Genomic DNA, 117,670 nt, shown 5'->3' on the forward strand with positions numbered 1-117,670 from the left:
TCACAATTCCAGGTTAACTTGGAGAAGAAGGATTGCTTCCTTGGCTTGAGTTTAGAACAGGCACATTGCCAGAGACATGATCCTAGCAGTAAACATAGACAAGTAGTACTAGATATTAGAAGGTTTGAAATGTTACAATCCTGATAGTAAATCAAAAAAATTTTTACCCAAAGAGTAGCTCCTGACAAGCCTGTGTTTGCAGTCCCTCTTCCTGGTTTGCCTCTTCTATAGCTCAACTGTTAGGGAATAAGCTAACATTAGTACATTTTATTTGTTTTCAGTATTATTTTCAGTAGCAAGTTAAGCATATATAAGACATATTGGCTAGGAGTTGTGTTGCCATTCTTCTTTTGGACAAGTGCTCTTTGGCATGACCTCTTGTTATGCCCAAAAGAGCCATAGTTTCCACACTTGAATCTGCTCGATCTTTTTAGTTGTGATGCAGATTGTCCTTTATCATGTTCCCTTCTCCTGTTCATCTTTGGTTTACATGGAGCTCTCCTCAAAGAAGAAGGCAAGACTGTTGAAGGGGTAACATGTGGCATAGGTGGCCACATCTTTTCATCAGAAATTGGATGAATCATACTTGCATATGTCTTTAAGTACATATCTCTTGAGAACTAATGGTCACAGTATGATTCCAGCTTCTATCTCTTGTAAATAATCCCCAATGCAGCATGTTTACAAAGAAGTTCTGAAATTTGAAAAGCTCTACAATCACAACTTTTAGCTGGTAAATTGACTATATAAGACTTGTTCATATCCCCCACTTCAAATATGTCATCACTTGCCATTGTGAGTTGACATTGTCTTGATGCTTGTCCCATTTTTTGCAGTTTATCCACCATCTTTAGGGTGACAGCTGTGGTTAGTGTGCACCCTTTCTGATATTTCTTGTGCATTTTCTTCATGAACTTCTGCCTGAGCCTCTCAACCAGTGTCAAGATAGGTTTCCCTCTTAGCTTACCTATCCATGCATTAAAGAACTCAGTGCAGTTATTTGTGACATGATCACACTTAATTCCAGTATTAAAGGTATTTCTACATCAAGTTGTTTTGGGAATTTTCTCCAAATATTTCCAAGCTTCTATGTTTAGCTCCTTTATGCTGGCCATGGCTTCATTATGCCCTGCAACGTCAAAGTTTTTTGCTGCTCTCCAGAATAGGTTACTGAGCAAAATACTAGGAAATTGAGCTTTAAAATTGCTGCAAATATGCCTATAGCAATACCTTCCACTAGCAACAGACACTATCTCTTCATAAGCAAGATTCAAGCCCTGAAATGAAAACCAAAAAAATTATATTATTACACTGATGACTAACAGAATCAGAACTGAACAAAACTATTGCAGAATTAATGTACCTTTTGCCTGTCACTCATAAAGGTTAAAGGACCATTCTCTCCAAATGGCCTAAAGAACTTCTCAAAGTAATGAAAAAATCAACTTCATGTTTCTTTATCTTCACACTCAGTCACAGCAAATGCAATAGGAAAATTGCTATTATTAGCATCTAAAGTAACTGCTGTGAGAAGTACACCACCAAAGGGGCCTTTCAAAAAACATCCATCAAAACCAACAAAAGGTCTACAGCCTTCAACAATTCCACTTCTTTGACCTTCGAAACTAATAAATATTCTCAGAAATCTAGGCTCAACAAGGAGAGTAGGCCTATCATAATGTATTTTGTAAATGCTGTGTGAATTGTATTTCCTGAGGAATTCTGCATATTTTGGCAATTTGGTGTAGGATTCACTGTGATTGCCTTCAATCTCATTTCTTGCTTTTAAAAGTGCTTTATATATCTGCCATTTGCTTGGATGCACATCATGTTTAATCATCTCTGCTTCTACTCCTTTGGTGGACATGTTAGGTTGAATTCTCATGACTGGTACTAGTTTCTTTGCAATCCAGTCAGCTGTAACTTCTATGTTCATCCTATCCATCACACATGTGTGTTCACCTTGGTAAGACTTAATAATAAAGGTAATGGAATCTGCTGCTGGTGATGCATGAATTCTCCATTTGCATCCTTGAACACCACAAATAGCAGTTACTCTACTCTTTTTATTCTTCACTCTCACAATAGGAAATCCTTTCTAAATTACATAATCCTTTAAAGCTGCTCTAAATGCATCAACATTAGTGAACAGCTGACCTTTCTTAAACTCTATGTCTCCTTTTGGGTTGTACGTCCACATTTTTTATTTCAAAGCTTGCTAAGTGGGATCACATTCTTCCTCATTTTTAGAATCAGGAACAATATCACCCTCCTCATTGTCATCAAAATTAGAAAAGGACACGTCAGTATTCTCACTACCTGTCAGAGACATACTATCAACATCTATGTCCTCCTCATTGTCACTATCCATGTTGTGCAACCAGCTTGAATCAAAGCTGGAATCATTATATTCACCTTCAGAATCATCAATCTCAACAACAGATACATTGTCCTTTCCTTTTTTTCCTAAGTTTAAATGGGTATTATGACCATTGTCAAGCTCAATATTAGTTTGATTATTGGGAATAACATCCATATCCAGCACATGCACATTAATCACCATTACAGACTTGTGCATTTTGAACATTTTACTAACATTATCATCAACTGTAATATCAAATATGCGACCTGTCTTAGGAATTGGGCACCTCATGTGTATTAACTTATTCAGATGCCCAGGGACTTGACTGAATACCTTCTCGGCAACATCAAATAGCAAGTTAATGTAACAGTAACCAATTGGATCGACATTTGGAATTCTCACTTGTTTCCCCTCATAGTGGATAGATATGTCATAAGAAGGAAGAAGAGCCATCCTAAGTTTCAAAAGTGACAGTTATTGAGCAAAGAGAAAATCACAACACCTTACAATTGTACTAAAATATTCTATATTTGTATCATAGACCAGTCATGAACTGAAATAATGACCAATACAAAAGGTTTATACAAGAACTGTGAAGATCAAAAACAGATCATGATACATCATCCATTGATAAACATGTCTTAAACAATTGGAATAACAGAGCAACAAGTCTTAAACAACTGGAATGGTAGAGCAACAAGCCTTAAACAACTAGAGTAACATCACATTCATATGCAATTGATCATTACTAACATATTCAAATCATGATGCAAGAGCTAACATACATTCACTGCAGTCAGGTTTTGCCTTATTATCATACAAGAGCTAACATGCAAATTCTGTGCCTTCAAGTGACAACATCAGAAATAATTTACCTGTACAGTTATGATTCTAGCAAATTAACTGGAGTAGATGCTCATATTTTGGCTCCTTTCTACTGCCTATTGTGCTTCTTATCTCACGGATATGACCTCTCATGAAGTAAGCAAAAACTCCAGCTTCTTCCCTTATGTTTCCTTCCCTCAATGATCACAATTTTATCAGTCACAACACTCTCTTATGGAGCAAGTAGACAGCTTGTCACCTCGAGCTGTCAAAGCACAAATTGGCGCCAATTCATGGCGCCATCTTCCTCTTCCATTGGTGCCTTGTGAATGCCTCTACAAATAATGATTAAACATGCTTCAAGTCTAATAAGACAAAGACGGACTCTCAAGTACTTTAATTAGTTAGTTAATTAGTTTAATTAGTTTAGCAAAGGATTTGTTGGTTTTGATGAAAATAATTAAACCTTTCATCTGGTAACATGAAAATAATTGGGATAGCCAAGTAAATTCACATACTTTTGCCTTAACAATGGGTCCCAACTTTTTTTAGGGGAGGTCAGTGCTATTTCAAAAATTATAGGGGAGGTAAGTGTTAGTGTTAGAAACCTCAGGGGAGGTTTTTGCAATTATCCCTTATGATTATGGAGGGATTTTTGGTAATTTTACAAATAAGAGGAATTAGGCAGAGTATATGGACAAATATCATAGAGACAGTTAACTAATCATCCCTTTTATGTGGTGATGAACAATTTAATGTACAAATCAATACAATAAAATCTTTGCTGGAAACCGTTGTCAGTAACTAACATGCAACAAGATATGAAAGCCAGTTCTTTAAATTTGTATTACAAGCAACCAACTTTAGTTCTTCTTGGGCCACATAAACTCATTCTGCAGCAATGACTGCAGCAAAAGCTTTACTATCCTCATTTCCATCCATTTTTCCCCATCAATCCCTTATCTCCAGGTAAATCTTGCCATATAAACTTGATTTTTCTTGTGGGTTTTTCCCCCTTCCTTTAAGAATTTCTTTCACATTTTTCTTCTTTAGCAATTCAACTTTGCTATGCTCCTATCTTTCTGCAGCAATAATCTTTTCTGGGTTGATTTGATTATTCTTTTTTGTCTACTCTATCTGTTTATATTTGTGTTTGGGCCTTGTATGATAATACATATAGGCCAAAATGCTGTGTTTAGAGTTTAAAAACCATTGCTTTGTCAATGCTGGTTAAGGGATATAAATCCCTTGAATTTTTCATGAGATGGTATAGAGAATTTCCGCAGCTTTGCTCAAGTGCTATTGTGTTGGTTAGATGTCTAATTCAACTTAAATTTGTTTTCTTTACTTGTAATAGCAATAAATTTGTAGTCTTTAATCCAGAACAGAAAAAGGGTTCTCAGATTTTTGTTTAATTTTTGAATCTACAGAAGACAAAACTATTCGATTTGTCATTCCTAGTGGTATAGCTGTTTTAAAGAATGGATTTTGTTTAGTAGGAGAACTGGAGTTGTCAGAGCAAGTAGAGCAAAGTTGTCAGAATCAAATGCCAGGAAAGCAAATCTATCTGCCAGAAAGAAAGAAAGGATTCTAGTGCCAAGTTATAGCAAGATAGGTGCGGGCCATATAAGTGAATTTCTGAATCATCCTTCTGGTGTTGAAGCAATACTGAATACAAGGTCCTTGCAAAGTTTTCAATCCCTTGATTCAAATTTGTACAGGTTGGCTTAATTCCTCTTCTTGTTCCTGAGTGATACATAATTTTTGGTATTTACTTGAACATCTGCATGTTTGCTTCGGTATCTGCATTTACAAAGTAGAACGTGTCGTAATATGGCTCAATTTTATATTCTTACCAAGTCTAAGGCTTATATTGTATGGCAGGCGTTGGCATTGTGTAAAATGTAATCCTTGGCTTTGCTCTTCTCATCCACCTTTTTTTTTCCTCTTCATTTCTTCTCTTTTTTTTGGTGGTCATGATGTCCTATGGATGGAAGTGTGGCTTGACCTGGGGATTTCTGGATTTATCTCTAGATCCTTCTTGATCTAATGGACTCCTTTGACGTCAAAGACGTTCCTTTTGGTGAATGTGCAGTTGAAACATGTGATTGTTAAACTTCATAGCAAATGCCAAGGAGATCTCCGTCCTACCCAGCAAATATTTTGGATAAACAAGAACTCATAAAACACTTTATTTTGGGCTGGTTGCACTTTTCTTTAGGCATCAGCACTTGGGCAGCGCAAATACCAAATTGCAAAATTTATATACACGTTGTGAGTTCCCAACAAACAAGTAGATGGTTCACAGTCTCCACGTTATTTTGAGGTAGTCACCACTTCAGATGCTTTTGCTAAAAGCATGCCAAAGCAAAGAATAACTGCACCTTTTTGGTGTGTGAGTTCTTGGCATCCTGTTGAAGAGAAATTACATTTTGACTAGAGAGATGCTTTCAAAGGATGGCCAAAGAAGGATTTAACAGAAAAAATGACAATGACGCTTTAAACTTAATTAATAATATCACTTCCATCACAGTTCTTTATAAATTCCTAAAAAATGTTGAGTTCATTTGCATGTCAGACCACTGTTGTTTCTCCTCGTGCTTCCAGCCATAACTCCGGTAGCCTGGCAATTCTAAACAATTAGGTGATTCCCTTTTAGAGGTTCTAGCACCATTTGATACCTCCTAATATCTAGTATTTATTCCAATTGCCTCCAGCACAAAAAGTTTATCTATGTTGCCATTCCTCTCTGCAGCCTCAGTAGAACTGCATAACTCCTCAATGCTATGCTTGCTGCTCATTGTTTCTTTCCAAAATGAATGTCTACTTAACCATTTCTTCTATGAATGCCTGATGAAGTCCTTTAAACTTCTCACAGTGATGCATCTGTCATGTACTAGCATACCGTATTACTTTTAGTGAAAATGGCACTTTCTTTTTATTGTCTCTTGTTCTGTTCCCATTGCAACTATTTTCCTTTGTTTTCTTGTCAGCATGGATGTAGGGCTTGGTCCTCCTTTACATGTTACGTTGAATTTCCTTAAAATAAACATCCATTACTTTTTCTCTTTTTCTTTTTGGTTGCTGAAATAACACTTCCAAGATACCTTCCAAAAAATTTTTTTCCTAATAGTTTTGTTAGAATTTGACTTGCTGCATAACATGTCCTGAGAAAATGAGCTGTACTTAGAAGTGTAGTTTGGCACCATATTAAGCATCTATAGGACTGTCTCTGTATTTCATTGAATGTTGTTGTTTAAAGACTCTGTTTAACTTAACTGGGGGTCAGCTGCTATGGGGCAATACCCACTTCTGCCTTTCCTGCAAGACGTTTTATATGGTGCTTTATTGCGTAAACAGTGGCAAAGCAATCGTCTAAGACAAAATTTCTCACTCCTTGAAGGTGCATCCTGCCACAAATTCAACTTCTGAACTTTGAGGTTGCCCCTGTGCTGGACTTACTAGTGAGGTCAACTGAAGAAGATTGCATCGTTGAACTGTTGTCCTGCAAGGTAATATTAATTTGAAGATAAGGATCTCACAAGAGTGAAAAGATTAGGCTTACTTGGAATACACAAAATCCAATTGGATGAATATGTTTGTGGAACTGAGAAAACATGTTTATGATATTGGCAATAAGACTTCCTTTTCAGAATGTAAACAGTACATGGATGTCTAGCTAACATTTCTTAAATTAGCATATTTGTGTGAATCCTGCTCCATTGATGTAGCTGAATTTTTTGCTTTCTTTTTTTAATTAGAATGTAACATCTTTTTTTTCACAATTAATTCCAAAAATATTCTTCGGGGAATTGCTACTGAAAACTAGTTAAGCTGTAGAACATCTTTTGTATAAGTTGTTGCACTAAAGCCAAGAGGTTAGTGACAAGGTGGTCTTCGGTGCTCCTCTTTTGAGAAAAATGTTGGTAAAGCCTGTTCAAGGTGTATTCCTTTCTGTACATCAAGGTGACATCTTTTTGTGGTTTTTGAAACAGGATTTAAGTTTGAGTCACGACAAATTTTGATCTCTACTCTTTCTGAATGAGAAAGATGCATGTTTCATCTATAGTTTACTTACTCTTAAATTTTGTTTTATTCACTGTTCTGTTGAATTCACAAAATATTGGAACAGAAGAGTCAAATTGAAGACTATTTTGCTGCAGCCTAAGATAAGTTGTAGTTGTGACCAAGATAGGTATTGAAGATAGACTCAAAACATCTCCAAGTAGACTGTTCCATTGGTTGAGTTCTTTTATGCTTTTTCAAGGAACATGCTTTGGAATGTGTAATCTTACTCTTAGGGAGCTAAATGAGTGCTAAAGTTACATGCCTCTGAACTCTCTGTCTGCTTTATCTCGTGCTTGTCATTAAGCACTCTCACACTGAAGTCATTCATTTTTTATCAAGTCATTGCTGGACGGTCTGAAAATTTAAACTCCAAATGGAGTTTAAGTAGCATAAACTATACCTAATAGCTAGAGCCAAAGCAAACAAACAGTTACTTTCAGCAGATTGTTTAAAGAATCTAAAACAATATCTTAAAATTTATTAAGTGCAAAGTTAGAGATCTTTCCTTTTTCTTGTGCACACGTTAAAATCTTTTTTCCTGTAAATGAAGAAATCTAACCTAAGATTTTCGTATCTCTCCATGTTCTCTTCTGTCTTATCAGAACATCTCATAATTTACTACATCTTTTTACTATTCTAAATGTCCCATGTGTATATTTATCACTTCCCAGAACAGCATATGTTGGTAAACATTCTAATATCATGCTTGCAGACATTGAACTTTGAGTATCTTTGGTCTTACATGCATAGTTTATTCAATTTTAGTCATTGACATACACTTAATACTAATTGCAGTTTGAAGGCTCAGAACTTTTGGAGAGGCAGAATGATCGCTTTTCAGGTATCTTTGACTATCAGTTGAAGTCCAATTGTCTCATGCTTATTTGGCTCAAAATTAGGTAAACCAACAAATTATGTAGCCCTAGTAAGAGAAGCATGATATTCATGTTAGCTACACTCACTGAGATGTTACAACATGTGATTTGAAATGCTTTTCTGAATCAATAATGTTCAAGCATTTTAGGCACAACTTGTTGTTTGGCTTGTTTGATATTCTTCCAGTAATATGAACGCAATTAATCTACTAATTTACTGCACCAAAGTGATCTTTGATGCTTATATCATATATGCCTGCAATGGATAAATTCCGTTTTTTTTAAAGGAAATTTTTATATTTAAATAAGAAAGGTGCCTAAACAATTTTTACTTTTGTTTGTTGTAACTTGCAGCATCTATGAGAAATCACATAACCTGGGAAACAGTGGATTCCAAATCCTTTCTGGATGTTGATGTGAAGTTGAATATCTCTCTTGAGGTCACTTCTCCTCCTCAACATCTTTTAAAGTCTTGGATAAATGCTATAATGTGTTCATGTTTTTTGAGTTACCTATTGTTGCCTTAACTGTATTGCCAATTGAAAAGGACGCACAATTTTAGTGTGTCATGCCAGAAAGTTTTAATCGCTACTTTAAATGACAGATTTTAGTCAGAGGATCATATCTAGGAATGAAAGAATAGGTAGCACTGACCTAAAAGTATCCTTCAAGACTTTCCTGGAAGGCACCAACCCTGGCTTGTGGTGGTTGTGACGTAAAAAGGTCAATCTAATACATTGGGTACTTTGAAGCATTGAAATTGTAATTAATTGGAATTTTAAATGACTTGTAAGTGGAATGCTTTCTTTTTTTGGCTTATCATTTTCAAAATCCTCTTAATTGATAAGATGTGGCCTATGACTATTGACTAAAGATAGTCTTCCATTAGTATAATTATGGACAAGGCAATGTCTGTAGTCACAGATTTGGTCTATTTGACCCATTAATTTTCTTATGTTGAAGAAATATTAGTGTCCTGGGAGTTTCATTTCAAAGACTTAGGTCATACAAATTCTTATTGCCTCTTTTAGAACTGAAAAGAAAAAAAAAAAGAATTGTAGTACCTTAAATATATGATGAAGTGTTTTTATACAAGAAAAATTTCTCTGTGAGCTTTGTCTTGCTCCAGCTTATGTCCTTTTCAGTGGCCAAAACACTGTCTGGGCTAAGCTGAATCAAAGGCTGAAATTTAACTGTAGCTGGTGCTACTCATATTTAGCAATTCTGATATCTGTCATACTAGTTAACTTGTTGTGTTGTTCATATCTTTATAGTTGCTTTACTTCTTTATACTTTGTCTCTGGTTTAGGGCACATTTGGTTTTGATCTCTGGTCAATAAAGAACTAACTACGTGGAATTCACTTTCCATATTGACTTTATTTACTTTTCCACCCTCTTCCCCAAGAAAGGAGAGGGAGAACATGTGGAATTTTTGGTTTATTAGCCCATATTTATATCAGTAAATAAGTGGAAGCTCCTGAGTCACTGTGTACGTGTCATGTAACTTTTTGTGCATTTAGTCAAGATGTGCTACTGTATTAAGCCTGTACATGGATAGTGATTCTACGGCTGGATCACACATGTTATGAAGTTTCTCTCTAATTCTACTGGATGAAATGACAAACTTTGGTTCGAGCCTTTTTAAGTTTAGTAGAAATGACTGGCCACTTTACTATTGTCATGTTTTAAGCAACTTCTTTTTTGGCTCTTTTGTTGATGACATTCGATGGAGTTGAAGAATAATCGGCATTTGTATCCCAAGAGTGCAACTGACAAACTGCCATTTTAATGCAGATCTATACTTACCCATTCATATTGCTTCCAGAATCAACTGTTGAGGGTCCAGGAAATTTGTAAGCACCAATCTAATATACTTTATTGACATCATGGATATGAAATTCTAAATTTGAGCGAGGGGAGGAAATTTGTTAGTTTTGCATTGGGAAGGGGTTGTTGGTGGGAACTGGAGTAGTTCATCCTACAACTGTTCTTTTTGCGAAGTTCTCCACTTTCATCTGAAGTGTCACTCACTGTCAATGAGCTTCACATTCTTGTGATGAACTATTCGATTGTGCATGCTATGTGCTTGGTTTTCCTTCATCCAAGAATCCACAATTCTTTGCAAATGTTACTAATGTTATCCTTGAAAATTGTTTGCTTGATAGAATGACTAAGAACTTGCATTGGACTACGTTACAACAAGATCAAATGTTTTAGTGAAATATTTTGTATCTACCTTATGTTATAGCATCTACTTGACATCTCTGGTAAATTGTTGTAACGTACTAAAATTTTGTATTGTTCATTCATTTATAAACTATTATGACATTGTTATTAAACTTCTCTTGGACATCAACCTTTCAAAAAGGCCAGAGCCAAAGGGCCACTACTTGAAAGCCTGATCAAATGGTGCACTTAATTTTGTAGAAGTAATATTAACTTATAAACAAGTAATACTGTGTAAATGTTTTTTTTACTTCTTTACAAGCAATATTGCAATATTTTGTTAATTTTAAAGCATGATTATTTGTGCTGTCTCTGCCTTATGATTTCATCTGTCAACGGAATTTCTTTAGGTTTGCCAACCTCACAAAGTATCTCTGCTTGACTATGTCAGTAGAGACAAAGAATTTTGCTTTAAATTGTAGTCCCTCGTATTGCGTTTCTCTAGTTTTGGGCACATGGAAACTTTGTTCTCAACTACCAAAGACAGCTTTATTTGCACATAAGCCTAAAATTAAATTGTATGGCATGCAGAATGATGCAAGCCCTAGTGGACAGACTAGTACCGTTGCATGTACAACAACTGCTGCAAGATTATGATAAATGGGTTCGTAGGCAACAGAAGGTCTTGCAATGAAAAGTGGTCTCCAGAGTTCATTCTCAGACCTAATTGGAGGTTCGCTCAAATCTGCACTTTTGGGTATAATAATTTTATTAAATTTTCTTTTGGGCCAAGCATGAGAATAGTACAAAAAGCATTAGCATATGAGCATGTCATTTCTAGAAGTGACTTTTGAGTAATATTTTCACTCAAGAAATTTGATAATAGTACAGAAGAACTTTGAAAATGCATAGAAATAGAGAATCAACTGAGTTCCATATTGAATTCGTACTACTTTAAAGGTTGGTCTCTTAGCACTTTTCTGAATAACTAATGTTTTCTCTGTCATGCAACTTGAACATTTTTGTATCCATTGCAAAGCAATGAGATTAGATATGGACACCAATTTGAGACCTGTAAAGTTAATCTTTGTCAGGCTTATCCATTTATATGCTTTGATAGTGTACCATGTTATTGAATGACAATAACTAAAGGCACCATATTAGGGTTCTGAGCTAAATATGCTTGTCGAGTGTATTAATATGTGCAGATTTACATTTCTTTTTTACCAAAGAATACTGTCTGGTTTCGTCCAAGAGTAGCATTTGACTCCTTTAGTCACCTACTGCTTCCTGTTGTTCTTTTTGTAGTAGCACCTTGCGGAATATTATCCCACAGCAGCTGCATAACTATTCATTGGGCACCTTTAACAAGGCTAGATATTCTATTTTCGTCTTTGCAGCGTATAGCAACATTTCAGTTTCCCTTACTGTGGCTTCCTTTTCTACTCCCAGAAGATTAGGCAGATTTACAATAAGTTAAACCAGCACAAAGCTCAGCATCATCTGAACACATATCCCATTCAGGACTCCTATATGGCAGGGCCCTTGGATATGTGCAGATATCTACACAACAGCCTTCGGGAAGTGTTTCATCAAGTCAGTGACGTCTGTGTCACTTGTAGATGTGAAAAATGTACTTTGCTGCATTATGATGTATTAATAACTTTTGAAGAGCAACCCCTTTGGAAGTTGGAAGTATAGACCAGCAGGGTCCCTGGCATTTGAGACTCTTATCTTGAACTCGTGACTATTTGTGATCTCATCATTGGTATAATTCTTCATTCCTTTTCCTTGTTAATGCAATAATTTATGAGTGTTTGGATCAGTATTGTTAAAGGATTTTGGTAAATGTTAATTGCCTTTAAGGGAATACTTGAGGATTATAGCATTGTTAAAAGCTACTGCTTAGATGTCCAAAAGGAATTGGAAGGAAAGATAGGTAGCTTAGAATATCTTATGAGGTCGAATTCATAACGTGGCACTTGAACTCTCTGTCTTTGTAGAAAGAAAAATAAAATGAGAAGAAGAACTCTGCAATAATGAATTGGAGGGAATCAACTTATGTTTGTCATATTATTTAGCATGTCTCTTCTCCGACTACAGTTCTTAGCAATAGTAGGCTTCTAACAAAAAAAGGGGGTAAAATGATACATCGAATTCAACTAATATAGGGGAAATGTGGAACATGAATACACAGGGAAATCTTTGGTGTGAGCTTAGTACAACAGAAGATTCCCAAACATCATCATAGAGAATAAAACAAAGTATGAAGAAGGAAGAACCTATACAAATACAGTTACAGCGCAACAGTTAGAAGATATAGTTTGGATTGCGAGTTTTCTAGAAAAAAGTTTTTTAGAATATTCTCTCGACACAATTTTTCCATTACATTTTTAGCTCGTATACATCACGTCATTATAATATATTTTTGTATAATAAACTCCTAAAAACTCCAATCCAAACAGGATTGATCATCGTTGCTTCAAACATTTTCTAAACACTTTTAGCAAGAATTGCTGTTCTTTTTTTTCGAAACAATCTTATATGTGTAGTAGTGAGCACTTGCCTAAATGTAATTTAAAAATTTCAGGATCAAGTTACTTATCCAGTATTGCTAAGAAGAAAAGAACAGCAAGTCCTTCATCCAGTCACCAAAAAGCACATAAAAACCCAAACTTTTAATTCTATAGAATCTTTTAAAGAAATGCAGTTTCTCATATATGTGCCACTTTTCAAATGGTCACATTAAAGTCACCGAATAAATGGCTAAATGGTATTCTGGAAGTTCTCTATGTATTCCACTTTTTTCCAAGTCTAATCTATGCTACTAATGAAATCACTGATCTGTCTAAAGAAATGAAATTTACTAAATGAGTAGGATGCGGGTCATGTTAGTCTTGGAGCTTTTGGTGATTTAAAAACATAGCAGGGAAGAAGAAGAACAAGAAACTTGCTTCAGATGAGTATTCCAGCAGCACAAGGAAACAATAGCTTTATGAATTTTGTGCATGTTAATCTGATTGTAATATCACTCGAGTCAACTAAAGTACTTATAAAAAGGTTACATGAACCTGTAACAAGAATCAACAACGAAAGGGAACTCAGAGCTAAATACTAGTAGTTTTTAATCTAGTTGGAAGAAGTTTTCTGTTTCTGCAATCAACAAGCATAAAAAAAAATGAAGAAACTTATTTGAGATAAATATTTAAGCACAAGGAAAATTTTGTGTGCCCGTTAATCCGATTGTAATGTCACTCAAGTCAAATAGAATTCTTTTAATAAGGTTACATGAACCTGTAGCAAGAATCAGCAGCAAAGGGAACGCAGAACAGGATGCTAGAAATAGACAAGTTATACACCTAGTTGGAAGAAGTTTCCATTTCTACGATCAGTTAACAATGCTCATTATTAGATGACATCTTCTCCTGCTGCAAATAAAATCAAGTATATTTACAACTTCTTCAGATGCATTTCTTAAACGAGAACTATGCCACAGTTGACTAAATATCCATTAAAAAAAATGCAAAAGGATGCGGCCCTCCACCTGCTGGTTTAATCAACCAGCATCCACAAAGTAGGAAAGCAGGTAGAATCACAAAAAATGGCAGGTAGACCAATCTTAGTTCTGTACACCAATATAGAAACATCAGCTGCAAATGCGATATAAGTAATTGGGAACAAATGATACCACTTTTGTACAGGATGGGTGTCTGGTCATAAGCTGAGCTTTCGAACAAGCTATCCTTGATTAAGATGTGATCGAGATACTTGAGTATCCTCTGTGATAGCTCGATATGCTAAATCAAACTACTCTTTCTTTCAGTAATTTCAAATGTGATTACGCACCAGAAAATGCAAAATCATCTTATTCGTGACAATCTTTTCCTTTTCCTATTCCTTTTACGTGCTGCAGCATCATTCTTAGAACTTGAAGGCAGAGCAAGAGTAGTCAATGGCTTGCCACATGACGTTCTGCCTTTCTTGGTAGTCCATCTCAACGGCATGTTGTTTACAACGGTACTAATATCATCAGAACTGTTAAGCTCAACAAGCTTCTGAATTTGATCAAGCATCTGGTGTGCCCAGGCTGTTGACAAATCTAGCGCAATTGAATCATCCAATGGTTTCTCTTGTAGGCTCATTAAGATGTCTTGAAATGACTGAAATGATAAGGTTGGTTGGTAGGAGCGAAGGTTCTCACAGATCATGTTGACCTTAATAACATGCTTGCATAGGTTTCCCTGCATTGACCACTCACAATCACAAAGAGAGAATTCAGATCCAGGATTCCACACTATTCGTGTTCTTGTGCTTTCTCTTTGGCTCAAAACCTTTGCAAAAGGATGGTCTTTATCATCCAAGGTAACAGCAGTATCAGGAATTTGCAATGCCCGATGCCATGATGTAGAAGCAAGATACTCCTCTTTGACATTTTGAAACGAATCACTCTCATCTGCAAATCGATCAAGCCAATAGGAAGAATGCAGCTCCGTTGTCAACTTGTGCACCAACCAATCAACTCTCTGAAATGCACCAAGATGTGAATCATCGTAAAGTTTAACTTTCAGCTTCACATGATATGCTTCAATTGCACCAGAGGACTCCTGGCTTGCTAGCGGAAGAGTTCTCATACTGGTAAGCCACATTTCTATTCCAAACATACAAATAGATTAACAAAAATCACCGAAACATATAAGAGAAAACAAACAAGGGAAAGTTATCCAACCCATCTTTGGGAGCCAAGTAGCTCTGAAGTAATTTAAGAAGGCAGTTTGATCAACAAAATCTTGAGTAAATTTTTCCAAAGGAACCATGTAATCAACTTCACCCCAAATGCTGTAGACAATTTCCCCCAGCCGTTTAAATATCTCCCGCTGGACTTCAATGTTATTGCATTTCTTCAAAATATTCCGCAGCCATGATCTGCGAATACGCCACAGCGAAAATAGGACAGGGCAAGAAAAAATCTCCCTGAAATCCAACAATAAACATAAGCACCCTGTTCAGACCAGCAATATATACACTAAAACAGAAAGGCAAGCAAAGCAAAGAATTCTGCCTTATTGGATCAATCTCTGCTGCTGCGTCATCAACCAAAAACGCATTGACCTTCCATCCTAAATCAACTGTATGAACTCGATCAACTAGAGCTTTCATCCATTTAGCCACATCTGATTTAACTACACTACGTGTAATTACCCATGCAACTGGAAGTGCATGTTGCCGGGAATCAAACACAAGCAGCGTGCACAAGGGATACTGCATTTCATATAACAATCATAAATCAAATGAGCTTTCATTTCGGACCATTCACACAAATAGAATATATTACCTTCAGTTTCTTTATCCCAAATGTTGAATCTGCTGCAACAATGCTGCGGTGCCCAAACCTAATCATTTGTTGTAATTGCCACTCAGTTTGGATCCCCAAAATGAAAGGATCTGTTTCTGATGTGTCCTGATAAAAGAAAACAGATTTTTTGTTGCGTTCAACCCACAATTTAACACTAGCTTGGTCATCTAGATCCAATTCATGAGTGGAACGCTTGATTATCAGGCCAAGTTTGTGAACATATTGAGAAGCAAGGCTGTTAACTTTTGCATTAGAACCACAGTAGCGCTGAATGCCCTCTATGTGCTTCTCTAGTACATTTTCCTCGGGAATACCAAGATAGATCATAGACATAGTCTGCTGTTGAATCTCATTGCATATATATGGGATTTTCTTGGCACCAGGACCAATAGCATCTCGGTCAAGTGGGCCATGACAGATAGAGCCAGACTTGTTTACATGTCGCCTATTGTTATATATGAGAAGTGCAAGAGATGGACGGGCATAGAGGCGCTTTACTACAAAATGGCACGTACAACCCCTCATGGATTGGGGTCTAGCAGCACGGTTTCGAGTGTTGAGCCGATATCTGCGACTAGGTAATATACCCCCACCTTCCCCATAGTTTTCTGGTCCAAAAGAACACCAATACCTACAGAAAACATGTATCATGATGATTGATAGTCCCCATCCTTCTTTTCTTCCCCTTTCAAGTGTAACCTTTCCATGTATTTGCTTTTACCTTTTTATTAGACCTTAAAATTCTTAAGGGAGCTGGAGGGTTAAGGAAAGAAAGGCAAAAGCATAAATCCAGAGTGAACCAAAAATGGCAGCTTTAAAAGTATAACATTCATTAAATCTTGTAAAGCTTATGCAGCCAGGATGCAAGCGAGCCACAATCAAGTGTTTCCCATTTTCCAAATAAAGAAAATTGCTTAGTTAAGCATAATTTAAAACATTGTTGACAATAAAATATAAAGAATTCCCAGATAGACAATACAACAAGATTGCTATGGATGACAATAATTCACCTTACTAGCTTAGCAATGACCAAAGGCAAAAAAGCGGTTAAACACATTGTTTAACCTTTAAACTATGTTTCTGAACAAAGCTTTGCACTAAGATCTATAGATCATCTAATCTGCTTGTACCCATGACCATAATCACAAAAGAGGTTAAGACATGTTTTTCAACCTTTATACTCTTTTCCTGAACAAAACACTGCACTAAGATCTATAGATCATCTAATCCAGGCTAAGATGATGTTGTTTCGTGTTCTGGAAAAAATTATCAGGTACAGGAATACAATAGTGCAACTTCATCATTCAGCTAGAAAGAATCAAGATCGTGAGAGAACTAAAAACCTTACAGCCTATACTCCAGATATTCGTCATCTTTGTACTCCTGTAAACTGCCTCGTGCTCGTTTGCGACCCCTCTCAATGTGAAACCGAGTTGGGCATTCTGCATTCAGGCATTCTCCAATAATAAATGCATCGACTCGGGCATAAGGGATAAGCGCTACATCATCATGACGTTCTATAGTTCCAAACTTGGTCCAATCTAAATCAGCCGCCGAAAATTCTTCCGCAGGAGGACTTTGCACAGGAATGTCGAAAATGGATTCAACTATTTCCATTTGTTATCTGGATATGTCTCTAACTCAGCATTTGCCACCAATTACTTGCTGCAATTTTCAAATATAAAAATCCTAAACTATTAATCCCTCCACAAAATTGCATTGGAAAAAAAAACACATTTTCATACTACAATCCCATAATCAAAACTTCCATGAAAAAGGGACAATGGTTTGTTTACAACATAGCAAGGATTGTTCATTGATATGTAACTACTACCAACATTTTGATGTTATTTCAGAATTTTGCTCATTTACAAAGCCTTTCAATGGCAGAAACCTAAATAACATTTCCAGTATTCCCAAAACATTAATGTTGTCTGCAAAACTCAGGAATTAGTGCTATTTATCGATTATTTGAAAAATATTCAGCACTGAGATGCTGGATTAAATGATTTCAGAACTTAATTCCTCTACATGTTTAATGAATAGCAATATTTTGCATTCCTTTCTCACAGAAAAAAAAATCCAGGCCTGATTACTGGACAGACAAAAAATTGTTCACCTAATAAAATATGAATCTATTTCCTAGTTGCTAAAAAGAAAATTAAAAAAAAAAGAGTAATACTGGGAAAAAATTAATTCAATGCGAACAAACAACAAAAGGTTTTGGATCGGGCTATAAAAATATATATACACCAGAGATGGAGTATCGCAGTCACAGACAGTCATATGCTGAGATGAGGGACAAATAAGGGTGCGCCTTAGCAGCTATAAATAACAAAAACAACAAGAAAGCATCAGGAAAGTAAGCAAGTGAAAGTATAAAGAAAACAACACAAATTTGCGTGAATGCCAATCTGCATGTTTCAATTCAAAATGCTTTAAAGAAATTCAATGAACTAAAAAAGAATGACTTTCAGCAAATTTCCTACAATGAAAGCCTGAAACATGTATCCACAGTGACTAATCCCTATTACCGAGATGAAATCAACTTTGAATCCTCCGTTTTGTGAATTTTGTGGCATAAAATCTGACATACCTATAGATAAAAAACAATCACGTTTCAATTTACACCAACTAAAATTAAACCCAAAATCAGACAAAACAAATTAACCACGTTTCTGATTACCACAAACAATGTTTCAAAGTTGAATTTATGTAACACATTGACTTAAAGCTAAAAATGAGCAAACGAAAAGCAAAAGTTTCTGAACTTAAAAGAGAAAAGCTTCTAAATTTGCCAATTTCAAAGAAGTGATAAGTACATATTCAAATTTATCAACTTCAGCATAGACAAAACAATTACACAGATACAGCTAAATGACTGCAAACGCAAACTTTAGAAAGAACCGCAATTCATCTTTATCTAAAGAAGCTATATTTGATTCAGCCCAACTAAGTAGGCAAAGAAAAGCTTCTAACTTTGCTGAAACCAATTGAATAAGCCTCTGTTTATTAAAAAAAATTCAGAAAAAATTTAAAAAAATCAGACCAATTTCGTAGAAAGGACAAATTTTAAATTCACTAAACAAATATCTTCACAGAATTCAAGCAATAACCGCAAGAAAAAAAAAATTCTGAACCTTGAGTTTCTAACAACAGAAATTTCATTTCTCCGAAAAGCACTACAAATAAAATAAATAAATAAGAAGCAAGTAGCAGCGGCGGGAGAAGAATTGCAGAAGAAAAGACGGATACAGGGGCTTACGCCGGTGAAGTCTGCGGATTTTCAAGTGGACGGCGATGATTAGTAGATTCGCCGGCGTTTTGGGGGAAGACTAAAGAAATGGTGAAATTAGGGATGGGAGAATTTTGAGGTCTGGGTTTAAGAAAGGTTTTTTCGTTTTTGTTTTTTTCTTTATTAAATAACCCGGGCAACCGGTTTTATTTACCCGGATTTTTCATCTTTTGACGGGTCGTGCTTTGAGCCCATGGGTTTTGCCGAACTTTGCCCTATGTTATTTGAAGGGTTGATTACACTTTGCCCCCTGAATGTATGGGATAATCATATTTTATCGCTCTTAACTTTGGATATAAAAACTTTGCCTCCCCACTAAAATGTAATGATGAAAAAAATCCTAATATCATAAACTTCATAAGAGGTTTTAACCGGAAAAACTCTAAAATTTGGTAACAATGCTCATAATTCAACAAAGGAATAAACTTTTTCTACTATATATAATTGTTACTTCAATAAAAGGTTAGAAAATAACAACTCGTGTTTAGATTGAATTGCTAATTGTGTGATAGCATGTGTTTGTTATAGTTGGTGAGTAATTTGCGTTACCAAAGTACATTATTTCTTATTCCAAAGTAAATACTTTAAGTATTAGGAACATATAAATGTTTTTTCAGTTCAATTTAAACCACATAATCATTAATTTAATGTTTATATTTCAATTAAAATCATCGCTTGGCATGTAAATTTTGACAAAGTGCTTTAAAAATATGTATTGATAAAATTTTGCCAAGCAAATTTTATTGATATGAAATTTTGTTGATTGTTTACATAATTCCTTTCTTTTTTCGTTATTTGAGGTCAAACATTTTGTAGTATTATAAATTTCAGAAGATACTAAGAAAAATGTAGTGTGTTGTGAACAAAAAAAGAATTAACAATAGAAATTGCTAATCCTCAACCACTTTGTGAATATCTTTTTTTTCAATATTTAGGATAGGCTAATGCATTTTATCACAATTTTCAAACTAATTATTTAATATTGGACTCAACTATCTAATCCCCTTTCATAGTCCACCATTTTCAGCATCTCATCCACCATGATTGAAGGGTCAAACTATTCCAAAGTTTTGAATAGAGGATAATAGTTCCAAAGTCTTGAATTTTGAGAACAAAAATGGCTAAAAAGAAAATTTCTATAATAATTCCTCTATGAACTAAACCCATACCAAACTTGTACATGGGTATTCTTGAGTCTTGAGTACTAATAAAGTCACAAAACTAACATATGTGTTAATGTGTTAAAGGGGAGAGTATTGGAGGATGAAAACACATTTTAAAATTCTTCCTTACTACTGTACAATGGAATCAAAGTGTAAAAAGAAAATAAAAAAGTAAGCAGCTCAAGGAGTTTATCATACAATATTTAGTTGATAGTTCATTGTGGATATCTCTTCTCTTGTAGATACGTTATGTTTTATTGCCACTTATACTTTTTAAATTAATCTTTTCTACGTTGATAGTGCTGTCAATTTTGAATGAATAACAACTATGCAAATTTTGAATTTAAACTCCAATTTTTGCAAATGTATTATGGATCGATGATAGGGTACTGCCAATATATATAAGATTTACTCATACTTTTTCACTTGTACATTATGCTTTATTTGTTTGCTTAGCATTTTTTTTTTTATATAAAACATCATAATTTCATTAAAGTTTATACTAATGGCAAAAGTTATATCATCAAACATGCACAGATATCAAAGAACATGTAGAATGGATTCTACAGATCAAAAAACAAATCTGAAAAATAGATACTACAAATTTGAAGAACATATAAAAATTATTATATTGTAAAGCTCTAAAAATATTTTAAAATGAGATAAAATAATTGTAATTCCAAGAAAAGAAAATCTATGTATATTTTCAATCACCATTGCTGCTTGATAGCTTCAAGTCTAGATATTATGATGAGATCTATCAAATAGACCTAATTCTTGATCTGATGATTAAAATTTGAAAAAACTTAAATCTAATAAAAGAAAATTTTTAAAAATATGTAAAACTCTCACTAGGAATTCCTAGGGGAGAAGAAAATTCTCACTGAAAAAGTTTAGGAGAGAAGAAAACTCTCACTAGATAACCCTAGGAGAAAAGAAATTATTATTAAGACTAGAAGATATTTTATTCACACAAACAAACAAAAAGAAATTATACAGAAGGCTCCTTACGGAAAAAGATTACAAAAAAAAAAAAATCTTATCTATTTCCCATAGGAGAGTTGGAGGAAGTTTTGACTAGAAAATGTTTGGAGATCAAGTGTGGAAGCATTCGACCTTTGCAAATCAAGTGTGAAAGTCACCACGCACCTATAATGCCATGCAGTTATGCATGATGAACTTCACAAGTCCATAAACACAGATCACCACTAGTATCTCGCAATTGAAACCATCCTACCCAACCAGGTTGGCAACTAAATACCACTACCATGCCTTACTCTTTTTTACCAAAGTTGAGGAAACTCAAACTTTTGTGTTTATAAACCCTGAATCCCCGAACAATCTTCAAAAGCCGGTAACTTTTGAAGACGTTCAGGGGACTTATATACACTAAACCCAACCCCCCCTTTCCGATGTGGGATAGAAAACCCCACAGGATGCCTCGCTGCTAAGAAGTAAAGACCCCCCAAACCCCCTGAGAATGAGTTTTCTGTCTTTTTTACCAAAGCTGAGGAAACTCAGACTACCATGCCTTACTCTCTAGTAAACATTTGGTTTTATGAAAAAAAAAAAAAAATTTCACAGAACTCTTTATTGATACTATAATCCTTCATAGATTATTGATACTCTTTATTGATCATGTCTATGTATATTTTCCTTACCTACCATCAACGTACTGTGAATCAACAACAGGTGATGAATTAGGTGAATGGGTAGGTTTTTCACAAATTTAGACGTTCATCAAAACACTCCAGTCAAATGATTATAACAGTATTCAGACACCAAAATTGAAAGTAACTTATGAAACCAAAAGATTTGCTTACTACAATTGCAAACCAACTATAATTTGATTATTGTCAACATACACTTTTAAGTCCAATAATAAGCACATTAATTATTTAATGATAAGGTTGAAAACTCGAATAGAAATAATTAAATCTCAAGTTAATTTGTCAAATATAATTAAGTTGAAATGTTAACGTGAATAGTAATAAATATAAATTCTAATTGAATTATATCTATTCAAAATGTAGATATTGAAAAGTCTACTCAAAATAATTCAACATTATAAAGAAATGCTAAATGCAATCTAATTTGGGTCATTGAACACATCTAAAGTAATGCCAACTCCACGAGACAATACCAAATCCATATAGAAAGCAAAAGAGAAAACTCAAAATTCACCCATAATACCACATATCAGTAAGGGGAATTGCTACAGTAAATTTGGACCTCTACTTTATGTTATAGTAAGATAAGATATTTGATAATACGTTGTAGTATATTTTTAGTCCTTCAGATAAACATTCAATTAAACACCTTGAAAGGGGACATTTTATAGTTTTATTCCCAGAATCAACATAGCGCTTAGAACAAGTAGTACCAATGCCCATTGATTTTAGTTCGGCCTATCAAAGCCCATCTCATGTCGGGCCTAAAGAACAAGACATTAAACTCCGATATAGTTGGGCCACCCCAGTTTAGTACCACTACTACCCTTTTTCTGTCGTCATTCCCCTCTCCTTCCCTGAAGCATTCTCAGTAGCCCTTCGCGTTCTTCTTCTTCCTTATGCAAGCTACACTCGGGCTTCTCATTCACCCTCTTTTTCTACCTGCTGCTCTTTTAAGGGTCTTGAAGGAGACAAGTTTCAGCTAGAGATTTTGTATGCAGGTTAGTTTCTTATTGTTTTTGCTGTACTTTTCTTACTCTGATGATTTTGTTCAATAGACTTCATTTATTAATGTTCTTGGGATGTTCTTGGCGGATTGTCATAGTCTTTCCATTAATCTTTTAGTAAAGTAGAAATGTTTTTTGATTTGATCCTGAGTTGAAATTGGTCGACTTAGACAATTAGGCTGCATGTTTTACCCATTTGATTCTTCCTGAATTGTCCTCAGTCACCGATTTGGGAGTCTCCGACTTGTAGGGTATCGTTATCAGAATGGCCTGCCAAGTTTCGATGATGAATTTTTGAAGCAAGGTTAAAAGAGAAATTCAGTGCATTGATTATTTTGCAGAGATTTTATTTAAAGCTCAAAAGTGCAAGAATGATGGCACTTTTTGCGAGCCGAGGTATGCTGGTTGAATTCATTTAATTCCTGAATGTTTTCCCGTTCTTTCTATTTCTTTAATCATGAGTTTGTTGATTTATTGGAACTCTAAGTTTGTTTCTGGTAGCTCACTGATCATACTGATCATAATTGGTACCGCAGGATTAATGTTTCAGTCTGCCTCAAGATGCTTTCGTGTGATTGCCTCTTACAGGAGCTTGCCATTTTCAAGTAATGGACCTTGCAATCAGGATGGTGGATCAGCTTCTTTTGGAAATGGGGTTAACCAAGAATATTTGGGAAAATCAGAGGGTATATGGCAAGAAGCGGACAGGGTGTGCCAGATCCTGGAGAGTGGATCTTGGGGGCCTTCAGTTGAAAATGCTTTATCTATGTATGATGAAAAACGTCATTCAGAACTAGTTATTGGAGTCTTAAGGAGGCTGAAAGATGTTCAACAAGCGCTAAACTATTTTCGGTGGGTTGAGAAGAAAACTGACGAAGCGCATTGTCCGGAGGCATACAATATGCTTCTCATGGTAATCGTGAAGAGTAAGAGGTTTGATCATGTGGAACAAATTTTGGAAGAGATGGGTCTTGCTGGGTATGGCCCATCCAACAGTACCTGTATTCAGCTAATAGATAGCTATGTCAAGACTCGAAAATTAAGGGGAGCATTTGATTGTATTCAGACAATGAGGAAGTTAAAGTTTCGCCCTGCATTTTCAGCTTACACTACCCTAATTGGTGCCCTATGTACTGTTAATGAACCTGATCTTACGCGGGCACTCTTTCTTCAGATGCAAGAATTAGGTTATGAAGTGAGCATTCATTTATTTACGACTCTTATACGAGTATTTGCCAGGGAAGGTCGAGTTGATGCTGCTCTCTCGCTTTTGGAGGAGATGAAAAGCAACTCATTGGATGCAGACATTGTTCTCTATAATGTGTGTATAAACTGCTTTGGCAAGGTGGGTAAGATGGATATGGCTTGGAAGTTTTTTCATGAGATGCAAGCTAATGGATTCGTACCTGATGAAGTTACATATACGAGTATGATTGGTGTTCTCTGCAAGGGTAACAGACTGGATGAAGCTGTGCTCCTGTTTGAACAGATGGAGCAGAATAGGGCAGTCCCATGCGCATATGCTTATAGCACTATGATCATGGGATATGGATCTGCTGGAAAGTTTGATGAAGCATATAGGTTACTTGAAAGGCAAAGGTTAAAGGGATCCATACCAAGTGTAATTTCATACAATTCTCTTCTAACCTGCCTTGGGAAGAAGGGAAAAGTTGATGACGCATTAAGGATCTTTGAGGAGATGAAAAAAGATGCAGCACCTAATCTCACAACTTATAATATCATCATTGACATGCTTTGCAGGGAAGGACAGTACAGGGCTGCTTTAGACGTTCGAGATGCCATGAAATTTTCAGGCCTGTTTCCCAATGTATTGACTGTAAATATAATGATTGACCGTTTGTGTAAGGCTCAGAAACTTGATGAAGCTTGTTTTATTTTTGAAGAAATGGACCACAAACTTTGTATGCCAGATACAAGGACATTTTGCTCTCTTATAGATGGCTTGGGTAGGCATGGCAGGGTAGATGATGCATACAGGTTATATGAGCAGATGTTAGATTCTGATCGGGCTCCTGATGCTGTTGTTTATACATCCTTGATTAAGAACTTTTTCAGGTCTGGAAGGAAGGAAGATGGGCACAAGATTTACAAAGAAATGGTTTCTAGAGGTGTTGCCCCTGATCTTTTGCTCCTTAACACCTATATGGATTGTGTATTCAAAGCTGGTGAGACAGAGAAAGGCAGAGCTTTGTTTCAGGAAATTAAGAATCTGGGTTTTACTCCAGATGTGCGGAGTTATTCTATTCTGATTCATGGTCTTATAAAAGCAGGCTTTGCACGTGAAACATACGAGTTATTTTATACAATGAAGGAAAGAGGGTGTATTCTTGACACCCTTGCTTATAACACGGTAATTGATGGATTCTGTAAATCAGGAAAGGTCAATAAAGCTTATCAACTGCTGGAGGAAATGAAGGTGAAGGGTCATGAACCTACTGTTGTCACTTATGGTAGTGTTATTGATGGGCTTGCAAAGATTGACAGGCTGGATGAAGCTTACATGCTTTTTGAAGAAGCAAAATCCACAGGTGTGGAGTTAAATGTGGTGGTTTACAGTAGCCTTGTAGATGGGTTCGGGAAGGTGGGTAGAATTGATGAAGCATATCTGATAATGGAAGAATTGATGCAAAAAGGATTGACGCCGAACACTTATACTTGGAACTGCTTGATTGATGCTCTCGTGAAGGCTGAAGAAGTAGATGAAGCTCTTGTCTGCTTTAATTCGATGAAAAACTTGAATTGCAGTCCAGACTCAATAACTTACAGCATTCTCATAAATGGGCTTTGTAGGGTGCAAAAATTCAATAAAGCCTTTGTTTTTTGGCAGGAAATGCAGAAGCAAGGTCTAAAACCCAAACTGATTACTTATACCACTATGATATCTGGGCTTGCAAAGGCCGGAAATATACTAGAAGCTGATAAACTCTTTGAAAGGTTCAAGGCAAATGGAGGTGTACCTGATTCAGCCTGTTATAATACTATGATAGAAGGGTTAAGCATTTCAAATAGGGCATTGGAAGCTTACCAACTATTTGAAGAGACTAGGTTAAGAGGTTGCAACATGTACACAAAAACATGTATTGTTCTTATGGACTCTCTGCATAAGGCTGAATGTCTTGAGCAGGCAGCAATCGTGGGTGCTATTCTGCGGGAAACAGCAAAGGCACAGCATGCATCTAGATCATTGTAACAATGGATTGGTTGCTGTTATTAGCGACTGATCACAATCTGATGTGTAGTTTTTATGTGTTTATTTCTTTGAATAGGTGGGCTATCTGGACGCATTATTTGTATAGTTTAGGGCATAGCAATATAGGTCTAAATTGGGGATAGAATCACACAGTTAACTACATAAACTGGTTGATAAGAGGATAAGTGGCACTTCACCCAATAAACAGTTTATCTATTTTCTTACCAGCTTGACTATACTATTGCATCATAATACATTTGAAAAAAAAAAAAGTATAACAATATTATATTTCAATATGTGGTCACAATTAAAGCATAAGCATAACATTGTCAAACAATTAAATATTCAATTCTAATACTAGTTCAAGATTAATTTTTTTTACTTGCCAAAATATGGTTATCCATTATTGACTATTTCTCTATTCCACCCCTCGAGCGGGACAAATGTTCATATTAGGATTTTAGCTGTTCCTTGCCGACAGTATAAGTTAGGGACTAATATTGCCGACAATAAGCAATCAAGAGCTAATTATATCTAAACTAATAGAATTTGAACCATATTTCATTTCATATAAAAAAAAAAAGAAAGAATAAAGATATATGCTAAAATACACTCAAAAAATAAAGTTTTAAAAGTTAATGTAGTTAAAAATTTCATCTCAAAGCATAGGAAGTAGATAAATTGCTTAATTCAATAAGCAAGAGCTAATTAGGAGTTCAATTGAGGTAATACCATTGGTTCTTTTTTCTCCCCACCTATAAAACAATTAACTTAATTGATGTCTAGCTCCTAAGTATAGCAAAGCAACCATAAAATGCTACGACGAAGTTCTAAATTTAAAGAGTCCAAAAGAAAGAAAAAGTAGAAAGCAAAAGAGCTGCAACACCATTAAGACGTACACTAGTCATTACAAAGCCATCTAGCAATGCTTGCCCCAAAATAATTTGGCACCAATTAAACCATTGCCAATCAGACTAAACTAGACCCAACCTGATCTTTGGCTCGAAACAAAGATGAACTAGTGGTGGTTTGGTTTAACCTTTCTGTCCAAGACTATAATCAAATAGGTTTTGCAAATGGCTTGAGTTCACTAAATAAATTGGTATCAGTTGCCCTTCAACAATCTATCTACAAAGACATGCTTTAACAATGATCTAACTTAACCTATGGTATCAAATTCATCTCAAAACTTTCAAATCCAACAATTATTTGCCAAAAGTGAATTTTTAATATTTTAGAAGCATAAACATTCAGCCATTAAGTTGAAAAATAAGAAAAATCCAAAGTTTGGTAATGTTGAGAAACCAAAACTTTTTGTAAGCTACCATAAAACAACTCGAAACAATTTGATGGGCATCTATTTAGGTAAACAAGATTGTGGATATCATAAATTTTGTGTCCAAAGATAATACATTCTAGTCCATAAAAGTATTTTTTATTGTTTGTATTATAATTTGGTAGAAAAGAAAATTTTATTATTATGTTTGATTTGGAACAAATAAATCTTTATTATCTACTATACTAACAAACTTGAGCGAATGATTACTAAATTAATAATGCATACATTTTTCATATAGTGGCAATTCTTTTATTATTATTATTATTATTATTTATTTACACATTTACTTTATTCATCAGTCTCATGCTTAATAGTGTCATAAATTGCCACATTTTCATAAGCGGCGAGCTTTTGAAAGATAAAGGTATAACAGCACTACTTGATAATTGTGCTAAAAGAAAAAGAAAAATACTATACAAAATCAAAGTGAACCTTTCTTATCTCTATATATATATATATCATTCCATGGAATGGTCCTTTCAAAATTTATCACTAGAAGCATATATGTACTTTAGTTGGTATCATAATAATTATTAAACCTGAGCCTAGATATTCAATCGGGCATTTAGAAAGGAAGTGATAGATACATTAATTTCGGTCTATGGGATACTACATAACTTTGGGTCAACCATTTTGAAACCGAGTTTTTCAATTCAAAAAGTTATTGAACCAATCCATGGATCCTGGACATTACAAATGATATTAGAGCAAATCTTGCATGATCTTTGTATGAGATGAGTCTGGACTAGTGGTGTTATGATTCCGATTACATGAGGGAGTGTAAGGAGTGATCACTTGTCATAAGTGTCAAAAATTAATTATTGAATTCCCAAAACTTATAGTAGTGGGTGTCCGGATTGAACCCACGGGGAGCAATGAGAACTTTGATTTTTCTCTTTTGAATCGATGAAAATAGTTAGTGATGATTAAGAACAGTTTAAAATAACAATTACAAAAGTTAGCAATAGACGAAAGCCAAGCCAAGGACATGAAAATTTTACTTTGATTAATCATCAATTCCTAAAGTCCAATCGCTAGTCAACTATTTGCCATTTGGTCTAAATTATCCCAAACACCAGTAGTAACTCATAAGATTCTCTAACTTCAATAATTAGAATAACACATTCAAATTGTATTCTTATTATCAGACAATCTAAGTAGTAACGTAATTGCAAGTTAGTTTAATAACAGCATTAAAGACTATGAATCAGTCAAAGATGATAATAACCTGTAACGCATGCAATTATTCAATCAACACCACGATTCGTCTTAAGGTTTTATAAAAAGGTAAGCAACTATTAGCCGAAATACTAATGCAAGACAATTACATATCAAAATTAGTGTTTTGGCATGAATGATACATATAAAAAAGAATAATTGACCATTGACTCTACTAGATATGCATAAACACATAATAGAAATCAAAGAATAGCAGATACTTAGTCAATTAATGATTGAAAAAATCAAACCAATTTCACAATTCATGGAGTAGCCGCTTCAATCCTTGGCTTTAGTAGAGAGATTAGCTAGACGCCGTCATTGCAAGAGTAATAAAGATGTTCATAAATGAGTAAAGACTAATCCTAGATCCTATGAGAAATTTATCTTACTCTACCTCTGAAAAAGCGAGTAATCTCCAGAGAGAATTTTTCTTCTGACGTACTTCCCTTCATTACCTCCTTCGTATGTATTTATAATATAAAGTCCCTGTGATAGGTTTTTTTAAAATTGGAGTCGAGTGGACTACTTGAAATTAGAAAAGCACATGTCTAGACATTGTTGAGCCTTGATCGGGCTGTATGATGGGTGCCCATTATCATCAGATTCTCAACTTATACCAAAATCATTTTCGAGGTTGAACAGGCCTTATGTTTGGACCCCATCTTGGCACCCATTATCTTCCGCTCTTTTGAACTTAGAATTTTACTTCCAAATTGAGCTTCTTTGACATCATTTTTATCCTAAATGCTTTTTAACCTGTCCAATTATAAAATACACCTAAGTAGCACCTTTGAAAATACTAGGAGGCATGAACGCGCTTCGAGCGGTGGAAATGTAAAATGCCCTACCCAATTTTGTATAAAAAAACAAATTAAATTAAATGAGCATTTGCTATGGCATTGTTTATTACAATTTATATCATATATCTTATATCAAAAATTATGAAACATAATATTTAAATATATTTAGTGACCCACTGGTTCAACCACTCACCCCCTGGTTGAACCAGTGACTCATTGACCTACCTCTTTCATCGAATTTTTTTGGGTTGCCCTACCCAATTTTGTATAAATTAAAAAGCAAATATATGAAGGAATAGAATAGTGATCTATACCCAAAAGGTGTGTCTGATTATTAGTAAAGTCCGAAAATGATAGATCCTCAATTATGTAGCCTGTGCCATAGTTATTAAAATCGGCCCCAAAAAAATTCGATGAAAGAGGTAGGTCAACGGGTCACTGGTTCAACTAGGGGGTGAGTGGTTGAACCGGTGGGTCACTAAATATATTTAAATATTATGTTTCATAATTTTTTATATAAGATATATGATATAAATTGTAATAAACAATGCCATAGCAAATGCTCATTTAATTTAATTTGCTATAGAATAATTAATTCATATAAGAATCAATAAAACATAAATTTATTTAGTAATCTACCAAACTTCAAGTATAAAATTTTATCTATGTTTAGTGTAATTATCTAGCTTATTTACGAATTTTAAATGCAAAAAATTATTAAAAATAATATTTGTCTTTAAAATGAATTATGTAATATGTTATTTTTGAAATCCATTTTATAACTTATAGAGTTTGGGGGTCATAAGTTTTTATTAAAAGATTCCAAATAAATTTGTTTTAGAAAAATTAAAAAAAAAATAGAATTGACAAAACATTTATATATTATAAGAAAGCTACTCTACCAACATATGGCAAAGTGGTCTTGTGGTAAGTATACTATTGCACATATCAAAGGTTTGGAGTTCGAATTCTAGTAAAGCTAACTAAATCTTTTTCACAAAACCTGGTTCGTGGACAAAATCGGCTGGGTTCCTGGTTTAATCCGGTTGAACCGTTGGGTCATTGACTAGTCAATGGCTTCTATGTTCAAATAATGTAATTAGAAACCTAGCCCGGTCCAATGGCTGGTTCACCAGATTGACCGATTCGACCATCGGGCAGGGTCGGGGTTTAATAACTATGGTATGTGCAGATAAGCTTGTTGTATAATTTGTTTTGCATGCATGCAGAAACCATTTGCAAAAGAAATCTCAAAGACTAAATATTAGTTAAAAAAAAGGACACCAAAGTAACAAAAAAAAATACTTCAAACATTCATTATCAAAGTTTCGTTAGTGCAGCCAGTAGATAAACATCAATTTGTCTCTAAACATTCATTTTCAAGATTTGATTCACTAAACAATTACAATGAGTTGCTAAACACTAAACTTCTAGTGCTACAAATACATTTTTCAAACTAGAGCTCCTTGTTGTATAATATCAAGAGCAAAAGTGCAGCATAACAGGTCGATTTTGTTGGAATAAATTCAGCAAATTGCATGCTTGATCCAATGGAAAATACAAAGTGCCATGGATACAACTTTTCTATCGCTTTTCGGTTGAACACCAGCACAGCAAAGGAAGTCTTGGACTGTGGAATAAAGAGTAGTATTTGACCATTTCGTAAATCATGATCAATAACAAAATGGTTCCAATTTTGATCAAAACATCTGCCAGTCATACCAATGTAGTAGTATTTATAACCATTTGTACCAGTTATAGTTGGTGTATTATTTTCATTTAGTTTTAGATCTACAAATTTTGATAGATCCTATAAATGTACGAAAAAATGGTCATAAGTAAGTGGACACAAAAAAAGAGAGAATTTTAATAAAGTGAGAAAACACAAAACAATACCATCTTGTACTTGTACCTAAATAGGTAATGGTAAGGGGAAAAAAAGAAGCATATACTTGTGTTTGTAAAAGATTTCGGGACTGATATCAGACTGAGCTAACCTTAATAGAAAGAGCAATACAGTTTCTACAATAGACATAAAATACTAATCAGTGAAAACTAATAGTATAGCCAATTTATTCCTAACAAAGTAGAACAGATTGGCACAAAGATGTGCATATAAGTAAAAAGGGATTCACTAAAAATAGTTAGAATAAGATCAAAGAAAATACAAAGAGAAGAAAAAGATAAAAGAAATCCCAACATGGGATTTTATCTCAAAAAAAAAACCCTAACCCATATAAAAACCAGGAAAAGACATGAGCATGAATATTATGCCACTTCTAGTGAAATTCTTGTAACAAGGGCCAAAAAACAATAGCAATTCAATAAGCAAATATAATGATTCAACCTTCCCTAATGAACTCCCTCTTCTCTCTTCTGTCTGCATGTTTACAATTTGTCTTTTAAATTAATTCCCCTGTTAGAATTTTTTCTTGATTTAGGCCAAGCCTACCCCAACTGCAGCAACAGGCTGTTGCAAGTTTCGACCTTAAGCCTAACTTACCAAATAGTATACAAGATGATAAGCTGCTAGAATCAAGCACTGGGATTTTGGAGGAATAGTCATTGCTTTAGGATTAATACCAAATAGTCATAAAAAAACATTCACTAGTATTTTATCAAGACAAATTCATTCTGCAATGTAGTCCTTTTATCAGCCTAGTGTTGACCATGAGCTGATGTCCCCCTAACTGAATGGACATAAAGACAAATGTCTTGCACCCTTTCTTGTGAGAATTGACAAGGTAGTAAATCCATTGAAGAGAAAAAAGAATCTTACCCATCATGTGATGCAGAGCTAATTCCTAAACCTGGCTTAAAGGCCAAGCCTTGAACATGCAAAATGAAGAATATTAACACAACTATAAATCATAAATACTACACTGACAAATTTGAAAAGTAAACGGTCAATAAAATTGTTCATGGCTATCATAGCCATCGATGCTAATAGGCCTTCACACATGCAAGACCACAAAGAAAGATGTAATCTTAGCAAGCATTGCTTCATTATTCCAGTTGACCCCGCTCAAGCCTAAGCATTAGCACACCTCAACCACAAAATTCTCCTCGCCCAACCAAAATTTTCTATTGCTGAAACAGTGTCTTTTCCTCCACCATAATAAGTACTATCTAAGAAGGTCCAGTAAAAGATTGATATTTTATTTTTCACATATCAGTAATGACAGTCTATTTCCAACTTATGAATTATTATATAACTATCATGCTCCATGCACTTGAATAGATCTCAATTTCTGTTGAGGTAAATTATCCCTCAGCCTCATTGCTTGTTTTTTCAAAATTTGGTCTCTTTATTTACCTAGTATCACCTATATTTCTAGGTACGATTATCAAGCCAAAAAACCAAAAGTTTGACAAAAAATTAAGCAGTAACCAAAAAATAAGAAGCGGTTTAAATGATCTAGTAGAGAGATTCATATTGAGATAAAGCGAGGAAAGGAGAGCACAAGCGCATGATGCATGTCCATTGAGCAGAAAACAAGATGAAAAAGAAAACAAGTACTAAGCTAAAGAACACGAATGTTCATATATTCAATAGGAGCTGGGAGGATGAACAAAAAGAAGGTCAAGATTAACCTGTATGCCCCACATAAGTATGTACACAGCTCCTCCTTTTCCACAGCTTTAAGGTTATGTCACTTGAACCTGAGTATCATAGCAAACATTATTTATCAACCGCTCGCATTGTATTTAGGGGAAGAAATTCTATTATCAGACATTTAGTATTTTGACATTGCAGAGAGTGAAAATAAATTGGCCCAAAGATGCAAGAGCTAAAAATTGGTACTTCTAGAAAATTCTAATAACATAAATATGATATCTGCGCCTGTAACAAGCTCCGCTTGGATTATTTCATTATGTGCTTCCCAAACCTCAACCTGTTGGACTTTCCTCCATCTTCTTAATGTGCTGAGATGATGAAAGTAGTATATCAAATATCATACTCAATGCCAAATAGGTCCTAGCCTTCCAAAGAAAATATTCTCATCTTCCAGTCAGTTTAAACAAGAGTCTTTTTTACTGAAGAGAAGGAGAAAAAAATTATAATCGTCGAGTAAGGGGAAAAAGAAACAAAATGAAGAATTAAAGGACTACACAGATGACTATCAACAAACCAAACAGCAAAAAACTCACAAAATTAGAAAAAAGAAATAAATCTTGAACCCTAGCATAAAAACATAACAAACACACAAAAACACACATGTTAAATATAAAATCACATCAAATTAACATAAATTTAAACAAACATTGAATTGTCTCCCAACAAGTGTTTCTTTATAGTCATTAGCTTGACTATTTAACCTTATTTTTCAAAGAGGTTTTGTTAATGAATAATCCACCATTTTAAATCGTGGTACATCAATAAATGATGGCTCGATAGCAAAAGTCACATTTTCTAATGATACGAGAGAGGGAAGAGACTTACCTATCTCAAGTATTTCATAGATATTACTTTGAATATGTATCATTGGAGAACTCTGCAAAGGAAATGCTACGGGAATTTCTTAATAATATTTTAAAACCTATACTCTCAATACGTTCTTCAAAAGGGGTGAAAAATGAGTCGTTAATACTCATCTCATGAGATTCAAAGTTAGTGTTAAAGGTATTATAATGTGAAATAGACATTTTTTCATTAAAACACATATTAGATGTACCGTTTTCATCAAAATGCAATCTATTTTAACATACAACATTTTCACCATTCATGCTAGGTTCAATTTGCATATGATTAGAAGAAATAATTTCATACAAAACATGTAATTGATCTTGTATTCTACCAAAATGAGAAATTAATTCATCTAACCCTTCTTCAACCCTATCAAAATGGTTAGAAGTCGCATTATGTGCTTCCCAAACCTCAACCTATTGGCCTTTCCTCCATCTTCTTAGTTTCAACCGCTCTCATAACCTTGAAAGATTCCTGCAAATTTTGAGATATGATTATTTTCAAAAGAAGTAGCTGAAAATTGTTTGCTTTATGGGTTTTACACTATTAAAAGGAGAAGACTAAAGAAAAGGAGAAAAAGATGAGACAAATAGAAAGGCTTTCAAAATCTTCTAATAGAGCAACAAGAGAAGGAACAGGAGCAGTAGAGGGATAGGAATAGGGAAAGGAAAGGAAAGGGAGAGAAAGTGTGAGGAAGAGCAATGGGAGATGAGAGGAGATGACTTAGAGTTCGAAGGACTCTATTAAGTTAAACCCATGCCATGCACTAAACAAAGGAGAAGGAAGGTCACGTGATGAATGGAAATCACATGTTCGATGCCGAAAAAGCATAACATCCTTCGCTCTTTTACTACTTATGTAGAAAATATATATAAAGTCCTGGTGATGGAATAATTAGGACACTTCAAGGAGCTAATTATTGTGTAGGGTTAAATATTACATTCAATGACGACGACCTCTGGAAGTTGCAGGACTAAGTGCCACATTGTCTAGCACACAACTAAGTGAACAGTTTATTTGATCTAACTTTATGAGGATGTAAAATTCTTAAGTGGGAGTAGGTGCGAGACTGTCGATTATCTATCCCACATACAGCATTTGGAAAGTATGGCCCTGTTTTGATTGAAGAGATTTTGAAATACTTGTTTATCATATACAAATCTATAGTAACACACTCCAAAAATAACTCTAAAAATATTCAATCTTAAATACAACTTACAAAAATATTTTTTAAAATCATACCATATTTTTTTCTTCTACACACCACCACCACCCATCTCTCCTTTTCTCCAATTTCTTTCCCCCTATTTGCCCCTCCTTCATTCTTCTTCGTTCCCTTTCCTTCTCTTTCCTCCCTTCCTTTTCTCTCCTCCATTCCTTTCCCTTCTAGCAGGCCCTCCTCACCCTTCCATGGCAACTCTAGTCACGACTAGATCTCTGATGACAATCGAAGTTGCCATAGAAAGGAGATGGGAGCCGACTAGAGGAGGAAGAGAAAGAAGGGAAGAGGAGGAGGAATGAGGAAGGAAAAAGGGAAGGGAAAGGGAGGTAGAGGAAGAGAGAGAAGAAAGAAGGATGAAGAAGAGAGGAGAGAGGAGGTAATGCCGATGGTAGGTGGTAGTAATGGATGATGGTAGTGTTATTTTTATTTTTAAAAAATATCCCAAAAGATTATAAATTTTAAAAGCACACCAAACTACATTCTCAAAATACCTCCAAAAACATCTCTAAAATGATTTAATAATTTTTAATAAAAGTTTTTCATATATTCCACTATTATAAATTTTTTAAAAATACCCCACAAAGCACCTAATCTATATGGAGATAGTGATTGATATGTTAATTCTGGTCCATAGGCTACTAAATAATTTGGATTAATTATATTTACCTCCCTTGAGATTTGTCCATATTACTAAATAAACGTTGTGGTTTGGCCAAATAACCAATAGCCCCCTTATAGTAACTTTTGTTAATTTAGATTAACGGATTTAGTGAAAAGTCCAAATTGCCACTAAAGATGTTCTGAATCTCGGAATAAACAAAGGAAAAAAAAACTCAAAAATTTTCTTGCCTACCTCGGGTGGCAACCTCATACAAATCTCAACAAAAACGATGAGATGTTGCCTAGATATACATCAACCATGTCTAAAATTCATATGAGGGGAAGTTGGAGAAATAAAAAATCTATGAATCTATCAATTACAAAATTCAGATTTAAGGATACCACGGGATCTATATTCAAATTCCAACTTTGATATAATGATCTGTTGTCCAGTGATTCTAACTCTGGATTTCAGATTTGGGAAGAAAGGAAAAAAAATGCAATCTTCATTGTCAAGAACTCATGGAACAACAAGAACATGCTATCTATCTTGATACTTGTAGTATTAGTGGAATTATTAGAAATCTCATTTGAAGAAACAAAACATCACTCGATTTCTCCAAACTCACGAAATCTCATGAAAATTATTATTTCACAAAACCCATCTCCCTAAACCCAAGGATCACTTTTTTGTGGCATTTCATCGAGCAGAGAGAAGATGAGGACAGTTGTAGTAGCATTTTAGAAGTAGTATTGGTAGGTATTCTGAACACCACCATCATATTTTTTGGTCTCTAATCTGATTTTCATTTTCACCCAATTCACGGCTTGTTGAATCCTTTATAAAAAGCTAGCAAATGGCCTTTCTTTTTTTTTCCCCCTACTATCTTGACCTACCTTGCAAGATTTAAGAAGGGATAAAAATATAGGATTGGAGTTTAGAATTTTTAATAGATGTTGATAAAGGTGGGTGATAGAGGTCATAGGATTGCGGGGTAGGCTTTGATGAGGTTTGATCGTGAGGAAGAATAGAATAAGTGTTTTTATGGGGGTAAAAAGAAAGGTGGGGAAGAACATTGATATGTTCTTGGGAAGAGAATGGCATTTTGGGGCTCAAAACTTTTCCTTTCTTCGTGTCACTATAATAACTAACGATTGATAATGGCAAGGGGCTTATTGATAAACATTTAGATGGTCAAGGGGGTTGAATGTTATTTGACCAATGCATAAGGTTTGTTTGGTATTATGGACAAACTTCAAGGGAGGTAAATATAATTAACCTAAATAATTTTTGATTAACTATTTTAACCCCATGGTTTCACTTCAAAAAGTTATTGGGCCAAGCCAATGGATTCGAGACGTCATATTAGAAATCATTCTTGATTATGTGTTTATATTTGTTAATTCAAACACAATTTTAGTAAGTTAAAACTAAAATTCAATATTAAGTAGTGAGAAAATTCATAATTTAGATTCATATTCTATACATTACCTTTGAATCCCAATTTCCAATTTTTTTTAAAAATATTTTATGAGAGTTAAATTTCTTTTGAAAGAAATTTATATGCTTATGTGATTTTCATCTAGTGGTTTGACTAATGGTATTCATTTTTCTCTTTTATGTCAAATGTAAAAAAGACACGCGATTTTCATGCTTTGAATGAAAAGCATAGTCATAAGTCATATCATGGTTTTTGAGAATTTTGATACCTCAATTGATACTCCCTCCGTCCCATTGAAAGTGTCATGCTTTCCTTTTTGGGCTGTCCTAAAATATTTGTCACTTGCTAAATATAGTAAAGACTTTTCATTCAATTTCATTCTTTTACCCTTTTGGTCCCCACAATAATCAAGTGAAGTGTGCCATTTGAACCCACTTGTTCAGTATTCACGTGCTTCAAAAGTTCATATGAATATATGCGTGGAGTGAAAAACCATAAGGAACTTGGTTGAAACTTCAGCGTGCAAAGCACGCACAAGACATATGCAAACAAAACAAAAGTTCTGGTCCTACCTCCAGTAGTTCTTTAGGCTTTTAATTTGAATTAGCATCAATACCGAATTCCCAGTGCATTTACATGAAGAGCTTGGGCGAGGGACAAAATGGTAAGCAACTCACCTGTGTTGGAACTATTCATAAAAAACACAGTTTTCTAAGTGCGACGAAATTTTTGGGACGGAGGGAGTATATAATTAGCTTATTTTGAGTATAATTGATGCTTTTTTTTATATAGATTTTCTAGGTATCAAAAGAGTGCTACAAATCTTGTGAAGTTTAAGTGTCGCAAGGTTGATATGGCAAATTACCCAAATTGGTTTCTTATATTCAAGACTTCCTTATGATTTTTGTTGAATTTTGACGCTAAATCTTGATTCAATATAAAAATTAGGGTTGATGTTGTGTCCAAATTTAATGAGAGCTATCAATTGTTTGCCCATTATCAACGGTGGCTATTGACAAGTCTCTATTGATGCAACAACACAGAAAGTGGGATTTGGAACTTCTATAGACACCAATATCAGCTGCACCAAACAAGTATAGACTAATATAACTATGTATATACTAATGCAACAAGTTTATACATTAAAACAAAAAGGTGAAATAACAACAAAATTCCTCACATAATTTCCTTAAATTCTTTTTACTTGTGAATACTTTGATTGAAGACGTGTAGAAAAACGATAAATTAAATTTCATGTTGATTATATAGAGAAGATTAAGCTCTTGTATTTCACCAAAATTTAAATTTAAAACTAATAGCATCTATTTACTCTGGCATATTATACATAGTTGGATTTTAGGATGATGACAAAGTACCTACATACACCATCAAATCCGCTGAAGATCCCCGTACATTGACCAAGACATTACTTTTGTTAGCAAATTTTGCATTGGTGAAATGTGTAGTTATTATAAATGCATTTTATGAACTACAGTGCTAGCCAAGTTATTAGATATATCATCTAGAAATATTTCTTGTCTTTATCAAAATTTTCTCTGCACTAATCAACTGACCGTTGGTTGTATCAAATATGTGGTCACTAAAGAGCAACAATCACGTAAAACAACCATGATTTTAGCATTAGGGAAACACTAGATTTATCTTCGACCTCAATAGAATGTTCTTAACAACCATGATTTTGGGATTAGGGAAACACTAAATATATCTTTGACTTGAATAGAAAGTTTTTACTCTACAAGAAAAGTGTTAGGAAGAAAAACTCGAGAGAACTTACTGAAGAGGTTCAGTATGTAAATCAGGAATCAAACGTTGAATGAAAAGTGACGGGCTTTTTGCATACGTACAAGTTTAATTCCGATTTTACACCCGTTGGACTGCAAGTATACAGGTCGCAATTGTAGTACAAGATGTGTATCGGGTCGATCCCACGAGGAGCAATTCAAACAATTACTAAGCCCTTATTTTCTCTATTATTTAGACTAACAATTAATTTGAGCAGAGAAAATCTAATGCTGTAATCTACAAATCTGGTATATAAATCTAGTTTAACAAATGCTGAATGCAAATAGAGAAATTTCACTTAAGGAAGATTCTAGGGATGTAGATTCCACTTATGGCATAAACAACACAAATGAATGGATTTACTTCTTGCTATTATTCTTGCTTAACCAGAGATTCATTTCCAAAGTTTCCAAGTCTCATTTTCATGATGAAATGGCCTAAAGCAGTATAGATTTCCCTATTTTCATGGTGAAATACTATTACTACTCTGTTTTATTTCATGAAATGCTAAGTAATCCACCTAAGTGTATCTCTATTTTCATGAACATACAACTCAAGCTTTACTCATGTGTTTCCATTGTTATTACCAATTCTCATTGAACAATAACAACTATAACCAAACTATTGGTGATCAATCAATAGCAAGTAATCACAGCTACACAAGTAGACAAGTTAATACAAGATATAACAAGTGTAAATCACATTCAATTTATACTATTTAGCCATAAGTTTCATCCACTCCCTAGATGAAGGAATTTAGCTACTCATGAATGATTTAACAATCAAACTCACAAGTTTATTAATGCAAAACCTCATAAAGTACAAGTATAAGAAAGATAAAAGAAAGCTTAGCCAATTGAAGGTGAAGCTCTCCAATTCTTGCTATGTTCTTGCACAATATGATTATATGTGAAACTCTCCAAGTACTTCTCCAAGAACTCCTATCTAGAGAGAAAACTAGATACAAGAAAGAAAACTAGCTACGTATGGTCATTTCCCTGCTTCTCCTCAGTGTTTCTGCATAAAAGGTGGAAGAAATTCCATTCCTCTCACTTCATAATTTCCTCCACTCAGATTTTGTAAAAAGAAGTCAAAGATATGATATTTCCTTTTGTCCATACTCATTTGGTCTTCTCTTTTGTTGCAGAAGCATGTGCCACCGATTTCTATCCCTCAAAATAGCTGGAAAGTTGTGAAAAAGGTAAAGAAAAACGGCTGTTGCACTTGCTGAGGAGAGAGACAGATCCGAGCCTCGGATCCGAGGAGTGAAAATGGATCCGAGCACGGATCTTCAGGATCCGAGGGATTTCATAATGGATCCGAGGTCGGATCGTCCTGACCTCGGATACTCTCCGCCAGAAGTACAGACGAGGGTTCGGATCCATCTTGTGCACACGGATCCGAGCTCGGATTATAGGATCCGAGGTCTGCACAAGATGGATCCGAGGTCGGATCGTCCTGACCTCGGATACACTCCGCCAGAAGTACAGACGAGGGGTCGGATCTCTCTTATACACACGGATCCGAGCTCGGATCCGTGTTGAGCAATTTTTCAGTTTTTCACTTCTTCTCTTTTTCTTCATTTTTGCTCCCAATTTCTTGTGTACTTTGTCCTCTGGATGACCCTGACATTTCTTTCAACTTGTGCATGAATTTCATACATCAATTACCTTCACAATTTCACAAAATTAACGCATTAATCCACTCATTTATCAATTTCTGAACCCTTAAACAATATTTAAGCAATTATCACCAAAAGAGTTCAAATATGGCTTTAATCTTCTCAAAACATACCAAAAATTCATGTCAAATTCGTACAAAATGTACGTTAAATATTCACTTATCAAATTCCCCCATACTTGAATCATTGCTTGTCGTCAAGCAATTTTACACAAAACTTACTTCAAATTTTCAATAGAGATAGAGAAAACAATATGCGTACTCTTGTCAAATTTAATTCCTCAAAAACCTAGAAACCAATTATTATGCCATTTCTCAGATTACACTAAATACTCATAATATTCATTTAAATAAAAATAATTATGCCTTAAATTATAACAAATTCAAATCAATCTCTCATTCTATCCTAATTCCACAAATAAGTAAATCACATAGTCAATTTTATGGCCTTCCTCATCCCAAAACTTAACAATTTAGAGGGATTTATTCGCATTTCATTTTATTTAAATAGTGAAAATGTCTTTTTACGCGAAAATCAACATTTTTAGGTGAAAATTCCCGGTTACTCAACATTTCACTTATTCAAATTGCTAAGCATACTCTTAATTCCAATACCTTTTTACGCGAATGCCGACATTTGTAAATGCCAACCCCCGGTTACTCAGTATATGAATCATTGGAGTAGAAAAATAATAATATTAAATTTTTTTTTTAACAAGTGTTTCTTTTTCCCTCTAAGTATAATTAAAGGAAGAATTTGGCCTTGTTTTTGACTATATCAATCACTTACTTATAAAATTAAGTAAAAATGATAAATCTCATTAATTTTTGCAAAATTCTAAGCATAATTTTTCTTATTTAACCAAATATACTTTCTAAAATGTAAATATCCTAATTGCATAATAATTCATTCCAGGCCAAATAAGAACTAAACTTTTCCAAAATACACATAGCATTTTATCCAATGGAAGAATTAGACACTTAAAATGTTAACATTTTGGCCATAAACAACTAAAATCATGCATTTCAACACACAATCACCCATAAGATAAGTAATGCCTCCCCCACATTTAAAATCTACAATGTCCTCATTGTAGAGGAAGGTAAAAGAACTGAAACTTCCCTCAAAATAGGTGGTGATGCCGTTTGAATCTTTTAATCATCACGCTCATCCATTTTCTGTCCAAATACCATAAGTAGCACAAAATGATTTAAATTAAAGAAAAATAAAAGCTACAAAGTTTGTCTTAACAAAATAAAAGAAAAATAAAGAAATAAAAGGTCGAATGCGCTAAAAAGCATCATGGCTGCTGGGAACGAGGGTCTACTGCCTCCTCGGCTCCATGAGGACCCTGTGAGGTACCAATATGGCCCTCCTCCTGATGAGGTGTCGGTGTAGGGGACCGTCGAATATGAAAATGATCCTCGATCGCACGAAGACGGCGATCATGTCGGTCGAGTCGCTCAGTCATCATCCGTTCCGTCTGGTCAATGCGCTCGACAACTCGCGTCTCCATACAGCAAATAGCATTGAGAAGCTCTTGCCACTTGGAGCGCGATTGAGGAGGTGGTCGTGGAACCGGAGGAGGAAGAGTCTGCTGTGCCTCCGTCTCTTGAGTTTCCGCTTGTGGTTCAGTGTGAGGCGGAGGCTGAGTGGAAGTCGATGCTTCTCCTGTGTCCCGGACCAAAGTAGCTCCAAAATCAGTAGAAATACCCAAGGATTTGAGTAACGAATCATTTACCTTCTCGGCCGACCTAGTTACCACAGCTCTCTCGGTTCCAATGGGAATTTTGAGCTTCTCAAAGATGAGGGATAGCAGCCGAGGAAATCCAAAACAAGTCTCGCCGGCCCTCATACGAGCTGTGATTCGCATATAGCTGATGATAATGCTGGGTAGAGGAATACCTGTCAACTGCCTACCCACTCCATGTATCATTTTATCCAGAAAATAGAGATCGCTATTTCGGATCTCCCGTTTACCACTCTTTTTCGGCACCACATTGAAGGCAAAAAGGTAGAAGATCAGGTGGTACCGATGCTCGAAGGAGTCGGCATATACCGTGAGTTTTTTCGAACTTTCTCGCTCACGGTATTGACCATTTAGACGGCCCACGGCTTCTCCCACTGGCCAAGGGTCTCGAGCTTTGAATTCCTTGGTCAGTTTGACATCTTCGCCTTCGTCTTTGAGTTGGACGAAGTGTCTCAATGTATCTCGATTGAGAGTCACTCTTTTATCTCGAACCCACGAGACGATGAGATTTCCACTGTGGCTCTGCTTGTTCTCCACATTGGCATAAAACTCCCTGACCAGGTTGGGGTAGTAGTGCTTGGGCAACTGAAGGATGTTCTCCCATCCAAGCCTCTTGAATGCTGTCGAAATATGGTAGTGCGCATCCACCTCTGGAGCCAAGTGTTTCTCAATGATGATCTCTTTGGCCAGGCCGGCTTCATACCACTCTTGGTTTTCGAGCGATGTGAATCGTGTGGTATCGTAATCTGGCGGTGGCTCATCACGGCTAGTGGATGCAGTTTTCCGGCGAGATCGAGGTGGTGATTCAGGCGAAGGAGATTCTTCCTCAGGCGACTCCTCATGCACAGAAGGTGTGTGTTCCTCACTTGAGGAAGGAGTAGGAGTACGAATGATAGCCCTCCTTGTGCGAGCCATGATATCTACACACAATCAGGATGAATATGCATTCAAAACATTTTAATCTTGCTCGCAACTAATAAACAAGACTTTAAGAAAATTTCGGTAGAGTTTCCCCTTGAAAAAGGGCTAAACTTCCTGCCAAAATGTACCCAAAATTAAACAAATAAACTTCCTAACAATTGTCAAATCCAATTCCCACACTCAGAAAGGATATTAGCAGTAAAGAAATCATTTCATGCATATTAAGTGCAAACAATTTTAAATTATATCCATTTGCAAGAATGAACACTCAAACACTTGAGAATATCTCCAATCCAATTTATAACACTCAATGTACATACATATGAGTTCCAATTCATCCAAACAAATGCTAATTATCTTAAGTAAAAATGGTTCAATGTGGTCAACTTGATCAGGGACACACTCTTTTATCCCATAGGCTATTGTTCTAATGAGAGCATATATTGTTCAATTGGTATGTTAGTGACTTATACCTCTCGAAACAAGTTCATATAGTAAAATTCACAATTCTAAGTCAATACAATACTCAAGCCCAAAAATTTAGAAAGAAATGTCAAAAATTATCACCAAATCCACAATTTTTCTCAAAAATAAACATAAAACTAGTTGTAACAATCTATTTAAGTGCAATGTAGCATAATTGTATCAAGAAGTTCTAACAAATACAAATTTATCACAATATACCCAAGAAATAGAAAAATGCAAAATTAGAGATTATGTAAACTCAAAGAAAATTGTAAATTGTTACCTCAAATGTGTAGAGTGATGATGGAGGATGATAATGATGCAAAAATGGAAGACAAACAAGCCCAAATTTGACCTCAAATTGCAAGATTTCAGTTTGGCCCTATTTCACGTTTTGAAGATCAAAATCCCTCAATTTGGTGTTTTTGATTCCAAATTGTTGAGGGTTAATGCTCACAAGAGTATTTGGGATGTTTTTGTTGAGAAAGATCAAAGGATTAATGGGCCAAATGGAAGATTGATGAAGGTGGGTTAGGGTTCGGTGAGAGAGAAAGAGAAAGGAGCTGGAAAATGAGGAACCGAGGCCTCGTTTCCTTTCTTATCGCGAACGGATCCGAGGTCGGATCTGTTCTGGAAGGCCTCGGATCCGTCAAGGCTCGGATCAGCCCCAACAGAAACACAGACGAGCCCTCGGATCTGTCTGGGTTGGAATGGATCCGAGCTCGGATTGATGGATCCGCGGTCGGATCTGTCTGGGCTTTTTAGGATCCGAGCTCGGATCCTTGTGTCTCTGCAACAAATTGCAGAAACTGCAATTTTTTCAAACTTTTTCTCCCTTTTTCTGCCAATTCCAAATTACACATTGGACATCCCTTTTCTCAATTCCAACGTCCCATGCACATGTAATATACCATAAACATAATATCCAACCTCTCAAAACACAACAAACACATCTACATTGAAAATCGAGGGGTGAGGTTCTTTAATCATTTTTGCATTTTTACACTAAAATGGCATTTTTGAGCATTAAATGTATATCAAATGAGTCCATGAGCCTTTATAACCATGATATCACCAAAACTCACTTAAATATACTTGAAATGCACAATGTATGTATATGCATGGGAATTTTGAGCACTTAAAACACAATTTGGTAAGAAAAACTCCCTTTTACACATATTCTTCAAGTGCACCTCCGAGATGGATGATAAAACTCCCGTACCTCCTACAAACAAGTGAAATACATCTAATTAGTCAATTAAATCACACCAAAATGTAAGAAACACCTAAAAACACACAAATACACTATTATTATTGGGTTGTCTCCCAACAAGCGCTTTTGTTTATAGTCGTTGGCTCGACAATCCTATAACTTCTTTAATTCTCCTTTGCATTTCCTAAGGAGTAAATTACCCCTTTAGGAACTTTTTCTCCTGCCAAATAGAGCTTCAATCTTTGACCATTTACTTTGAATGGAGCACCATTTTCTCCTTTTATTTCCACTGCTCCATAAGGAAACATGCGAACTACTTCAAATGGACCGGACCATCGAGACTTAAGTTTTCCAGGAAATAATTTAAGCCTTGAGTTAAACATCAAAACCTTTTGCCCTTCTTCAAAATGCTTAGGGAGGATATGTTTATCATGCCAAAATTTCACTTTTTCTTTGTAAATCTTGACATTCTCATACGAAGTCAACCTCAATTCCTCCAATTCGCTTAACTCAAGCATTCTCTTTTCACCTGCAGATTTAAAATCAAAGTTAATTGCTTTAACAGCCCAATAAGCTCTATGTTCTATTTCCACAGGTAAATGACATGCTTTCCCATAAACAAGCTTATATGGAGACATTCCCAACGGCATTTTAAATGCCGTTCTATATGCCCATAAAGCATCTTCAAGCTTGTTTGACCAATCCTTTCTTGATCGGTTTACTGTTTTTTCCAAAATGATTTTAATTTCCCGGTTGGCCAACTCCGCTTGTCCATTAGCTTGAGGATGATAGGGGAGTGACTTTTTATGCCTGCACCCATATTTAAACAACAAAGTGTCAATAGCTTTATTACAAAAATGCTTACCTTCGTCGTTTATTATTGCCTTTGGGACTCCAAACCTACAAAATATGTTCCGTTTCAGGAACTTAAGCACAACTTTAGCCTCATTAGTTTGTGAAGGAATGGCCTCCACCCATTTAGAGACATAATCAACTGCTAAAAGGATGTACTTGTTATTATATGAGTTAGGAAATGGTCCCATAAAATCAATGCCCCAAACATCAAATAACTCAACTTCCAAATATATAGTCAAAGGCATTTCATTCCTTCTTGAGATATTACCGGTTCTTTGGCATTGATCACAACTTTTCACCCAATTTCTAGTATCTTGGTGCATAGTAGGCCAATAAAATCCAGATTGCCATATCTTTGCTACAGTCTTAGTAGTACTAAAATGACCTCCCGTTTCAAGAGTATGACAATGCATTAAAATGCTATGTACCTCCTCCTCCGGAACACATCTTCTAATTATTCCATCTGCACAATGTTTGTAAAAGAATGGTTCCTCCCAAAAGTAATGTTTAGCATCATTTAAGAATTTTTTTCTTTGATGAGAATTCAAATCATTTGGTATCACTCCACTAGCTATAAAGTTAACTAGATCAGCATACCATGGTGACTTATAAATTGCCATTAAAAACTCATCTGGAAATTCTTCTTTAATGGACCAATGGTCATCTTGCTGCATGTTCTCCAGTCTAGAAAGATGATCTGCAACTAAATTCTCGGATCCTTTTTTATCTTTGATCTCCAAGTCAAATTCCTGCAACAATAAAATCCATCGAATTAATCGCGGTTTTGCATCTTTTTTATTTAACAAATACTTGAGTGCTGCATGATCAGTATAAACGATAACTTTAGATCCTACTAAGTACGATCTAAATTTATCCAATGCAAAAATCACTGCTAGCAACTCCTTTTCTGTTGTTGCATAGTTAACTTGAGTTTCATTTAACATTTTACTTGCATAATAAATGACATGAAGTCGCTTATTATGTTTTTGCCCAAGAACAGCCCCAACTGCAAAATCACTTGCGTCACACATTAATTCGAATGGCAAGCTCCAATCCGGTGATGCTATGATAGGTGCGGAGACAAGTTGCTTCTTTAACCTATTAAAAGCAAGTAAACACTCATCAGTAAATTGAAAAGGAACATCTTTTGCAAGTAATTCACATAAAGGTTTAGCAATCTTGAAAAAATCCTTAATAAATCGCCGATAGAATCCCACATGTCCAAGAAAGCTACGAATGCCTTTCACATTGGTTGGTGGAGGCATTCTCTCAATAATCTCTATTTTGGCTTGATCAACCTCAATACCTTCTGAGAAAATTTTGTGGCCTAACACAATACCTTCACAAACCATGAAGTGACATTTTTTCCAATTGAGTACAAGGTTTGTTTCTTCACATCTCTGCAAAATTAGATCTAAATTGTTAAGACAATCATCATAAGTAGATCCAAATACAGAAAAATCATCCATGAAGATTTCCATAATTTTCTCATTAAAATCAGAAAAAATTGCCATCATGCATCGTTGGAAAGTGGCCGGTGCATTGCACAATCCAAAAGGCATCCTTCGAAATGCAAAAGTACCGTAAGGACAAGTGAATGTAGTTTTCTCTTGATCTTCTGGTGCAATGACTATTTGATTGTATCCTGAAAAACCATCCAAGAAACAATAAAATTCATATCCGGCCAATCTTTCTACCATTTGATCAAGAAAAGGAAGAGGGAAATGATCCTTCCTAGTAGCTGCATTCAATTTTCTGTAATCAATACAAACTCGCCAACCAACCACAACTCTAGAGGGAATCATTTCATCATTTTTACCATGTACTATGGTTATCCCCCCTTTCTTTGGTACTACATGGATAGGCGAAATCCACACACTGTCAGAAATTGGAAAAATTATACCTGCATCCAACCATTTAAGGATTTCTACTCTTACCACTTCTTTCATGTTTGGATTTAACCTTCTTTGAGTCTCAACCACTGGTTTAGAATTTTCTTCCAATAAAATCCTGTGCATACAAATAGTTTGACTAATTCCTTTGATATCAGAAATTGTCCATCCTATAGCCTTTAAATGCTTCCTTAAAACACGTAAGAGCTTGTCTAATTGTTCCTCATTTAATGCTGAATTTACAATCACAGGCAATGTCTCTTTTTCTCCAAGAAACGCATATTTGAGGTGCTTAGGCAGCGGCTTTAGCTCAAGCTGCGGTGCTTGCTCACATGATGGTGGAGGTAGCCCTTTGCTCAGTCCTAACGCCTCGTATGCATTTCTCCTTTTATAAGTAATTTGTGCCTGCAAAAATTCAGTCATTTCTTCAATCTGTTCCTCTTGTATACCTATACCATTAAGACAAAGTTCAAGAGAATCATTAGCAAGATTTACTTGACTCATTTCTAATGCCAATTCATCACATATGTCAACCGAATAAACATGGTCGGTAAAAGAGGGATATTTCTCTACTTTACTCAAATCAAATTCCACTTCCTCTTCACCGATTTGAAACTTAAACTTACCTCGTTTGACATCTATTATTGTACCTGCAGTGGCCAGAAATGGTCTACCAAGTATAATAGGTACATTTACATCTTCCTCCATATCTAAAACAATAAAATCGACAGGAATAATAAATTTCTGCACTTTAATGAGCACATTTTCCAATATGCCCATTGGATGTCTAATAGACCTGTCAGCCAATTGCAAGGAAATGTTAGTACGCTTCAACTCTTTCAACCCCAATTGCCTAGCCACAGTTAAAGGGATCAATGACACACTTGCACCAAGGTCACAAAGTGCTTTAGAAAATTCTACATTACCGATAGTGCAAGGAACTGTAAAACTCCCTGGATCTTTCAATTTGGGTGGCAATTTGTTTTGTATGATTGCATTACATTCTTCTGTTAATGCAATTGTCTCACTGTCTACCAACTTCCTTTTCTTGGTCATTATCTCCTTGAGAAACTTCGCGTACGAAGGAATCTGCAAAATAGCATCCACAAAAGGAATGTTAATATGTAATTGTTTAAAAATGTTGACAAATTTCTCAAATTCTTTGTCATTTCTTGAAGGCTTCAATCTTTGAGGGAATGGCACCGGTGGAGGAATTGGTGTTGCATCTTCCATTTACAGTTCATTTTCCTCTATCTTTTCTTTCCCTTTTTCTTCCTTGCTTCCCTCTTTTAACTCACTCAATTTCTTATTCTCTCTTTTTTCAAACTCTCTTCCACTTCCAACTACTGGCGGCTCAACTAATTCCTTACCACTACGGAGGGTTATGGCCTTCACATGCTCCCTTGGGTTCACTTCAGTTTTGCTAGGTAAATCCCCTTGGTTGCGATTATTAACCGCATTGGCAATTTGGCCTAATTGGACCTCAACATTCCTGTACATATTGGTGAGTTGGTCCATTCTTCCCTCAATTCTTTCAAACCGTTGAGTAGTTGCACTAGCTAACTTTTCAATTTTATCATTTGATGCATTGGCTAGCTTTTCGATTGCCAATTCCCAAGCTGGTTTGGACTCATGCAGTGTTTGCTTTTGTTGAAAACCTGGTGGATTAATTGGTCTTTGTTGGTTCCCTTGATCTTTCCATCCAAAATTCGGGTGATTACGCCATCCTGGATTATAAGTATTGGAGTATGGATTGTTTTGGGGTGGACGGTTGTAATTGTTGAGATATTGAACATGTTCACTGCTAGAACACATAAAATCATCATGATCTCCGCCGCAAATGGTACAACTTGCAACAACTACTCCTTGATTAGAACTAGAACCAACTTGCCTATTAAGCATCTTAACCACATTATCAATTTTTGCACTTAACATATTCAAGGTATCTACTTCAAGCATACCTGCGGTTCTCCTTGAATTACCTCGTTCGTTTGCCCATTGGTAATTGTTAGCAGCCATTTCTTCGATCAATTGCTGAGCTTCCTCAGCTGTCTTTCCCATTAAAGCTCCTCCCGCTGCTGCATCTACATGTGTCTTTGTTGGATAGGTGAAACCATTGTAAAATGTTTGGACTACTAGCCAATCGGGTAGACCATGATGAGGGCATCTTCTTTGCAATTCCCGATAACGCTCCCAAGCTTCATACAATGTCTCTCCTTCCTGTTGAGAGAAACTTGTTATATCCATTCTCAATTTAGCAGTTTTTCCAGGTGGAAAGAATTTATTAAGAAAAGCCTTAGCTAATTCATCCCAAGTAGTAAAAGTATTGGGAGGATGAGATTGTAGCCAAACTTTAGCCTTGTCCCTTAGTGAAAATGGAAACAATCGAAGTTTAATCGCATCTTCACTAACACCATTAAACTTAATTGTATCACAAATTTCAAGAAAAATGTTGACAAGTGAGAATTTGGATCCTCAGTAGCATTACCTCCATATTGAGATTGTTGTACCATTTGAATCAGTGATGGTTTTATCTCAAAGTTATTAGCGTTTACCGTTGGTCTTACAATGCTAGTTTGAGATCCTTGTGCTCCCGGTAAAGCAAAATCTCGCAGAATTCTCCTATTTGATTCATTTTCTGCCATTTCTTCCTCAAATTGTAATTCTACCAAGATATCTTCTATTGGCTGCCAAACCTCTTGTTCCTCTTGATGTGATGTATTCCTCCTTTGTCTGCGTAATGTTCTTTCAATTTCCGGATCGAAATGTACATCTCCTCGATTTGATCGGTGCATACACTACAAACAAAAACAAGAGAAAATTTTTATACTTTTAATTCAACAACTTGAATAAAGATAATGCAATTTATCTAAATTAATAGAGATGATGAGGCCCTAATATTGCTGCTCCCCGGCAGCGGCGCCAAAAACTTGACGGGCTTTTTGCATACGTACAAGTTTAATTCCGATTTTACACCCGTTGGACTGCAAGTATACAGGTCGCAATTGTAGTACAAGATGTGTATCGGGTCGATCCCACGAGGAGCAATTCAAACAATTACTAATCCCTTATTTTCTCTATTATTTAGACTAACAATTAATTTGAGCAGAGAAAATCTAATGCTGTAATCTACAAATCTGGTATATAAATCTAGTTTAACAAATGCTGAATGCAAATAGAGAAATTTCACTTAAGGAAGATTCTAGGGATGTAGATTCCACTTATGGCATAAACAACACAAATGAATGGATTTACTTCTTGCTATTATTCTTGCTTAACCAGAGATTCATTTCCAAAGTTTCCAAGTCTCATTTTCATGATGAAATGGCCTAAAGCAGTATAGATTTCCCTATTTTCATGGTGAAATACTACTACTACTCTGTTTTATTTCATGAAATGCTAAGTAATCCACCTAAGTGTATCTCTATTTTCATGAACATACAACTCAAGCTTTACTCATGTGTTTCCATTGTTATTACCAATTCTCATTGAACAATAACAACTATAACCAAACTATTGGTGATCAATCAATAGCAAGTAATCACAGCTACACAAGTAGACAAGTTAATACAAGATATAACAAGTGTAAATCACATTCAATTTATACTATTTAGCCATAAGTTTCATCCACTCCCTAGATGAAGGAGTTTAGCTACTCATGAATGATTTAACAATCAAACTCACAAGTTTATTAATGCAAAACCTCATAAAGTACAAGTATAAGAAAGATAAAAGAAAGCTTAGCCAATTGAAGGTGAAGCTCTCCAATTCTTGCTATGTTCTTGCACAATATGATTATATGTTAAACTCTCCAAGTACTTCTCCAAGAACTCCTATCTAGAGAGAAAACTAGATACAAGAAAGAAAACTAGCTACGTATGGTCATTTCCCTGCTTCTCCTCAGTGTTTCTGCATAAAAGGTGGAAGAAATTCCATTCCTCTCACTTCATAATTTCCTCCACTCAGATTTTGTAAAAAGAAGTCAAAGATATGATATTTCCTTTTGTCCATACTCATTTGGTCTTCTCTTTTGTTGCAGAAGCATGTGCCACCGATTTCTGTCCCTCAAAATAGCTGGAAAGTTGTGAAAAAGGTAAAGAAAAACGGCTGTTGCACTTGCTGAGGAGAGAGACAGATCCGAGCCTCGGATCCGAGGAGTGAAAATGGATCCGAGCACGGATCTTCAGGATCCGAGGGATTTCATAATGGATCCGAGGTCGGATCGTCCTGACCTCGGATACTCTCCGCCAGAAGTACAGACGAGGGTTCGGATCCATCTTGTGCACACGGATCCGAGCTCGGATTATAGGATCCGAGGTCTGCACAAGATGGATCCGAGGTCGGATCGTCCTGACCTCGGATACACTCCGCCAGAAGTACAGACGAGGGGTCGGATCTCTCTTATACACACGGATCCGAGCTCGGATCCGTGTTGAGCAATTTTTCAGTTTTTCACTTCTTCTCTTTTTCTTCATTTTTGCTCCCAATTTCTTGTGTACTTTGTCCTCTGGATGACCCTGACATTTCTTTCAACTTGTGCATGAATTTCATACATCAATTACCTTCACAATTTCACAAAATTAACGCATTAATCCACTCATTTATCAATTTCTGAACCCTTAAACAATATTTAAGCAATTATCACCAAAAGAGTTCAAATATGGCTTTAATCTTCTCAAAACATACCAAAAATTCATGTCAAATTCGTACAAAATGTACGTTAAATATTCACTTATCAAATTCCCCCATACTTGAATCATTGCTTGTCGTCAAGCAATTTTACACAAAACTTACTTCAAATTTTCAATAGAGATAGAGAAAACAATATGCGTACTCTTGTCAAATTTAATTCCTCAAAAACCTAGAAACCAATTATTATGCCATTTCTCAGATTACACTAAATACTCATAATATTCATTTAAATAAAAATAATTATGCCTTAAATTATAACAAATTCAAATCAATCTCTCATTCTATCCTAATTCCACAAATAAGTAAATCACATAGTCAATTTTATGGCCTTCCTCATCCCAAAACTTAACAATTTAGAGGGATTTATTCGCATTTCATTTTATTTAAATAGTGAAAATGTCTTTTTACGCGAAAATCAACATTTTTAGGTGAAAATTCCCGGTTACTCAACATTTCACTTATTCAAATTGCTAAGCATACTCTTAATTCCAATACCTTTTTACGCGAATGCCGACATTTGTAAATGCCAACCCCCGGTTACTCAGTATATGAATCATTGGAGTAGAAAAATAATAATATTAAATTTTTTTTTAACAAGTGTTTCTTTTTCCCTCTAAGTATAATTAAAGGAAGAATTTGGCCTTGTTTTTGACTATATCAATCACTTACTTATAAAATTAAGTAAAAATGATAAATCTCATTAATTTTTGCAAAATTCTAAGCATAATTTTTCTTATTTAACCAAATATACTTTCTAAAATGTAAATATCCTAATTGCATAATAATTCATTCCAGGCCAAATAAGAACTAAACTTTTCCAAAATACACATAGCATTTTATCCAATGGAAGAATTAGACACTTAAAATGTTAACATTTTGGCCATAAACAACTAAAATCATGCATTTCAACACACAATCACCCATAAGATAAGTAATGCCTCCCCCACATTTAAAATCTACAATGTCCTCATTGTAGAGGAAGGTAAAAGAACTGAAACTTCCCTCAAAATAGGTGGTGATGCCGTTTGAATCTTTTAATCATCACGCTCATCCATTTTCTGTCCAAATACCATAAGTAGCACAAAATGATTTAAATTAAAGAAAAATAAAAGCTACAAAGTTTGTCTTAACAAAATAAAAGAAAAATAAAGAAATAAAAGGTCGAATGCGCTAAAAAGCATCATGGCTGCTGGGAACGAGGGTCTACTGCCTCCTCGGCTCCATGAGGACCCTGTGAGGTACCAATATGGCCCTCCTCCTGATGAGGTGTCGGTGTAGGGGACCGTCGAATATGAAAATGATCCTCGATCGCACGAAGACGGCGATCATGTCGGTCGAGTCGCTCAGTCATCATCCGTTCCGTCTGGTCAATGCGCTCGACAACTCGCGTCTCCATACAGCAAATAGCATTGAGAAGCTCTTGCCACTTGGAGCGCGATTGAGGAGGTGGTCGTGGAACCGGAGGAGGAAGAGTCTGCTGTGCCTCCGTCTCTTGAGTTTCCGCTTGTGGTTCAGTGTGAGGCGGAGGCTGAGTGGAAGTCGATGCTTCTCCTGTGTCCCGGACCAAAGTAGCTCCAAAATCAGTAGAAATACCCAAGGATTTGAGTAACGAATCATTTACCTTCTCGGCCGACCTAGTTACCACAGCTCTCTCGGTTCCAATGGGAATTTTGAGCTTCTCAAAGATGAGGGATAGCAGCCGAGGAAATCCAAAACAAGTCTCGCCGGCCCTCATACGAGCTGTGATTCGCATATAGCTGATGATAATGCTGGGTAGAGGAATACCTGTCAACTGCCTACCCACTCCATGTATCATTTTATCCAGAAAATAGAGATCGCTATTTCGGATCTCCCGTTTACCACTCTTTTTCGGCACCACATTGAAGGCAAAAAGGTAGAAGATCAGGTGGTACCGATGCTCGAAAGAGTCGGCATATACCGTGAGTTTTTTCGAACTTTCTCGCTCACGGTATTGACCATTTAGACGGCCCACGGCTTCTCCCACTGGCCAAGGGTCTCGAGCTTTGAATTCCTTGGTCAGTTTGACATCTTCGCCTTCGTCTTTGAGTTGGACGAAGTGTCTCAATGTATCTCGATTGAGAGTCACTCTTTTATCTCGAACCCACGAGACGATGAGATTTCCACTGTGGCTCTGCTTGTTCTCCACATTGGCATAAAACTCCCTGACCAGGTTGGGGTAGTAGTGCTTGGGCAACTGAAGGATGTTCTCCCATCCAAGCCTCTTGAATGCTGTCGAAATATGGTAGTGCGCATCCACCTCTGGAGCCAAGTGTTTCTCAATGATGATCTCTTTGGCCAGGCCGGCTTCATACCACTCTTGGTTTTCGAGCGATGTGAATCGTGTGGTATCGTAATCTGGCGGTGGCTCATCACGGCTAGTGGATGCAGTTTTCCGGCGAGATCGAGGTGGTGATTCAGGCGAAGGAGATTCTTCCTCAGGCGACTCCTCATGCACAGAAGGTGTGTGTTCCTCACTTGAGGAAGGAGTAGGAGTACGAATGATAGCCCTCCTTGTGCGAGCCATGATATCTACACACAATCAGGATGAATATGCATTCAAAACATTTTAATCTTGCTCGCAACTAATAAACAAGACTTTAAGAAAATTTCGGTAGAGTTTCCCCTTGAAAAAGGGCTAAACTTCCTGCCAAAATGTACCCAAAATTAAACAAATAAACTTCCTAACAATTGTCAAATCCAATTCCCACACTCAGAAAGGATATTAGCAGTAAAGAAATCATTTCATGCATATTAAGTGCAAACAATTTTAAATTATATCCATTTGCAAGAATGAACACTCAAACACTTGAGAATATCTCCAATCCAATTTATAACACTCAATGTACATACATATGAGTTCCAATTCATCCAAACAAATGCTAATTATCTTAAGTAAAAATGGTTCAATGTGGTCAACTTGATCAGGGACACACTCTTTTATCCCATAGGCTATTGTTCTAATGAGAGCATATATTGTTCAATTGGTATGTTAGTGACTTATACCTCTCGAAACAAGTTCATATAGTAAAATTCACAATTCTAAGTCAATACAATACTCAAGCCCAAAAATTTAGAAAGAAATGTCAAAAATTATCACCAAATCCACAATTTTTCTCAAAAATAAACATAAAACTAGTTGTAACAATCTATTTAAGTGCAATGTAGCATAATTGTATCAAGAAGTTCTAACAAATACAAATTTATCACAATATACCCAAGAAATAGAAAAATGCAAAATTAGAGATTATGTAAACTCAAAGAAAATTGTAAATTGTTACCTCAAATGTGTAGAGTGATGATGGAGGATGATAATGATGCAAAAATGGAAGACAAACAAGCCCAAATTTGACCTCAAATTGCAAGATTTCAGTTTGGCCCTATTTCACGTTTTGAAGATCAAAACCCCTCAATTTGGTGTTTTTGATTCCAAATTGTTGAGGGTTAATGCTCACAAGAGTATTTGGGATGTTTTTGTTGAGAAAGATCAAAGGATTAATGGGCCAAATGGAAGATTGATGAAGGTGGGTTAGGGTTCGGTGAGAGAGAAAGAGAAAGGAGCTGGAAAATGAGGAACCGAGGCCTCGTTTCCTTTCTTATCGCGAACGGATCCGAGGTCGGATCTGTTCTGGAAGGCCTCGGATCCGTCAAGGCTCGGATCAGCCCCAACAGAAACACAGACGAGCCCTCGGATCTGTCTGGGTTGGAATGGATCCGAGCTCGGATTGATGGATCCGCGGTCGGATCTGTCTGGGCTTTTTAGGATCCGAGCTCGGATCCTTGTGTCTCTGCAACAAATTGCAGAAACTGCAATTTTTTCAAACTTTTTCTCCCTTTTTCTGCCAATTCCAAATTACACATTGGACATCCCTTTTCTCAATTCCAACGTCCCATGCACATGTAATATACCATAAACATAATATCCAACCTCTCAAAACACAACAAACACATCTACATTGAAAATCGAGGGGTGAGGTTCTTTAATCATTTTTGCATTTTTACACTAAAATGGCATTTTTGAGCATTAAATGTATATCAAATGAGTCCATGAGCCTTTATAACCATGATATCACCAAAACTCACTTAAATATACTTGAAATGCACAATGTATGTATATGCATGGGAATTTTGAGCACTTAAAACACAATTTGGTAAGAAAAACTCCCTTTTACACATATTCTTCAAGTGCACCTCCGAGATGGATGATAAAACTCCCGTACCTCCTACAAACAAGTGAAATACATCTAATTAGTCAATTAAATCACACCAAAATGTAAGAAACACCTAAAAACACACAAATACACTATTATTATTGGGTTGTCTCCCAACAAGCGCTTTTATTTATAGTCGTTGGCTCGACAATCCTATAACTTCTTTAATTCTCCTTTGCATTTCCTAAGGAGTAAATTACCCCTTTAGGAACTTTTTCTCCTGCCAAATAGAGCTTCAATCTTTGACCATTTACTTTGAATGGAGCACCATTTTCTCCTTTTATTTCCACTGCTCCATAAGGAAACATGCGAACTACTTCAAATGGACCGGACCATCGAGACTTAAGTTTTCCAGGAAATAATTTAAGCCTTGAGTTAAACATCAAAACCTTTTGCCCTTCTTCAAAATGCTTAGGGAGGATATGTTTATCATGCCAAAATTTCACTTTTTCTTTGTAAATCTTGACATTCTCATACGAAGTCAACCTCAATTCCTCCAATTCGCTTAACTCAAGCATTCTCTTTTCACCTGCAGATTTAAAATCAAAGTTAATTGCTTTAACAGCCCAATAAGCTCTATGTTCTATTTCCACAGGTAAATGACATGCTTTCCCATAAACAAGCTTATATGGAGACATTCCCAACGGCGTTTTAAATGCCGTTCTATATGCCCATAAAGCATCTTCAAGCTTGTTTGACCAATCCTTTCTTGATCGGTTTACTGTTTTTTCCAAAATGATTTTAATTTCCCGGTTGGCCAACTCCGCTTGTCCATTAGCTTGAGGATGATAGGGGAGTGACTTTTTATGCCTGCACCCATATTTAAACAACAAAGTGTCAATAGCTTTATTACAAAAATGCTTACCTTCGTCGTTTATTATTGCCTTTGGGACTCCAAACCTACAAAATATGTTCCGTTTCAGGAACTTAAGCACAACTTTAGCCTCATTAGTTTGTGAAGGAATGGCCTCCACCCATTTAGAGACATAATCAACTGCTAAAAGGATGTACTTGTTATTATATGAGTTAGGAAATGGTCCCATAAAATCAATGCCCCAAACATCAAATAACTCAACTTCCAAATATATAGTCAAAGGCATTTCATTCCTTCTTGAGATATTACCGGTTCTTTGGCATTGATCACAACTTTTCACCCAATTTCTAGTATCTTGGTGCATAGTAGGCCAATAAAATCCAGATTGCCATATCTTTGCTACAGTCTTAGTAGTACTAAAATGACCTCCCGTTTCAAGAGTATGACAATGCATTAAAATGCTATGTACCTCCTCCTCCGGAACACATCTTCTAATTATTCCATCTGCACAATGTTTGTAAAAGAATGGTTCCTCCCAAAAGTAATGTTTAGCATCATTTAAGAATTTTTTTCTTTGATGAGAATTCAAATCATTTGGTATCACTCCACTAGCTATAAAGTTAACTAGATCAGCATACCATGGTGACTTATAAATTGCCATTAAAAACTCATCTGGAAATTCTTCTTTAATGGACCAATGGTCATCTTGCTGCATGTTCTCCAGTCTAGAAAGATGATCTGCAACTAAATTCTCGGATCCTTTTTTATCTTTGATCTCCAAGTCAAATTCCTGCAACAATAAAATCCATCGAATTAATCGCGGTTTTGCATCTTTTTTATTTAACAAATACTTGAGTGCTGCATGATCAGTATAAACGATAACTTTAGATCCTACTAAGTACGATCTAAATTTATCCAATGCAAAAATCACTGCTAGCAACTCCTTTTCTGTTGTTGCATAGTTAACTTGAGTTTCATTTAACATTTTACTTGCATAATAAATGACATGAAGTCGCTTATTATGTTTTTGCCCAAGAACAGCCCCAACTGCAAAATCACTTGCGTCACACATTAATTCGAATGGCAAGCTCCAATCCGGTGATGCTATGATAGGTGCGGAGACAAGTTGCTTCTTTAACCTATTAAAAGCAAGTAAACACTCATCAGTAAATTGAAAAGGAACATCTTTTGCAAGTAATTCACATAAAGGTTTAGCAATCTTGAAAAAATCCTTAATAAATCGCCGATAGAATCCCACATGTCCAAGAAAGCTACGAATGCCTTTCACATTGGTTGGTGGAGGCATTCTCTCAATAATCTCTATTTTGGCTTGATCAACCTCAATACCTTCTGAGGAAATTTTGTGGCCTAACACAATACCTTCACAAACCATGAAGTGACATTTTTTCCAATTGAGTACAAGGTTTGTTTCTTCACATCTCTGCAAAATTAGATCTAAATTGTTAAGACAATCATCATAAGTAGATCCAAATACAGAAAAATCATCCATGAAGATTTCCATAATTTTCTCATTAAAATCAGAAAAAATTGCCATCATGCATCGTTGGAAAGTGGCCGGTGCATTGCACAATCCAAAAGGCATCCTTCGAAATGCAAAAGTACCGTAAGGACAAGTGAATGTAGTTTTCTTTTGATCTTCTGGTGCAATGACTATTTGATTGTATCCTGAAAAACCATCCAAGAAACAATAAAATTCATATCCGGCCAATCTTTCTACCATTTGATCAAGAAAAGGAAGAGGGAAATGATCCTTCCTAGTAGCTGCATTCAATTTTCTGTAATCAATACAAACTCGCCAACCAACCACAACTCTAGAGGGAATCATTTCATCATTTTTACCATGTACTATGGTTATCCCCCCTTTCTTTGGTACTACATGGATAGGCGAAATCCACACACTGTCAGAAATTGGAAAAATTATACCTGCATCCAACCATTTAAGGATTTCTACTCTTACCACTTCTTTCATGTTTGGATTTAACCTTCTTTGAGTCTCAACCACTGGTTTAGAATTTTCTTCCAATAAAATCCTGTGCATACAAATAGTTTGACTAATTCCTTTGATATCAGAAATTGTCCATCCTATAGCCTTTAAATGCTTCCTTAAAACACGTAAGAGCTTGTCTAATTGTTCCTCATTTAATGCTGAATTTACAATCACAGGCAATGTCTCTTTTTCTCCAAGAAACGCATATTTGAGGTGCTTAGGCAGCGGCTTTAGCTCAAGCTGCGGTGCTTGCTCACATGATGGTGGAGGTAGCCCTTTGCTCAGTCCTAACGCCTCGTATGCATTTCTCCTTTTATAAGTAATTTGTGCCTGCAAAAATTCAGTCATTTCTTCAATCTGTTCCTCTTGTATACCTATACCATTAAGACAAAGTTCAAGAGAATCATTAGCAAGATTTACTTGACTCATTTCTAATGCCAATTCATCACATATGTCAACCGAATAAACATGGTCGGTAAAAGAGGGATATTTCTCTACTTTACTCAAATCAAATTCCACTTCCTCTTCACCGATTTGAAACTTAAACTTACCTCGTTTGACATCTATTATTGTACCTGCAGTGGCCAGAAATGGTCTACCAAGTATAATAGGTACATTTACATCTTCCTCCATATCTAAAACAATAAAATCGACAGGAATAATAAATTTCTGCACTTTAATGAGCACATTTTCCAATATGCCCATTGGATGTCTAATAGACCTGTCAGCCAATTGCAAGGAAATGTTAGTACGCTTCAACTCTTTCAACCCCAATTGCCTAGCCACAGTTAAAGGGATCAATGACACACTTGCACCAAGGTCACAAAGTGCTTTAGAAAATTCTACATTACCGATAGTGCAAGGAACTGTAAAACTCCCTGGATCTTTCAATTTGGGTGGCAATTTGTTTTGTATGATTGCACTACATTCTTCTGTTAATGCAATTGTCTCACTGTCTACCAACTTCCTTTTCTTGGTCATTATCTCCTTGAGAAACTTCGCGTACGAAGGAATCTGCAAAATAGCATCCACAAAAGGAATGTTAATATGTAATTGTTTAAAAATGTTGACAAATTTCTCAAATTCTTTGTCATTTCTTGAAGGCTTCAATCTTTGAGGGAATGGCACCGGTGGAGGAATTGGTGTTGCATCTTCCATTTACAGTTCATTTTCCTCTATCTTTTCTTTCCCTTTTTCTTCCTTGCTTCCCTCTTTTAACTCACTCAATTTCTTATTCTCTCTTTTTTCAAACTCTCTTCCACTTCCAACTACTGGCGGCTCAACTAATTCCTTACCACTACGGAGGGTTATGGCCTTCACATGCTCCCTTGGGTTCACTTCAGTTTTGCTAGGTAAATCCCCTTGGTTGCGATTATTAACCGCATTGGCAATTTGGCCTAATTGGACCTCAACATTCCTGTACATATTGGTGAGTTGGTCCATTCTTCCCTCAATTCTTTCAAACCGTTGAGTAGTTGCACTAGCTAACTTTTCAATTTTATCATTTGATGCATTGGCTAGCTTTTCGATTGCCAATTCCCAAGCTGGTTTGGACTCATGCAGTGTTTGCTTTTGTTGAAAACCTGGTGGATTAATTGGTCTTTGTTGGTTCCCTTGATCTTTCCATCCAAAATTCGGGTGATTACGCCATCCTGGATTATAAGTATTGGAGTATGGATTGTTTTGGGGTGGACGGTTGTAATTGTTGAGATATTGAACATGTTCACTGCTAGAACACATAAAATCATCATGATCTCCGCCGCAAATGGTACAACTTGCAACAACTACTCCTTGATTAGAACTAGAACCAACTTGCCTATTAAGCATCTTAACCACATTATCCATTTTTGCACTTAACATATTCAAGGTATCTACTTCAAGCATACCTGCGGTTCTCCTTGAATTACCTCGTTCGTTTGCCCATTGGTAATTGTTAGCAGCCATTTCTTCGATCAATTGCTGAGCTTCCTCAGCTGTCTTTCCCATTAAAGCTCCTCCCGCTGCTGCATCTACATGTGTCTTTGTTGGATAGGTGAAACCATTGTAAAATGTTTGGACTACTAGCCAATCGGGTAGACCATGATGAGGGCATCTTCTTTGCAATTCCCGATAACGCTCCCAAGCTTCATACAATGTCTCTCCTTCCTGTTGAGAGAAACTTGTTATATCCATTCTCAATTTAGCAGTTTTTCCAGGTGGAAAGAATTTATTAAGAAAAGCCTTAGCTAATTCATCCCAAGTAGTAAAAGTATTGGGAGGATGAGATTGTAGCCAAACTTTAGCCTTGTCCCTTAGTGAAAATGGAAACAATCGAAGTTTAATCGCATCTTCACTAACACCATTAAACTTAATTGTATCACAAATTTCAAGAAAAATGTTGACAAGTGAGAATTTGGATCCTCAGTAGCATTACCTCCATATTGAGATTGTTGTACCATTTGAATCAGTGATGGTTTTATCTCAAAGTTATTAGCGTTTACCGTTGGTCTTACAATGCTAGTTTGAGATCCTTGTGCTCCCGGTAAAGCAAAATCTCGCAGAATTCTCCTATTTGATTCATTTTCTGCCATTTCTTCCTCAAATTGTAATTCTACCAAGATATCTTCTATTGGCTGCCAAACCTCTTGTTCCTCTTGATGTGATGTATTCCTCCTTTGTCTGCGTAATGTTCTTTCAATTTCCGGATCGAAATGTACATCTCCTCGATTTGATCGGTGCATACACTACAAACAAAAACAAGAGAAAATTTTTATACTTTTAATTCAACAACTTGAATAAAGATAATGCAATTTATCTAAATTAATAGAGATGATGAGGCCCTAATATTGCTGCTCCCCGGCAGCGGCGCCAAAAACTTGACGGGCTTTTTGCATACGTACAAGTTTAATTCCGATTTTACACCCGTTGGACTGCAAGTATACAGGTCGCAATTGTAGTACAAGATGTGTATCGGGTCGATCCCACGAGGAGCAATTCAAACAATTACTAAGCCCTTATTTTCTCTATTATTTAGACTAACAATTAATTTGAGCAGAGAAAATCTAATGCTGTAATCTACAAATCTGGTATATAAATCTAGTTTAACAAATGCTGAATGCAAATAGAGAAATTTCACTTAAGGAAGATTCTAGGGATGTAGATTCCACTTATGGCATAAACAACACAAATGAATGGATTTACTTCTTGCTATTATTCTTGCTTAACCAGAGATTCATTTCCAAAGTTTCCAAGTCTCATTTTCATGATGAAATGGCCTAAAGCAGTATAGATTTCCCTATTTTCATGGTGAAATACTACTACTACTCTGTTTTATTTCATGAAATGCTAAGTAATCCACCTAAGTGTATCTCTATTTTCATGAACATACAACTCAAGCTTTACTCATGTGTTTCCATTGTTATTACCAATTCTCATTGAACAATAACAACTATAACCAAACTATTGGTGATCAATCAATAGCAAGTAATCACAGCTACACAAGTAGACAAGTTAATACAAGATATAACAAGTGTAAATCACATTCAATTTATACTATTTAGCCATAAGTTTCATCCACTCCCTAGATGAAGGAGTTTAGCTACTCATGAATGATTTAACAATCAAACTCACAAGTTTATTAATGCAAAACCTCATAAAGTACAAGTATAAGAAAGATAAAAGAAAGCTTAGCCAATTGAAGGTGAAGCTCTCCAATTCTTGCTATGTTCTTGCACAATATGATTATATGTTAAACTCTCCAAGTACTTCTCCAAGAACTCCTATCTAGAGAGAAAACTAGATACAAGAAAGAAAACTAGCTACGTATGGTCATTTCCCTGCTTCTCCTCAGTGTTTCTGCATAAAAGGTGGAAGAAATTCCATTCCTCTCACTTCATAATTTCCTCCACTCAGATTTTGTAAAAAGAAGTCAAAGATATGATATTTCCTTTTGTCCATACTCATTTGGTCTTCTCTTTTGTTGCAGAAGCATGTGCCACCGATTTCTGTCCCTCAAAATAGCTGGAAAGTTGTGAAAAAGGTAAAGAAAAACGGCTGTTGCACTTGCTGAGGAGAGAGACAGATCCGAGCCTCGGATCCGAGGAGTGAAAATGGATCCGAGCACGGATCTTCAGGATCCGAGGGATTTCATAATGGATCCGAGGTCGGATCGTCCTGACCTCGGATACTCTCCGCCAGAAGTACAGACGAGGGTTCGGATCCATCTTGTGCACACGGATCCGAGCTCGGATTATAGGATCCGAGGTCTGCACAAGATGGATCCGAGGTCGGATCGTCCTGACCTCGGATACACTCCGCCAGAAGTACAGACGAGGGGTCGGATCTCTCTTATACACACGGATCCGAGCTCGGATCCGTGTTGAGCAATTTTTCAGTTTTTCACTTCTTCTCTTTTTCTTCATTTTTGCTCCCAATTTCTTGTGTACTTTGTCCTCTGGATGACCCTGACATTTCTTTCAACTTGTGCATGAATTTCATACATCAATTACCTTCACAATTTCACAAAATTAACGCATTAATCCACTCATTTATCAATTTCTGAACCCTTAAACAATATTTAAGCAATTATCACCAAAAGAGTTCAAATATGGCTTTAATCTTCTCAAAACATACCAAAAATTCATGCCAAATTCGTACAAAATATACGTTAAATATTCACTTATCAAAAAGTATAAATTGTTAGGTTTTAGACCCTTAATTATGTATTAAGCGCTCTTTTTCCATCTCTTAAATCAACATGAGGCACAATTTCCTATTCATAAACGTAACAATCACTCCCTCTTTTTCGACTCTACTTTTAATACTCAACAGAAGTCTACTTTAACATTCAAGGTCATTTCTTTTCTCAATCATTGGCCCCAATCTTTTCAATATTCAAACCGGATTTTGAACCCTTGTCAACCCTTAACTCCTTCGTCAAGCACTAACTGGACCCTCTGTCAAACCTTTAACGCATCTTATTCAATATCAGCCAAAGTCTTTGACACTTCAATCTACAACCAGAAAGAGAATTTCATTGGACCAACTCCAAGAAGAATTCATTTGCTAATGAATAATCCAGTTCCGTAACTAGAAGCCCTGATACCAAATTTGTTAGAAATTTGGTTTAATTTCTTTTACATAGATTTCTTATTTTTGTGTGGAAGTAACTAGTTTTTTAATTATTTTAGTTACTTCATGTAGTAGTTTAGGAATTTCCTATTTATATGAGTTAAAGAATTAGAAATTATTTTCTATTCTATATAAGATTAGGAATTAACAGTTATTTTCTGTTATTACCTGGATGTTAGTCAAGCAATGTGGCTTATAAATAGATAGACGTTGACATCCTACAAAGTGACATATAAGGGGTAATATGTGGCCTTATACATGGATTGAGAGAGGGTTCTTTGAAAATGAAAGAAATTATTAGCCTGTTTGGCACCCTAGTTTTTTATCAAGTTTTTTAGCTACTAGTTTTTTAACAACTTTTGCTACAGGAACCCCAAAAAACTTTTCAAAGTTTTTTACCTACACACTTCAAAAATCTATACACAAAAAATTTCTCAAAAACTTTTCTTCCTCCCTCACCCAACCCACCACACCAGACACCGCCTCCACCACTTCTCCCGGCGCCGGTCACCTATTCCGACGCCGCCGATAACCTCAAAATTTTTTTTTTTGAATTTTTGAGTCCCTCACCCTCAAAAATTTATTATATATATTATATATTTATAATATTATATATTTATATATTTATTTAAACATATTATAAATATTTTAGTTTATTTAAAATATATTTTTATATATTTATATAAATATTATATACCATAAAAATTAATATTAATATAAATATGCAATTATACATTTATATAAATGTTATATATTATATATTTAATATATATAATACATATTATATATATTACACATTTATGTATATATATTTATGTATATTAATATACAATTATATTATGTATTATGTATAACATAATACATTTATACATAATATTAACACACAATATTAATTATACATTTATACATAATACTAATACATTTATACATTTATATTAATTATATTAATATATTTATACATAATATTATATATTTATAATATATTAATTTATATATTTATATAATATTCATTTATAATAATATACAATTATTACATTTGTAAATATATTTATATTATGTATTATATAATATAATACATTTATATATTTTTATATAACTATATAAACATATTTATTTATAAATGTATTATAAATGCATAAATATATATAAATATTTAAACAATAAAAATTATAAATTATAAACAATATTAATTATACATTTATACATAATATTAATATATTTATACATTTATATTAATTATATTAATACAGTTATACATAATCATCATATATATTTATAAATTATAAATTATAATTTATACATTTATATAATATTCATTTATAATATATTCATTTATATTAATTATACATTTATAAATATATGTATATTATGTATTATATATAATATAATACATTTATATATTTTTATATAAATATATAAATATATTTATTTATAAATATTTATAAATGTATTATAAATGTATAAATTCATATAAATATTTAAACAATAAAAATTATAAATTATAAACAATATTAATTATACATTTATACATAATATTAATACATTTATACATTTATATTAATTATATTAATACATTTATACATAATCATCATATACATTTATAAATTATAATTCGTACATTTATATAATATTCATTTATAATTTATACATTTATATTAATTATACATTTATAAATATATGTATATTATGTATTATATATAATATAATACATTTATATATTTTTATATAAATATATAAATATATTTATTTCTAAATATTTATAAATGTATTATAAATGCATAAATGTTTAAAAATATAAAAATATAAAAATTATAAATTATAAAATACTCAAAAATATGTTTTAAAAAATACCTCTAAAAATAAACCAAAAAACGTCTACAGTAACATTTCAAAAACTTCTACAAAAAAGTTTTTCATCTTACAAAAACTTCTACAGTGCACTATAGTAAAGTTTTAGACAAACTCCCAAAAAACTCAGGTTCCAAACAGGCCCATAAGGGTTGGATTTGGATTCAATTATATTCTTATATGATATTTATTATGTCATAATAAAGATCGAATTTCTCTCCATGAATGTAGGCTCAATAATAGAGGTGGATCACATTAAATATTGTATGTCGTTTATTTTGATACTTGTGACTTGTTTGTTATTAAATTATTGTGTACTTGATTTCTCAACAGTAGTTTACTTCTCATCTAGATCCCAATAAACTGGTATCAAAAAGAGATTTATTATTGGATCCTAGTTGACTATTGAGATAAAGTGAGTTGGTGGCTATTATTAATTTAACAATTTAACGGGTGATATCCTTGTTTTAAGGATTTGGCAAGAAGTATTGGAAGCGAAGGATGGAAAATTAGAAAACATGAAAATACTTGATGGTGAATCTAGATAGATGATTCAAGATGGAGTCCAATGTCGATTTTAGACTTGAATTTGAGGAGACGTTCTTACAACTCTAACAGTTGATATTTCATCCCGTATAGTTTTTAGATTTGGATTATATTATTGGATGGTGTGGCTTATATTTTAAAGAAACAAAAGAACCTAATTTTCATGCGTTAGAAGACTCTAATGCTATGATTTTTTCATTGTAGGCAGAGTTTTAAAAATCATACATGGCAAAACAATCCAAAGAGTGGAAAGAAATATGGTGATTTTGCCCCTTGGTTGTCTCAATGGTTAAAAACAGAGCTCACAATATGGAATCCCAAGTTGCAAGTAGTGGTAAGAAGAAAATCTTGTTAAAAAAGACAATGAATTGAGACACATTCTCGCGAGTCAACAGGAGATTAGACTTGGGGTTAACTACTCATATTCATTTGTTGATTGAATTAATTTGGTACCAGAACTATATTGATTTAGATGTGTAGTTTGGTACCATATTATTTGGTAGTTGAAGATAAGTGGTTGTTAAAAGAAATATTCACCAAGGTGGAGATTTGTTAAGAAATTGACTTAATTTCTTTTAAATAGATTTCTTATTTTGGATCAAAGTAACCAATTTTCTAATTGTTTTAGTTATTTGAGATAATAGTTAAGAAATTTCCTATTTATATGAATTTATAGGTTAGAGTTATTTCCTTATCTGTATAAAATTAGGAATTATCAGTTATTTTATGTTATTACTTTAGTATTAGCCAAGTAATGTGGCTTATAAATAGGTGAAGGTTGGTATACTACAAAGTAATACACAAGAGGCAACATGAACTTTATATATGGGTTGAAAGAGGGTTTTTAGGAAATGGAGAAATTATACAAGGGTTGGACTTGAGTTCATTCTCTCATAATAGAGAGTGAGTTTCTTTTCGTGAATGTGGGCTCAGTAATGGAGTTGAATCTCGTTAAATCTTATGTATTATTTTTTTCATACTTGTGGTTTGTTTACCATCAAGTTGTTTTTTTTACTTGATTTCTCAATAATAGTTTATTCCACGTTTGAATCCCAACAAAAAAAAAGAGCTAAAGAAAACTCCCAGAAGATGGATTTTTAGCTTCTTGGAAAGGTAAAATGCAAATTTTAGATAATGTATGTAACAGAGATTAATTGCATTCATTTGTGTTCATACTTTAACATACATCATACAGGCACAAACTTTGGAAATTAAGTTGGAGTAGGACATGGTGATTTAACCGACTTTGAAATTGGAGAAAATGGAGAAATAGCTTCTTATCTTTATCCTAAATTTGAATATTTTTGTATGGATGCATTTCTTAAACAATACATTTAAGGACCCTTAAAAGATTTTAGATGTCATAACTACTTAAAATTTCTATCTTTCATTGATCATTAAATGCTATTTTTGGGCATACGAATGAAAACTTGTTTCGAATAAAAGTTATAAATGAACTTGTTAAGGATTTGTAATTCATAGTTCACTAGGAATCTGGGCTTCGAAATAATTATTTATGACCAAATTCTAGTATTTTTGTTAAGATATTTTGGTTTACGTATCTATTGTTGTTACGAACTTATGATTACATATTAGACTATCAATCACTTTTAGAGGTGTTAGTGACAACCTAATTATATTGATCCGTCCAAACCCGTCCATTAATAATTGGACCTGACTAAGCAATGAATTTTGAATAAATCTACATGAGTGACCTAATTAAACTCATTTAATTCATGGGTAATAGGTAAACCTGCACCACTCATTTATATCCATTTAAAAATAATTACACATTTAAACTCAATTTTTGGTAGGTGTAAAGAGGATAAATCGAATTTTCTACCAATCCAATAACAACCAAATATCATTATTTTTTATCAAACAACATGCAAATAATAATAATAATAATAATAATAATAATAATAATAATAATAATAATAATAATAATAATAATAATAATAATAATAATAATAATAATAATAATAATAATAATAATAATAATAATAATAATAATAATAATAATAATAATAATAATAATAATAATAATAATAATAATAATAATAATAATAATAATAATAATAATAATAATAATAATAATAATAATAATAATAATAATAATAATAATAATAATAATAATAATAATAATAATAATAATAATAATAATAATAATAATAATAATAATAATAATAATAATAATAATAATAATAATAATAATAATAATAATAATAATAATAATAATAATAATAATAATAATAATAATAATAATAATAATAATAATAATAATAATAATAATAATAATAATAATAATAATAATAATAATAATAATAATAATAATAATAATAATAATAATAATAAGTAGATTTCGAGTGGGTCATAAATGGATAATTGGATATACCTTTACCCATATACCCATTTATTAAATGGATATGAATAGATTGACCCATTTTGACATATTTATTAAACGAATATAAATGTGTTAACACAATTATACCTATTACTCGATTATGATCTATCCAAACCTGTCCAAGTTATCCATTTTAACGCCCCTAATCACTTTTCAACTAATATTGTGTCTTAGACCTAAAGGAGCAATCATATCGAAGTTACTATTTTATGCTCTGAGAAGTTGATCATGAAGTCTATAATGTTACATTTGTAATTCTCAATTCATTAGTTAAATGTATTACAACACAAATTCAGCACTTTATGGAATCGTTTATCTTTGTAATGATAACTTCAAAGTTCAATTTTGAATGTAAACTATGAAATTGTTTTTCATACCTTAACTTATAACAAATTAAAAATCATGAATTTAGTTGATTTTGATTCAAAAAATTATAATGCTAGAAATAGTTACCCAAAAAGGAAGAACAAACAAGAGAAAGAGACAAATATGGGACTAGAAAAGAAAAAAAATTAAAATCAACTCATATATTTATTTCTAGTGAAATTAATTAGTGCAAAAAACATTAGGAGGGCAGATTGATACTATGTGATACCTTAGGGGGTTCAATGTAATTATCCATTTCTACAATTCGACCCCGAAAACAAAACAAGTAGAAGACTGATTCTTTGTCAGTTAAGATAAATAAAAGGAAAATTACCAAAACCCCTTTCCCCGCCACCACCACCACCACTATCCATCTGCTCCGCCACGTGACGGCTGGCTCTTCAGATTCAATTTCTGGTACAGCATTAACTTCTGCTTAAATGGGTTGTTTTCAGTTTCGTTTTTCTCCTTTTGTTTTATTTTACTAATTTTCTAATTAAGTTTTGTGGCTGATTAATTCAAGAACAATTAATACTTTTGCTTAGTTCTTGTCATCTGTTTTCTGGGGTACCCAGCCCGTTTGAATTAGGGGGAGAAAATGTGAATTGTAGTTTGTATGTTGGTATAACTTGTAACATGAAAGTGGAGGTTGAAGAGTTACTTTTAGTTTTCATTGTCTGTTTGATCCAACAAACATTTTTTTCGCTAACTTTTTTAGTTTGCTCACTTGGTTGTAGCAAATTTGCGTGAATTGAGAGGGAGTGCAAATGTAATTAGTGATCTTGATGTAACTAATTTGAGGTAATTAAAATCAATGTTATGTTTTGAAGTATTGTAATTAGGGTAATCTGATAAATATCACCCTTTACTAGATAAGGATTGATAGGAGTTAAAACTTGGTGGCGGATGGAGAATTACTAAGTTTCATAATTGCTACTAATTCTCTCCTTTGAAGTGATAAAATGTTATTTTCTTACTTGTAGCAAATTTTAATACATAGTTGGGATGAATGTATAGTTAGTCTAAATCACTTGATGATAAAATGGAGGATAAAGTAATGTTTTATTTTTAATCTTCCAAATTGGCAAATTCTGCTGTTTGAGACAAAGAACAGCAGTTTTCTTTTTATATTATTGATGCATGTTCTACACGGCCCAGTATATAATGCTTTAGAAATGTGGTGATTGAGTTTTGATTTTCAATAATAAAGAAATGGACTTCTTCTTTCTTATGATTAAAATTGGATTTATAGCTTTTAATTTTTATTTGAGAACTTAAGATCTCTTTAGCGCTTATCAAGTGAGGACTTGATTTTGATAAATGCTTTGACCTGATCTCTTCATGGATCGGAATTGGTATTTTACAAATTGTACAATAGTTTCATTTATATGTCCATGAGGCGTCAAAGTCTTGGAATAATAATTGAAAAATCTCAAATGTAAGACTGTTTGTATATGCAATTCTCAAAGTGTTAGTATACATTGATTTGTTGGCTAGGGTCCATAGCATGTACATGCTTTGGATCTGCTGTCACTACGTGCTTTGAATTTAATCCTGCTATATCAGATCCATTTTCATGCTTCCTTGGTGAGAAATGCCTCAGAAGGTTTATGAAACTCGGAGTTCTAATACTAAGGCGAAGGTCAAATACACAACATGGACGACTGCTATGGACAATTGTCTCTCCAAGATTCTTGCAGAGCATGCAAAAGAAGGTTCCAAGGGTGAGAACATAAAACCTGCGACATATGATGCTGCCGTCAGAGCAGTCAATGAAAACTTTGGGCTTGAATTGAACAAACATCATGTCAAAAACCGCCTCAAGACATTAAAAAAGCAATATGCAGTTCTAAGTGAGATTGTGGGTCGTAAAGGATTTAAGTGGGACAAGGCACAAAAAATGGTTATTGCAAATGATGCCACTTGGAAAGAATATATAAAGGTAGCTAATCACTTCTCTCATTCTATAGTAGACTCGTTATTGTAATTATGTTCCATTTCAGGTCTGCCACATCTTATTACAAAGATTCATTGCATGTTTTTGAGATTGGCAATGGTTTGATTGTTTGCTAATCTTATGCTGGATAATTATGGTATTCTCATACTCATTATAACTGTTTTGCATGAATATTGATCCAATACCATTGAGCAAGTAGTCAGTATATTGAAATTTTTTAGTTACCAACAATGTTGCACGGATGTCTATTTTTCAAATATTTGATAAATATCCACACCTAGATATTGATTTTGCATGTATTGTCATAATCTAGGCTTGCACTTCTTTTGACTCTTGGATATTTCTAAGCAACAGGTAAATCCGGATGCTAAGACTCTCCGTGACAAGGCATTCGAGAACTATGATGAGCTGGGAATTATAGTGGGCACTGATCAAGCATTAGCCAGTTGTTCTGATAATGACACCCATGGAGTGGACGAAATGTTTGACAACTTTGAGACTGCCATTGAGCCTGAAATCCAGAGTGATGAGAAGCAGACAAAGAATTTGAGGTGGACAGAACAAATGGATAATTGTCTTGGTAAAATTCTGACAGAACAAGTGCAGAAAGGTTATAAAATAGGGAATACTTTGCATACTGAGGCTTATGAAGCAGCAGTTAGAGCTTTAAATAAAGAATGTGGTCCTGGTTTCAGCAAAGAAAATATTAAGAATCGCCTTAAAACTTGGAGGAAACAATATAGCATTTTGAATGAGCTTCTTTCTAATGACGGATTCAAGTGGGATGCAATGCAAAAGATGATAGTCGGAAATGATTCCTTGTGGGATGAATATATTAAGGTGTGCAGTTTTTTTTATTGTTTTTATCATTTGGCTCATTGGAAATATGTGAGAGATATCCATTTGCATCCCTTTCCCGTGTACACAAAATGGAGAATTTGTTTTGCCTCGAGAACAAGGGGTTTGCATGTTTTATGTTCCGCAGCTTGAACACCTTTGAGTTAGCATGGCATCTTGTTTACATACATGTTTATGTGAGCATACGTCTCTACTGGGTTTGTCTCTGTATGTACATATATTGAATCAAAAGTAGAATTTTAAGTTCAAGTTGCAGTCAATGTCACTCTGCATGTCTTTCATATGAGAATGCTTAGTCATCCTTCTTGAGTCATACTCCGCTTACCTTGGAAGTAAGAGTATATCACTCAGTTTCACTTTTTCTTCCTTTCGTGAAAATTATTCATTGTGTTAGGCGGTATTGCCGCTAAGGGAGATGCAGATGATCAGTGGCAGCGTTGTTAACCAGTAACTGTGACAGAGTGCTTAGCCCTAAATAAGTGGCATGTGGGACCTTAAGGAAACGTGTAAATAACAACTTCGAGATTAGAATGGTGCAGGTTATTGTTAGGCATACTACTACATTTTACAGTTCATTTAGATCTTCAAGTTAAAGTTTTTCTTTTTGAAATTATTATGTGGCATTCTGGATTTAGAGTATTAGAAGTTCATATCTAATTTTGCATTCTTTTAAATTAAGGCTAGTGATCTAAACAGTAGAAGTTATTTTTAAACGTGATGCTTATGAAGCACAGGCTTAAAATATTGTAACAAGGGAATGGGGCAGCACTCTGAGTATTATACAGCTATTTTTGTGTTTGTATGACCTTCAAGGGGCAAGAAAATATTATTTTGCTAGTTATTAGGAACAGGTTAGCCTGTAATTATGCAGTACTGTTTACTACCATTGATGACGAATGATTTTAATAGTACTGTGTTCACGCTAAATGGTATCCCCACCTCTGTCACACAATTTAAATCCACTGGCTTGTGTTTGCCAGATAAATCCAGAAGCAAAATATTTGCGAGGAAGATGCATTGAGAACTATGATGCCTTGCATTTCATCCTTGGCAATGATAGTGCAAACAGATGTTGGTCTACAACTGGTGAAAAGGGTGATGGTAATCTTGCTCCCTGCAATCAACAACATAATGGAATCAGATTGCCTGACGTTGTGGAGGAACTGAGCCTGGACAATACCTGTGAGGGCACTCAAGGTTCATCCCAGCAGACCAGAGCTAGGCCTTCTTCATCATCACGGTCGAAGCAGCTAACGAAGAAGAGGTCTAGTAGCGACGCGATGGTGGAAGTGATGAGAGCCGTTGCTGTAAATATTGGAAGGATTGCTGATGCTTTGACAGCGAATGAGTCAGTCTGCTTGGATGAAATATTTGAGATGGTAAAGAACATTCCAGGTTTTGATGATGACCTCATCATTGATGCCTGTGAATTTCTTTCTTTTGATGAGAAAAGGGCCAAGATGTTCCTGAAATTAGATGAGAGGCTCAGAAAAATGTGGCTTTTAAAACGATTGCGCTCTCAGGGTAGTTAAAAGTTCTATTTTATCCGTGAATGTTAGGCCTTTCCTAAGAATTTTTACTTTCTTTTGATGAGAAAAGGGCCAAGATTTTCCTGAAATAGCTACTTTGCACATTTTGTTTTGTACAATTTTCAGGTCTTGGTAATTGGTGGGCTCAACTTGATTTTTCATATGTTCTATGATGCACAGACATCATATACTCTGCTTTCAAAGTTAGTTAAATCTTGTTTAGAACACAATATATAGGCTAAAATTTCAGTAAGAAGTTGAATTCAATGGCGTTGTATGATATGCCCTAATTATTCTTTTACATAATTCAGTTACGAGTTTACACATCATAGATCATGATTCAGTGAACTAACAGTGGTTTCTACTTGTAAAGACATCATTGATCCCTTTTTTGCCCTTTTCCCATTGTTTTATTGACTTAACACTTGCTCATTTGGCCTAACCCGAATCCTTTAACATGATCCAATATTGTGCTATATACATCATCATGAAAAACATTTGTTCGTCATGTAATGTTTAGTACCTCGTAATTATGTGTGTCAAGAATCTATTAGTAATTCACTTAACTAATTACATTTCACATTTCAAAACTCAACTTAGTTGAGAGGCACATTAGAAAGGTGATCGTGAGATCTTTTCATTTCCCTTTCGGCTTTTTACGACTTCCCCTTCCTCCGTTTCCCTTTGCAAGGTTTGAAATCTCTCTTTAAATAAATTTAAAATAAATTAAAAAAAGAGAAAAATTTAATCACTTTCCATTAAAGCAGCAAGCGAATTAAACTGTTCATGAATTAACTCAATCAAAACTCGACTCGAGTTCGGTTAACATCGAATTTGAGTCAACGAAGTCCAGTTATTGTACTCAAACTGAGTATAGAGAAGTTCAGCTCGTTAATTCATAAGTCAACTCGATTATGTGTGTGTTTATATATATATATTAATAGTGAAAAAATAAAATAATTATTTTTTATTTTTTAATCTGGAGTAGGTTTGAGATCGAGATCGAATTCTAGTTTTACATTGGAAACTTATCGAGAAACTCGAGTTCGAGTTTGAAAGGCTCGATTTGATTAGATCAAAACTCGATTCGATTCAATTTAACTCGACTTGTTTATAGTCTTATTATTCGTTTCCTTTTTATAAGATTTGCAATCTCCCTTAAAATAAAAAAACTTGAAAAGTGAAAGAAAATATTATTAACATTCCACTTCCCAATCAGATGTGGTTCCAGAATTTGTTATGTTTTAATTTAAGATCCAAAAGTTTCTATATAAACAAAACTATTAGATTCAGAAGTGAGCATAGGTTAGAACTTGAAATAAACACAAAAAAACGTTTGAAATGGTGTATTGGCGGACATTTCTATGTTCCAATACGGCCACCTTTCCCGCTTAGCTCCCGCGCTTCGACTTCTCAAACACTTCCACTCTCACCCGCCCTTTCTCTCGCCAACCTCCGCAAAATGCCGACCTCCGCTGTCTCAGCCACCGCCAAACCTCCTCCCTCTCTGCGCCTCTACTCAGTCTCTCAACCAAACAAAACAAGCCCACGCCATCTGCATCCACCATGGCTTGCTTCCTTCCTCTATCTCTATTTGTGCAGCTCTCATTCTCCGCTACGCCGCTTTTGAAAAACCCGACCACCACCCCTCAATTATATATTCTCTTTTTTATCAAACACTTTCTTGCTCTCCATCCTCTACGTTTTTATACAACACTATGATTCGTGCTCATTCTAGCTTGGGATTGTACGATCAGGGGTTGAAAATTTATAATGAGATGGTGAGGAATAATGTTGAGGTTGATAATTACACTTACCCTTTTGTTCTCAAACTTTGTTCCGAACGCAGTGGACAACAAAAGGGTTTGGAAGTTCACGGAACTTTGATCAAATTTGGGTTTGATGAGGACTTGTTTGTGAATAATACTCTTATGCTGTTTTATAGGAATTGTGAGGATGTGAAGGTTGTTCAGAAGCTGTTCAATGAAATGCCTGAGAGAGATGTTGTATCATGGAATATGATGATTCGGGTTTTTTCGGATAATGGGTGTGATGTAGAAGTGATAGAATTGTTTAAGAAGATGGTTGGGGAATCTGAGTTTAAGCCAGATGCTGTTAGTTTGGTCAGCATTTTGCCCGTGTGTGCTGGAGAGGGGACAATGATGTGTGTGATTCACTGTTACATTGTGAAGGTTGGGTTTGATGTTCAGGTGAGTGTTGGGAATGCATTAATTAATTTGTATGGGAAGTGTGGGGATGTTGATGGTGCAAGGCAGATCTTTGATGAGATGGTCGAGAAAAATGATGTCTCGTGGAATACAATTATTGCTATCTCTGGTTATGCAGGGTGTTATAGAGAAGCATTGGATATGTTTAGATTGATGGTTTATGAAGGGGTGATATTAAGCTCAGTTACTGTTTCTAGTGTCCTACCAGTGCTGGTTGAACTGGGGTTTGTGAGTAAAGGTAGAGAACTACATGGTTTTAGTATGAGAAGGGGTATGAATGCCGACCCTTTTGTTGCCAATTCTTTAATTGATATGTATGCAAAATCAGGGCGTCCAGTTGATGCCTCTAACGTGTTCCATAACATGGATTTGATAAATGTTGTTTCTTGGAATGCGATGGTTGCTAACTTTGCCCAGAATGGACTCGAGTTAGAAGCTATTGAATGCCTTAGGCAAATGCAATTTGATGGGCAGATTCCTAATCCCATCACTTTTACTAATGTTCTTCCTGCATGTGCACGAATGTGTTCTCTTCGGCTTGGAAAGGAAATTCATGGCAGGCTGATTCGGTCAGGGTATCACTTGGATATATTTGTCTCAAATGCTTTGACCGACATGTATGCCAGAAGTGGTTGTCTCGATCTTGCAAGGAATGTGTTTCTTATCTCTAGTAAAGATGTGGTATCATACAGCATACTGATTAGTGGTTATTCTCAAACTGACAGCTCGAATTCTTTAATCCTTTTCTCAGAAATGGGGTTGCAAGGGATACAGCATGATATTTTTTCATGTATGGGAGTTCTCTCAGCTTGTGCAAATATTTCAGCAATCAAACATGGAAAAGAGGTTCATGCATTTGCAATTAGAAGGTCACTTGATGAGCATCTCTCAGTTGCAAATTCACTTATAGACATGTACACAAAATCTAGCCGAATAGATCTGGCTAAAAAAGTTTTTGATAGAATTTCTAAAAGGGATTCAGCCTCATGGAATACCATGATTTTGGGATTTGGAATGCTCAATGAACCGGATACTGCAGTCAATCTTTTCAAAACCATGAGGGAGGATGGTGTTGAATATAATTCGATTTCATTTCTTGCTGTTCTGTCAGCTTGTAGTCATGGGGGTTTGGTAGAAGAGGGACGGAGATTTTTTAATGACATGCTTGCTCGTGGTATTAAGCCATCCCAGAAGCACTATGCTTGTATGGTTGACCTTCTTGGTCGTTCTGGCCTCGTACAAGACGCAATAGAGCTTGTTAAGAGCCTACCAATTCAACCAGATGTTAATATATGGGGGGCTCTTCTTGGGGCATCTCGACTCCATGGAGATGTGGAGACGGGATGTTGGGCAGCAGAAAATCTCTTAAAGCTAAGGCCAAACCACTCAGGGTATCATGTACTTCTGTCTAATATGTATGCAGAAGCAGGTAAATGGGAAGAGGCAGATACGGTTAGAGAACTGATGAGGTTGATCGGAGTAAAGAAACATCCTGGGTGCAGTTGGCTTTAGAACCAGGACCATATATATACACTTATCTGGCTGGAGAAGGATTTGTAGGATTATATGCATAGTTACCGTATGTATCTGGTTAAGTTGCCCTGAAACCCCATCTAAGTTCTGAGAATCTCCATGACTCTGCAAAATGTGTAAGTTAAAACTTTGAAATTCAATTTGCTCATACAAAGCAAAATTATTTAGTGCAATAGGCACTTCTACTCCTTTTGTACCATATAACCTTCAGTGTACTTTTCATGACGGCAAATGCTGATTTTTGCATTAAAGAAACAAAGTTGAAGAATTTCCCTGCTTCCGTAAAAGTTCCAATTCCCATGCTTTTTACTGATTTTAGGGTATTACAATTTTCCTAAAGGGGGCAAGTATAGATACTTTACTAACATCATCCCTTCAACTATCATTTTCGCTATGGAGTTCAGCGTGAAGTGCAAATCAGCTTCAACTTTTAATCTAGTTATTATAATTGCCTTCGTTACAACTTTGCAAAATAAAGTTACCTTACCAACCTTACCAAATTTTGCAAAATGTTGCTAAACTTCTGGAGGTGCAATTCATTCCTCAAAAGTTAAGTTACATGATGTAGATGTACAGCTATCAAACACGATGCATCAATGATATGAAATTATGTACTACTGAAATAACAGAGACAACAAATTCTTGTGACCGTGTAGAAAAGAAACTGTGAAGCAAAATTAATGCCCAACAAAATTTCTAGCAGTGTAGTCATTTGCAATGAACCAGCTTCGGATTTGATTTATTAAGCAGAGTTAAGAGGAAGAATTGATAATCTCATTGTAAAATGACTTTGAATGACCAAAATTGTAAGTCTAGTGAACATATGAAGAGAGTGTTTCGATAGGGAATAAGGTAGTGAAAAATCCATCATCAAGGCAAGGCAAAGGCCGCTGGTTTTTGTTTATATAAGCAACTAACGATGTCCATGTTCAAGTTCAGAGACAACATACTGGAGGCTTGCTACAACTGCCGGATGATCTGGAAATTTCATGAGCATGGTCAGGTCATTAGAATAGGCATATTGAAGGCAAGGCTGGCCTTGTAGCCAGTATCTGGTCGATAAAGGAATCCGTTTCAGCTGCTGATTGGATACAGAAGCCTTAAAAACCCAGGATGGAGATGATCTCCACACCATTAACAAAATTTTCTAACTTTGGAGAGCTCCAGGCCTAAACACAACGAGATTTGATGACTGTGCAACCTTGAAGAAAAATGTACAGGAACCAAGCTTTTGGGTGATTTTCCTAACCCTGGACCTTGTACTTTGGAAAGCTCCAGGCCTAAACACAACAAGCTTTGATGACTGTGTAACCTAGGAGAAAAATGTATACGAACAGCTTTTGGGTCAGTTTCCTAACCCTGGACCTCGTACAACAAGCTTCCACTCTCTGTAGGTCCAAGATATAACCTTTTCCCTCTGATTCGAATAATCAACAAAGAGAACCAACAAATCTTTCCACCAGGGTGCTGGTAATTGATAGAATGCTTTAGTCTCCACTGAATAAATACCTCCGGAAGCTAGTGATATTTGGTAACATACCAAAGAATTGGCACAATCGTCCATGATAAACTCGAATAAAATCCCTTGTTACTGTCAAACACTATGATTGATGACAAACAACTGCTGTGCAAGAAAGTTCGTCATCCACAACCCACAGACCTAATTCTACAAGCTTCTTCTGAACTCTCTCTTGATCTGTGTCAGAAGACCAGAAAGCAAATTTCTTTCCATTCGCAAGACTAGTCAGGTTAGAGTCACTAGTATTGATTGACAAACCCAATTGCATTTCATCAATTTTGCTATATTTGACACCATTGCTTTCCAATTTCTTTTCCACTGAAGATAAAAAATTGACTGCCATGGAATCTGAAGTTTTAGATCCCCAAGAACCAGTTATCACAGTAAGCTTGTGCATGAAAACATCAACCCAAAATCTTGAAGAAGCTGATGAGCTCTTGATAAAAAGAAGCTTGAGGTTCTTCCCAGTAATAAAATCACAAGCGGGATCAGGTGATTCGAAAAAGAAGTTACTGCTTAGAGGAACAATGTTGCTGTCCAGCAACCAAGTATGGTACTGTAGTTCTAAGGATTTCTTAATTACAGATGCACTTGCCCGAATATTCTGGATCCATTCTTTACTGGATTCTTGGAATTTCAGTGACCTATAAAGTTTAGTGCCGCGTAAAATTAGATCTACATCAATCACAGGATGCCCCCTCCTAGCAAGATCAAGAGAAAGATAAGATTTCTGGCCCACGAAAATGTAGTTCCCAATAGCCAGCCTCTCAAAATGGCAGATCAAGTTCCTAAGTGCTGGCTCTGAGGCCCCGTGCAGGTTAACAAGTATAATTGTATTTAGCCTCTGAATAGACTGAAGTACAAATCCAAGTTGTTCCAAACTTTTGACTATTCTATTAGGGATAACTTCTCTAAAACAAAAGTCATACCACTTCAGGCTACTCGATGGCTGCAGTTCCAAAAGATCACTGATAGTATTTTCACCAACTAAATATGAATCTGGTCCAGCAGATTTCCCATAGTTCACCCCAGCATCCCTATGAGAGACAGCAAGTGCTGTCTCATTCTTAAGATTGGTATAGATATTAAAATAACCACGGGCATGAATAAATTTGATGAACCAAGGAGTCCAAATTCTTTCTCCCATCCTCTTGTACCATCCTGTAGTCACCTACATATACATTACAACCTCACTCAAGCACCAATACCAGTTTCAAATTGCATATAATTTCCAAGGAAACAAAAAAAAAAAAAAAGAGGGAGGGGGTAGAGAATGAATAAGAATTTGCATTACCATCCCATCAAGAATTGGTTTGATGCCCTTCACCTTATGCGTGTCATACCACAGTCGAAATTCTTTCCATGGTTTTGGAAATAACAGCTGACCCCAAGTGCCAACCAGCTGGTACAAGAAAAGGCGACTCTGGTTATCTGCTTGCAACTTGTTTCCGTGTTTTCCTGTCAACAACACACATCAATTAGACAATATTCTGTAAAAAAAAAAAAAAGAGAAGAAGAAAGTTCTATTGCATAAATGGAACTCAAGACAGCTGTATATATTCCTAATGCAGCAATATCAATAAAAGCTAATCAGAAGGGTAACCAGCAAAATTTCTTTTGTATATTTGGAACTTGTGAAATTTGATTATCCTCTATTTTCTGTATAACTCCGAATCAAGATATGTTTTGCATTTTCCAAGATCAATTAAATCTCTAACTTCTATGTAGAATACAGTACAACTTAATAATACTCATTCCTTAGTTACATTACCTAAATCATTTAGACTCAATTTTGGCAGTAAAATGTTATGCATCTAGACCTAATCCTTTAAGTTCTCAGTTATTAAAAGATTGAGTTTATAATGGTGGCAAATCAATTGAAATCAATTATTACATGATGTCCCCAAAAATTGGGTTATGCTTCATCATCTTCTTCAGATCCTTACACCTCTAATTGATCATAGACGTGTCCAGAAAGTCTACAACCCACAATTGCTGAAACTGTCCAACTGCCCTTATGCTTATCTATGCATCTGCACTACTTTTCCAGCTATACTTGATAACTTTCTCCCATGAACACCATGAAAGTTACAATCTCACTGCCCTCAGTAACTATAATATTCATGTGTTTGTTTGCATCTCTTATTCACGAGTTATTTCATGAACCTAGGTAGAATTATGACCAAAATCTGTAGCTAAAAGAAGAAAGAAACAGCATTCAAAACCACTTACAATATACCAAAACAAATAAAGAAGTCCAACTGATAGTTTCGGAAGCTAGCCACATCATTGATGGAGACAGCATTCTAATGCTCTAAGTACATTACGCCAAGGATAGGTCATAAAGAGTTTGCTGCCATCTGTACATAATTCCTCACAGATGAATACATAGATTACGAGCAACAAATAACAAAAGTCAAGCCTAGCTAGGAGGATTCTCGTTTAAGGTGAAAACTAGGCATGTGGTTTCCTGCAATTATTACTATACACAACCTCAACATACCAGCAACCACTATAACATACTAATAAGACTCTCTTCACTACCAACAGGTTCTAAACCAAGTCATATAACTCACACAAAATTTATAGCCTGATCGTCAAAAGACAAGCCTAATCTATATCAATCCACAAAGCACAAGCAATACTAAAAGTGCGATTTTCACAATCTCTAGCCAAATAACAGAGAAAAAGTTACAATTACTAAAATCCTATAAAAACTAACCGCCCACACTCCATACATAATGCAACAAATGTAGTGCTCTTAATCTATCAGTATCAGTAAAGAAGCATAGTCTAATAAAGAAAATCAAAATCAACACTAAAAATCACAGACAGATAGTTACCTGGAACAAATCTAGGCCGCTGCAGGGAGGCTCCATAGATCATGGGGCTGAAATTTGACTCATTATAGTAATAATTCAAGATCAAAGCCTTCAAGTACCTGAAATAAAGAGGAGAAACCTCAAGATCATCCTCTACGACAAAGGCAAACTCATGATCTGAGGAAGGCCACCAAGCTTCAAGCCACTGAGATTGAAGGCCAGCATTCCAATTCCTATAATGCACTAACTTTTCACCAAAATCCCACTTGAACCCATCAACAAAATCAAGTATTTGTCGCGAAAGATTCAATTTTGAGTCCAAATCTTGAGACCCTTTATCGTTCTCAAGAGGAAAGTGGTCAATGAAGATGTGGAGGTGAACTGTGGTGGAGTTGTCATAGTGGGCATTGGAGAGAGATGTCAGGCAGCGAGAGAGGGATGGGAGGCGGTTGAATGTCAGGACTTTGATGATGAGAGTGAAGTGCGGTGGTGGTGGGTTGGAGGAAGCGGGAGGAGAAGAGGGGAGCAGGTTGTGGAAAGGGAGGGGAGAGGTGGTGGTGATTGAGGGGGTTGGAGAGGTTAGGTGGAAGAGGAGGAAGACGATGGAGATGGAGACTAGGCAGAAGAGGAGAAAGGGAATTGAGGCTTTTGTTGGTGGCAGGAGTGGTGGTGGTGGTGGAGGGGGTGGCGGTGCCATGGAGGGGCCAGAGTTTGGAACTGTGGAAGAAGAATTATGTCATTTTGTCAAGCTTTTGTGGGTTTTTGGTTCTTTTAATCGCCTCTGGGCATGTGTATACATTTCAAAAATTTTGCTCAAAAAGTTTTTCCTTTATTTTTATATTCCCATTTTGTTCTAAAAATTTCAAAACCAAAAATCAAATGGATTATTTTTTTTTTTAAAGGATGAGAGGCCTCTATAATGTTGCAAGGGAATTCATTGTGTAAATTCCAATATATTTTCTAAGTTTTTGGAATAATTTTTTTCAAGTCTTCATATATGTTTTTTTTATGTGACTGAAAGAAGATATGTTATTTGAGAAGTAAACAAAAGCATTAAACTTTTCTACTAAGTTTGTTATGAACTAATTCGTCACACAAAGAATTATAACACTAAAAAAATGGAGAGAAGGAAAAAAAATGCAATTTTAATTCCCAGTACTTGGTATTGGTCCAAGTTTAATTCCTAAAATTCATAGAAAAAAAAATCTAGTCCCCGACGTTTGACACCTTATGCAATTTTAGTATATAAAATTTTAACAAAGACGAATCTAATTCTCAGCATTTTCAGTTTGAAGCAAATTTAGGATAATTGACGGATTTTCTCGATTACTAATTGAATTAGTCACGCACAATTACATATTCATTAAATTAATTCTTTTAAAATGACTAATTTTGAATAACAAAAATAATTCGAGTATAGAGATTTTATTGAATATTAAAAAAGTAATCGGAAGGAGGATTGGGAAAGGAGACCTTAATTTGAAATCTAAATCTCCCTCTCTACAAGAAAAGATAAGTTGTCCGGAAGGTTTTGTAGAGAGAATGAACAGAAACTTCGGCTTCGTAAACAAGAAAAAAAAAAAGTCATTAGCAACAAAACATGTTAGAGCTCTAATCGAGGTAAAGCTACGCAAGTAAAAAGGTAGAAACCAATTTTGTACTTATTCTTATAGAGGGTAAGAAAAGATTGCAAGTAAAGAAATGTAAAGCTAAATGAATTATATGTTTTCTAATTTGAATCTCATATAATTTGTTTCAACTTTTGTATTCATTACATTTTATGCGTCTTCAATGACGGTTGAAGGCCGGTTACAAAGTGGCACCTCCATCAGAGAGGAGTGGTGTACTTCCTTTAGGTTTTGTTGTCTTCAACAAATTGTTCTTGCTTGGAAGCAATATAAACACCTATAATAAGCATAGGCACCGTTTTGGGTCAAAGCAAAGGAAAGCAATCCAATGAAAATGAGAAGAAAGGAAACGAGGAATATGATTTTCATCAATCTTGTTCGAAATACATACTTGTAGAAAAATAAAAGAAACCCTTGATTATTTATGTTGTTTGAGATGGGGGATGGAAAACAAAAGAAAGAAAAACATTAGGTATTTAATGCCTTATCCTCTTTTTTTTTTTCCCTCATCCTATCATTCTCATGAAAATTTTATGAGATAATAATTACCACAATGAAAGAAACATTTTTGTTTTTCAATCTTTTTATTGGAAAGAAATTACAACAACTAACACATGAAAAAACAAAAATTTTGCAAATGGGATCAGCATTTTAGTGATTTTGGTTGATTTTTTGGGATGGGATTCTTAATCCCAATAATCAAAAGTATATCACACTAAAGATAAACCGTGGAATAGTGAATTGTATTAAAATATCATTTATTACCAACCTTATAACGTATGTGCTCTAATTTCATTAACTTGATGTTAATTAAAAACCAAGTGAGATGCATAATAAATTTGGGTAATAAAGGATCAAAACTTTCACTTTTAAAATGCAGCCTTGCTAAACTAGCTTCTTGATTCCATTAGAGGAACATTTCTTAGGATCCAAATTAAACCAAGTTCATGGGAAAACTCACAAGATTTGTCTATCCAATATGGATACCCCTACTTTTGTTGGCTTTGTCATATGATTCTAAAGCAACAGCTCAGAATACTACTTGGGTTGTAAGAAATGAGATCAATTCCACCCAAACTGTTAATGTTACTTGTGAACCAGATACAAATCCAAAGGTTGTTACCTTTGGAGAAGCAGCTCATATAACAGCCCAAGAAACTCTACTTCTGGTCAAACATCGATATGGTGCTTGTCATTTCAGGTATCTTGGTCGTGTTCTTGCAATAAGCACTACTGGAGATGTAATTTCCCATAAGAAGAACTGCATCAAATTCAATGAAACTGGCCCGTATAGAAGGAATAGCGAAATGGAGAAATGGCTGTACAACGATAATTCAACTTTGGTGCCATTTTATGGTCCATGAGAGAAATTTGTAGGAGAAAGCATCAAGTGATTGTATACTTGTTCTCTACTTGATGTGCGAAAGGCAGGACGTCACTAGTAAATCAAAGATAAGCATTAAGACTTTCAATAAGAAGGTACTCATTCTTATGGCCGTAAGAATAAATTTCTCAATGTTTATTTTTTTTTTTCAAGTGTCTGACTTATACAATGCATTTTGAAATTTAAATTATTCCCATGAACTGAAATGATGTTTTCATTAGTTTCTCTAATGGATTAGGTTACCCTATTACCTGTTATGGTTATGGTTTTATGTTGTTAACTCCCAAAGTTAAGAGTTAAGCAATTTGACAATTTGAGGTATATATGGATCGCTTTTAAAGGAAAATCCATAAAGGATAATACATGAATTGGATACTAGTGATGACGGCGCACTCGATGTGTGTATAATTTAAGAACAATCATTTTTTACATGGAAGAATTTAGTATAAATTTTTCATAAACAAAAAAAACTTTGATCTTTTTAAAGTTCTTAAAGTATAAATTCGAAGCTATAACATCTAATTATTGAATTACAATGGTAATTTTAAGTATGTGAAGGGAAATGACATCCAAAAACTACTTGATATTTACATACCCTCATCATCTTGACTTTAATTGCATTCTCGGTAAATTTAAGTTAGTAAAAGTGTGTAAATTATAGGGTGTATGAATGTTATTACACGTTAGGAACTTTCACGAATTGGTCCAAAATTTTGTTCAGTTTCTTTGGTGCTATCACAGTACGCACCAATCATACGAAAGATTCAATGCATAACACTCTTCTTTAATTTACATCAAAGTTCGTTAGAAAAGAAATAAAATAAAAAACTTTTGTCCTATCTTGATTTGTCAAGTTCATCTAAAGGAAATATTTTTTTTCCTCACAAATTTTTCTTCACTAATTTCATTTCTTCATATTATAATTCAAGTTTTGACAAAATTTGAAATTTCATACATATTTTTGTAGTGAATAATGGCAGCTAGTATTATTATTGTCTTATGAAGAAATTCATGTTTTAATTTTTATTGGTCTTTAGTGAGTTTAGGATATCTAAATAGGTTTTTTTTTTTGTAAGTTTTACATTTTAATTTTGGACTTTATAATGACATCAAATTCGGATTTATAGATAACAGTTTTAACTTTTTATTTGCACTTTGGATAAACTTATTACTCATATTGTAAAACTATCTAGATTATTTTTCATATGACTCAAGTATTTTAAAAAGTACAACAAAAGTAATTGTATGTATGAGTTTCAATGAATAAAGGTACATTTGGATGGTTGCATTCGGGAGCAACTTTAAACAATATTTACTGCAAATATTTCTTTTAAAAACCAACCTTTAATGGCTATTTATAGAAAAACACCAAAGATGGTAGAATTACACAAATTTTACATCTCAAACTTAGTCTTTTCTTTTGAGACTGCAATTCCAAGTTTTGATTTGTCCAAAAATGTTTAAAAGGTAAAAGTTGATGACACTAATCATGAACATTGAAAAAAGTGAAAAAGGGGACTATGAAGTTGAAGGAGGGAAATTTGTGATTGAGGGAGAGTTGAGGTTATGAGATGAAATGGAAAGGTAATATCATATAGTCTAAATGGGGTTGCAGAGAGGGGTATAGGGTAGGGGAAAAGAGAGATACGGCTTGTGAAGTGCAGAAAATGGAATGATTGTAAGAATGGAGAAGATGGAACTATAGGATGAAAAATTATAGGATGTGAAAAGTGACGCGTAGGGGAGTCTGATGATTGCATGTTTGGTTTGTTTCTGCATATTTCTTTAGGTTTTTTTTTGTGTTTTTTAGCATTTTTAGTTTATATTAGGTATTTAAAAAATATTTTAAAATAAATTAACTTAAAAATTACACTTTAAATTATTTAGTTTTTTATTTCATATAATAGCATTTATAACTAATATTATTTTTAAATTTGAAGTATAAATTTGTGCATGATACAGATCAAAATGCTGGTAGGAGTCAAAGATATATTATTTTGTAATGGCCAAAAACCCTCTATTTAGACCCAAAAAAAAAAGAAATATTAATTCAATAGCAAATAGATGTTTACGATAGAAATGAAGTAACTACTCAATAGCAAATACTTGTTTAGAGAAGTGAAGATTGAGCAAATAGTTGTTTAGGAATAGCATGTTTAGAATAGAAGTGAAGATTGAGCAAATAGTTGTTTTAGGATATAAATTATTGAGCAATAGTTGTGTAGGATAGAAAGTGAAGATTGAGGAAATAGTTGTTTTAATATATAAGTTATTGAGCAATAGTTGTTTAGGATAGAAATGAAGTAACTGCTGAATGGTAATAGTGAGTTACCCTTGTTGTTTGAACCTTGATTCTTCATTTTTTCAGTTGTTTAAGGCCTTTAATGTTATAAAGATCCCCGACCTTCAGAAGATAGACTGTATTGACTTGTAGGAAGAAATTAACAACATTGTTTCCACCTCTTGTATGAAAATACATGACAGAGGGATTGTTCTCACCTTGGGGAACACCTCAAATGCAGGGTAATATTTTTGTTTAAGAATACGTTAGATAGTCCTAGTGATATGCTACATTACTAATGTTGTTTTTTCAGGACCTTGGCTCAAATTGGCAGTCTTAGACATGAAATCAATGAGTTTAATTGAGAGAATGACAGAATTCAAAGACAAATCAAGTACATTGATTTCGTTATTCACTTTTTCTGTATTCTTGTACTAAATTGTCTAGTTATGTTGAAAAAGGACAAGGTACTCAACAACAAAAAACAAGAAAGCTTGTCCATTTACACCCAAATTAATTCTACTTCTGCTTCCGATTTTGTTGTTAGGGTTAAGAAATTCTAATTTTTTCCTTTCTCACCAAATCTGCTCTTCCAAAGGGGCTAGTGCCTCCTAGAATCTAAGAGGTACAACCGTCATTGTCACCCTAGTTACTAGAAGAAAAAGAGGTCTTCTACATCTTTTATTTCCCCAGAGATCATCTTCAATAGTCTTTTCTTCCTTCCTACGGATCAATGTGATGAAGTATGTCTGTCAAGAGTGGTATAATATAATCTCTAGATCTACTTTCATTGATGTACACCTCCTAAAGGCATCGATTTGTATAAGATCATCCATAAGTTCTTGGAATTCCAATTGTTGAATCTTTGTTCTGAGTTTTGTTTTCTTTTTTTTTTTTTCAATTTCATTATTTTACCTATTAGTGTTAGTATGTAGAGTAATTGCAAGGAGGGTAACATAGATCTGTGTCCTATCAAGATAGTTGATGGTATATTTGACTTCTTTTTATTCATTATTAACCATGTTTCTTTCATTTTCCATCGAGTTATTCTATACAAACCGAAGAGTATCCAATACTCACTTGCTTTTGTTAACTTTGTATGAAAAGCTGACTATGATTGTGATTCTTGTAACTTAAATTAATTCCTGAATCCTTTTGTATGGCTAAATAACCGTGTTCCTGTTGCTGTAAGCCTGCGTTTAATACTTTATCTATTTACTTCAGTTTTCTCATCTTTGGTGTTTCTCAATTTATATCATTGAGGAATTCTGATTTTTTTCATGTTAGCCAAATTTAGCTGTATTGGTTTTCTATTGGTTTTCCTAATGCCTTTGGTTAAACTTAGAGTCAAATTTCCATGCATGTTGCTTCTACGGACTAACTCACGATTTTTGCAGCATCCACATTAATAGTATATAAATTCAACCTAAGACTTGTATTTTGTATTCTTTGTTATTTTAGCCACTTTTGTTCTTTCATGTTGATGAGTTTTGAGATTAATTAATGGTATTCTGGTTTCGGTGTTTAATTATAATGAGTTTTGAGAACAACAAATGGTATTTTGTTATTTTAGCTACATTTGTTCTTTCGTGTTGATGAGTTTTGAGATCAGTTATCTAGGGGACAAGTCTTTTTTCGTGATATGAATTGACCCCGTTTTGATTAGAGTTTTTAGGAGCTCGTGTAGAAAATTGAGTGATAAAGATCTGATGTGAGATAAAAGGGTAATTAAAAAGTGTGAAGGAGATATTTTAGAAATTTTTCTTGGAAAAATCACATTGCACATGATACATTGCAGCTTCTTGTTGCTCCTATATTGCAAGCTCGTGACCACGATGTCTTTCAGATCTCTATTGTGCCCGTATTTTTTGTTATGAGAAAATAAGGAGATCCAAAGAAAAAAGGAGCTTACTATTTGGAATAAACTAGTTTGTTGGGAGCATCACGCCGCCCAGATGAAAGCTATAAAAAAAATGTATCAATGCAAAGAATGGAACAGAGTATTAATAGATTAGGGAAGCTTGTAAAGCAATAAGTGTACTAAAGTATCAAATTTGAAAGTTAGAAAGAAGTTTTGAAAACTAAAGGCGCTATTGCATTTTACAGAAGATAGTTTCAATTTTTTTGAAAGAATTAAACTTGCATGCGCAAGACTTATGCATGGGATTGAAAATCCAAATGCATTTCTAAAGAGTGATGATTTTTTAAAAGACTTATTGAATAATGAAAGTGTTAAAACCTCTTTCCAAATACTGAACACATTACTTGTTAAAAATGCATTCATAAGGCGCTTTTTTTCAATTGCATCATTGGATGAGGGCTATTTGAAAAAACCTCTTTCCAAAGACCGAATGCATTGCTTGTTAAAAGTGCATTCATATTTGTTTGGAATTTTGACATTTTTTTAAGACTCGCAAGATTAAAACTTTCTATCTGCCGTAAGAACTTATTTAGCTTTCATTTTGCACTGTTATCTCTGCATATAGAGAGACAGAAATAATGAATTGAGCATCATTTTCTAAATTACTTATCTTGTGGATTTTTCCAAGTTTACATTACTTGTAGAAAGCAATTTCATGTATTACTTCCTTGAGCATATGTTTTTTGATAAAGTTCTTGACCTTGATAGATCTGTGCACACGCTTGATTTAACGCTTGATAGGCTAGGTAATGGTTCATAGCTTTTGATCAATTTGATTTTGTTGGTTTTTATTAAAATTGGCTACTCAAGATACTAAACATAGTACTTTCATCATGACCTGTGTGTGGACAATGTTTTATTATTTGTTTCTTTCTGATTTACATGCTTAATTATCTTTGACTGTTTAGTAGTTCGGTCAAGATGGTTTGTCTTATGCTAATTTAAACAATGGCAGTAATTCTGAGACTTGAGAAGTCACACGTTGTCCATTTTCTTGTACTATTGTGCTCATGAATCTCATGGCTATCTTTTCTCTCTTTGATAGTTGACGTTTCAGTGAAGATCAACAAATTAATTAACTTGCAAAAACCGGTGAGCCACTAACTATTATGCATTTGCATTTTAGTGTCATTGTTGTTAATGAACGAAAGGGATAAGAAGTTTTTGCTTTCTATTTGGTGAGATATGAAGCTTTTACTTTATACTAAAGGAAAAGAAAATACAATCTTAGTTATTTTAGACTATTGGCCCAAAACTTTTCATCATAAACTGGTGGTGAGAAAATATGTCATGGAAAAACTTTAAGATTGGAGGCAAATATATGATTTTTCATTTGATTTATTTTTGTTCTTTACAACTTTTTCATAATTGGTGATTTAAGATTTGATGTCCCTGAATTACAGTTCTTGTTAATGTTTGGAAGGTAAAGAGAAGGACAAGAATGCAAATTGACCAACTTTCTTTAGAGAAATTGAAATTTACTTGTATAAACCATTGATAATTGATGTTGCTTTCAATGTTGGCAAACATCTAAAATATAAGTTGTTGCAAAACTCTAAATTGATCACATTGAATTAAGCAAACTTTCTTTCGTACACATTAAAATGATGTTCCCATGATGATTATTATGATAAACAGTGATTGATGTTTAAGGTACCATAAGCTAAAGGCTTAATTGATATAATATGATTCATTAATTGGTATTGGCTTTGTGCAGTAGAATGGAGAGATATTCGTGGGAAGATGAATGACCAGTGGAACTAGAGGTGGAGAATTTGCAGCCTAATATGGTAGAGTTATAAATGGTAACAAACAGCCACTTAGAATCATGCCAGCTGAGTTATCCAAAAAATATGAAGACGCCAACTTTGTATTTTCACAAATGCTGTTTTGAGAAGTTTGACTTTCGCACAAGACTAAGGATTGAGCAGGGAGTTCTACAAGTATATGAATTCACCAACCGTCCTAGCCAAGGATGATAATTCAAGTATGAATTGTATTAACCTTTATGATCATTTATACTTAATATTCTTACTTTAATTGAACTTTTGAAACAGTATATATCTACCAAATGAGGCAATTGATACCTCAAGAAGTGGAAGACATCGCAAGAAGTTGAGGGTCACACAAGGTGGTAGGGGCATGGTTAGAGTACGTACTCAGCATCAAAGAGGTCAAGATTAAAGAGGGGATGGTCAAGGCAGCGATTTTGAAGGTGGTGATTTTGAAGGTAGCAATTTTCAAGATGGTGATTTTCAAGGTGGCTATTTTGAAGGTGGCAATTTTCAAGGATGCAATGGTCAAGGACATGGTGGTCAAGAAGGTAGTGGTCAAGGAGGTAGAGATTAAGAAAGTAGTGGTCATGAAGGAGGTAGTGATCAAGGAGCCGGAGATCAAGAAGGAAATGATTGTTAAGAAGGTGGTGGTCAAGGAAACAGTGACCAAGAAGAAGGCAGCAGCTAAAGAGGCGGAGATAAAAAAGGTAATGATGGTCAAGAAAGTGGTGGTCGAGGAGGCAGTGACCAAGAATGAGACAGTGATCAAGAAGGAGGCGATGGTGAAAGAGGCAGAGATCAAGAAGGAAATAGTGGTCAAGAAGGTAGTGGTCAAGGAGATGGTGACCAAAAAGGAGGCGGTGGTCAAGGAGGTGATTTTCAAGACAGGTAGTGATTTTCAAGGAGGTAATGATCAAGGGGACAATGGTCAAGGAAGTAGTAGTCAAGAAGGCGGGGATTAACGTGCAAGGTATTTTACAGTCCTAGTTTTATGGGTTGCTTAAATTTCTATAAGCCAATACATCATGCAGTACTAGCAATCATTTAAGACTTGACCTATAAATGGTTAGCTAGTTCAGTATTACATCTAAGTGAGCGAAAATATGCGGAAACTAAAGTAGTGAGCAAAGAAAGAAAACGTTGAAAGCTAAGAAAAAATTATATTACACTTATAAACACTGCACAAGATGATTACAAATGAGGGGGTTTATCCTATTTATAAGCAAGCCAAGAAAGTTATACAAGTTTCTAAAGAATTTTACGAGAATCTACACCATGTCCTTTCTAAAACTTTCTATACAAAGCAACTCTTATCTATAAAACTGTAGGTTATTTTACAAGACTTTTAAACGGTAGACTTTTAAACGGTATAGAACATTTCGAATGCCTCTAAGGTTTACTACATGCTTCTAGCAATGTTTAGTGTAGTCTCTATGCCCTAGACTTGCCACTTGTTTAGAGGATTGAGGTGTAGGTCTACTAATGGTCCTGATTTTTCTATTGGGATACTATGTACAGTAGTGTATGGCTGACCAACCAAGGACGGACGGGCACGATCGCATGTCGACAGAGAGCGATTTGTGTCATCTTCTCCCACTTGAACAAGATATCACCCCAATGCCTTAACTTGACTCATGCGCCCGTATGAGTTTTTCGAATTGTCACAACTTATCAGCCGACTCCCAATTTATCTCCGATTTTGGTAGCCCATGACATCGCATGAAATACTTCTTTGATGGTACACAATTCTTATATCGGACAGTACAGTCGGCCACGATTTCTTCAGCAATCTTGTCGTACTAGTCCCTCATATCTGCGGGACTTAATAGAACGGTTTAAACAAACTAACATGAAAGATCGAGTAGAGTTGGGATAGTATTTCGGACAACACTATCTTGGACGCTACATTTTCTACTTTATTGAGTATGGTGAACTGCTCTTCATATTGTCACATTAGACCCATGTGCACACCACGAACAACCCATATTGATAAAGTTTAACCAACACTGGATCTCCCTCCTTGAACTTGCGGAATGTGCGTTTGCGGTTGGCCCATTTCTTTATCCGTCACTGAGACTTCTTCAGGTATAGTTTGGCTGTTTCTACTCGTTTTTACCAGTCCTTAGCAAATTGATACGTGGGAGGACTCGTACCCTTGTAGCCACTAACAATATCCTTTGAAGTCGTCGATTGGAACACAAGTACAATTTTGAGCGGACTCTTATCATTGCTCTCATTCCTTTGCAAATTGAGACAAAATTGTGCAAAATCAAGCAACTTTGTCCAATTTCGTTGATTTACAGTCATATAATGCTGAAAATAGACCTCTATCACATAGTTCACCTATCCATTTATGGGAGTAACGTTTGTGATATATTGAATTCTAAATCAAACACACAAAATAGCTTTGTTCAGAACCTGTCGATGAACCGCGAGTTGCGATCACTCAAGATCATTGCCAGCAAGCCCCAATATTTGACGACATGGCACATACAGAGTTTAACCATCACTACCATCATGCATTCTTTTGGAGTCGAGATGAACGTTGCATATTTGGACAAAGAGTCCATAATGACAAACACGCTCATACATCCCTTTGATTTTGGCAACCCCACAATGAAATTTATAGAGACGCACTCTCAAACACATCTCAAGATTTGTAATGATTATAGAAATCCAGCAAGTTATTCGTTCTCCACCTTATCTTGTTGGTAAACAAGACAAGTCCACACATACTCGTTAATGTCATTCCTTAAATTCAACCAATAATATCGCTCACGCATAAGGGACAACATGCGACGTGTGCCAAGATGGCCTGCATACTGAATATTGTAACACTTCTTGAGAATCTCCTTTCTTGGGTGTCTCAAATTTGACATGTAGATATATTGACGTTTAGCATAGAGGACCCCGATCTCAAGTTAGAACCATTTCATTTTTTTCTTTGTCGGCTAGGTCCGTGAATGTTTAAATTCGTTCGTACTTGAATTCTACTAGATCCATGAGCCCTTCTTTGATGCGTTCCAAGAGTAGCTCTTCGATCGCATAAATAGGCGCGATGATATTTTTACAACTAAGAGTATCAGCCGAGTTTATTGGCAAAATAACTCTTCTTCCAAAACATATATCCAAAGTAATCTATTTTTATAATTTATTACCTTTATAATCCTTTTTTTGTCACTTAGGCAGCATATGTGTCAGGATAGAGATAAAAACACATTTCATTTCTCTTTTCCATCTAATATCTTCTCCAATTTTCTTTCTAAATCTTCCTACATTTTTTTGTTTCATTATCTTTCCCTTGTCAAACGTATATTTGAGATATTTTTATTGTAACACTTTTTTTGATATGATGTATGTGAGATAAAAAGGTGATTGAAAAATGTGTTGACGATATAAGCAAGTCAGTGTGTGTAAATAAGGTATAAATAAAGTAAAATAATCTTCAATCCAAACACACTCGTAATTCTAAGAAATCAATATTTATATTAACAGCATCTAAAAAATATGCTTCTCGAGTTGATAATTTCAAGGCAAATGAAAATTATTCTCGTGTCTTTTTAAGGAGTAAGAATGATAACATAAATAAATATGATAGTCTTGAAGTTTTTTAATTGCTTACAATTTTTGTTGAAATTTTTGTTGCAACTTTTGTATTTTTAATATTTATTTTTTGAAAAATATATATGCGATAGGTTTGATACATTTTTAAAAAATTAGAGCCCAATAATAGCAAGGTCAATAATGGTAGAATTTATTTTAAATAATTATAAAGAAATTATAAAAGTTATGCAATCTTCTTGTGCCTCTGTAATAAAAAAATTTTAAATTTTTAGTTCATGTTGGATACTTTAAATTAGATTTGAACTTTCTTTTCTTGTTATTGTGCATGGTAATCAGGATAACTAAATGTCAACAATAACATCATTATGGGAATAAATTTTGAAAGTAAATCATATTGGGAATATTTTTAACAAGAGTGTTATTTTGACAATAAACTCAATATCAGCCATGATATTTATCTTACTCAGACTATATTCAAATTCATACTTGAATTTTGTCAAGTAATTCAACCATCGTATCTATTTTCTTGAGAGTTTTTTTGTAAATGATGATAGCTTATTGTCCAATTATCCGTTTTAATTTAAATAGTGTGATGGTTTTGAGGCAGTGCTCCTAGACCCATAAACAATACATGACTGTTAACATTTATTTCTCGTGAATCTATCACCGTTTCTCAATATTCCTGAATTTATAACTCTCATAAGTAATAAGATGATTTTCTTGCATCAAAACACCTCCAACTACTAGATTGGATGCGTCAGTGTATATTTTATATGGCTTGACGAAATCGGACAGCGCCAACAACGACTCTTTCATTATTACATCATTTAATATCTCAAATGCTACTTGGTATTCAAGCATCCAACTCAACGTCTTGTCTTTGCGTAGCAGATCGATTAACAGAGTAGCAATGATTGAGTGTCCCGTAATGAATCATCCGTAGTAATTTATCAACCAAAGGAATGATCGCAATTCTGTGGGTGATGTTAGTGTCTTCTACTCCACAATTGCCTTAGTTTTTTGGGGGTCCATGTGAATCCTTTCGTCTCCCACAATATGGTCCAGGAAAGAGATTTTATGAAGATCAAATTCCTATTCCTCCTTCCTTACGTACAATTTGTTGACCCTCAAGGCAGCCAATACTTGGGTCAAATGTTCAATATGTTCCTTCATGCTGTTGCTATAAATTATAATTTATATCTTATGGTGATAGTCATTTTGGACTCATTCCCCACCTTGATCTTTATTTGATAGTACAGCATGCATAGGTTAAATTTAGACAGATTTTTATCGTTTCAAAATAGTCAAACAAATCAGCAATGAGGGGCAGAGATACTTGTTATTTACCATTATCTTGTTAAATGCTTGATAATTATTGCACACACGCAAAGTGCCCTCTTTCTTGCATTGAAAAAGAACTGGTGCAGTAAACAGACTCTTGAAGGGAGTTATAGATATAGATTTCGATAGCTCACGAAGTTGTTTCTGTAACTCCTCCAACTCTTCTGGCGACATGCGATATGTCAATCAGAAAACTATTTTCGCATATTTTACCAATTCTATCGTATGATTTACAACACGCTTGGAAAAAAATTCTTTCGGTAGGTTCTCAGGCAATGTCTTCAAACTTCGCAAGGACCTTCTCAATTTCATGAGGAATTGACAAATTTTTTTCACTAAAGATAGCCGCAAACATCAACTCCCTGTTTCACAATCCCTTCTCAAGTTGACGAAAGTTCAACTCTATCTCACGACACATATTCATCATACATGATTTACCTTTTTATGTAATGAATATGGTGTCTTTATGTGACACCATAATCGACGTCAAATAATTAATGCAACGCATGTCAAAGAACACCTTATAGTCGTCAATCGGAACAACAAAAAATTGATCCATCTATTGGCCTAAATTCATATGTATTCTCTTGGTTTCTCCCACAAGTTATGTCCATTCACAATTTACACTCTTGAAATGCCCCGACGTCGGTACACACATAAGCCTCATCCTAGGTGTGTGTCTTGACTTATGTAATTGACATCTACTCCCATGTCCAACAGTGCCATAACTTGCTTTCTGTTAATATTAGTGTCTACTTATATGTGACTCCTACCGATTCTAACCTGCACGATCTCGAGAAATCAGGTACACGTGACTCTCCATCTTTCTTTCCGACCAGTTTCTTATACGACTGCGGGAAGACTACCACAACTCTGATAATCACGAGAGTAATGCTCTTTACTTTAGTAAATATAACACCTTTTGAAATTTTTCTGACTTACGGTCGCTGGGGTTCTTCCCTTCTGCTGCTTGTTCTCGTCGATCTCTCCTGATCGCTGGGTTTGTTTCGACTAATCTCCCCTACTCTATCTGTTCCTCGATTTTTTATCTTTATCTTTCATTGATTTTTTTCATTGAAATTCGATAAGTCTTTGGGCAGTTTTCATTACTTATAAAACGTTTTAAAAATTCTTGTCTTTCACTCATAACTTAGTCCGACAATCGAAGGCCGTTAAGAAATGTAAACAATGCATCCTCGGTTGTCATGTTAGAAATCTCTAGCAAGAAGTTGGAGAACTCATTGATATACTCTTTGATATGTCCATCTCTGTACTGCAGATGATGAAATTTAGCACATGTCTCATGTTTAGTATTGGTCAACTTAAATTTAACCTTTATCCCGACCTTGAACACATTCCACGTGATAATGGCATCTTCACCACGGCGTCTTTCATTACACTTCTATCTTAACCATATTAATACAGAATTTTTAAGATATAACGGAGTTATCTTCAAACAAGCATAGTTTCCCGCAATACCAAGGTCGTCAAAATAGTGTTCGAGCTCATAAAGGATGTTCTCTATCTCTCTTACTTTTCTCGCTCCTCTGTATATTTTTGGACATAAAATCTCTACTCTCGGTGCAGTCACGATCGCACTTGCTATTTCTTGTGCCTATAATGCATCAATCTCGACTTTTAATATCGGAAGTTTTTTTTGAACGACTACTGGTTCTCTCAAAGTCACTCTTGCACCCTGTGCTAGTCGAGTTTTGTACGTATCCAACACTCTCTTGAGTTGAACGAATTTTTCATGTAGAGACTCGATCAAGTCCTGAATAGCATTATTTTCTTTTACCAACTAATCCACAATTTCATTGAGCGTATCTTGCATGCCCTCACGCAACTCCTCACTGTCAAACTGGTCTATGCATTGGTCCAACTTATCCTACCGGTCATGGTGATCAGCCATGATTAGTTTCATCCTCACTAATTTGGACTTAAGGGTTGCCATCGAGTTCAACACGATCGACTTATTTTGTTTGCCTTTGCCACAAGTAAGAACGACTCTCCCCGACTCCCTTCTGACTTGCTCTTTTTACAATTGCTTTGTTACTTTTGAAACTGTTGCTATAATTACCAAGATTTTATGATAATATAAAACTCTGATACCACTTGTCACAGGTTACTTAAATTCCTATAAGCCAATACGCCGTGCGGCACTAATGATCGTTTAAAACTTGAATTATGAACAGTTAGTTAGTTCAACCTTATGTCTAAGCGTGCGAAAATGTGCAGAATCTAAAGTAGTAAACAAAGAAAAAAAAAGTTAGAGGCTAAGGAAAACTTGAATTGCACAGAACACTTACACAAAATAGTTACAAATAAGGAAGTTTGACCTATTCATAGGTAAATTAAGAAAATTATACAAGTCTCTCAAGAATTCTACACTATGTCCTCTGTAGAATTTTCTATATAAGACAACTCTTATCTACAAAGCTTTAGATCATTCCACAAAACTCTTGAACAATATAAAATGTTCCGGAAGCCGTTAGGGTTTGCTACATGCTTCTAACAATGTTTAGTGTAGCATCGATACCTTAGACAAGCCTTCATGATTTGTCACTTACTTAGGGTATTGAGGTATAGATCTATTAACGGTCTAATTTTTTTGTTGGGATACTATGTACAGTAGTGCATGACTGATCGGCCAGAGATGGATGGGTACTGTCGCACGCGAACAGAGTGAAATCCATGTCACTAGGAATAATAGTGATTTTTTGGTAAATTATATGAATATTGTTGGTAAATTATTTGAATATTAGAATTTTGACAAGCGCAAACGAAAAATACACGAAGGAGAAGTGGAAGACTAAAGATGTAATTGAACTGAACAACTCATGAGTAGTTTAGTCAAATGCTTGACTCACACTCAACTTTGATCGAGTGCGAGTCAAGCTCAAGTAGCTCATTAATATATTAAGCCGAGTTCGAGTATTAATTTGTCAAGGTTGGTGGCTCATCGAACCTTAACGAGCACAAATTAATTAATTAAAAATTATATATTTAGTTATTATAATTTTATTTTTTTAAGTTTGGAGTTGTCAAAATTGTCAAAATATTGGCTATAACTTTAAAATATTTATAAGTCACATAGTCCTTTCACAAGAAAAAAATAACTTGAGAGGTAAAAAAAAATTGGCTTTTCCTAATTCTTGTTTCCTCGTCAATCGACCCCTAATTTCTTTTAAGACTATTACTAAGATACTCTCCTCCTCCTTGTCTAAACTTTCGAGAGTCCAGGTCTTCAATAAGATTAGAAACTCAATTTTCGCTTGCTACAACTTATCTGTACGATTGCATCTTGTCACACGGTTTATACCAATACCATTTTACCACACAGCCATTGCTATTATTGTATTTGCTGAGAGGGTTGACTTCATTTCTTTCCATCTGACATGGCCCATCAGCCATTGCTACATTTTCTCTCTGTAGCTTTGGTCATCAACTGGAAAAAGGTATTGAGTTAATTATTTGCTATCATTTGCATCCCACCAAACATTTTCTAAATTTCTTCAGACCCTAAGTTCTGAAATTGGGGCTTTTATTTCATTATTTGTAAAGGTTAGGGGTTTGAATCGTTTGAATCTGACACTTCGACAACTGGTTCGGCATCCATCGCAAGAGTAGGACTAGTACATAAGTCATATTCCTCTATTCCTCCATAGTTATGCATCTTAATGTTTAGTTTTTTATTCCTCTATTCCTCTGTAGTTGCATGGTAATTTATTTTGAATGTGGTGTTATTGATGATGTTAAAACTTTGAAAAGTACAACTTGTACATGACTTATATCAAGTTTGTGGATGGACAATGGAAAAATTATATTTATAAATGATCTTTTTTATGTTATTTTTCTAAACCACTTCAATAGACTTTTTAAATTCTCTAAGTTGAGTTTAGTTTTACAACTTATCTCATTGTGGTAAGACTACTATTTTGAAAAACATGGGATAGAGATGTCCAGAAATGATTTAATGGGTTATTAGTGGTTTATTTATTCATTTGTTTTTTAATGAATTGTTAAGTAATTGAAATTGCATGATGAGACACTTATCTGCTATAATACTAAGATCAATAAGACCAATGTTTAGAATTCTTAAGTCTATGTTGAGAATAGCTTATTTTTCACATATCATTGCTGGAGTAAGAAATGGTAGCCTGAGAGATTAGTACATTTATTTGTGAATCAAAGTGTATACCTGAAATCATTGCATAGCCTGAGAGATAGTAGTAGCCTAAGATATCAGTATATCATTACTGGAATTTAATGATGTTAAACCTTTTCAAACCGACAAAGTTTTATACCTTTGTTTATACCTTTAAGTTTTATTTAATAGACAACTTTTAATATATGTGTCTCAGGTGCATACTTTTATATGACTGCAATTTGAAAACAACGAAACTAACTGATACTAGGAATTTTATCATGGATTGATGTTAGCCACTCAATATCATTTGATAAAAGCTAATTAACCAGATATCTAAAGTCTAATAAATCATAATTACTCTTGAGTACCAATGTATTTCTCTCTTTATAAGTGAAGAGTTCTACAAGAGTCTTTTAAAAATTATTGTGTCCTTTCCTACTACCATAACCACCTTTGTCTGCAGTAATTGTTCTCATCATAGTGTAGGTAATAGTTGATCCTGAAGTACTTCTATCTCCTGAAATAATATCCACTAACTCAGTTTTCTTTACCTATATATCCTGGTTTAGACACATTGAAGTTTTTTATGTTCTTTGCCATAATGGCACCGTTCAGCTTCTGATACTTATTTTTGTTATTTGAAATTCTCAGTCATGATTGAGAATATTATTCCTTTTTCTTTATCCTTTAGTTTCTCTTGTAATAGAATCTCAAGATTGTTTTGTGATGCATCACTTTCACAATTTTTTTCCTATGATAGGCTTGTCTATCAGTCCACCTGAGGTATCTACATTGTCACGATCACATACGTCAACTGTAATTCTACTACTCTATTACAATTAGATGATCCTATTTTTGTGAGCAATGAGAAGACTAATCAGATGATAAACCATGATGTTTAGGCGTTAGATCATGGTGCTCATATAAAATCATCCACTCCAATTTAAGAAGCTGTAGAAGTGACAAATAATCAACAAACACAAGCTAAAATTGCAGGGGGGGAAGAATTTTGAATTCCAAAAAAAAACAAGACATCCGAGGCTTGGAGTGACTACAAGGAATTCGATGAAAATGGAATTTACTATGCAATTTGCCTTCATTGCAACAAGAAAATATCACGAGGTAAAAGTAAACAAACAACAAGTATGTGGAGGCATCGGAACTCATGTTTGGCTAATGGCTAGAAAAGTAAAAATTGGACAAGCTGCCCAACAAATAAAAATCAATTTTCAGTCATCTGATTCGACTTTTTCGAATGTTCCAGCCTTGCATTCGTGTAAATCTGACATAGAAAAAATGTGGGAGGCAGCTGCTCATTGGATTTTAATGCAAGAGCATCCATTTTTCATATTAGAGGAAGAAGGGTTCAATATGATGACGAAACGTGGGATTCCTGAATGGATAAAAATCTCACAAGTGACAAGAAAAAATGATTGCATAGCAATTTATGAAATGGAGAAGAAGAAAATCAAGAACCTTTTGAAACAAGTCAATAAATGCCTCACAACAGATTTGTGAAAGGAAAAAAAATTAGAAAATAAAGTACATGGTTATCGTTGGCCATTGGATTGATGCAAACTGAAAGTTGCAAAAGCGGGTACTTAATTTCATTCACATACCACCGCACAGAGAGGGGTTGAAAATTTTTGCAGCAATTTTTAAATGTATTAAGGAGTGGAGTGTTGACAACAAGATATATTCGATTTTAGTTGATAATGCATCAAATAATGAGGTAGCTATGCGACTTTTGAAGAATGACTTGGCAAGATCGAGAAAGTTAGTATGTGGAGAAAAATTGTGACATGTATGTTGTTGTGCTCATATCATGGTTCAAGATAGTCTCGGTGAAATTGAAGACATCATATAAAATATTAGAGATAGTGTGAAATTTGTGGGCAGGTCTGATATTCGGACTCTCCTATTTGCTGAAATTGCATAGCAACTACAAATACCTGAAAAATCATCCATGATTATAGCACTACGTGGAACTTGACATATGAGATGCTCAATTGTACTATTAAGTTCAAGGAAGTCTTTCCACACTACCAAGATAGAGAGTCGCACTATGATTGTTGTCCATCTGATGAGGAATGGGAGAAAGTTGAAAAAGTCTGTGGTATATTGGAGACTTTCTGGACTATCACTCATATAATCTCCGATAACAAATATCGGACAAGTAATTTTTTTTTCGAGAGATTGTTAAGGTGAAGAAACTTCTAGATTCAAAAGTGAATGATGGTGATGGCTTCATACGAGCAATGATATGAAGAATGAAAAATAAATTTGATAAATATTGGGGTGAATGCAACCTATTAATGGCAATTGCTGCAATTTTGGAACCAAGACAAAAAATGCGCATTTTAGAATTTGTTTTTCCAAAAACATATTTGGTTCTTGAATGTCAAGAAAATATCACCAAAGTCCAAAAACATCTATTTGAAATATATGAAGAATATGTCTCAGCGGATGCTAATTCAAATGGATCTACAATTGAGTCCCACTCTGGTGCATCTCAGGGGAATCAAACTTTCGATTGAAATGATGATTTTGATGAATATTGCGAAAAAGCAGAGACTTTGGAGCCTTGCAAATCTGAATTTCAAGATTATCTTGATAAATCTCGTCAAATAACTGGAGTTGACTCAAAATCATTTGATTGCTTAGAGTGGTGGAAAGTCAACAGTATGTCGTATCCGATATTGTCTCAAATGGCCTGTGATATTTTGGTCATTCCTATAACTACAGTAGCATCCGAGGCAATCTTTAGTGCTGGCACAAGAGTCATTGATTCTTGTCGAGCTGCGCTGGCTTCGGAAACAGTTCAAGTCCTTATGTGTGGTTGAGATTGGTGTAGATGTTTTCATGGGATCAAAAAGAAATAAAAAAATGAGTTTTATATGCTTAAATTTCACTATGCATTACTATGTTATTGATTTTCTATTTTTTATCTTTTAAGTTATGTGTATTCTTTTTTGGTATATGCAGCAGCCAAAGAGTACCATAATTGAGCTGCCACAAGTTTGATATTCAGTTTTGGGTGTAGTTAGGTGATTCAGGTCTATCATTTCTAAATTTCTACTTGTTTAGTCATTCAGTTTTGTTTTAACGTGTGCCTTTAGTTGGAAAAAATATTTAAATGTCTTGGTGATATGAGTTGATCATGGTTAGATGGTTGGATTGGATGGCTACTTTACGTGGGCATTTCTTGCCGCTGCCTTTGTTTTTGCTCATTTGCTACTTTATCTATAAAGTTGTTTTGGTGTTAAGATATTGTCTTGTGTAGACTTGCAAGTTTGATATAATAGTAAATTATTCTTGTTTTAGGCAGTTTATTACCACTTATGTTTTTAAAATTGTTTTGGTGCCAACTTGCTACTAAGATATTGTCTTGTGTAAGACTTGCAAGTTGTAGGCTGTTATAGTAGTAAATTACTCTTGTTTTGGGCTATTATTTTGATGCTAGCTATTTGGCTATTAAATGTTAATGTAATCATCAGTGATCACTGATTAGACAGGCTCAATTTATAAATTTTACTTTCTAGTTTCTACAACTGTTTTCCTAATTTCTTTTTTGCATAATAGGATATGGACCTTTCTTGTAATGAATTGCAAATTTCCAACTTGTTTCAATTACTAATAGCCTGTTCTAAATCAAGAAATTGGGCTTGCATCAATCTACTTTGCATGAAGAGTTATATTCTGCAATTCTAGAAGTGGACAAGGATTAACTCAAGCTCGATCATACTCGCAAGAAAATTGAGTCGATCTCGAGTTTTCGAGTAATTTTTCAAATTCGAGTCCGAACTCCATTTCTGCTACTCGCTCTAGCTTGAGCTCGAGCTCGAGCAATATATCTCTACTGTCAAGTCGAGCTCAAATATAGCGACACTTGCGCTCGACTCGATTCGATTACATCCCTATGGAGGGCACTAACACTTAGTAATTTTTTTTAGTAAATTATCGTTAATAGTTTTGGTAATAGTAACAGTCTTATGGTTATATTAACCAAACTGGCAGAGGCTCTAAATGGTAAAGAAGAGCAACTGAGGAGTCTTATACAAGAAATTTTTGTTGGCAAAACTGGAGATGTAACTTTATGTACTATCTTTTACAAATTTTGGTTTATTGCTTTATCCTGAAGGATCTTCCCACTGTAGCTAGTCCTTTATATCTCGGTAAGCTACGATCAAATGTAGAAAGTTATGCTTTTAGACTCGAACCGGGACTTGACTCGGTCGAGATCAGGGGTCAATGGGTTTGACCGGGGTCGATAGAGGGTCCACCCGGATGATGTCATATATACGTCATATATACATATATATATATACACCTACAAATCAAATTTACAAAATATAACCAAAGAACCTAATCATCTAAATTTATATTCAATTCATCAAACAATTCACCAAATTCATCCAAATTCACAAAATTTATAAAATAGAAATCCCATACCTGTTTAATCCTTAACAAATAGCAATCCAAATAAGGTAACAAGTTCATGTTGAAATGCTTGATAAATATCAATCTAAATAAAACAACATGTTCCAAAGAACTATCTAAGCCATTCTTCATCTTTATCTTCATCATCCTTGTCTCCAACTTCATAACTTTCGAAGTCGATATCATCAAAATCATCCTCATTATCAAGCTGCACAATATTGGTGTCTTTCTTATCTAAAAATTATTTAAATACTCATAAATAAAAATAGACAAAAATTAAAAAGAAACTTAGATAAAGTTAGCAAATATAAACTTACATGATTGAGAGGCTTTATTTTCGCTATTTTTGGAAAATTCTTCTTCAATCACTTCTTCTAACTCATCATAATCAAGCTCTACTTCTTGTTCCTCATCAACTACCCAAAATTCAACTTTATCAATAGTTTCATAATCCACCGGATCATAAGACCTCTTTTTATACGAAAGCCTACAACGAAAAACAGAGCAAAAAAAAATAAAAGAAGTAAGTAATTTTAAAAAATTAATAAATTTACAAAAGAAGGTAAGCATGCATAATAGTAATTCCATACTTATTTTTCAAACGTAAATTATAATGAATATAAACAAGACCATTCAACCTTTGATGCTCAAGTCTATTTCTCTTTTTAGTATGGATGCGTTCAAATACACTCCAATTGCGGTTCACATCCCGAAGAAGAAGATGTTTGGCTCAAGAGTTTAATTGCTAACTTTTGTAAATGTGGAGCATCATTACCAAACAATTTCCACCACTCATCTATATTAGTAAGACATAATTAGTACTCTTTTTTAAAGAAAACCAACAAAAGTAATTCTTAACATAATCAATGCGAAATTAAAGTAAGCATACCTGGACGGGCAGTTTTGTGAGTATTTTGAGCAAATTCAAATCCAAAACTTTGATCCTTTGATCTAAATATTGATATTTCATCCATCATATATTGAAGTCCATCCATTTTTAACTTTTGCATGACTTCCAAAACACTTTTCATAATCTCAGGCATGTGACAAGGCTATCCTTATCATATTGAAAAGCCGAATTCAACCAAAAGGCAGCCGCATGAAGATTTTTTTTCAACACATTATCCCACCTCCTATCAATTATATTAATGTATGGTCCTTAGAACTTTTTCTTATTCTTAAACAGTTCTTTAATGCCATTAACAACTCTCTACATGCTTTCATATATATAACCCAATGATGATTTTTCATCAGAATCACAAATGCACAACAAGCGCATAATTGGACCCATAATTCTCACAATAATCAAACAATTATTTCAAAACTTCCCATCAACAACAATTTGTTTGACTTCTTTACCTTTTTTCATTTTTTAACTCTCTCTTATATGCACTCGAAGTCACTAAAGCCTCCAAATGCTGTTTTAAATCATGAAAATTCTTCAAAACAATAAAATTAATACCAAATTGTGTTTCCGCAGGACGAAGAATCTCTCTCCAACCAGGCCTTTTTCTTAACCAACTAAGAATTCATTTTCGATTATGTACATACACAGTGACTCTTGAAGCAAGAGTAATTACATCTTTCACATGAGTCATTTCTCCAACATCTTTCATAATTAAATTCAAACAATGTGCTGCACAAGGAGACCAACTAATTGTAGGATATTTTTCAGAAAGTAATCGACCAGCAGCTTTATAATTACTTGTATTATCTGTGACCATGTGAATAACATTACTAGATCCAACAATCTCAACAATTTCTAAAAACAGATTACACAAATATTTAGCATTAGACTCAAAATCTGAAGCATCAACAGATTTGATAAATGAGATCCCACTATGACAATAGACCAAAAAATTGATCAACTTCTTTGCCTATTATCCTTCCAACCATCACCCATAATTGTACAACCAGTTTCAGCCCATTTACTACGTAAATTGTTAACAATTAATTCAACTTACTTCTTTGCATCTTTCAACAAATTAACCCTTAAAGTATGATAGTTAGGTCCTTGATAACCATAACCCATACTTGTTATTTTTTCAATTGCTTGTTGGTAATATGGAGAATTACAAGCATTCATTGGAACACATGCATCATAAAACCACAAAGTTATAACTATGTCAGTATCATGTCATCTCTCTTTACTTTGCATACAAGACTTGATACTCAATTGAGAATGATCAAGAGATTTACCTGTCATATAAGATTCAATGCTACGTGCCTTTCTTTTTCCCTTATTCCCACTCACATTAGTTTGAGTTGCCTTTGTTTTTAGATGAGGAATTTCTTGAACATCACCACCTTCAAATCCCGCTACACTTCGGCCAAAAGGATTTTTAATTTCAAATATCCCTTTTTTCTCTTTTGCTTTTTGAACATTTTCATTCAATGAATCTTCCATTATTTGCTGAATATCATTTGGCACATTTTTGCATGGAGCAACATTACCCTTGACTTTTGCAAGATGATGTTTCATTCGATTAATACTTCCCCCTCTAAAAGTACTATTGCACCATTGACATATCAAAATTTTTCTATCTTGTGAATCTTGTCCTTCTATAACATGTCTCCAAGCCACATCAATTTTTTGCCTATGATTTTCAGAACTTGACTTTGACGTCGATCCTTCATTTGTTGGTGTGGATTGTGAATCGATATCTTCCATTGTCCTACATTAGAAAGAATATTGAAAATATTAAATAATTTAAAAAACCTCCTATAAATGAAAATCTATAGCAATTATTACACATGAAAATACATTGCAAAGTTGAAATTAACATAGCTATCATGATCTGTACAAAAAAATAATCAGCATGATATGTACTTTCGGTCTGGCATAAATTAAAGCAAGGAACATCTATTTCCAGCAATTCATTCCATCAAACGTTAGTTCCTCCAACAATGTAACAGTTTGGACCTCAGCTTTTCTTTACTAGTTTTAGCTAGAATTCTGAAATTCCCTAAGCTAGAATTCTGAAATTTCCTAAAGTTACGTTTCGCTGAGCTGTTCGGGGGTCTCCCTAAGCAAGAATCAGCTTTTCATCAGAATTTTCTCCATTAACCATTTCATTATGTATTCAAATCTAACAAATATGCTGGAACTTGAAATGATTTCTAATTCTTTCTCTCGGCTGCAACCAATATTTCCAGTAGCAGTAGCAGCCTATGTTCCAGCTAAGTAGGTAAGGGATAATCTATTCAGTTACTGATTATCCTTAACAGAACGAGAAAGTTTATAACCAAGATTCCAGAGACTAAACAGAATTAAACACATTTTTGCTCTTAATTACAAATCTGATGCATAATGAATCCCAAATGCCAAATCTAATTAAACACCCCAACTTCTCATACACACCCGTAATATCCAAATCCCAAAATATCCAAATCCCAAATGCCCAGCATAATGAATCAAAAAATTTCAGTCACAGATCAACTTTAACATAATGAATCAGCAATAATAGCCTTCAGATTGTAAAAAATTACCAAATTTAGCTTCAGCTCACTCGCATGCTAATTACTTGATTGTCTTGAAATCTGAAGGAACTGGTGGTTCTGTGGCGGTGGAGGCTAGAGATTGAAGGATGATCGATGAATCTCAAGAGATGGCGGTGGAGATCAGTGCTGAAGAAGAAACTCAAGAAAGGAAGAAAAAGTATGAAAAGAGAAGTAGAGTAGCCGATGCAAGTTTTATCAATTTTGTCCGATTTTTTTAGTCAAATTTTAGCGTTTTTAATTGGTCAGTCAACTGTCAAATTGTCAAACTTTGACTAAAAAAAGGCCGAAAAAGAAAAAAAATTAAAAAATCGGAGTTAATCAGATTTTCCGGTTCACCAGTCAAACCTGGACTATAACATCCGAGTTTTGACCGATTTTATAACATCCGAGTTTTTTAACTAACTCGGACCGGATGCCTGGCCGGTTTTCGGTCCGACCGAACCGACCGGCCGGTCCAGTCCGAGTCTGAAAACACAGGTAGAAAGAATTCTTACAGAAGTTTTTGGGCTTGACCAAGGACCGATAGTCAACTTGAATTCGAATGACGAAATTCCAAAAATTTTTGAGAACTCTTTTGCATAACTGGATGCAGAAGGGATTACTATCCCTATGAAAGACAACCCAAGTTGACGGTAACATTTTCTTTATAAGAATATCTCAGACAAGGCTAGTACACTTGGGATGTTTTTAAATTATTAAACTTGTTGTTTCAAGTTTTTAGAACAAATGACCGCTATTAGGTTGGAAATCAACAAGCTCAAAGATGATATAACACGTAGCCAAATCAGGTACATAGATTATAAGAGACATTTTTGCAGCTCCCAATCAGTCGGGAAGTAGATTCCATATTTTCTTCATTTTCAATGCTTATAATTTTTATTGAAAGATGAGAACAAGGTATAATCTAGATAGGCTGCTATATATATTTGGTGAAATTGTGCTCAAATGTGTAATTCCATTACAATAAAGAAATGTAGTCAAAGTATCGAGAACATGTACTTTCTAGGCTGCCTTCTTTTTGTACTAAAGTACTAAGCTTTTCTTCTGATGTCTCATACCCATTTAACAGAAATTCTACTACTTTGTCTTGCTATAAATCAAAGCACTACAGATTAGTGTCCTATACACATAAATATCTAGCCAAAAGAATGGCGAGAGTATATAAGAATACAACATGATATCACCGAGTCCACGAGAAAAGTTGTTAGAACATTCATTCTTCAATTAATGAATTCCCTTCTCAGTCTATGATAACTCTGTAAATGGTGACCTTTTGACTCCAAAAATTGCATAGAGGTGTTGTGTCGTAACAGAATGCTCTAAAAAACATGGCATTAATATTTTTTTTTTGTTACATGCTTTTTTGCTCAACTAAATGTCTTTCTTAATGTTTAAGTGAATGTTTTCCACTTCTCATGGGGCACAACGAAGGTGAAGCTTTAGGTAATGGAACCTAGCAATGAAGCAAGAGCTAAAGTTGAAGTAGAGGAGGGAGCAGGCAGCAATTATTAACTTACCATGTCTAGTACTCAAAGAAATTTGCAAATGAATTTTTCTATTCATCAAATTAGGTCAAAGCTTGAAAGTGTCCAAAACTACAAAACTCAATTTGTTTATACAGCTTGTCAGGCTTTGCAATGTTTACACACTAACATCTACAATTCCAAGTCAATTGGATCTAGATCACAACATTCACTCATGACTATAGCCTCTATCCATGCAGTGGGATCATGAAATTGCAGATGAATTATTACTCCTCCTGCTTATCTTCAACCTTTTCTTCCCATCAATCGTATGGTGATCCAGACAACTAGATCTTAAAACATATTATGTCCATTAACAATGTTCAAAATTTTGCACCTCTTTTTGCCCAAGCAATAAAAAAGATTGAGAATTTGAGCACAGATGCCATATTTATTGGTATTTAAGATATCATGCCAGCATAATTCTTGTGTGTTATGTAAAATTTTCAGGTTTTACATTCTAATACTAATACCAATTTCAAATAATTGTCAAAACAAGAAAAGCAAGGAAAGTAAAACCTACCAGCACTATACTAGAAATAGTTATTGGTCAATTATACAGTCATAAAATTGTATGCCAAATTGATCTCATACTAATTGATCGTGTTTGGACCTTTCAGCAAAGATAAGATGAAAGCATTATTTTACAAATAAAAGGGGTTGAAAGAAATTAAGGATAAAGCCAACATGCAATTGGCTAATAGAAAGCAACCATTTAATTAATATCTAAGAATAAGAATTATAGCAGAAAATGGCAAGGGACACCTTGACACTAGACTATACCTAAGTTACATAACAGATACTAGAGACAATCAAAAAGTTCTCTTTAAGCTCTCAATTTCGCACTCACCTTACTCTTGTTGTGTGAGTTGTTACTATCACCACCAATTTGGTTATGCTTTGCAGCTACTGCATATTGATCACTCCAGCCAGTCTTTCAGCCCACTTATATTTGAAACTCATGCACGCCTTACTTTGTTTTTGAATCTTAAGCCTCAAAAGACACGGCTCAATCTCCAAGGCTTGAAAAGTTCCAGATCCTAACAACACCTCCTTCATCTCCATATATGATAAAAGCATGACCAACATCCACCACTGAGAGTAGATTACTCCCAAAGTTATGAAGCATTCTAAATTGAGGTTCTACACTTTTCTCATCCAGGTGAATAACCCTCAAAGACTCATCAACACACCAAACCATCCAATATAAGGACGATTTTTAGTGTTGGTTATCCAATTACAGAAGCAACCCTGTAGGCTTTTGCTTTCGCGTTTCTCTAAAATTGTAGTCATAGTAAAATTTTGGTTCATTTAATTATTTAATCATCAGGGACTCCCAAGCACACAAATTCTCTATAAATAGAAAGTGGAAGACTTGTTATTCAACAGTATAACCTTATATACTTGTGCCAACCAATATCGATCTAGATCTATTCTAATATTTTGTAAAAAAATTAAATAAATAAAATAAGGTTAGATTACAAAAATCAAATAAGGATTTCTATATATATAATTTTAATATAACAGTGGGTTGCTCGAGATTTAAACCCAAAACTAGTCAGATGGAGTAGAAATTTTCTTTGTTGAATTAAAAAAGTAAACATTCCTCCCCAAGCCATGCTTGCATTTTTTTTTCCACGCAGCTTTCTCTATGTATACATCAGTTCTTTTTTTGTTTTAGAAAAACCTCAAAGAATAATTGGTTGATTTAACCCTTATTACATTTACATTACACGTTACATTAATATTTGAAAATAGTAGAAGTAAAAAAATTTTATTATCTCTTAGGAAAATTGGCATTTACAAGACCTCGAGATAAATTATTGATAATTGGTGATATCATTGATAAAAATAATATTCAAATACCAAATTCAATTTCTATATACCTCCCCCCCCAACAAATAGAAGAAGTTCTTGAGAAGGTTAAAGAAAGAGCTTCTTCTTCCGACGTGAGGAATTTTTCAAAAAATTTCAAGCCTAATCCCTTCAAAAAAGCACACAATACTTTTGTGTTTCCGAGTCAAAGTTTTAGCACAAGAAAGTCAAAGTATATACTTTATTCAATATAAACTCTCTTTTTTCGGAAGATCCGCTATAATAATGAGAAAGGTTTCTGCATATATGCCAAAATCGATTAATAATATCAGAATCTGCCTAATCAGTCCAAATCGGCTTACTAATGGGATGTCCTAATAGGTTACAAAATTTCGCTTTAATCAATGATCGAATAAAGGGAATAAGTGCAACAAAGGTATCAAATTTCTTAATAGCATTATTGATTAGAAATGAATTTTCTAGCATTTGACTCCGTACCATTGAATGGTTTAGTCACACACTTGAAAGATAGCCTAGGATTAAGAAAGATCGAAGGAATGTCTAAAGCCAATGATTGATAAAGGTCTCAGAACAAGGAAACACCATTTAAATTGTCTCAATAAATAAGCCCAACTTAGTATTTTAAGATACGAAATAAAAGTTTTAAAGGAGACAAATAAGGTGGTAAAGACTACTCAATAAATGAAATTGCCTAACAATTTTCTTTTGAACTATTTAAAAGTTATTTAACTTGAGTTATAAGTACGCATGATTTCTTTTTTATTTTCAAGAATGAAAAAGAAAATAAAAAGACTTAAACCACAGTCTAATTGATTTGATGATTTTATGCACCTTTTTATAATTTACTAGAATTCAATACATAGATAAAATTTCGAATCAAATTATTTTTTTTCTCGAGTCGTACAATGAGACAACTTCCTATATGTTATAGGAGGGGTATTGTTCTTCTATATCTATCTCAATCAGCTATCTTTGATATTCGATCTCGAAGAGAAGGAAAAGATCTGTAGAAAATGGGTTTTATGATCTGATAAAGAATCAAACTTATTTAAGCATTACTGCTATTCTATATTTCCTTGAACAAGGTGCTCAACCTACAGGAATTGTTCAACATATTTTTAAAAAGACGGGTTTTTTTTTTATAGAATTTCACCCCAATCAAACGAAGTTCAATTAAAGAAATAAATGCAAAAGGGGGGTAAATAAAAAAATAGTGAATCTCTTGTCCTATTAGTATCTATTTTTCATTGTTTTCCCATGTTCTATCTGACAAAGTCTTATAACAAAAAAAGAGGGAATCGAGGTAAGTTTGCTTATTCTACTTATTTTATTTTTATTGAATACATTTTTCATCACGTCCTTATTTATTTCCTTATCTACACGTGTAGAATAGAATTTTTTAGATATGCAGTGTCAGTCCAATGATTTGATCAGTTTGTATCTTAACTGTCAATTGAATTTATTGTATTTTTTCATATATTCTTTTCGCAATATTTATATTGACAATAGTGTATCGAACAAATATAATTCATTGTGATAAGTCAAGTGGATCTATTTAGTTTCGTGCCCTGGGTTTGTTTGTTTTTTTCACTTTCAAACAGCGGGTTCTATTATATTATATGCAAGGTTTTTTGATTGATTGAAAAAGTAAATGAAAAGGTAAATTAAGGGGGATCGGTCTATAAATTTTGATATTTATCTATTTTTTTGTTTTTATCAAAATTTTTTTGAGAATTTCTTGTACTTTCATTTGACTATATTTGTTTCATTTTTATGTTTTTTTTTCAAATGCATTAGAAAATCTTTTTTATTTGTTAGCTAAACACTTTGATTGCCTTGTCTAATGCCTTTGTTGAATTTGTTTTCATTCTAATTGCATCTATACACTTAATATTATATATATATATATATATATATATTACATTTTATAGATTTTTTAATTTCCTTTATTATTTATTTTTCATTTTAATTTATTCTTCGGGTTGCTAACTCAATAGTTTTAAGTGCAGTTAGCATCTTTTATATATTTAGATGAAGCAAAGGATTCATCTATACCATTAGTAAAGTTTGGAAGACCACGACCAATCTTGAAAGGGACTGAATGGAAAAAATAGCATGTCGGATTGAGGGAGAGTTTTAAGAATGTTTCATTTTTACCGGATCAGTAGAAAAGAAAAATCGGATTCAAATTTTTTCTTGGAATGGAAGAAAATAAAGTTGGGTTGAATGAATAAATGGATAGGGTCTTGCGGCTTCTATTAATTATAGGGAAAGATAAAGCAACGAGCTTCTATTCTGAATTTGGAATAATTTCCTAATATAATTAGATGTTAAAAATATATTAGTGCCTGTTGCAGAAAAGCTTTCACTCCCATGAGTAAATTCTCAATTTTTTTCAACGAATTCTAACTATTCTAATTCTTCATTATGAAATGGAGATATGTGTAGAAGAAGTAGTATATTGATAAAGAAAGTTTTTCCAAAATCAAAAGAGTGATTGGGTTGAAAAAAATAAAAGATTTCTAACCATCTTATTATCCTATAACATAGACTAAAACTGATACATATGTAAAAAAGAGAGGATAGAGAACCTGTTTACAAGTTTATACTTGCCCTTGAGGTATCTTTTATTACTAAAATACTTTGTTTTGAAGTTTATACTTGCCCTCGAGGTATCTTTTATTACTAAAATACTTTGTTTTGACTGTATCGCACTATGTTCAAAGATATTTAACCCTAAATCTTCTATCATTGGTTCAAATTTAAATCAAATGGAGGAAATTCAAAGATATTTACAAGTTGATAGATCTCAATGACACAGCTTTCTATATCCACTTATCTTTTAGGAGTATATTTATGCACTTGCTTATGATCATAGTTTAAACCAATCAATTTTGTTAGAAAATCTAGTTTGTAATAATAAATCCAATTTCCTAATTGTGAAATTTTTATTTACTCGAATTTATCAACAAAATTATTTTTTATTTTTGCTAATAATTCTATTCAAAATCTATTTTTTGGTCACAACAAGAATTTATATTCTCAAACAATATCAGAAGGACTTGCATTTATTGTGAAAATTTCATTTTATATGCGATTAACATCTTCTCAAGAGGGGAAAGCGATATTAAATATCATAATTTACGGGGAAAGGAGTAGTTATGAACCCTATAGACCATCTCCATGGAGATGGAGAAGGGAGAGCTTCAATTGGTAGAAAAAATCGATAACCCCTTGGGGTTATCCTGCAGTTGGAAGAAGAAATAGAAAAAGGAATAAATATGTGATAATTTGATTTTTCGTCGCCGTAGTAAATAGGAGAAAAATTAGAGTTTTTTTATTCGCCTTCACAAAAAAAAAAAAATAGGAGTAAGCCGTGACACGTTCACTAAAAAAAATCCTTTTCTAGCCAATCGTTTATTAAAAAAAAATTGATAAACTTAATACAAAAGCAAAAAAAGAAATAGTGGGCGAACGACGGGAATTGAGCCCACGTATGGTGGATTCACAATCCACTGCCTTTGATCCACTTGGCTACATCCACACATCTACTCTATTTTTATATTTTTTTATTTCATATTCGAACATTTTCTTTACTTTTCTTTAGATCTTTAAAATTAAAAAAAAAACATCTATCTATATTTAAGTACAATTACTACTAAATAACTAAATAAAAAATAAATAAAGAAGCAATAAGACCCTCTCATCTTAAGAGATTAAGAAGGAAATTATTGCTCCTTTGTTTTCAATAACTCTTATAGAATAAGACTAACATCTTATCCATTTACAAATGGAGCATCTATAGCAACTAGGTCTAGAGGGAAGTTATGAGCATTAAGTTCATGCATAACTTCCATACCAAGGTTAGCACGGTTAATGATATCCGTTTGAGAATGGGATGCCAAGAATGGCAAATGAGCTCCCTATTTAAACTAGTGAGCATCTAACAAGCAACTGCCATTTTCCTCTTCATATTTAATATCCAAATGCCAAAAAATCTGGTGAAGTACACGACCAAATCTAGTTTGAGCATGCATTTCCCACATTCAACTGTAAAGTTGCATTTCACAAATTTCTAGTACGCCTAATCAATAAATAGGACAAAGCCTCCAAATGTTTAGTCGAACAATATAGCTTAACTACTTCACTGTTCGCAAATGTTAAAGTGAACTCAATAATTCGCACTTCGTGGTAAATAGTCATATCAGAGGAAGTAGTGTTGTAACGTTAACAGTCCCCCTCAACACTGACTTCCCTCTTAGTCATTTCGAGCATCTCTAAACTTCACAAATTTGGAAGGACTGTGTTGATATATTTCAAGTCAACTTCTCCTTGCAGTGCCTTCTCTCGAACAAAGTGATAATGAATTTCAACATGCTTTGTTCTTGCATGAAATACTGGATTTTCAGCTATACAAATAGCCGACTGGTTGTTGCATTATAACTGAATCGAAGAATTAATTGGTTGGTGTAAATCCTTCATAAGCTGCACTAACTATGTGCTTTCTTGTATTGCTGAAATTGCTACTCTGTATTCTGCTTCTATACTGGATAATGACACTATCAATTGTCACTTACTACACCAAGAAATTGAAGCTGATCCAAGGTTGAACATATAACCCATGGTTGATCTCCTTGTGTCATGATCACCAGCATAGTCTGTATCACAATATTCAGTCACTTTGCAAGTTTTTTCTTTCTTGTACAATAGACCATAGTTAATGGTCCCTTTGATGTATCTCAAAATTCAACGCATAGCTTCCAAGTGTTTTTTTTTTGGATTTTACATGAATCTACTCACAATCCCAACTGCATATGATATGTCAGGTCTAATCAAAGTGATTGTCATCATCAAGGTTTTTACCCTCGGCAGATCAATATCTGGCATTGACCTCCATTGGAATTGAGATTGGCTTATACAACATCCCAAATTTCTCCAACAAATCTTTGGAATACTTTTTCTAGCACAAGAATAAGCCTTCATTGGTTCTATCAACTTCAAGACCAAGAAAATGCTTTAGCTCCCGAGTTTTTTCATTTGAAAGCATACAGACAAGTTTTCTTTAGTTCATTGTATTTCTTCATCATCATCACCTGTAATGATTAGATCATCAACATACACAAGCACAATAGCTAACCTTCCACTGCTAGTTTTCACAAACAAACTAGAATCGCAAGAACTCAACTATCTTGCTATACTATGCGCTTGGTGCTTCCTTTAATCCATGTAAATCCTTCTTCAATTTGTATACATAACTTGGTCAGACCATGTCTTCAAACCTTTGCGGTTGACTATATAGATTTCTTGATGTAGCTCTCCATGAAGGAAAGCATTTTTGACATCCATTTGCCAAAACTTCCATGACTTGCTAGTTACAAGTGTAATAGAACTCTAATTGTAGTCAACTTTGCCACTGGCCCGGGCTAAATGTCTCATCATAATCTAGCTCATACTTCTAAGAAAATCCACAAGCAATGAGCCGTGCCTTATACTTCTCAACTGAGCCATTTAGACAAGTCTTAACCTTGTAGACCCGTTTGCAAGAGATAGGTTTGACATCTCTTGGTTTTGGAATAAGATCCCAAGTCTCATTTTGTCTGGTGCTTGAATCTATTCCTCCATGGCTTTCTTTCACTCAGAGTTTTGAGCTACCTCCTGGTAAGTAGATGGCTCAACTACTCCATGATCTTCTATCAAAGTTGCATTAGCATACATAGGATTTGGAGAATTATCATCACATTTGTCTAGTTGATCTCCATAGTTGTATAGGAGAATTATCATCACATTCAATCTCCTCGTACTGACTTGGCCTTTCATCTTCTGGGTTGGAGCATGTACTCCTATTTGCTAAGAACTTTTGCTTTTCTTAGGTGAACGATCATTTGTTATGTATTCGGCTCTCTCTTGATTTGCTTATAGTTTCTTGGTTTCAAGTTGATCATCAGATCTCTCCTACAATTGTTCTTCTAACTCTTTCTAGTTTGGCAACAACGTCGCCTTGGGTGACTGCCAAGACGATGCCGCATCAAACACCACATTTCATGAGACATAACATTTTTCAGTTGTATTTGTAGGATCAAAACATTTCCAGCCTTTTCATTGATTATCATAACCCACGAATATACAACGAATGGCCTTCTTGTCAAACTTGGTTCAAGGATAATCTAACACAAAGACATAACAACACACCTATTGG

The 117,670-nt window shown here is 34.5% G+C and overlaps 9 protein-coding genes, 1 long non-coding RNA gene and 2 other non-coding genes across 35 annotated transcripts; 6 read left to right on the forward strand and 6 right to left on the reverse strand.

The window, feature by feature from the left end:
- Positions 1-1,046: 1,046 nt before the first annotated feature.
- Positions 1,047-1,945, reverse strand: LOC140005611 (uncharacterized). The gene is made up of 3 exons (XM_072046621.1): positions 1,478-1,945; positions 1,364-1,420; positions 1,047-1,277 (listed from the first exon to the last, which is right to left on the reverse strand). The coding sequence occupies exons 1-3, from the start codon at positions 1,943-1,945 to the stop codon at positions 1,047-1,049; spliced, it is 756 nt and encodes a 251-aa protein (XP_071902722.1).
- A 1,959-nt stretch (positions 1,946-3,904) lies between these two features.
- On the forward strand, positions 3,905-12,095 carry LOC113724592 (uncharacterized). 17 transcript variants are annotated; one of them, XR_003457162.2, is made up of 8 exons: positions 3,908-4,156; positions 4,684-4,908; positions 6,591-6,699; positions 8,051-8,096; positions 8,485-8,570; positions 9,926-9,984; positions 10,889-11,054; positions 11,606-12,095. XR_003457162.2 is itself a non-coding variant. In XM_027247481.2 (8 exons), exons 1-7 carry the CDS (start codon positions 4,089-4,091, stop codon positions 10,989-10,991), a joined length of 696 nt encoding a protein of 231 aa, XP_027103282.2. In that variant the 5' UTR covers positions 3,908-4,088; the 3' UTR covers positions 10,992-11,030; positions 11,606-12,095. The 17 variants fall into 17 exon arrangements, 5 of the variants coding, with proteins under 5 accessions (XP_027103282.2, XP_027103289.2, XP_027103296.2 ...); XR_003457163.2 differs by having other exon boundaries at positions 11,609-12,095; XR_003457164.2 differs by having other exon boundaries at positions 11,698-12,095.
- A 1,565-nt stretch (positions 12,096-13,660) lies between these two features.
- LOC113724625 (uncharacterized) lies at positions 13,661-19,073 on the reverse strand. Of its 3 annotated transcripts, XM_027247509.2 has the most exons (7): positions 18,916-19,069; positions 18,185-18,246; positions 16,999-17,315; positions 15,630-16,281; positions 15,357-15,556; positions 15,024-15,268; positions 13,661-14,945 (listed from the first exon to the last, which is right to left on the reverse strand). In XM_027247509.2, the coding sequence occupies exons 3-7, from the start codon at positions 17,265-17,267 to the stop codon at positions 14,158-14,160; spliced, it is 2,154 nt and encodes a 717-aa protein (XP_027103310.1). In that variant the 5' UTR covers positions 17,268-17,315; positions 18,185-18,246; positions 18,916-19,069; the 3' UTR covers positions 13,661-14,157. The 3 variants fall into 3 exon arrangements, with proteins under 3 accessions (XP_027103310.1, XP_027103316.1, XP_027103324.1); XM_027247515.2 differs by lacking the exon at positions 18,185-18,246 and having other exon boundaries at positions 18,916-19,073; XM_027247523.2 differs by lacking the exons at positions 18,185-18,246; positions 18,916-19,069 and having other exon boundaries at positions 16,994-17,129.
- Positions 19,074-22,592: 3,519 nt separating this feature from the next.
- Positions 22,593-26,220, forward strand: LOC113724646 (uncharacterized). 2 transcript variants are annotated; one of them, XM_027247539.2, is made up of 3 exons: positions 22,593-22,779; positions 23,007-23,181; positions 23,322-26,220. In XM_027247539.2, exons 2-3 carry the CDS (start codon positions 23,157-23,159, stop codon positions 25,994-25,996), a joined length of 2,700 nt encoding a protein of 899 aa, XP_027103340.2. In that variant the 5' UTR covers positions 22,593-22,779; positions 23,007-23,156; the 3' UTR covers positions 25,997-26,220. The 2 variants fall into 2 exon arrangements, with proteins under 2 accessions (XP_027103340.2, XP_027103334.2); XM_027247533.2 differs by having other exon boundaries at positions 23,036-23,181.
- Positions 26,221-48,901: 22,681 nt separating this feature from the next.
- On the reverse strand, positions 48,902-50,313 carry LOC140005617 (uncharacterized). The gene is made up of 2 exons (XM_072046629.1): positions 50,157-50,313; positions 48,902-50,070 (listed from the first exon to the last, which is right to left on the reverse strand). Exons 1-2 carry the CDS (start codon positions 50,311-50,313, stop codon positions 48,902-48,904), a joined length of 1,326 nt encoding a protein of 441 aa, XP_071902730.1.
- LOC113687454 (small nucleolar RNA R71) lies at positions 49,818-49,924 on the forward strand. Its single transcript, XR_003447761.1, has one exon. It is a non-coding gene; the product is annotated as a small nucleolar RNA R71 (small nucleolar RNA).
- A 10,256-nt stretch (positions 50,314-60,569) lies between the features above and the next one.
- Positions 60,570-61,981, reverse strand: LOC140005622 (uncharacterized). Its single transcript, XM_072046635.1, has 2 exons — positions 61,825-61,981; positions 60,570-61,738 (listed from the first exon to the last, which is right to left on the reverse strand). The coding sequence occupies exons 1-2, from the start codon at positions 61,979-61,981 to the stop codon at positions 60,570-60,572; spliced, it is 1,326 nt and encodes a 441-aa protein (XP_071902736.1).
- Positions 61,486-61,592, forward strand: LOC113687461 (small nucleolar RNA R71). Its single transcript, XR_003447762.1, has one exon. It is a non-coding gene; the product is annotated as a small nucleolar RNA R71 (small nucleolar RNA).
- An 8,006-nt stretch (positions 61,982-69,987) lies between the features above and the next one.
- Positions 69,988-74,235, forward strand: LOC113724678 (L10-interacting MYB domain-containing protein). The gene is made up of 4 exons (XM_027247559.2): positions 69,988-70,101; positions 71,251-71,626; positions 71,996-72,481; positions 73,480-74,235. The coding sequence occupies exons 2-4, from the start codon at positions 71,279-71,281 to the stop codon at positions 74,029-74,031; spliced, it is 1,386 nt and encodes a 461-aa protein (XP_027103360.1). The 5' UTR covers positions 69,988-70,101; positions 71,251-71,278; the 3' UTR covers positions 74,032-74,235.
- A 1,111-nt stretch (positions 74,236-75,346) lies between these two features.
- LOC140034327 (pentatricopeptide repeat-containing protein At1g18485-like) lies at positions 75,347-78,076 on the forward strand. Its single transcript, XM_072073681.1, has one exon. It carries the CDS (start codon positions 75,393-75,395, stop codon positions 77,766-77,768), a length of 2,376 nt encoding a protein of 791 aa, XP_071929782.1. The 5' UTR covers positions 75,347-75,392; the 3' UTR covers positions 77,769-78,076.
- A 424-nt stretch (positions 78,077-78,500) lies between these two features.
- LOC140034478 (uncharacterized) lies at positions 78,501-82,897 on the reverse strand. Its single transcript, XM_072073687.1, has 3 exons — positions 82,152-82,897; positions 80,603-80,766; positions 78,501-80,479 (listed from the first exon to the last, which is right to left on the reverse strand). Exons 1-3 carry the CDS (start codon positions 82,825-82,827, stop codon positions 79,391-79,393), a joined length of 1,929 nt encoding a protein of 642 aa, XP_071929788.1. The 5' UTR covers positions 82,828-82,897; the 3' UTR covers positions 78,501-79,390.
- Positions 82,898-104,584: 21,687 nt separating this feature from the next.
- LOC140034629 (uncharacterized) lies at positions 104,585-108,299 on the reverse strand. 5 transcript variants are annotated; one of them, XR_011838741.1, is made up of 5 exons: positions 108,104-108,299; positions 106,814-107,289; positions 105,253-105,410; positions 104,932-105,101; positions 104,585-104,822 (listed from the first exon to the last, which is right to left on the reverse strand). It is a non-coding gene; the product is annotated as an uncharacterized lncRNA (long non-coding RNA). The 5 variants fall into 5 exon arrangements; XR_011838689.1 differs by having other exon boundaries at positions 105,504-107,289; XR_011838638.1 differs by lacking the exon at positions 105,253-105,410.
- Between the last annotated feature and the right edge of the window lie 9,371 nt (positions 108,300-117,670).

Source organism: Coffea arabica, chromosome 1c (assembly GCF_036785885.1).
Source record: "Coffea arabica cultivar ET-39 chromosome 1c, Coffea Arabica ET-39 HiFi, whole genome shotgun sequence".
NCBI classification, from domain to species: Eukaryota; Viridiplantae; Streptophyta; class Magnoliopsida; order Gentianales; family Rubiaceae; genus Coffea; species Coffea arabica.

Bases quoted from the DNA above. Each gene is read 5' to 3' on its own strand.
- LOC140005611 (XM_072046621.1), bottom strand. From the start codon at position 1,945: ATGGATAGGATGAACATAGAAGTTACAGCTGACTGGATTGCAAAGAAA. The intron at 1,421-1,477 runs GTGACTGAGTGT...TACTTTGAGAAG, and splicing joins ATTTTCCTATTGCATTTGCT to TTCTTTAGGCCATTTGGAGA. The intron at 1,278-1,363 runs GTACATTAATTC...TTTTCATTTCAG, and splicing joins TTATGAGTGACAGGCAAAAG to GGCTTGAATCTTGCTTATGA.
- LOC113724592 (XM_027247481.2), top strand. From the start codon at position 4,089: ATGACTGCAGCAAAAGCTTTACTATCCTCATTTCCATCCATTTTTCCC. The intron at 4,909-6,590 runs GTTGGCTTAATT...CACTCCTTGAAG, and splicing joins CTTGATTCAAATTTGTACAG to GTGCATCCTGCCACAAATTC. The intron at 8,097-8,484 runs GTATCTTTGACT...TGTAACTTGCAG, and splicing joins GCAGAATGATCGCTTTTCAG to CATCTATGAGAAATCACATA.
- LOC113724625 (XM_027247515.2), bottom strand. From the start codon at position 17,267: ATGGAAATAGTTGAATCCATTTTCGACATTCCTGTGCAAAGTCCTCCT. The intron at 16,282-16,998 runs GTAAGGTTTTTA...TGTTTTCTGTAG, and splicing joins GAATATCTGGAGTATAGGCT to GTATTGGTGTTCTTTTGGAC. The intron at 15,269-15,356 runs GCAGAATTCTTT...GTTGGATTTCAG, and splicing joins GCAGAGATTGATCCAATAAG to GGAGATTTTTTCTTGCCCTG.
- LOC113724646 (XM_027247539.2), top strand. From the start codon at position 23,157: ATGATGGCACTTTTTGCGAGCCGAG. The intron at 23,182-23,321 runs GTATGCTGGTTG...TTGGTACCGCAG, and splicing joins GGCACTTTTTGCGAGCCGAG to GATTAATGTTTCAGTCTGCC.
- LOC140005617 (XM_072046629.1), bottom strand. From the start codon at position 50,313: ATGGCAGAAAATGAATCAAATAGGAGAATTCTGCGAGATTTTGCTTTA. The intron at 50,071-50,156 runs GTAATGCTACTG...GTGTTAGTGAAG, and splicing joins ACAACAATCTCAATATGGAG to ATGCGATTAAACTTCGATTG.
- LOC140005622 (XM_072046635.1), bottom strand. From the start codon at position 61,981: ATGGCAGAAAATGAATCAAATAGGAGAATTCTGCGAGATTTTGCTTTA. The intron at 61,739-61,824 runs GTAATGCTACTG...GTGTTAGTGAAG, and splicing joins ACAACAATCTCAATATGGAG to ATGCGATTAAACTTCGATTG.
- LOC113724678 (XM_027247559.2), top strand. From the start codon at position 71,279: ATGCCTCAGAAGGTTTATGAAACTCGGAGTTCTAATACTAAGGCGAAG. The intron at 71,627-71,995 runs GTAGCTAATCAC...TCTAAGCAACAG, and splicing joins CTTGGAAAGAATATATAAAG to GTAAATCCGGATGCTAAGAC. The intron at 72,482-73,479 runs GTGTGCAGTTTT...TGTGTTTGCCAG, and splicing joins TGTGGGATGAATATATTAAG to ATAAATCCAGAAGCAAAATA.
- LOC140034327 (XM_072073681.1), top strand. From the start codon at position 75,393: ATGTTCCAATACGGCCACCTTTCCCGCTTAGCTCCCGCGCTTCGACTT.
- LOC140034478 (XM_072073687.1), bottom strand. From the start codon at position 82,827: ATGGCACCGCCACCCCCTCCACCACCACCACCACTCCTGCCACCAACA. The intron at 80,767-82,151 runs GTAACTATCTGT...TGTTGTTGACAG, and splicing joins GCGGCCTAGATTTGTTCCAG to GAAAACACGGAAACAAGTTG. The intron at 80,480-80,602 runs GTAATGCAAATT...ATGTATATGTAG, and splicing joins AACCAATTCTTGATGGGATG to GTGACTACAGGATGGTACAA.